This window comes from Dipodomys spectabilis, unplaced genomic scaffold (assembly GCF_019054845.1).
Source record: "Dipodomys spectabilis isolate Male_0828 unplaced genomic scaffold, ASM1905484v1 ptg000032l, whole genome shotgun sequence".
NCBI classification, from domain to species: domain Eukaryota; kingdom Metazoa; phylum Chordata; class Mammalia; order Rodentia; family Heteromyidae; genus Dipodomys; species Dipodomys spectabilis.
Window position 1 is genome coordinate 19,057,339 of NW_024870709.1, and position 144,179 is coordinate 19,201,517.

At 34.7% G+C, this 144,179-nt stretch overlaps 1 protein-coding gene across 1 annotated transcript; it reads left to right on the plus strand.

The window, feature by feature from the left end:
- The first annotated feature begins 11,301 nt into the window (after positions 1-11,301).
- Positions 11,302-13,467, plus strand: LOC122105493 (casein kinase 2 subunit alpha' interacting protein). The gene has a single exon (XM_042676741.1). The coding sequence runs from the start codon at positions 11,302-11,304 to the stop codon at positions 13,465-13,467; it is 2,166 nt and encodes a 721-aa protein (XP_042532675.1).
- Positions 13,468-144,179: the final 130,712 nt, after the last annotated feature.

Consider the following 144,179-nt stretch of genomic DNA (forward strand, 5'->3'; position numbering starts at 1 on the left):
CTAGAATGACTTCTCCAAAGAATGTATGTAGAAATTCATGTGAAGATAGGATGTAGGACTGTTTGGATAAAGGTAAACAGCTGAGAAAATTTTTAAAACTTTCTGGGGGAAAAAAAATCAACTGTTGATTGATATTTTCCTTAATGTATTCACCAAACCACATATTAGTGTTGATTGTTATTTTGATTTTTTTCAGATACAAACTAGGTTTTGGATTTGTGTGTGTGTGTGTGTGTGTGCGTGTGTGTGTGTGTTTGTCAGTCGTAGGGCTTGAATTCAAAGGCCTGGGCTCTGGTCTCTGAGCTTACTCAAGGCTTGAGCCACAGCTCCATGTTTGGCTTTTTGTGGTTAATTGGAATTGAGAGTCTCATGGACTTTCTTGAGGGGCTGGCTTTGCACCATGATCCTTTGATCTCAGCCTCCTGAGTAGCTAAGATTATAGGTGTGAGCCACCAGTGCCCCGCTGTTTCGTTTTTGTTTTTGTTTGTTTCTGTTGTTTTTTCTGCCTTAAAATAATATTAGAAATGTGTGTTCTGCTTATAAGCTCCAAAGTCTAGAAGTAGCCTGTATTTCTGATGTAATCTAGAAATTATCTTAGCATCTTTCTGTAGCATGTAACACATTTATCCTGTTGCTTTACCCCAAATGCCAGGAAATAGCCTGACCAGATATAGATTAATATATCTATCTATCTATCTATATATATATATTATGTTTTAATGACACTATTTGAATTTCAAAAAAGAGGAAATAATCTTTAATTGTGCATTCAAGTTTTTAAAACTTTTCTGCAGGTGTAGAAGTGTAGGATCTAGGCTACTTAATTTAATAACCCATTCTAAGAGTTCAAAGGCAAATTAAAAGGATAGTACAATTTAATAAATGGCTAATTTATCTATGTGTTGTTGCCTGCAGAAGTTTATGTATCAAGGGAGAAACCATACATTAAGTCAACAAGAGGCGCTTCTATTAGCTGACATCAGGAAGGTGTAACCTTGTTTTTCTTTATAAAGATGTATAACTGCTTAATTTTTCAGCTCTTGCCAAGAAAATGATTGAAGTTTATTATTCTTCAAGTCCAGGAAGGACAAATGTGTCTGAATCTTGCCTACTCAACATTTCTATTCAAATCATACAGCTTCTGCAGAACAGTGTATTTTATTACTGTGGGAATAAAAAGAGAAACACAAGGATTAAACTGTAATACGTATTTTAGTTTCCTATATTAACTGATTTTGAGATCATTTATTCTTTCAGCTGATGTACCAGGCCCAAAAAAATCTTATTTATTTTCATGATTGATTATATTCAGGTTTAAATCCTGAAATGTGGAGTTGTTTTCTTATCAAATTCTTTGGTTTCAATCATCTCATATATTGAACAGTATATACATTTTACAATAAATCTGAAGAATCTTTTAGTCAGAGAATACATCTTCTTTAGCTAAATAGACTTGCCATAGAATTACTGTAAAAGTATCATGCCATATCTAGATGAAAGTTTTGATTCCAATGCAAAACCCCATATTTTTCATTCATTGTTAATTCTGAATGATCAGTACGTAGACTTTTTGTTACAGTCCAATCTGTACATGGATTTTATAGTTTTATCTAATTCATGCTTCAAGAACAGAAATCATAATATGATACTAGTATATGTTTATGTTTATAGAAGTTTCTCCAACTAATTATCCCATCTTTATGAAACATGATAGATATTTTAGTAAGTAAAAAGCAAATGAAGCAAGGTTTAAAGGTTTTTTAATAATTGAATCTCATGTAGAGCCCAGGTTGGGTTTGAACTTATTATGTAGCCCAGGCTGGCCCTGTACCCAGAACAGGAAAGCTGCTTCAGTTTCTTGAGAGCTGGTATTACAGGTATATGTGGACATGCTTGACTAGGAAAATTTCTTTTGAATAAGGAGAGAAGTTAAAATGATACAGTTCTTGAAAATAAAAATTGAATAGCTTCACATGAAGGTAGAAGCCTAATATGTAAAACTAACTGCTATTTTACGTGTACTATAAAGCAACATCAACACACAGTCATGCATGTATGCAAATACACATATACATATACCTGATCCAACACAACTATTTGATATAACACAAATATATAAACCCAAACACAAATACATATCTCAAGTCTTTCTAACTTTTGTTTCTGAAATTCTTAAGGAATATTCATATTTGTTATATTTAATTTGCCTATGGTTGTACAACTAAATACCAGAACAATACCCAAACAAAATACAAAATACAAAAAGCATAATAAACTTAAAATGTATAGAGGTATACTCATAATTTGGATTTTTTGTAATGATATGATAATAAGCATAACAATTATTGGTTATATATGTATTAGTAAACACTATACCAAGGACTTCAGTTTTTCACATTTCTCACACCAAAGTATAAGATATGTACTACTATTTTTTTTATTTAACAGATGATGAAACAAATTGCAGAATTTAAATAATCTGTTCACTGTCAAAAGTTAGAAAATATTGAGCTGGGATGTAGTTTTAATCCTCTTGACCTGAATTTTTCAACTTCTATCTCTGAAGTATGATTATCATTTAAGCACTGTGCATTGTTTCATCCCTGTATGGATTTTTATAAAGTCTTGTTATGTTAGTACAATCAAAACTGTATACAATCGATAATCACAGAGTGTAATTAAATAGCTTTTGTAATGTTAATTCTTGATAGACTTCATATTTTACTCTAACTGCTTTAATAACAGTCCATTTCAGTGGTTTTAAAATAGAATTAAAAGTAGATTTACTTTTAAGAAAATACTAAAATACAAATCCCACATTTGATGTACTTTCAGCTAAAAAAGTTGAAAAAAATATACAAGTATGGTTTTAACATGAAATAATTTAGTGCCTTTTCTTATTCACACTCAATGCGCTGGTTAGTTATATGAGTTAAAAACTCTTCTAGGCAGTTGCAGAGGGTTTGTAAACATACTGTTTGTATTAAGTGTCTGGTGTTTGGCACTGCTTTTCAATGTAAACATCTGGATTTTACCTCAACTGCTTAAAATTGTTGATACAGCAATTTTGATAGTACTAGAAGCAAAGAAGTATATGAAAAACACAGAGCTGGGTTCCAAATAGAAGGGTTTAGGAGATAGAGTTAAGAAAATGGAGTGCAAATTGAGAAAAGAGGTGCAGAGATCTGGGTCAAAGAGAAAAGTTCAAGAAGATGAAGGGAAAAGTCATGGAAGGTATGCCTAGATTAATGGAAACAGATGCTGGCAGCAGTCAGGGGAGAGCAGATGATTTTGCTGAAGGTGATTTATTCTTTAAAGACAGAAACAGAAATGGAATGGCCTATTTATACAGAGGGAAGACTCAAAAATATAGAGAATTCAAACTGTGAATTCCTTTTTAAAAAAAGAAACAATGAAAAACAAAAAAGAACCCAAACAGCTAATTCACAGTGCAACAAAACAGGCACTTAAAAGGTGGGGGAGGTCACGGGCAGAAGGGAAAAGGAAAGAAGAAAGGAAGGGAGGGCAATGAAGTCATAATATTCAATACTTAACCTCTGAAATTAAGAAGACTGAGGAAGGAGGGACTAGATGAAGAATGATAGAGGGGTGACATAAATCAAGATGTGTGGCACTAGTTATTGCAAATAAAGGAAACCATGGGACCTATCTAGTCTATGTCTAAGACAAGCTGAAATGGTCAGATAAGTTGATGTTAGGCGAAATGAACCCCAAGATAAGGACTCAAATGGTTCCTTTCTTGCTATTGTTTCTAACATGGTTATAAGATGATTTCTTTGTTGCTTTCCCCCATGATATGACCCCTGTTTTCACTGTATTAGATGTTGGTATAATTTGGGGAGGGGAAGGGAAAAACAAATTGTTTAAATAGGGATACAGGTGGACCCATTGTAACAATGAGATGTACAAGATGCTATGTTGAAAACTGAACTTTACAACTTTGGCAGGGGAATGGGGGCAGAGAGGAGGGCAGGGATGGTAAGGGGAAACAAAGGAGGAGGCAACAATGTTCAATAGGGAATGTACCCCTTACCTTGTCCATGTAATTGTAATCCCTCTGTACGGTATTTTCACAATAAAAAACACTTATAAAAATAAATAAATAAATGAATTACTACATAAATCAAAAAAAAGATACGTGGCACTTATGAACTGATTTGTCAAAGGGTAATTCTTGTGTACAGCTATTTAAATTAAAGATAATAAAATTATAATTAAAAATTCTTCCTATCTATTTTGAGTAGAAAAGTCACAATGTCCAACAGTGGTTAGGAATTGTAGGGCTAGACTTCCAGTCCTCACAAAAGTAGAAATAATGTCAGTCTTTATTGACATGGGCTGCTGTAGAGAAGTAAAATCAATACAGAAACAGAAGGTTGTATAAATGTTGGGTGTTTGTCAGCATTATTTTGATAATGCTTCAATTCTTATTGCCCAGTTTTCTGTGAATAGAAATATCTGGTAATAGAAAGTAATAGAAAGAATGAACAGGGTGATGAAATCACCCTGACTTAGAGCATATATACATATATATATTTATATATAATTTATTTATTTACTTATTTTTGTTGGTCATGGGGCTTGAACTCTGGGCCTGGGCGATGTCCCTGTGCTCTCCAGCTCAAGGTGAGCTCTCTACCGCTTGAGCCACAGCGCCACTTCTGGCTTTTTTCTTTTTGCTTATGTGGTGCTGAGAAATCAAACCCAGGGCATCATGCATGCAAGGCAAGCACTCTACAACTGAACCACCTTCCCAGCCCTTCTGACTTAGCATATTGATATTAAATTTTCAAACTGAGTTTCCTTTTTCCTTTTTTAAAAATTTTTATTGGTTCATTCTTGAGGCTTGGACTCAAGGCCTGGGCACTGTCTCTTTTACTCAAGGATAGTGCTCTACCACTTTGGGCCACAGCACCACTTCTGGCTTTTTGGTGGTTAAATGGAGATAAGAATCTCCTGGACTTTCCTCCCTGGGCTGGCTTTGAACCAGGATCCTCATATCTCCTCCCCCTGAGTAGCTAGGATTACAGGTGTTAGCCACCAGCCCCAAGCCCTTTTGTGTTTTTGTTTTCATTGTTTTAATAAGACATTGTGAACCATTAAACACATTTTTGTAGTATCAGAGACAATATTTTAAGAAGAAAATAAAACAGGATTATGACATAGTGTTTTCAATGTTTACAATGTTATCTAGGCATGGTGTCCAGGCATGGTGTCTAGGCATGCTGTCTAGGCATGGTGTCTAGGCATGGTGTCTAGGCATGGTATCTAGGCATGGTAGGTAGGCATGGTATCTAGGCATGGTGTCTAGGCATGATATCTAGGCATGGTGTCTAGGCATATTGTCTAGGCATGGTGTCTAGGCATGGTGTCTAGGCATGGTGTCTAGGCATGGTATCTAGGCATGGTAGCTAGGCATGGTATCTATCTAGGCATGGTAGCTTCCAGGGAAGCTTAGAGAGAAGAAAGCAGAGAATTCAAGAATTTGAGCAAGCTTCGGCAATATAGGGAGAGCACATCTCTAATCACACTGTTATTTAGTAAAGAGGACTGAAAGTTGATTAATTCACAGTAATTTAATCTTTCATAATTAATTTGTTTTTTTCTGAGATTACTTGAAGAAATATTGGATAAGGAATAATGCAAAAAATCTAAAAATGATTTACAATAGACACAGAAGGATTACATTCATCATTAAATGGTACGTGTGTGTGCGCGTGTGCGCACGTGTGTGTGTGTGTGTGTGTGTGTGTGTGTGTGTGTGTGTGTGTGTATGCATGCCAGTACTGAAGCTTGAACTCACAGCCTGAGTGTTGTCCCTGAGCTTTTCTTGCTCCAGGCTAGTGTTCTACCACCTGAGCATGAGTCTTATGGACTTTCCTCTCCTGGCTATATTGAACTGCAGTCCTCAGATCTCAGCCTCCTGAGTAGCTAGGATTACAAGCATGTGCCACCTGTGCCTGACAGAATAAATACAACACTATAAAATTGACTTAAATTAGTATACATTTAGGTAAAGACATTAATATCAGTTAATTTCCAAAAGTATTATATATTTTTTCCAGTAATTTAAAAAGTCTATATTGCTTTTGCTTAGTAATTTCAGAGAACTAAAATGTGTTACTTGTCATTATGACAATATTTTGATTTGTGATGATAACTGGAAAACTAATTTCCTATGTTTGGAAAAGGAAACTTAGATGGCTAGCTGTTTTTCCCAAGTATATTTTAGAATATACTATTTCATTCTTATCTTAAAATGACTAACATTTGGCCATTACCAAATATACTGATATGGAAATGTTCTGTATAAGCATTAAATAGTTTAATAAATTTGTAAGGAAATCTGCATTGCTAAAATCAAATCATTTTCAGTTCACACAGCTGTTAAGTGGAAAACATGAATTAAATAAAATGAAAGCAGTATGCAACTCAGCAAATTTCAGTTTAGAGGCTATGTTCTTGGTTTTTGTATAAGCAAAATATCTTGAATTAGACATGCAATGTAATCAACAGGTCCCTTATTGTGTCATGGTTTTCCATGAGGTGTTTTCACAGCTGCTTTCTCAAGATCTGTGTATCCTATGTCACGTAAATTATTGTCACTGCTGTTTTAAACCTAGTGGCCATTTCCAGGAAGGCACTTGCTTTGAAGAATGTTCTGTCTTGTGAAAACTTGATACAGAATTATCCTTAATAATTTCACTTTTTGCTAAGATGTGAGGATTGTTTGATGTCCTGCTAAACTGTGACTTTGTTAATAAGAAAAAATCATGAAAATTCTAGCCCAGTGTGCCATATTCTAAAACAAAGTTTGCTTCAGTCACTTATTAGAAGCATACTATTAGGAAACTGATTCACTGATTGGTTTATTGTCTTTAGAGAGATATCTCAAATCTTAATCTCAATGGCTTTATTGATCTTATATGTCTATACATATCTTCCTGTTTCTCAGCTTTCTGTAGTATTGCACTGAACATTTTTGCCTAACTTTCTACCAATACCATCCTCTTTTGACTACTACTCCGTTTTCTATCAATTATGATTATGTTTATAATAAATGAAACAAAAGCGTAAAAACATATGAAGTTGTATGCAAAAGAACACAAAAGTACAAAATGAAGTATGGGATTTTTAGAGGAGAATCTAAAGTCTAATTTCTTAGAAAAAATTTCACAGCCCAACAGAATATCAGGAATCTGGTATGTGAAAGGTGTGCGCAGGAAGTAAATGGGAGTTAGTAAAGGAATGAAGAAAGATAAGGAGGGGAGAACACAGTCATAGTAATCAACGCATACCCCCTATGAAACTAACAAAATTGAGGGGAGGAGGATGGGTTAGGAAGGATGGGAGAGAATTATGACAGGGGTGACATTGATCAAGGTGCATTTTACTTATAAAATGATCTGTTGCATGGTAATGCCTTTGTACAACTGCTTAAAAATAAAAAAACCCTATAATTTAAGTAAAGGAAACAGAATGAAGTAGCAAGTATTGTGTGCTTGTGTGTGTGTGTGTGTATGTGTGTATGTATTAGGAGGAAAACAAAGTCATAAATGAAATAGAGATGACAAATTTTTAGACTCTTTTCTTGATTACTAAAAATGTTTATATTTTCCCATACATTTCAAGTACATATATATTTGTTATTAAATGCATATACTTGCATTGAAGTACTAATTATACGTATTGTATCTAAAATATCTCATGTTACCACGAATCTTATTAAATATTGTTATTGAGGAAAATGGCTGTGCCATATATACTGACTTCATAACCAGTTAAATCACTTAAATTTCTGAATTTAAATATGCACTTATTTCTATTGGATTTTCCATGTTTTCATGAATAATACATATCCTTTAGTTTCTCTCTTTTCAAAAGTTGTAGTTCTTTTTTTTCTTATTTCCTTCTGTAGTTTGTTCTGAAACAATGGTAAGTTATAGAAACAATGGTGGTTATGCTATTTATTTTCAAGTTATGATAAGGATGCCTTATATTTTAATGCTATCTGAATAATTGGTTTTTTGCTTTTTGATTAGTATTCGTTCCTAACTAATAACTAGGCTTTTCTGATTTTATTGAGGTTTATGAGGAATGGAAGATGCACTTTATTTTAAACCATTTATTAAGATCTCTCTATGAACTTAACAGCATAGCAAATTATATATCTTAATAATATATCACTGCTTTGATTGAAAAGGTCAACTTGATTATTCAATTATTCTTTTATTATACTCTTAAATTAAGAGTTTCATTTTAGGGATTCCTGCTCATTTGAAATAAGTAATCCATTATTTACCCATTAATTTGGAATTTCCTTTGTCATAATTCAGTATCTGAGTTACACACAAAAGTTTCAGAGAGCTAGTTGAAAGTTTTCTATATTTATCATTCTCTGTAAAAGTTCATTTGACATCATAGATAGCAGCCCATGGAAAATTTAAACCAAATCAACCATAAAACCTTGAGCACAAAGAATGGTTGAGCTAATTATTTTATAATAATATTCATTTTCTTTTTGTACATTTTTATTGTAAAAATGCTGTACAGAGGGGTTACAGTTACATAAGCAAGGTACTGAGTACATTTACTATTGAGAAAGCTGTAGTGTCATTCAAATTTCTACCATGTTTTGATTATTATCTGTGACACTTTGGTGGTTATAACCAAATGTTTTCTTTTAAGGAGAGTGTCATTTGTTGGCTAAGTCTGAAAATGGAAAATATTCAGAAAAGTTACTTTTCAGGTTTTGTTTTGTTTTAGATTGGACTCCTTTCCTTCTTTCCTTCCTTCCTTCCTTCCTTTGTTTTGCCTTTCTTTTTTATTTTAGACAGTTGTTCTATTTGTTTTGAGTTCCTTTATTACTGTCCAGATGATAGCAAGATTTCTACATTATTCTTGTTTTCATTAATTTTTTTAATGTTTTCAGTGTGTGTGCCATATTGTCCCTTAATGTTTACCTTGCCATGCAATTTGGTTTCAGATGTGTCTCTTCTATAATTAACATCATCTCATATATTTTTACAGTCTTTTTGAAGTAAAGGAACCTACCAAAATATAGCTAATGAGAGTGTTAGAACTTAATTATCACAAACTGAATTCATCTCTGCAGTCATCATCCAGGTCTGAAAAAAGAACATTACTACAATCCCAGAAGCATTTCTGTGTTTCTTCTTCTTCCTCAACAGCAGTCATGGAGACTGTCACAATGGCCTACTATTCTAGTTCTGATTTAGAATCCTGAATAGAATTTAAGTGTGTAGCATTTCCTATACATGTTTGTTTATGCATGTTGCTATAATTTGTTACACACAAATTATAGTATATGTAGTACCCAGGGTACTACATGACAGGCCATTTTTCTAGATATCAACATAAAATAGCAATGTTATTATTTTTATATAATAGTAATGTTTAACTTTGAAATATGTCTCAGTTGTTTTATGTTTCTATTTTGTTTGAAACATACATTGTTACTTGAAAAAATTCTAAACTATAAGAATTGAAAATGAGTGAATTAAGATTCTAATAAGATGATTTTTAAGTAAATGCAAATAGAATGAGAAGAAATATGTGAAAAGCCATCTTGGAAAAATGAAAAAAAATTCTGGGAAATGAATATATACTAAGCTATTTAGACAAGTTGATCTCTATGTGTTAAATTTATTTGCTAGAAATTGTGGTAATCGTGGTGGGAAAGGGGAAAGTTTGAATGAAGATTTCCAAACACATTCAGATAGAAGAAATTGTATCTCATGATTGATATTTAAACAGGGTAATTACAATGTACAACATATTCTATATTTCATAATAACTAGAAGAGATGAGTTTGAAGGATCTCAACAAAGAAACAATATTAAAGGAAATAGAGATTTGATTATTAAACATCTGATTTGATTATTATATATTATATTTATATTCTTAGAATTAACTTATTCTAGTCTGTAATAAATACAAATAGCATTTGCTAAACAAAATAAAATAAATTAACATTAAGAATTAAAGTGAGAAGGGGAAAAACAAATCATTTAAATAGGGATACAGGTGGACCCATTGCAACAATAAGTTGTACAAGTCGTTATGTAGAAAATGAACTTTACAACTTTGGTGGGGGGGGGGGGTGGGGAGGATTGGCTGGGGGATGGGGGGAGTATGGGAAGGGCTGGGAAGGGGAAACAAAGGAGGAGGCTACAATGCTTGATAAGAAATGTACTCATTATCTTGCCTATGTAATTGTAACTCCTCTGTACAGTATTTTCACAATAAAAAAAGAAAAAAAAGAATTAAAGTGATAAAAATTTATAGATCCAGTAATAAAAATGAAAACTGGAAATGGGTTTTTAGAATGGTTATCTGTTTTTGTTTGTTTTTTAGTTTTTGTCGGTTGTGGTGCATGCACTATGTTCCTGGGCACTGTCCTTAAGCTCTTCAGCTCAAGGTGATTACTCTACCATTTGAGCCACAGTGCCACTTCCTGGTTATCATTCTTAAAGCCTAAAGGATAAGGACTTAATTGACTGATCCAAAAATATCTTGTAGTTACTCTAAGGTTTTTTTTTTTTTTTTAATATCTTGGGTTTAAAATCTGAGCATCTGGGTCATGAAATTGTAATTATGTATCGTATCATGTATATTGCTTTAAAAAATGGCATGCTTGCTTCCTGTAGTTAGACACATCAGGATCAAGATATCAGGATTTTTTAAAAGGTAAATACAAAAGTTAAAAAAGACTATTTTATTGAGAACTTCTTATATCCTAGAGACTGTTAGATACTTTATATGGATTTTCTTAGTCTGTAGCCCAGTAAATTAAATACTATATTTATCTATTTTACAGATGAGTAATGGGTTGAGAAAATTTAATTCAAAGATATGCTAAGACATATACACCTGGTGCCTGGGATTTGGCATAAAGCATCTACGCTCATCATTACTTTTAAAGATAAATCATTTTGCCTGAGAGGAACTTTTTCAAACACTCTTTACTATTTTGTTAACAGGAACTATTCTCACAAGAGGAAGAAAAAAACCTGGATATTAAAGGGAAGACAAAAGTCAATCTCAAACGGTCCTTTTTTTTTTTTTGACAAACTCATCTATTTAAGAATCTTGAGACATTCTATAACATTGGGAATCAACAAAGAGGTTACAAGAAAGAATCTGGGAACTGCCACGTAACAGTTATTCAAGTGTCTGTTATTCATTGAATTGGGCTTAAAAGGCTCTAACATCCCCATAAACCAACTGCTTTTGTAAAGTTTTGTGCCACAGTACAACATGGAGTCTTTGGCATATCATTATAAACATTTTGTGCCTTTAGACAGCTCTAAACAAGTGGCCACAATGAATTCATTAACACATGAATATGCAGGTGGAAACCTAAATCAACACAATAACCAACCTGTGGAGGAAGTACAATCCCAAAGCAATAACAATATAGCACCTCCAGTAAACTCTAACAAGAAGATCCAAAGCTGCCCAGTATTGCCTTCCCCCAAATCTCGATTATCAGTGTCCCAAGATGTCTATAACAGGATTATTCAACCACAATCATCCCACTCCAAATGTTCAGACAAACCTTCACTGAATATTCACTGGAAAACTTCATTGTGCCCCTCACGGAAAGCCCTGAACTTACCTTTTTCTTATTTCAAATCTCCGGCAACATCTTCATCTAACTTTAATAAGACACCATTATCATTGGAACCCAACCAGAGGGTCCTGAGGTCAAGATTACTCCTCCTGAAACCTGACAATTCATCTTCAATTCCAGATGTTTGGGTATCACCTTCATTGAAGTCCAGTGAAAAAGTCTCAAGTTCATTATCCCCCCTCCAACATGAAGAAACGCCTTCCCTAAACATTATCTGGACATCATCCTCTTTGAGAACCAACCAAAAAGCCTGTAGCTCAACAACACTTCAAACTAAATCTCCAAAAACAACGTCATTGGATTGCCTTTGGAAATCTTTATTGGAGCGAAATCAAAAGTCTTTGCAGTCACCATTACTCAAGAAAAAACTACAAGCAAATAAATGCGTTCAGACATCACCTTCTCTGGAGTTCAATTACATGGGAATGAGCTCCCCATTACCTGAACCCAGACTTCAGAGATTACCTACAGTAAACTCTAATACCCATGTTATGACTTTACCACTGTCTCACTTAACATTAAAGAAATCATCTTTATCAGATTCTATTCACCAGCCTTCGAGTTTTCCACTGTTTGAGTCAAAGTCTCAAACCATTAGGCTTGATGGTAATTTTAAGGCCCTGAAAGCACCAACTTATCACTCCAAGTTGAATACCACTTCACCAAATGACAAATACAGGCCTACACATTTATGGCCATTCCATCCCACACTAAATACATCTGGCCAATCATTATCAAGCATCAAACACTGCATCAGGAGCACAGCTTCTACCTTGGGTTCCAAACTCCAAAGCAAAAGCAGCTTTGATTTTAGGTCAAAGACAAAAGTAAATAAAGAATTTCCCTGGACTTTCAGTTATATATATCCCTGCGTTGTGAAAGGTGGAACTCTGCCCGATGATGTTGTAAACAAAATTATCAATTCTATCTCCAAGACGAGAATCCAGAGAGATATTTGTAGACAGATTCTCTTTCGAAGGATGAGGGGAAGGCCAAATCCCCATCCCGGTCCACGCCTTTCAACAGCGTATACAGTTTGTTTAGCTTGTGCTTCCTGCATAAAATCTCACTGTAACCATCGTATAGGAAGGAAAGATCCTCGGTGTGCAAGGCTGTTTGTTATACCAACACCTGAGATGACTACTGAGGGGAAAGTAGTGGTAAAACTACTTCTTATTCTTTCTCTACCAGAGATTTCATCTTCTCTCCTATTTCCTATGAAGGACAATCAGCTTGACGAAGCTCTGGATAACGACCTTGAAGGAATGGAGAAAATGCCGCAGGTGATCCGCACATCACAATCCGGTATCTGCCAGGAAAAGCTTTCTACCAAGAAGAAAGTTAGTGAACGGTCGCAGGCTACTGAATGGCTGCTTTATGTTAAAAGTACAAATGCTTTACATCTGCCATCCCAGTTCCCAACCCCTTCTTCCTCTTTCTCCTCCTTGTCAGTTTCTTCTGCCTCTTCTTCTTCCTCTTCTTCCTCCTCTTGTTCTGCTTTGCCCATCCCACCCCCTCCTACTGAAAAATCCTGTCACCAATCTATGCCCCCAGATAGAGTATTCACAAAAGTACTAAGTTACCAACATCGACTGCCCCAGGGGGTCTCCTGGCTTGAGTTTATATGTAGTAAAGATTACCAACCACTTGAGGGAAAGCTGCAACAAAGCCAAGTACCATCTCTCCAGTCAAAGTCTGTGCAGAGCTACATCAGTAGAAAAGGCACAAAGGGACCAAGCTTACTGTTCAAATTTTTCCAAAAAAAGTTCAAAATGAGAAATTCTGATTAAATGAACATCCTGTCTTTAAAAAAAAAGCAATGACCTCGTAGTTTTCTGGGACTGGTGTTTGATTTCTTCTCATATTCATTAATATTCTGACACTGAATTTTAGTCATCTATCTAAGAACTATCATGTTTAATTCTATGACTTGAGTAAAAGAGTATAAATCTCTTAGAAGTTAAAACATGAATCCTACATATTTAAGAGAATGCCTGCATAGAATAACCGCTCTATAATTATTGTCCAGTAGTTGGACAGATACCAGAAGTATCTATGTGGCCCTGAACAATACTAGCTTATTGCCTATAGCCTACCACTTGTGGCTTACTCTTGTAATCCTAACTACTCAGGAGGTTGAGGTATGAGGATCATGGTTTGAAGCCAGTCTGGGTAGGAAAGTCTATGGGACTCTCATTTCCAGTTAAACATCGAAGTCAGGAGCAGTGCTGTGATTCAAGTTGGATAGCACACTATCCTTGAGCACAAAAGTTCAGGGCAGGGACCCAGCTCTAAGTTCAAGCTATAGGACTACCACAAAAAAATACAATGAAGACCCAAAAACATATTTTCTCAAGCCAATTTATTCCCACCTGTTTCCCTATTTTTTAAAGAAAATTGAGGTTATATTCAACCACTATACGAAGGGGAAGTTTTCAGTTATATATTTCTAGACAAATGTTACTATTAATATCACATGCTCTGATATCTAATAATCTATTCAATCTGAACTCACAAGTATTAAGAGAAAACTACTTCATGCTTATTGTGCCAACATTTCCTTTATGGGCTCTGAAGTCACCTAATGATTACCTGGATCTATAAAGCCACATTGGTTAATGAATTGTTTTTAAATGGGTTCATTCCACTGAGTCTGGTGGTAAAGGAAAGAAAGCTGCTTCCATGTATATGTCATAAACGATCATCTCTTTTTGCAAGGTCAAGTATAGGCATCTCTTAAACTAATGACTCTCAGTTCTAATTCTGTCTCAAATCATTTCAGTTCCCAGGATGCATATTAAACATTTCAGTTGAAACATTTCTAATTCAACATGACCAAGCCAGAATTAATTACTTTTTACCTGTATAATTTACATCTTATATATTCTATTTCCCTCTGCCTTTCTGGTTACAGTTGGATATATTGTTATTCACCATAAAACCTTTCTGTGATATTTTTCATTGCTTATCTGATTCAAAGGCTATAGATTTTTATGGATTTATTATTGCTAGGAGTCAACTTTTTTCTCCACGTGTCACTTCCTACTTGTTATGAGAGCCACTTGTCAGCTGGGTTATGGAATTAACTTGTAAGCATACACTTACTTTTGACCACATAGCTGAGATACAAAGTTGATAATGTTATTCTATTGCTTACAATCTTTAAATCATTATCCATTGATTCTTGGACAAAATAAAAATGTCTTTTATGATTACATGATTACGGTATGATAATTTCTTAAAATGGACTTTTTATTTTTCTCCATTTTCCCATTATATATTTTAACTACAACTGTGTCTTTGCAATGTGCAGATTATGCCAAGAGTCCTTTGAATCTTACATTTCAACTCAGTAATTCTCTTACCTAGAAAGACATTCCTATTCATGAGATTTTATTCTATGAGTACCTACTTTGTCTTTGCCTTCTTTTCTATCTTTTATTATCCTCAAGTAGCTGTATAAAGAAGTTTCAATTCACGTATCATTTTGGGAGCGGTGACATATTGAGCAATGTCACCATTTTCTACTTCATACTGGCATCTTCTGGAAAGCTTTTTTTTTTTCCTGTGGTGCCTGCGAAATATGAATGGATATTGCTATCATTATAAATCTGTGTTCACTCACTGTGGTTCTCCCAATCATATTATATTACAACCATTTCTTATCTTTTCAACTTGCTAGACTAAAAATTCATTCAGGTGTTATTGGGTTTTATTTTTTCTTTACAACTTCATCCTCAGAATAGACTAAATATATGATGTGCCTAAAATGTGTGTTGGTATTCAGTTAATTCTATTAAAGCTCTTCATTAAGAAAATATTCTCTGAGGCTGGGCACTGGTGGCTCATGCCTCTAATCCTAGCTACGCAATAGGCTAAGATGGGAGGATCCAGTTTGAAGCTAGCCTGGCCAGAAAAATCTGTGAAACTCTTTGACTCATCTCCAATAAACTATGCAGAAAAGGCTGGGAGTAGTGCTGTGGCTCAAGTGGTAGAGCACTAGAAAAGCTCAGGGGCAGTACCCGGGCCCTGAATTCAGGTCCCAAGACTGACAAAAGTAAAAATAAAAATAAAACTCTTCTGAAACAATGTCCAATGATTTTTATTTTTTTATAGTCTTAAAACAGGTTTTTATACATTTTATCTTTGCGGGAACTATAATAACCTTACCGTTGACAGGTTGTCTTATTTCTTAGTTAAAATGTTTCTATCATTTGATTGCAGCATGAACAGCTGATATATAGCTTTTCAAGGAAAAGGAAGAAATGATACATGCAATGATGTGTTCAAAGTCTTCTGTCAGGCTTCAAAGGCCCTTAACATGTGTTTTATTCTTCTCAAACTTCTGATGATATGTATCATTTCTGTTGTTATTGGTCTAACATTTCTTTACAAGATTAAATTTCATGAATGGGAGCCATATGTTGGTCTTGCTATTAACTCCTTTGAACTCCTTTCAACCTAGAATTTAAGCACTGAGTAAATGTTTGTAAAATGAAATTGAGTTCAATTAATTTTTTTACAGCACTGGTATTTGAACTCAGAACCTTGCATTTTCTTAGACCAGGAATCTTCCACTTACACTATTAACCTAGCATTTTTTTGCCTTGATTTTTGGGTCTTGGTATATTTTCCCTAGGCTAAGCTAGATTCATATTTGTATTTTCTGTGTAACTGTGATGACAACCATACTATACCACCCAGTTTTTTATTTGTTGAGATCAGTCTCAAGAACTTTATGCCTATATTGACATTGAACAACTATATTCCTAATCTCAGCCTATTTGAGTATCTAGGATTACAGGTGTAAGTTTTCATAGACGGTTTTGACATTTATCAATAACGTACATTTAACATTCTAATTTGGCTTATTTTAAAAACTATGCTTTATTATAGTACGTTCTCATTTTTTGAAGTATGAATTAGATACTTCTAACTTCTTTATTTTATTGGGAATGGTTTTTTTTTGTTAATTATAACTTTCATAGATTTTGTTTTGGGGGGGCGGTCTGGTCATGGGGCCTGTACTCTGGGCCTGGGCCCTGTCCCTCAGCTCTTCAGCTCAAGGCTAGCGCTCTACCACTTGAGCCACAGCGCTACTTCCGGCTTTTATCTTTTTGCTTATGTGGTGCTGAGGAATGGAACCCAGGGCCTCATGCATGCAAGGTAAGCACTCTACCACTGAGCCACCTTCCCAGCCCCTCATAGCTTTCTTTTCAGAACAATTTAAATTGTTATTATTGTTGTTCCAGCCAATGCTGAGGCTGGAACTCAGGACCTGGATTCTGTTTGTGATTTTATGCTAAAGGCCAATGCTCTACCACTTGAACCACAGCTGCATGCCTGGTTAATTGGACATAACCATGTCATGGGCTGTCCTGCTTGGGCTGGCTTTGAACCAGGATCCTCAGATCTCAGCCTCCTGAGTAGCTAGGATTACAGGCATGAGCCACCGATGCTCATACAGGAAGAAAGGTTATTAGTGACAGAAAGACCAAGACTTTTTGCAAGAATTTATACAGATAAGATAGTATTTAAAGTAGAAGCATTCACAATTTACTATATCTGAAGTTATTTGAAAAGTAACATAAACTGATCAATAATCTCATTACCTATATCAAGTGGCAAAGTACGAAATGAATTCTAATGTAATGTTACTTTTAATCAGTCATACCAGTAAATATGATATAATAAGACACTGACAATCATAACTATTTCAAGGCAGGCACCAAGGGATTATACCTATAATCTTTGCCTCTGGAGAGGCTGAGATTCAGAGTATTGAAGTTCAATACCAACAAGGAAAGAAAAGTTTGCTGGACTCTACATTCCAAACTGCTCAGGATAAAGTAAAACCAGAGTCTGCTTCAAGGAGATAGACTGCAAGTCCTGAAAACACAAGGCCCCATATTCAAACCCTAGTACTGCCAAAGACAAAAAATAATAATATGACTATATAGAATTATTTTTAAAAATTGCTTCCATTTGCCTAAAATAGTGAGCAATTAATAAATAATATGATGGATATTCATTTGTAGATACATCCAAATATGCCATGATTGTGATGTTTTCCCAACTGAAAATAGCACATACATTTTAGAAATGATGTAATCAACTGTAGGAAAATACCTTCAGAAATGTCTTAGTTATGAACAGAGACTCAGCATGAGTTGGAAGATGAGATTAAAACAGAAAGGAGATGGCTAAACACTATATGTAATTTCAACAAGAAACTTTTTGATAAAAGCAAAAGAAAAGGAGTATATCAGCATGTCATCTGTGATCTAAGTGAAAAATATCAGACAATTCTACTCTGCAAAATACAGACATTATTTGTGTATGTTTGTGTAAAACCTGTTTCCTACACATGAGAATGGTTGAACAATTGGAAGTAAACCCTGGAGTTATACAAAAGAGATTATATAGAAGAATAGTAATGATAAGGTATTTTTTTTGGGAGGAGGTCCATCGTGGGGCCTGAACTCTGGGCCTGGGCGCTGTCCCTCAGCTCTTCAGCTCAAGGCTAGCACTCTACCACTTGAGTCACAAAGCCACTTCTGGCTTTTTTTTTTTTTTTTTGCTTATGTGGTGCTGCGGAATCGAACCCAGGGCCTTAGGCATGCAAGGCAAGCGCTCTACCACTGAGCCACTTTCCCTGACCCTGAAAAGGTATTTTTTAAGTATATATTTTTAGAGGACATGAACTAGATTTAAATTCTTTAAATGTATTAAATGGTATTACAGATATACACCATACTTAGTCTTTTTAATATGTTTTTTATTGTAAAAATAATGTACAGGGGGATTATAGCTACATGAGTAAGGTAATGAGTACATTTCCTACATGCCTAGTCTTATCTTCAATTTATTTTTAATTATAAAATAAGACAACTCTAAGAAGAAAGATAATAAGGTGGTGAATATATTTACACCATCAGTCAGTTATAAACTACATTCCTTTACTTACATTTTCTTCACATTTCATAATTGCTAATACTAGTTTACAAAAAGATCCAGTATTGCAGTCCCATTATTTATGACTTATGTGTGAATTCATTTGTCCATTTTAAGAAATGTACTAAATATTTATAAATCCATAACAAGCTTTGTTTTGTATGTTTTAAACTTTGTACATATATTATCATATTTTTCATCTTGAAATGTGAGGCATCTGATCTAGTGTATACTTTTGAGACCCATCCTTTCAAGATATAGATAGCTCATTTTAATTATATATAATCACATACATACATATGTATTATATAACTGCAGAGTATGAATTTAAAATTTTATGTACTTATTTTAGGTTGAAGGGTACTCATACACATTTTTTGATGATAAACAGCATTGTAATGACTTTTTAAAGCAAATTTTTATTGTGATTAGGTGATTACATAATTTTCACAAATTTCACAGCATTGTGAGATAGTGATACTTGGTTAAAGTCACACACATTCTATCTTTCATGGAACAAATTGTCTTTATTGTGGTTTATAAAGTTTATGAGTTCTATGAGCTTTGAGAATACAGTTATTTCTTCCACATCTGGTGATATGTTCATTTCTTTCCTTTTGCTTTCTGTTAGCTGTTCCCTCTTTCCTGCTCATTCCCTCCTTCCCTCCCATTGCTGCCATTGAATTTGTTTTTTGTTTTGTTTTGTTTTTGTTTTTGTTTTTTTTCAGTTCTGGGGATTGAAATCAGGGCCTGGACACTATTACTGAAGACTAGCACTCTCCCACTTTGAACCACAGTTGTACTTCTAGTTTTTAGATGGGTAACTGAAGGTAAGAGTCTTGGGAACATTCTTTCCCCATCTGGCTTTGAACTGTGATCCTCAGATCTCAGACTCCTGAGTAGCTAGGATTAGAGGCATTAGCCACCAGTGCCCAGCCATGGCATTTGTTTTATATCTTATTTTTCACATGTATAGAAAGTTCTCACGAGTTTTTCTGTGCAGCACCATTGTCAATTGCACAGCACCTTATTGGAAATCTAGTCACGGAATCTCACTCATCACAAAGTTACTAAATAATAACCTGGATTTTTATTATTTCCTCAAGTAAGTTTATACATACTAGTAGTTTGAGAAATACTGCCTTAAATATAGAGTGAATGATGGTGTGTGATAGAGCTGCTCAATACTTATATAATGCAAGTCTAATTTGATTAATAAATGATTTAATTCTCAAGTATTCCCCCAAAACCCTTGTGGTAAAGGCTTGGTCTCTAGCTGAAGTGTAATTGGAGGTGGTGCTTCTTAAGGAGATCAGACTAAAAGGAAGTTAGGTCATTAGGGTTGTGTCTATAAAGGACATGTTGAATACCAGATCATTCATCTCTCTGCTTCCTGACTACCATGAGATAGGCAATTTTGCTTTACTTCTTGTACTACGTAGCCATAGGATCACAGCAAACAAGGCCAAGTTATCATTGAAAACCCTGAAACCATGAACCATAATAAGTCTTTTTAAAATTAGCATGAAATTTCCTTTTAGTGCTATTGTTAATGAACTCAGTCTCATTAAAAATATATAGAACGGCAAGTTGGATTAAATGGCAAGACCTGATAATCTGTTTTTCACAAAAAAAAAATTTCTGAAAAAAATTTATGGGCCTAAATTGAAAGGCTTATCAAGCAAATGTATAGTAAATACAAGCATAAATAGACAAATAGCTTTGACCCTCATATCAGATATAGAAGATTTTAAACAAAAATTAGAGGCAATTAGATCATTCTAATACAGGGGAATTTCCATCAAGAAAACTTAACAATGCCTATTATGCACCAAATGGTCACCCATCATCATCAAAATGGTTGGACATTTCTATAACTTGATGGAAGGGGTGACATTAATCAAAAGGTACTGTACTTATAACCTGATAGTTGAATTAAAATCCCTTAGTATAAATACTCACAGATAATTTTTTAAAAAGCCAAAGGGGAAAAAAGTATACCTAATCTCTAGTACAATGATAATAAAAGATATCAATATCCCACTCTCACCAATAAACAGGATATCCAAACTTGAATAATGGTAAAGTAAATGTTTTTAATGTCACAAACTATAGGCTCTGTTAGCCACAAATGGAGATTAACCACTAGAAGTGTGGCTATCGCCATCTTTAAAAGTTTAAACACTGATGAAGCTCAACATGTTTTCCCAAAAGACACAGTTGTTGCTTTGGTCAGAATAGTTTTCATTGAAGCTTTATTTACTTTATTGTTTTTATTGATTGTAAATGGTTATATTAGGCCATGAGCATTCCCTGCAGTACGGTGAATCAGCACACCAGAGATCTAATAGAAATTAATGAATCAATTCTGTTCAAATTATTTCTGTGCACTCTTCTAATATTCTCATGTGCTTATTTTTATGTGGACAGAACAAGTTAGAATAGCACCTGTATACTTGTAGTGAATCATTTATCACTATATTTTTATCATAGTCTTTATCATAGTCTTAATTATATTAGTTTATAAATACCTATGCAGATTTGTTTATTTATTCCCAAAGAGAATGCCACACACACATTTCACTTTTTTTCAAACATGAGGTCTTTCCTTATTTCTTTAAAAATACATTTACTGTTTTGTTCAAACTAATGTGCCAGGAGTTTTAATTTAACATGTCAATTTATGTGTATCATTCATCTTTTTTAAAATATTGTAAAGGTGCTGTAATGAGAACATTCTCTTTCGAACAATGCAACCCCCTCCCTCATTCTCTTACAACTTTCCCCTCCCCACATTCCTTCCACCAAAGTTATATAGTTCATTTCCAACATAGAGTCTAGTGGTTTTCATTGCTGAGTTGATTCACATTTCTTCCACCGTTTCTGTGCTTCCCCTTCCCTTTCCCAAATCAGATAAACTTATATACAAGACAAAAGTACAGATATCAAAAACAAGGACAGAAAGAACTAAACCAAAGGGATGGTGGGGAGAACCAAAAACAATATAATGAAAAACCTCATATTTCCATTTCTTGGAAATAAGCATCATTTAAATAAGCATCATTTTATATGACCTTATGCACATAGCTATTGGGTCCTTGCAATCCTCTCCTAAGAATATCCTCCTCTGTTCTCCCGTGTAAATGTTTAGATTGCTATTTATTAAGAGTCCTTTCTTTCATCATTCTCTAACACCCCCACCAGTTGTCCTATCCCAGTTCCCACTCATCTCAAGTTTCTTAGTTCAATTTTCACACATGCATATTGTTTACTATGCTACGAAGTCACCATTCCCTTCAGGCAAGACATGTTTCAACATCCTGGTACTCATTTTGTTGCATTGTTTATTAATTCTTCAAAATAATAATACTATAGAATCTTATTTCTTCATAAACCATTCTTTAGTCAGTTTGATTATGTATGCTTTTGGCCCTGTATGAGTTTTAAAATATATTTATATTTTAGTTCTTCCATATATGAATAAGAAAATATGTACTCTTAGTTGCTCTAAGCCTCACATCACTCTATATGAATTTTTTCAGGTCCATCTATTTTGATTCAAATAATATAACATATCATATATATGATATATCACACATCACATGTCACACATACCACAGAGAATATATGTAATTTATGTTTCATATACATGAAGATAGGTTATATATATCATTTATTATGTGTATCCTATGTGATATATGTTTCATATGTAATATATATGTATATGTGTGTATATTTGTATTTGTATAGATAGGTAGGTAGGCAGGTATACAGACACACAAAGAGACAGAGAGAGAGAGAGAGACAGAGAGAGAGAGAGAGAATCTCCAAGAGTAGTTTGGCTGGATCATAGATGAGTTCTAAGTTTTAGGATTTTTCAGGAATATTTATACTGCTCTCCATAGTAGTTGCATTAATTTATATTCCCACTGACAGTGTATTGGGGTTCTTCTGTATTTTTGCCAGTGTTTATTTTTGTTCCAATTCGTCATGATGGTCTGTTTGGCTGGAGTAGGATGGAATCTAAATTTTGTTTGTTTTACATTTCCTCTGTGGACTGGGATACTACGCATTTTTATGAATTTATTTAGCATTTTTTGTACTTCTGAAAAAGATTTATTTAGTTTCTTTGCCCATTTTTTAATTGGGATATTGTTTCTTTGAGGATTTAGGCTTTGCGCTTTTTATATATTGTGGTTATTAGACTCTTTCAGATTTGTAGCTGGCAAAGTCTCCAATTCTAGAGGATGACATTTAAGCCTTAATAACTATACATTTCAATATGCAGAGGCCTTTAAAGAAAATATTTGTAATATCTTTAAGTAGATGTACAAAGGAGTTGTCATTCACTGAAGCAGTTTATGAATACAGTGCATGTTGATCAATGTCACCCCTTTTAACATATCACCCATCCATCCAACCCTACCCTATCTTCCACTGTTCTTATTTTAGGTTATGGATGGACTTTTCTGCCATTTAACAAAGCGGTTTATGTGCACAATGCATCTTGATCTGTGTCACTACTTCAACATCTTCACTCCCCCTTCCACACACCCCTGGCCTTATTTTTTCTCAATTCTGTGGTATGTATGATGAATCTTTGCCTTAATTCTCCCTGCTTTCCCTTCTTCTTCATTCTTATACACCTCTCTGCTTTCTTAATTCAATCCCATTTGTCATTTTCTATTTGCTAAACTCTTCGAGTTATCTTCTACCTAGGTCTATAAATCATAGTATTTTCTCTTTTCTATAGTAGTTTCATAGCTTTAGGTCACATACTGAGGTATTTTTGATTCACTTTGATATGATATTGTTACAAGGTTAGAGATAAGGATCTAGTTTCAAGTTAAAATTTGAGCTTTGTTATAATTAAATCACATGGTTCCATTTCTTCATTACAATGCATAATACATGTTAAAAATGTTTGTTCAGTTTTTCTGAGGCTATTTTTTGTTTAATATAATGCATTTGATGGTTAAAATCATTCAATGTTTGCAAGCAAATGCCATGAATCACGGCTGGTTTATAGAACCTGCTGAAAGACATAGAAGACAGAGAATTTAATGATTTATATACTATGTCAATTCTTGTTGGTTGAGTCATAATGAATGCCATAAAGAAGTTTCGTAGTAATTCAAATTTGAATTTTTCTTGAAACAAAGCTAATGCATTCCAAGTATTCAACATACAAAAAATGGTAGTGCATGCAATTTACATTTTTCTCAAAATATGTCAACATCTAAGATCAAATGAAATTCATACTACCAAATAAATGCCTATTTGTAATTTGGCAAGACAGGATGGTTTTCCACTGTAAGTCAGTATACAGACTTAAATTATAATTGACAGAATTATGCAAATGAATCTTAAAAAACCTACAAGAAATTTTGGAACAACACTAGTACCGAGTTGACACATAGTTACTAAATACATTTATAGGGATCATTTTGATGGTGTTATACTTTTACTTCAAAATAAAACATATTCTTCTATAATAAATATTTTCTTAATTTTATTACAAATACTAAAGTAAAATGATTTCTGGTATTTGAATCTGATTTCTGGTATTTAGAAATCTTTTAAATGTAATTGGGACAACTCACACATATGTATATACTTCTTAGCTGTGTATAAGTAGAGATCATGTATATATGATGAAAATGTTGTGAACAAATTGAGATGTGTTGTAAATGTAGCGTATGCAAGATTTGAAAATATTTTATTAAGAATATTTGTATTAGTTAGAAAATAAAAGACATAATCTAGAATTTAAGCTATAATGAGTCAGGACTGTTGAGGGTTTCCCAAACTATCATTTTTCCTAGGCTTGAGACATGTATATTTGGCAAATATTTGTTATGTAACAGTATACTTAGGGGGCTGGGAAGGTGGCTCAGTGGTAGAGCGCTTGCCTTGCATGCATGAGGCCCTGGGTTCGATTCCCCAGCACCACATAAGGAAAAAAAAAAGAGTATACTTAGATCTTTAGACTGCTTATGTGTCCTTAATTCTTAAATGTTAGAAATAAATGAGGCCGGGCACAGGTGGCCCACACCTGTAATCCTAGCTACTCAGGAGGCTGAGATCTGAGGATTGCGGTTCAAAGCCAGCCCTTGATGAGTCCATGAGACTCATCTCCAATTAACCACGAGAAAACCAGAAGTGGCCCTGTGGCTCAAGTGGTAGAGTGCTGGCCATGAGCTGAAGAGCGCAGGGAGAGCGCCCAAGCCCAGAGTTCAAGCCCCACGACTGACCACCCCCCCCCCCAAAAAAAGAAAGAAATGAACATATTGTTATGGTAGTTATCATGTTAACATGGATAAAAAGTCAACTTTTATGAAATATTTTAGGATATAAATATTTCTCTTGGAAAACATATCAACATGTTTATCAGTAAATATAATGAAACTGTTTTTAGGCGAGTATTTTTCTAGTTGAAAACTTAAAATGCTATCTAACTTTGGAAATTAGTGTATACATTATCTTTTTCCATTTTTATAGTAGTGGTTTCTGTGTCACAGACAAATGAACAAAAGTAAGGATAGAACAGTATGCCTTGTATGTATACCTTCCTGTGAAATGGAACTACTTCAATGTTCAAGGAGCCAAACAGAAATTTTAATGAAGGATCAATTAGTAGAAAGGTCATAAAGATAAGTATATTTTATACTTTAAACCACTTTAATAATAATTTTCATACAGAGAAATAATCATCTGTTCTTAATTATAACCTGCTGATAAATCCGGTAGGATCTCAATAAATGCATAATTTAAATATATATATAATTCAACAGAAAGCTTAATGTGTAGATTGCTTGCCTTTTCTCAAAAGTTTTCTTAAGTTTAAGGCATTTTTAAGTTTAAGGATTTTTGAAGAAGCATATCATAAAGTTTCAAGCCTTTACAAAATATATTTCTTGAGGAAGACAGAAAATGAGATAAATTTATTAGTTATACTGTCTTGCTCAGATGAAACTTTAGCAGACTGATGAAATGTCGATTAGAGAATTTACTGGCATATAAACAATTTGCCATAGAAATATTCTTGAACTATTCTTTCTCAAATGAACCATGAAGTTCTCAGTTTCAGTTTTAGATATTTCATTCCTAACATATTCTCTCACGATTATTCTTATTTTTGAATTTAGAAGTCAAGTGAAAATTTCACAAAGTCTGATCAAAAGCCTAAATATATTTCAGCACTAAAAATGTTGTAATTTAACACTCACCAGCAAGCATTTATAAATTAACTTTATGCAGGTGCAAAGTTGTTTTATATATTGTGCTATATGGTGGGACACCTATATGTCTGGACTTCTATGTTTATTTATTTCATTTGAAAGACTTAAATTGATTCTATTCTATTTGAAAATTTCACTTACAGCATCACACTTAAATAGAAATTCACACCATTTGAAAATTTCTTCATTTTTGTCTGCCTCTGTCTTCCTCTCTAATTGTTTATCTCTGTCATATACATGTATATGTGTGTGCAGACATATCTTATATATATGCATATATGTTTTAATTTCCTCCATGTTGAAAAGAAAATACATCTCTCTATATAGCTGTATACCCTTCTCTCTCACACATATGTACCTTTCTCTCTTTCAGTAAGACTAAGGTTTGAAATCAGAGCCTTATACTTTCTAAGCAAGAACTGTACCATTTGAGCCAGACTCTCTTCCTTTAGTTAATTTTCAAATAAGGTCATATATTTTTCTTATAGCTGGCTTAACTATAATTCTCCTACTTTCATCTCTTGAATAACAGAGATTACAGCCATATGCCATCACAAAGTTCACCTTTCTCGGTGTCTGTCACTGTCTCTTTCTGTGTGTGTCTGTCTCTTTCTAGAGTGTTTTACTACTGACCTGCCTGAACTTGAATTTGGTAACATCTTTCTTTCATAGTCCTCCTAAATGCTGGAACTAAAGATATGTTATGCCACCCTCACCTTCCATCTGATAATACAAAACTGAACCATAAATTCAAAAACATAGACCTTTGCAGATGCTACTGAAATGCTATTTACCATCGTATCTCTATATTTCTTACCAAGACATTTGATATAATCTTATATATGCATTCAAATTATCTCCGTGTATTCTTCTGTTTATACTATTTGTTCATCTCATTACATAATTCACTACTATATTTGCTTTAAAAACCATTACTACTGAAACATTCTTTGCTGAAGTTTTCTATCAATATTATCCTTCTGTATATTCCAAATACAATGAGCCATTGACTGATTCTTACCTAGTAAAGCACCTGCCATTTCTTTTGTTTGATAAAATTGCATCCTCCAGTAACTTCTGGATGATTTTTAGGTAGTGATTGTATTTATCAGGGAAAAAAAGCAACAATAACACAACTCTGCACTAAAACAATGGCTATGTGGGTTTCCAATAAGCTATTTTACTAGAAAATAAGATTCTGTGTTTTCTTGAAATTAACTGCAATTAAGAAGTCCAAGGCTTCTGGCAGTACCAGTGCATCTCTAGAGAACTCATTTTTCCTCAGGACCATTTGTGGCACAAGGCAACATCAGCAGCTCAAGTTAGTATGTCTATTCTGAATCCCTGAAGAAGCAGAAAGATGGGAAGAAAAATAGGGCTATCTTTCTAAACTGGATAATTCTTTTAATTGATTTATTATTCCTTTATCCACCTTTGGCAAAGACACAACCATATCATTATGTCAGATGAAGTACGCAAAGGCCATGGAGTAATGTTTTAATTATTGCATCATCATCTTTAACAAAATGTGAATTATTTTAAAAAGTAAAGAATAGAGGGATATTTGTTTATAACTGTCTTTGCTTCAGTATGTATTTCTCCTCAGTGAGCTAATTGCAGCCTGATATTTGATAAATTATTATTACTAACATTTAAATAGACTTAGTTTTTAATTATGCTAAGGTGGAATATGAACTATCACCAAAATGTTAGCTTTCAAATTCTACCTCTAAGACTACCACTAATTTAAAGATCTGAGTAGATACATATCTGTTTAATTCTCAATTTCCTCAATACCTAAAAGAGTAATTACAATAAATACTCCATCCTAAAGTCATTGAAAGTATTAAACAAGTTTATGTTTTTAAAATAAGATTAGAGCTTGCTCTGGTTCACGGCATATGTTACATCATTGATACTAATGCTGTTGAATGAATTTGATGCACCATTGACATTTTGACCAACTCAGAGTATGTATTCTGGGACTTCTGAAGTGAACATGGTGTCTTCACCATTCACTTCCGCTAATAGAGACAACTCCAACATCCTCATTTATTTACCAGTCTCTCTCTGTCGCTGTCTCTGTCTCTCTGTCTCTTTCTGTCTCTCTGTCTCTCTCTGTTTCTCTCTGTCTGTCTGTCTATCTGTCTCTCTCTCTATATATATATGTTCTTCTTCATGGATTTCCTAAAATTTCTATAATCTCATAGCAAAAGCCATGAATCGCAACTTTATAACAATCAAACCTTTTTAAATACAACTTTTCTGTCAGCGTTTTCTAAAGTCTTTGTCTTAAGTGAAATTTCCCTCTCACCTGAGAAAATTTACTTGGCACAATGTTTTGAGGAAGTGATTTTTCATACCTAAAGCAAATAAGCTTTGAAAAAGCTCTTTTCTAACCTCAAACATGGTTGATATTATTATTTCTAAATCCAGATAATATTTGTTCAGTCTTTTTTAAAGACTAAACACAAAACTAGGTTAAGATTTTCAAATATATCACCTTGTCCTTTCCTCTTCTTGTCGTTTGATGACTTCCAGATAATGATTTAGAATCAAGTTGTTGATTTAACTTTCTGCTCCTTCTTGCCTATTTTTTTAGCTTCAGTCATCAACATTTATTTCTTTTCGGTATCTCTTTCATCTTTTATCTCCTAGTACTTTCAGTACAATCGCTTCAGTTTCCTTCCCTACATACTTTATTTAAATAAGCTCACTATGATCATTTATTTACAACCAAATTCTAGTCTAATCATATTTCTTCATTCACTTATTTCAGTATATTGTTCACCTCCTTCAAAAATTTTATTGTTATTAAGTTTAGATTAATTGGTTTATTATTTTAAGAATTCTCTTTCTAGTATCACAGACATTCTCAATTCTCTCCAATTGTGGCCCTCATTTGGCACAATACCAACACTGGAAACTATCTACCAGTAAATGTCTCTATACTGCACCCAAGTAGTTTTCAAGTAATACCAAAAAGAAGTGGATAGCCTGGAGTCTACTGATTTCACTAGAAATCCATGGCTACTGATCTTAAACTGGCACTTCAACTTTGAGAAACCTTATTACATGCCATGATTCTCGCTCATAATTTAATTTCGACAATGCGTTTGTGACACCTCCTTGAAATTAGTAAAATTTCTAATATTCCCATCTTCTTTTATTGGTTTCAGTAATTATCTACTGAGTCTCTTGATAAAGAGAATCTTTTGCCACGTGTGTGTGTGTGTACTGCTGTCCCTCAGCTCTTCAGCTCAAGGCTAGCACTCTACCACTTGAGCTACAGTGCCACTTCCAAGAGAATCTTTTGGAAGATAACTCTTGACAGCTGGTTTACATCTGCCTTGTTCTGTGTACTGACACGGGAATGAATATCCTTTTTTATTTAAGGGAGATGCTCCTAATGGTGTTGGGATCTCAAATTTATTGGAAAATTCACACATAAAACTACATTTTCTTTTATTTGTATATTAAGCTTTCATCCTATTGAAACTTGACTTTTATTTCCTGTCAGGTTTTTATTATGAAAACAAACAGGCACACTTACAATAATGAACATTCCCTTTAGACTCATGAATACTTTTTAATCTTCTAAATTTCAAAATTCTAAAATAAAAATTAGTTTGTGTGATGTCACAGTTTCCTCACTTCCGAACCACTACTAATTTTATTTCTGTCAAATCACTTTACTGTTCATATTTCTACTCTATTATTTTCCCTTTTCCAGCTTTAATTGAGCCAAAATTTTCTAGGCAATCCTTGAAACCAATTACTTCATTATGTGTTTTAGCTTTTAATGCTACAACATGTATTTTTATTTGATCTTCAAAGAATCTGTGACCAAGAAATGGAAAGATGAGGATTTTTTGTTGTTATTTTACTCTCCCCTTGTCTTCTGTCATTGTTTATGATTCCCGTACTTTTTTGTCTTGTATGTAAGTTTATCTGCTTGAAAGTAAGTAGGCTCACAGAAATGGTGGGACAAAGGGTGAACAAATGCAGCAGTAATACTTACTAGACACTCTGTTGGAAATGAACTATACATCTTGTGGGAAAAAGTGGTTGGGATGGAAAAACTTGGAGAAAATGAAGGAAGAGGTGACACTGTTCAAAAAGAAATGTATTCATTAAAAGATTTGCATAGCTCTAACATCTCGGTATATCACCTTTAACCATAAAAAGGAATCTGTGAAGCAGGTGGGCAATAGACAGCAAAAATAAAGTCATTTTTATATCATTGGGACAGTTATCTAGGATAATTAAGAACTTATACTGGTGGAATGGCAAAATATTGCATGATAACCATGGAATATGGTGAGCATGTTTATGAAAATATGCTATTTGTTTTATTTTTGCAATTCTGGATCTAATTAGTACTTAGTAACATCTTTGTGTTAGGTCAGGGAATATTTATTTAGAAACACACTATGTATCAAACATCTAAAACAAATCTGAATGACATCATCTCAAAGTACATGTAGGAGACTAGCAACTTGGCTTTAAATTGTCCCAGTTAATGAAAAGCTAGAAAGCAAATAGACTATTATTGTTGTTGTTTTCTAATTAAAGAAGTTCTAGGAGTGTCATCCTTACTGCTAAACTGAAATAGAGTACAGATTAAAACTTGATTTCACTATTTATGACTTTGTGTATTCTCAACATAGCAATCTATGTATTGAAATGGCATTGCCTAAATTAAAAGCAACTGAGTTAACTTTTGTTCTCCTATACAAAGATGGTCTAGAAATCATATGTAAGAAAGTAGTCATTTTGTGGGAAAATGTGTATGTTTTTCTTTAATATTGAAAGCGTGGAGAGTGAAGAATGGAGGTTCAAGAGTTTGGATATTATTTGGGGAAACAGGGATGTTTAGCATTTCAGTTATATGTAGTTTCCCTAACTCAACTTTAGTGAAATCTAGTGTTTTATCTAATGTTACTGTTAGCCTTATTATGCAAGATATATATGTATCAATGTATACAAGTAATAAGAAAAATAGACAAGAAAAAGAGTTTTCTACCAGGTAAAATCACAACTAGTCATAATTCATAAGAAGCATAAGCATAGGCAAGAAGATAGGCAAACTCAACATACAATTATACACTAAACTTGGAATAATAAACAGACAATGTAGCCGCTATGCAAAGATAATACTCATAAAGTAGTTCTTTTCAGTCTTCATCCTTAGCTCCGGTTTGTAGGCCTTTTCTGTGTGATTGTAGGGAAACGTGGGGATGGCACTCTCTCTAATGTAGCATTTGTCAAACCGTATTAAAATTTTCAGTTCATGTTAAAAATCATTTTTACTATAATTTAAGTTCATACAAGGATAGATGGTAGTTTTTTTTGCTCAATATTGTACTTCCAGAAAATGAGCACAGATTTTTGGCAAACCTCAGTTCTTATTTACACATAAAAATGACTGAAAAAATGAAAAGAAGTGCTTGAGAGATAATGGAAAATGTGAAGGCAAAAATGAGTATACCTTTTAGGGAATATTTTTTAAAAATCAACCAAAACACGCTCCTTCCCTAGTTATCAAATCTTCTCATTATAAATATGAGTAAATATAGAACTTAATTGGGAAACTAAGGTGAATACATATGACAGAAGGAAGAATCTGTAGTATTGTGATTTAAATAAAACCAGCAATAGATTTTGGCACAATCATAGATTTGAAAACAGATGTCTTTGAACTTTGAATTTGTCATATTTTTCTTATTTAATTAGAGAAATTAAATCATCATACTTGTTTTAGTAAAATTTAACTTCAATTCTTTAAATATTATACATATATATGTATATATATTCACTTTTAGCTTTTTGTTAATTAATTGGAGCTAAGAACCTCATGGACTTTGAAGCATGATCCTCAGAGTGGCTAAGATTACAGGATTACAGGATGAGCCACCAGCACCTGGCTTAAATATTACAAATATATTTTTAACAAAAGTTTGAAAAGGAAATTCCCTTTATTAGTTTAGGATAAATTTTTATACAAAAATTTAAGTGTATGATAACATTTTTGTAAGTTTAACTTTAAACACCCAGTGTAAAAACATTATAATTTTGTCAACATGTTATAATTTAAAATATTTATTGATAGGCAATACCTTTTGTATTGACAGTACTGGGGTTTAACTAAGCATATGCTCTACTACTTGAGCCACACTTCTGGCCCTTTTTGCTTTCTTTTCTTTCCTTTTCTTATTTTTCTGGGACCAAGATGCAAACTCAGTATTCAGCAATTACCCTTATTGACCGCTGCTCTACCTACTGAGCACGCATGCAACATCAGGTCTTTCTTTCTTTACTCCCTCTCTCCATTTCTCTCTCTCTCTCTTTTTCCTTCCCTCCTTCCTTCCTTCCTTCCTTCCTTCCTTCCTTCCTTCCTCCCTTCCTTCCTTCCTTCCTTCCTTCCTTCCTTTCTTTCTTTCTTTCCTTCTTTCTTTCTCTCTTTCTTCCTTTGAGTAAACTTTATTGCCATTATATAGTGCTTTATAAATGAGCCCTAATCTCTGTTAATAACGTATGCTCTTCATTTACAACATTTATGTTTTCTTCATCAAGGTATTACCACTTGTACATACCACAATTTTTGTCCTAAACCATATAGTGATATGATATTTTAACTTTCGTTTAATCTTGATTTTTCTTTGTAATATTTATCATCTTTTCCTTTTTATTTTTGCATTTGGTACAAAAGAGAAAGTCATAAATTTAAACTTTGCCCTTCAGTGAAGAGTAAGATAAGTTTAATCAAATGCATAATTTTAATTATCAAGTGAGCCTGTAAATATTTTTACCTTTCCTTACAAATTTTAATTTTGGTTAAGAGTATACTATGTATACTATCTTCTAACAAAATATGTTCAGTTTGAAATGCTTTAAGATGATATGGATATAAACCCTCCTAATATTTCTTATGTCTCAAGGAGTATTTTCAGAGGAAATTTTAGGATGCATTCCAGTGAGTATTGTTCCTTCATCCATATGCATAGTTATCTCCACACTTGTGCAAGAGAAATTAGATAAATTGTTAATTCACATGACCTTGAAGATTCAATTAAAATATGCATATGTCAAAATAAACCACAGTGTTAATTTCCATGTCATTATTTAGCTCATATTAACTTCATAAGACACAAACTGAATGTGTCACATAGGGAAATCTTCAATTAGAAAGATCTCAGACACTTAATGCAAAGATTTCACCAGTAGGAACACTAAAGAAATATTTGATATACTGTGTGATGCAAGGTTCTAATCAGTAATTAAGGCATTTCAGCAACATTATTGTACACATAATTTTTAATATAATAGAACATATGTAGTATTAAATCTGAAAAATAATCCTGAATTTCTCAGTTAATAGAAAATATATTATCCATCATTTTAAATCATTGTCTTACATAATTAAGTACAAAAATATAATAAATAATAGGTTTAAATATTACTCTGAATGGAGTCAATCATATTAGAAGACAGCACACTGACTTAAAATACCTCATGGATTGTACAATAAAATATGAAGTCACTTTTGTTTCATTGAGACTTTAAGAAAAATTTTTACTATTCCATTCAAAGAGAGCTATGGAGTGCCTTTAGCTTTAAAAAGATAAGACATTTTCACTTGTCCATGTCCTTTTCTAATTTTCAGATATTCTTCCATTGAGCATTGATAGTTGCATTATGATTGATTAATTGATGGATAAAAAAGAATGAAACATTAGTCAAATATATATATATATATATATAATACTAAAGAAGAAAGAATATTTTTAACTAACATACATTTTTCACTTGTCTTGAACATAACCTAACTAGTCAATAAGATAGATACATCCAATTCTTTTATATCTACTCTGACAAAAATGTTTATATAATTTCTGTCTGGATTGATAATATGATCTGTATCATGAGAAGAAAAATTTATAAAGTAGTATGTAACAATAGACAAAGGAGATTCAATTTTAACAATTGAAAATAAATCTAGAAAGGAAATCTTGGTCTTCCACTAAAAAAGAGTAACTCTTCAAAAAGATAATTCTTCGGGAATTAAAACCTTAAGGTTTTAAGGATTTTTATGTCATACTCATGACTCCATAATGTGCTGTAAAATTACTCACTGTTAGGATATTTTAAAGTAAGGCAGACACATGGAAAAATACATTAGAAAAATAGTTGAATGACTGACTTTCTTAAAATCCTCTTAGCTGAATATATCCATTCAAAAGTAGTGAATGGTAATAGCAGCAGTTTAAAATTTTTTGTGGAGAATACTACTACTAATTATACATTGTATTCTGGTGGGAAAGTTAAATACTCTTTTAAACTCCTGTTGGAGATCTCCTTTGCACTAGCTGACTATAAAAATTTACTCATTTAATGACCTTTATTTGGTGAATGGCTTAAAAATATCCAGGTGGTTTTTCTATTTGCAAAGCTAACAGAACCTGCCATAGACTTTTTGTATAAAAATCTTTCAGAAATCCCAGTCATCCTTAAAATAAAAAGAATGGCAGCATCACTTTTCAGTAATACTACAATTCTAATTTATATAGGCACTATTAAACAGACTTTAAATAGACATTTTTTGGGAATACTTTAAAATTCTGAAAATTAGAAGCAAACACAGTACTAGTCTTTACATAGAAATGTAATAATTTTATTCAAATAACACTGTCTAAAGTTAGAAATAGCTGACGGTGAATCACACAGTAGATTTTATAGAGATATTTGTAAGTATGATTAAGTACATTACAACAGCCACTGGTAAAAATGCTGCATTTTCCAAAAGACATATGAAAATTCATTTAATTTGTACAAATGCTCATTTCACAACACTTGGAACTTTTTTCAGTTGTAAGGTGGGCCAGAAAACATGCTCTAAGTATTGATGAAAATTAGATGTGTAGCTACAACTCAGAAATAATTCTTTTGGTATTCTCATGAAGGTAAACAATAATGACAGTAAGAACTTATAGATTGAGGTCACTTGATTCTTTTATGGACCACTAAGCACTTTGTTTTCTAAATAACAACTATCCAAGCAAATGGACAAATGCTTACTTTTCTTCAAGCTTTTCAAAGGATGTTCAGATTATTTCTGCATACTTGGCAATTTTGAATGCTAGATGCGTTTCTTTACCTTAACCTGTAGAAAACAAATTAATTTCATGTAGAGGGTGTGAATTTTTATTTTGTATTAGTGTTGGCTGATATAAAGTTGGCTGAGATGACTTGTGCCAATTTTATATGTTAAATGTGGCCAGACATAATTCTGAATGTTTTGTGAGGGTATTTGTACATAAGATAAACATTTAAATCCAAGCACATTTGTAGACTTTGATACCTGTGCACAATGTAGATGAGCCTCTTCTGATGATTAAAGGCAAAGACAAAATGAAGACCAATATCCTTTGGGCAAGGCTTTCTGCGCCAAACCAACAGTGACTTTAGTCTTTCCAAAGTTTTGCCTAGTGGCTTCTCTGGAAAATTTACAACTTGCTGTTGTTCAAAATCACATGACCCTAAATTTTTAATACTTTTTTATCGTAAAAATACTATACAGAGGGGTTACAGTTACATGGTAATGAGTACATTTCCTATTAGGCATTTTTGCCTCCTCCTTTGTTTTTTCCCCTACCATCCCTTCCCTCCCACCTCCACAACTACACTACCCCCCACTCCCATCTTCCTCACCCCTCTCCCCCTAAATTGTAAAGTTCCTTTTCAACATAGTGTCTTGTGCATCTCATTGTTACAACGGGTCAACCTGTATCCCCATTTAAACATTTTGTTTTTTTCCTTCCCCTCCCAAATTAGAAAAGTGTATATACAAGATGCAGGGCACTGACATCAAACACAGTGAAAACAGGGTTTATACCCTGTGGGGGGGAGGGTGGGAGGAACATACAAAGAAACAAAAGAATCACATAGTACATTATAGATATGTTAGAAACAATAGCAAGAAAGAGAAAAAAACACTTGTGTCCCTATCTTGGGGTTCATTTCGCTTAACATCATCTTATCTGGTCATATGTCCATAGCTTTTGACCTTTTCTGCTTGTCCTAGACATATACTAGTTACTGCAAATAAGGGAGACCATGGGACTTATGTTTCTTTGGGCCTGGCTTACTTCACTTAATATATTATTTTCCAAGACTTTCTATTTCCTAACAAATGAGGCGATGCCATTCTATCTGATGGAGGCATATAATTCCATTATATATGTATATATATATATATATATATATATATATATATATATGATATTTTCTTGATACATTCAGGTAAATTCCCAAAAGTGGGATTGCTGGGTCATAGGGGAACTCTATGAGTAGTCTTTTGAGGAACCTCCATACTACTTTCTAGAGTGATTGAACAAGTTTACACTCCCACCAACAATTCAGTAGGGTTCCTTTCTGTCCACATCCCCTCCAGCATCTGTTGTTGTTAGTTCTTGATTATAGCCATTCTAACTGTGGTGAGGTGGAATCTCAATGTTTTTGATTTGCATTTTTTTCTTGTATTGATTTTTTTATTGTGAAAATATGGTTCAGAGGGGTTACAATTACATGGGCAAGGTAATGATTACATTTCTTATCAAGCATTGTTGCCTCCTCCTTTCTTTCCCCTTCCTATCCCTTCCCATCCCCTCCTTCCAAAGTTGTAAAGTTCGTTTTTTGACATAACAACTTGTACACTCTTTGTTGCAATAGGTCTACCTGTATCCCTATTTAAACGATTTGTTTGTTCCCTTCCCCTCCACAATTATACCAACATCAAATACAGTGGAAGCAGGGGTTATACCGTGGGGGAGGGATATACAAAGCAACAAAGAAATCATCTTATAAATATGTTAGAAACAATCGTAAGAATGCAAAATAAAACATTTAAATACTTATCTTGGGGTTCATTTCACCTAACATCAACTTATCTGACCTTTTCTGCTTGTCTCAGACATACTAGTTACTATGACCCAGCAATCCCACTTTTGGGTATTTACTCAAATGATCATAAACAAGTCCATACTAAAGCTACCAGCACAACTATGTTTATTGCCCCATTATTTACCATAGCTTAGATATGGAACCAACCCAGATGCCCCTCAGTAGATGAATGGATCAAGAAAATGAGGTTTATATACACAATGAAATTTTATGCCTCCATCAGAAAGAATGACATTTCCCCATTTGTTAGGAAATAGAAAGATTTGCATTTCTTTTTTTTATTTATTATTTTATTTTTTTGTGAACAAACTGTACAGAGGGGTTACAATTACATGGGCAGGATAATGCGTACATTTCTTATCAAACATTGCAGCCTCCTCCTTTGTTTACCCTTCACATCCCTTCCCAGCCTTCGCTCCCCACCCCCCCCCACCCAATCCTCCCCGCCTCCCCCCCCCAACAACGTTGTAGAGCTCGTTTTCGACATGACAACTTGTACTTCTCATTGTTGCAACAGGTCCACCTGTATCCTTAAACGACTTGTTTTTCCCCATCTCCTCTACAAGTTATACTGACATCAAATATAGTGAAAGCAGGGGTTATACTGTGGGGGAGGGACATACAAAGCAACAAACAGATAATCTTATAAATGCGTTAGAAACAAATGCATGAAAGAAAAACACATTAAAATACATATCTAAGGGTTCATTTTCCTAACATCACATTATCTGAACTTTTCCGCTTGACTCATACATATACCAGATATTGCAAATAAGGGAAACCATGGGACCTATGTTTCTTTGGGCCTGGCTTACTTCACTTAAACTTCTCTGAAGAAGAAAGAAGGATGGCCAATAGACACATGAAGAAATGCTCAACATCCCTAGCCATAAAAGAAATGCAAATCAAAACAACATTGAGATACCACCTCACTCCAATCAGACTGGAAAAAATCAAGAACTCTAACGACAACAGATGCTGGAGGGGATGTGGACAGAAGGGAACCTTACTTCATTGTTGGTGGGAATGTAAACTTGTTCAACCACTTTGGAAAGTAGTATGGAGGTTCCTCAAAAGACTTCACATAGAGCTCCCCTATGACCCAGCAATCCCACTTTTGGGCATTTACTCAAATGTTTACAAATAAGACCACACTAAAGCTACCAGCACAACTATGTTTATTGCAGCACTATTTACCATAGCTAAGATATGGAACCAGCCCAGATGCCTCTCAGTAGATGAATGGATCAAGAATATGTGGTATATATACACAATGGAATTCTATGCCTCCATCAGAAAGAATGACATTGCCCCATTTATTAGGAAATGGAAAAACTTGGAAAAGATTTGCATTTCTTTTATGGCTAGAGAGGTTGAGCATTTTTTCATGTGTCTATTGGCTATCCTTCTTTCCTCTTCAGAGAAGTTTCTCTTTAAGTCTTTAGCCCACTTATTTATCGGGCAGTTGTTTCTTTGAGGATTTGTTGTTGAAGCATTTAATTTTTTGAGTTCCAAGTAGATTTTAGACATTAGGCCCTTGTCTGTTGTACAGCTAGTGAAGATCTTCTCCCAATTAGTGGGCTTTCTATTTATCTTGCTACCTATGTCCTTTGCCATGCAGAAGTTCTGCAGCTTCATACAATCCCATTTGTCCACTTTTCTGTGATTTGTTGTGTTTCTTGGTCTCTATTAAGAAAATTTTGGCCTGTGCCAAGGAAACCTAGAGTTTCTCCTATTCTCCTATTCTGTAATGTTTTCAGGCTGTTTTGAATTCGAAGTCTGATCCATTTGGAGTTGATTCTGGTTCAGGGTGATATATATGGGTCTAGCTTTAAAGTTTTACAAGTGATTAACCAATTTTGCCAGCACCATATACTGAAGAGGCTGTCTTTTTTCCATTCTACTTTTTAAGGTCCCTTATGGAAGATTAGTTGGCTATACGTCTGTGGGTTCATTTCTGGGTTTTCAGTTCTGTTCCATTGGTACTCAGGTCTGTTCTTTTGCCAGTACCAAGCCTTTTTGATTAATAAGGCTTTGTAGTAGAGTTTGAAATTTGATAGTGATATTCCTCCAGCACTACTCTTTCTGTTAAGGATTGTTTTTGCTATTCAGGGTCTTTTATTGTTCCATATGAATTTTTGGATTGCTTCTTCTATTTCATTGAAGAATGAGGTTGAAATATTGATGGGTATCCCATTACATTTGTAGATGGTCTTGGGAAGTATTGCCATTTTCACAATGTTGATCCTTCTAATCCAGGAGCATGGGAGGTTTATCCACTATCTAAATTCCGCTTTGATTTCCTTTTTCAGGTTTTTAAGGTTTTCATCGTAGAATGACCCAGATTTTTAAACTGAATCTTTTTCAGTGTAAACAAACAACCTGGTTAGATGGATTTGGTGAGACAATCATGAGGAATGTGAGCTACTTCCTGATCACTTGAAATCTTCCTGAGTCTTGGAGGCCCTTTTGATTTTGGTTGTTCCAAAGAACTAGGCTCTTTAAAAAGGACGTACAAGATCATCTTTCTTTCTATAAACTTCCTTGGAGGGCCAATGTAACCATGGGGCACAGCTGATTTGTTGTTCATGATTTGATTATGATAGTGGCGTCAGCTACAATTTATTGCTACTAAATGCACAGAGCTGGAGGACTTTATTTCCTTTTGTCTTTTTGCATCTCTTTTCTTCATCTATTCATTTAGTAACACATGACATTCTTGAAGTTGCTCCTGACCTTTTGCCTGATTGGCTTTGTAAATAAATGAAAATGCCTGTGGGACTCAGACTGGCAGTGTGGTGAGTGAGTATATATACAAGTCTTGCATATTGTGCCAAAAGAAAACATGCTTACTGCCTTTTCTAGAATCATTATGGCCTTGTACTTCTTTTGTGTTATCATCTCTTTTGATAGAGACATAGGTTTAGATGACATTTCTTTTCCTTTTGTAAAACAAAGCATAATGTAAACATGATGACCAATGACAACTGTCTCTGGCCTCAAATGACACAGTAAGACCTGATGTGAACGCTGGGGAACTGAAAACTGCCATTTGGAAGCTTAAGCCTGTTCATATTCCTGAAGCAATAGCTTTGTATTTATATGAAATAAATCACATAACAATTTATGTTATATATATATATGTTATATATAACATATATATATATATATAAATTTACCTTTTCATAAATACCTCACAAGATTTTATATGAATTAAATAGAACACACCATAAAAGGAAAAGTGATGACTAATATTGTCCCAGAACTTGTTTGCTAGAGCTGTATTAGGTGAAATGTGGGATTCTGAATTACTCACTGGGTTTTCAGCCAACTGAAATGCTATCAAATTACTTTCCGCAGCCATCTGTTGTAGAGGTGAGATTTTTTTTTTCACTGATCATAACTGACTTTCAAAACTTTAAATCTTCTCTTAATATATCAACGTAAAACATTTAAACAGCTTTAAAAGCTGAAATATTGGTATAACAGAACTTTATGTGATCCTAGTAAGTTGTTTCTATTCATAAATTTCTGGAAGACTTTTTCAAACTAATATGCTGTTTAAATATTTTAAATAATTTCATTAAAGGGATTTTATATTAGTGTCTCTACTTTCAAAAGCATTGTAAAACTTAACTAATACAAATGTTGTATTAAATTAATATTAAATTCATTTTGAGGCTATTTGTAAAGGCTTAATGGAGTCTCATGTAAGTATTACATAGCTTAGCGTAGATTCTATTTTCAGCCTAAACTGACATGAACACCTGTGAAGATTTACTTTAGATTGGCTGGGCTCCATGAGTACCATACCAACCCAAGTGTCATTTATCTGTGCCAGTAAGTGAAGAAGATGCAGGGATGGAGAGAACACCAAAGCATGTGGATTGATGGGGAAAGATCCTCATTTTAATCCAGGTGGTGTTGACAAGACAACTCTACATAGGTCCAGCCTGATATTTACATTATCTGAATTTAGATAAGGAAAAAAAATCAAATATATACTTAATCAATTCTATTCCAGTAGCAACAATAAAAAGATTAAGGTTGTGGATGACAGAAAAAGCTTAGATTGCCTGTTGAAAGAATTGATAGAACAATTAAAAAATTAGTATTTGTGCATTAAGTTCTAAGGGTTGAAGATGCCTAATATAATTTTTGCAATTGTTATATAAAGTAAGCAGCTACATTTAATCTAGTTTGTAAATAAAGTGACTCAATTCATATATGCTAAAATTATATATCAGCAGAATTTCCTTCCTATGTCAGGAAAGCTTGCAAACATTCAAAGTTCCATGAACTATAGTTAAGCTGTTACAGTTGTTACATTGTTTTTTCCCTATGACACATTATATTTTATGAGATTTTGATTGAATGTCAACCTGGTTTGAAAACATAAAATGTTCCATATTCCATTTCTTATATCTGGAGAGGAGCAAACTTTATCAAACTAAATCGATCATTATTTACATTACAGGTAAAATAAGTTATGTGCTTTAAATTTCCTGTTTCATAAAAACAAACAAACAAAAAAAGATCTGGCAGATGATGTAAATTTGTGATTCTATTGTGAATGTGGGTGTGTTCACTGGGAGATAATTATATTTCCATCTGATCCTTTTTATATAACCATCTTACTTATAATATATTGTACCTATCTGATCTATTTTTGATAATAGAATACGTTAGAGCTGTACATTAGTCTGGGAAGATTCCTAAAATTTGAAATTTCATATATGGCAGCCACTGACTTAATATGTAATGGACTTATGTTTTAATGCTCTTAATTTTTTTCTCTGTGAGAGATATAGTACTTAATCCAAGAGAAATGGCAAGAATCCAACATTTCTGCTATATTTTTATTGATAGATTTAGATCTATTTTTTTGAAAAAGATTTTTATTATGAGTGGTAAAACAGACAGTAGAAAATACACATATTTTATTTTCGTAAATTTTAGTCTTTTTTATTACGTTAAAAACAATACAAAATGATAATTTTGAAGTAGTTTTTGACATCTAACTTAAAAATAATAGAAAATCAAAGTAATGCTGAACACAATTAGCACAAGAAAAAATATATCAGCTTGGTTTAAATATGAATATGCTTTACTTTTTTCTGTTTATTGTTTTCTACTTGTACTTTATACTTTTTTAGCACATGTTAGTTGTACAAAGGAGTTTTATACATGAATACAATGTCCTCTGGTGATATTTTCCCTGTCTATTACTCTCAGTACTCCCTCTTCCTATCTAAAATAATTTCAGTGGGCTTCATCATTCTATTTTCAAATAGACATATAGACTAATTTGACCATATTTTCTTTCCTTTACCTTTCCATTTGCCCTTAACTTCCCACTGATACTCACCCCTATTTTACCTGTGTGCCATTCACTGTTTAGTGTGTATTAAGTACAGAGAAGTGTCACTGTGCTAGTACCAACATATATACATTATACTTTAATAAGATTTAACCTTCTCTATTGCTCTTTCCATATCCCACTTGTCTTTCTATTACTGAATAGATTTAAGTTTTCTTAAACTATCTTCAAGCATGTATAGAGTACATTCTCTTACTATGTACCCTCCACCATGAATATACTTTTCAATCACTGAAGATTTTTCTTACCAGTTGGATTTGGAGGTGTGTGATACAATCTATTAAATAGGAAGATGTATCCTTTTTATATGATACTATACCAATGATTAAAGTGACTTGAGAGAAAGTATGCCTTCTAGAAAAAAAATCATACTTCATTAATATTCTAGTAAGATCAGTCAATTTTTAATAACCTTGAGGTAAAGGAGATAGGAAGAATTTTCATATATCCAGTTTAAGAAAATGTATGTGAAAATCTTGTGAAGTCTACATGAAAGACCAAAGGAACAAGTGTCTAATCTAAAATATGGAGGGCGGCTTTCCCATCGGAAGCTATTTTTTCTTGCTCTCTATAGCTTGCGCTACAACTGAAGTTCCATCTTAATTTCATGTTATCTGTAATAAATAATAAGAAGCCATTAGTATTTTGGTAAGTTCATGATGGTTGTGAATATCTATAACAATAGAACAAACATTCACTTTTAATTCTTTTAATATTTAGATTATTTTTATTTATTACCATTGACCATTTTCTTCCATGGGAATATGTCTTAGTTTAAATATACCACTCTTTTAAAATATTAAATAAAAAAATAAAATATTGTAATCTGGATGCTCGTGGCTCAGGCCTGTAATCCTAGCTACTGAGGAGGTTGAAATCTGAGGATCTTGATTTGAAGCCAGCCACAGCAGAAGTCTGTGAGACTCTTATCTCCAATTAATCACCAGAAAACCAGAAGTGGCTCTGTGGCTCAAGTGATAGAGAGCTGGCCCTGATCTGAAGAGTTCAGGGATAAAGCCCAGGCCCAGAGTTCAAGGCCCATGACCAAAAAAAAAAAAAAAGTACTTTACTTACCATGTGATTAATATGTAAACTAAAGCACAATCTTAAACCTCTTTGTTTATCATTCAGGGTACAGTTAGGATACATAAACTATGGCAAAAAGTTGAGCAGGGAAAATTTAGATGAAAGAATTATTCTCTGGTGACAAATGATTAACTGCTAAAAAGGGATAAGAAAGTACTTTAAAGACATTTCTAGTGCTAAATGAGTCTACTCAAAGAATTACCATACTTTGACAAGGCAGAGGGTCTTTGGATGGCAAAGACAATTAATTGGTGGCTCCATTGTGTATGTATAACACATTTTCTTGATCCATTCATCTACTGAGGGACATCTAAGGTTTATTATATATCTTAGCTATGGTAAATAATGCTGCAATAAGCATGGCTGTGCTAGTGGCTTTAGTGCAGCTGGTTTGTGGTTATTTGGGTAAATTACTGGGAGTGGAATTGTTGGGTCATAGGGAAGCTCTATGTTTACTCTTTTGAGGAACATCCACACTGCTTTCAAGAGTAGTTGAACAAGTTTATATTCTCACCAACAGTGTAGTAGCATTTCTTTTTGGACACATTTCCTATAGCATGTGTTACCATTTGTTTTCTTGTTCAAGGCCATTCTAACTGGAGTGAGGTGGAATCTGCACTCTAAACATTGACATAGTGAGGATAATCTTAAGAGAGAATCAAAATGACTCAATAGATATGTGCATATGATCATACAAAATACTGCTTATCAAAATGAACGCCAAGAAATGGAAATAGGAGATTTTTCATTGTGGTGTTTGCAGTCATTTTTTTTCCCTTTGGTTTATTCCCTTTTGTCACTGTATTTGATTTCGTACCCTTTGTCTTGTATATAAGTGTATGTGATTTGGGAAGGAGAAGAAGCACAGAAACAGTGGGACAAAGGGTGAAGCTAATTCAGCAGTGATAATTCACTAGACACTTGTTGGAAATGAACTTGTAAAGTAGAGACAGGAGGGGGAAATTGGGAACAGAAAAGAGAAGAGGGCGACACTGTTCAAAAGGAAAAGTACTCATTAGCTACCTTAGTGTAACTGGAACTCCTCTATACATCACTTATACAATATTTTTTAAAGTACAAAATGAAAAAAAAAAAGTGAAAGCTAAATTTATGTTTATACTGGCTCTATAAGACATGTGTACAGCAGTGTGGGTTAGCCTTTAAGACAGGTGTCACTCTCGATACATATCCATGACATGTGTTCCCATTATTGAGAGGATATAGTCCTGATAATTTGCAAAGGTGACTGTGAAGGTTATGTTTTTGATTGGCAGTTGCAGATTGGTTTGTCTACTGTAATACCATCTCTGAATAGAAGACAGGCAGCAGCTGTCCCTCCTCCCTGGGACAGTGGCCTCCCTAGGGTTTCATCTCCTCTTGCCTTCTGTGTTTATAGATAACATTTTCTTCCTACTCTATTACCTTTATGGACCAAAATGGTTAACATTTTCTTTACTTGCTGCTTCACAGTGTCTTGTGCCCTGAACTTTCTGAAGAATATTTGATAATTAAATCATAGTAGGGAACAGAGCCAAGTAATACTGATCTGATTGGTTAAATATCAAGCATAGATTGGTTAAATATCAAGTGCCTTAAGAAAGAAAAGTTCAGCTTAAGACTGCATACTTTAATTTTAACTAAATTTGAAACCAGTTTGAGTATTTATAAGCCATTTTATTCTTATTTGAAGTAATATTTTTATCTTCTAATTAATTATTTTGGTCTTTTGCAATTAGTAGCAGATAATTGTTACATTTGAGAGAAAGCAGAGGTGAAACTATTAAGTATTGAATTATACAGTCTTTAGCTATCATAAATAAGCGGTGTCAGCCAAATATATGATGTAAGACACAAAATATTAAAGTTTCCATTTTTAGGTTTAACTGAATATTTTATATAATATTATTATATGTTCTATAATTATCAGATAATTTTTATTCTTTATTTTTTGTATTCTATTGTAAAAATGCTGCACAGAGGGGTTATAGTTACATGAGCAAAGTAATGAGTACATTTCCTATGGAGCATTGTGAGGCAACAATGTAACACACATGAGAAAGTTCATTGAATTTTGTCAACATGGGTTGTTGGCACTGTTCATCATTTATAACATAAGGCACTTCTTTCACACTTTGTCTACAAATACATCTTAACAGCATATATCTTTCACTGGGTTCCTAAGAAAATTAAGCAAGAAAAACAAAATTAAAAAATCCTTCCACTAATCTAGACACCTATCAGATGCTAAATGTAATTGGCAAACGGTATGAGAAAACCATTAACATTGTGTCGTTTGTGACCCTCTAAATATAGTCTAGAGATATTTTAGCTACTGTGGTATGAGAGTTAGTAGACTATGTGGCATTCAATAAGTTATCTTACTATGTCTGCAAGTAAAAATAGTCCTCATTCCATAGAACTATGTTCACAAAGAAGGCATAAAGGAGGATGAGAGAAAGAATGATGGAGGCAGTATTTCTGGCCACAGTACGTTGTATGCACAAATGAATATGTCAAAATAAATCTGTTGTATTATTGATACTAATAAAAAGTAACTGGTTTATAATCTTAATCCTCATAGTGAATTAGGCTTTTTTTGAGGCGATTATAACAAAGCTACTTGAGTTAATTAAAATGATAAAATTGGGTCTGGGAACATGGCTTAGTGGTAGATTGTTTGTTTAGCATGCATGAAGCCCTGGGTTCGATTCGTCAGCACCACATAAACAGAAAAAGCCAAAAGTGGCACTGTGTTTCAAGTGGTAAAGTGGTAGCCTTGAGCAAAAGAAGCTCAGGAACAGTATGAAGGCCCTGAGTTTAAGCCCCAGGCCTGGCAAAAAAAATTGTGTAAATCATGTTACAACGATATTTGTGTGCTTGCTAAGGTGATTCTCTCCCTTGACATACCCACTCTCTTTAGCACAGACTAGGAGCTGTTTTTTTGTTTTTTCTTTTGTATAATTTACATAGTGGCTCAGAATATCTTTATTCATTTCAGGGGGAATAAACCTGGGTTCACTCGTAGAGTCGACTTAAACACATGTACAGATTGTTGAAGAAATCCTAGATAAAGCTTTCACAGTCCCAAGAAATACCTATCTCATAAGCTAGTTATAGAAGAGCAGTTGTTTGGGAGGACAGAAAGGCTTTTGCTGATGTTCAGAGTCTGTCACTTTATTTGATTTTGCCTGTCTTGGTCTTGATGTCTCTGTGTGTCGTGAATTTAATAGAAAATTTCTTACACAAAGAATGTCGCTCAACAAATTTTTTGTGTTCTTATGGTTCATCCTTATTAGTGAGGTTAATCACAGGCAGTCTACTCCTTTGATACTGAGAAATAGGTAGGTTGAATTATGGTCTAGATTTCCAGGTGTGCAAACTTCTGCTCAGCGGAACCTTAGTTCAGAAGAAATGGTAACTTTTTCCCCCAAATTAGGATAAAAGATAATTTAGAAATATAGTGAATGCGTTGCTTGAAATTTTGCAAAATATTTATTAGGAACTGAGTAGAAAGAAAGCTATGTAGTTATGGCTATGAGAAAGTCATAGCATTCAGCTTGTTACAATGGTGTTAATTATATTGATACCAGTGAAGAAATTTAAGACAGATGTCTGTGCTGGGAAACAAATAAAATGTCTGGTATTTTAATTATTTTGTAAACTGATCACCTATCCCCATTTTGAATATTTATATTTCTAATGTAATTAACAATACAAATCTTCAAATATAAACAATAATATTAATAGTACTTGATAGAGTATGGTTAGAAATGTTGACAATATTGCATCTTCTTTGGAATACTCAGATTGTTATAAAAAGCTCAACTATCTTCTTTGTAATTGATCAAATATTTTTCTATTTTATATTTCATCAGTTGTTTCAATAGCATTATACCATGTAGCTCAAGCTGGCCTCAAAATTTATAATCTTTCTTCAGTTTCTAAATTACTGAATTGTAAACGTATACCAGATATTTAATGCTGTAACAAACTTAATTTCTTCTGCTAACTTTATGAATGAGATTCAACTCTATCAATAGGTAAAAAGAACCTGAAAATGCTGTTTACATATATATATATATATATATATATATATATATTATCACAGAGCAGGAATGTATATGTATCCTTATATTTTTAAAATCAGAGGATAAAAGCAGTACAACTAAATGTAAATCCATATGCTTTTTCTATTGACAATTTTCAGACCTAAAATATCACTATTGAACAGTTTAACACTTTTTACTTGTATTTGAGATTAATTGCACAGGGAGATTGTATTTGAAATTAATTACACAATGAGATGTAGAAGATACTATGTTGAAAACAAACTACAACTTTGGGGGGGAGGGAGGAGTTGGGTTGATGGGGAGGGAATGGATAATAGGGAAAAAACAAAGCAGGGGTAACAATGCTCAATAGGAAATGTGTTCATTACTTATGTAATTGTAACCCCTCTGTACAGTATCTTTACAATAAAAATACACATTAATAAAAGAATTGACAGAATATTTGATTTCTTCTGAAATCATGAAGTTGACCATCCACTAAAGAAGAAAATGTCTATTTTTGAAAACAATTGCAGTAACAAGAAAGAATAACCTTAAGAAAAATAAGCTAAATGACAGATTTTAATTGGCATTGAGTTTGAGTTTTGATATTTGCCATATTTAACTATATTTAAAAATATATAATTAAACTGTTTCATATGATATTCCCATAGTATCTATTAATAGCCAATAAGTTTAGATTTCTTACACTAAGGTATGATTCGCTATCCAGCTACCTACTGACTTTTCTTAATGAAAACTTATTCACTTAGCTTTCCACACTTATTGTAATTGATGGCAGTCCATAGGGCAATGGCTTTTCAAGAATTTACATATGTTTTGTAACGCATACATTTGTTTTTCTATATAAGACTACATGGTAAATAGTTTATATTTGTAGGTCATGGTGTCTTTTTATTTTTTTAACTATTCAATTCCACCATCATAGTGCAAATTGTCCATATGTAAGTGACTGCATGCTCTGTTCCAATAAACTTTTGTTTATGGTTGAATTTGACTTGCAGTCTATAAACGCTCATCCCTGACCTAGACCATCATCAGTTCCTAAGTAACACTGGTCATACATTAAACACACAACAACAACAATAACAACAACAACAACAAATGGCATTAGACAGTAGATAGATCTTCAAATTCACAACAACAAAAAATCACCAGAGTTTCTTTTTTAGAATTGTGTGCTTCTTTATGAGAAAGACCAAGGAAAACATGAAATGAACAAAGTGTATACATTTTTCATTGTTACTCTAATTATACCTTTTTGAGACATCTGTATTAAAAGTAGTTGTAGAAGCCGGGCACCTGTGGCTCCCACCTGTATTCCTAGCTACTCAAAAGGCTGAGATCTGAGGATTGTGGATCAAAGCTAGCCAGGGCTGGAAAGTCGCTGAGACTCTTACTTCCAATAAACTACCAGAAAACCAGAAGTGGGCTGTGGCTCAGGTGGTAGAGTGCTCGCCTTGAGTGCATTGAGCAGAAGAGTTCAGGGACAATGCCCAGGCCCAGAGTTCAAGCCCATGACTGATCCCCCTCCCAAAAAAAATGTAGCTATGAAATATTTTTCTGTGGACAAAATTCATTTTAGTTTCATTTGAAGTCAGAGTTTCAAAACTGGGTAAAAGAGGAAATGACTGATAAAATACTACGCTCTCTCGTCTCATGAAATTATTGTATTTATGTGCTAAAGTCTCTGTACTATTTTTGCCTCATTTGTCATACTTCTAAACTTTATACAGCCATCATAGAGATAAAATGTTAGATATTGGGATATTAGCTATTGAGCTAATTTCTTTGATCATGATTGGTCAAAATTATGTGTAACAAATCTGCAGGTGAGATGGATTTATGCTATAACAGTTATATAAAAATACATGAAAGTGGGCATGGGCAAAATAGTTCTGTACATATTAAAAAAAAAACTCTGCATATGAGGGTTGTTTGTTAGAAAAATGCAAATCCAAACCCAAATGATATACTTTTGACACTCACTAGGATGACTATAACCAAAAATATAGATAATAGCTAGTGCTGATGTGAAGAAATATGATGCCACATATTCTGCTGATGGGAATGTGAAATAGAGACATTGTTTTGGAAAAACAGTGTGACAGTTACTCAAAAGGTTAAATGCCTAGTTTGTATGTCAACTAACACTTCAAATCTACAGTAATATACAAGATAAATGTCTACACAAAATTCATAATAGCAAAGCATTGAGTACCAATACTCACTGGTAGTGAGTGGAAAATAAAATATAGTATGTCTGTCCATCTAGTGTAGTAAAAATAATGAATTACAACCAGGTTGAACCTTATAATCATTGTTGAGTGAAAGGCCAGACACCAAACAGTGTATCACATGATTATATTTATATGAGAAAGTTTATTGAGTCAAAAGTAAGTGAGCAATTGTCTAGAGCTGGAGGTGCACAAAGCAGGATTGATTCATAGCAGATGCACAATTTCTTTCACATTAAAATTAACATACAATGAAACAATTTGGATTGAAAAAAAGATAGGTAGATTTCAGGGTACAGTGGATTATAATAACTTCATTTAGGAGATAATCACATTGCAGCAGCTATTCTAGATGCAGTATATTTAGCAAGGAAAATAAATGTAGTCAGTCAATGTCTAACAATTAATTTCTAGTAAGAATTATATAATGTTGTTTATCATAAAAATTATTCACTTTAAATGGGTATACTGGACAGCATGTAAATTATTTTCTAATTTTTTAAATAATAACGTAAAATGATTTTTACGTAAGCAATGCTCACTATTATAAACGTGATCTCTTCATGTACTGCAAGTATTATAAGATGAATGTTCTCAGAAGATCTTTGAGTCATCTAGCTTGGGTTTCAAGTAAATAGCATGTCTTCAATACTGCTAGTGCAATCAGATAAAGAATTTGACATTTTCTCAATAATTAGATACTTTTGTAAAAAAAAAAAAAAACAACATCATTTGTATGTCTGGGCATAGGTAGTTTTCGTGTGGGAAATATTCACAAGATTTAATTCAAATTAATCAACAACATTTTGGATAGTGATTACATATAATTAAAAAGTGACATTAATTTTTCTTTTAGGATGGGAAGTATGCAGGACCCTTTGCATGTAGAACACAGTCTTCCAGCGGTGTGAAAAGTGTTAAGGATGTCTGTGTAGGAGGCTACCTGCTTTTTTTTTAATCTACCAGGCTAGAGACAGTCCTGGCATGCCACTTACCAATCAATTGTGAAGATCATTAAATCTTCTCTAAAACAAATGATTCTAAAGAAATGTAGTGGTCAAATCTACTAGAGTAATAGCCTAATGATTTTTCAAATTTCCCCTACATACACAGATACTATAGGTATCATCAGCATTTGCATATTTTTAATGCTAGCATGTGGGAAGGCTGAAGCAAGAAGAGTAGCAAGACCAAGCTGAGCTACGTATCAAGTTATAGCCGCCAAGATTGACATTTTGAGAATCTGTTCTTAAAAGGAAAAAAAAATCTAACTAAAAAATCAACATCATATGAAAGAAAACCAGGTAATATGTAGACTACATATATAAAAAAACATTAGAAAACCAATTACTTGACAGTCATGCTATGTTCAATTTGTTGTGTGTGATATCATTGTTTGCACTGTAATTATAAATTTATGTGTGAAAGTAGGTAAAAATGAAAGTTTGGTTTTGAATCTAACCTTGATTTTGCTTGTTGAATGTGATTCCTTATCTTTTAAATATTTGTTTTAAAAAAATACTGTACAGAGGAGTTACAGTTACATGAACAAGGTAATGAGTACATTTCCTATCAAACATTGTTACCTCCTCCTTTGTTTTTCCCCTACCATCCCTTCCCTCCCACCTCCACAACTACACTCCCCCTCCCCACCGGCCTAAATTGTAAAGTTCATTTTCCCTGCAGAGTATTTAACAAAAACATTTTTCTTTTATTCCTTGTTTCTGGTTGTAATAGTAACAGCTTTGGCTTCAAATTCATTTATTACTTGAACCAAATGAACTGATCAACTATTTCATTATTAATCTGTAATAGTCATGTGCATTTTTCAAGTATGTCTATGGTTTATAATTATTTCTGCAGTAGTAACATTTGGCATTCTGTCAACTCTAGTATTTTTCATGTGCTTGTGTGACCTCTATGATTATAGGCATATATCTAAGCATATATCTTTGTTACTTAGTTAAATACAAAGCAAAATTAGATCATCAACATAGATTCAACTTGAGACATTTGGTACTTATAATGTCACATTTTCTTCTAGATAAAATAAAACAAATATTATGACATAGTTACTTACATTCACTCAACAGACTTTACCTCTGTTAACAAAGAAAGGAAAGGAAACATCATGTAATAATGTGTAATGTTTCTTTTATTTTTTAATGAATTTTATTTTATTTTATTTGAGAACATACTGTACAGAGGGGTTACAATTACATGGGCAGGATAATGCATACATTTCTTACCAAGCATTGCAGCCTCCTCCTTTGTTTACCCTTCACCTCCCTTCCCAGCCTCCTCCCTCCCCGCCACCCAATCCTTCCCCCCCACCCAATCCTTCCCCCCCCCCCCCCACACCGACATTGTAAAGCTCGTTTTTGACACGACATTTTGTGCTTCTCATTGTTGCAACAAGTCTACCTGAATCCTTAAACGACTTGTTTGTCCCCATCTCCTCCACAAGTTATACTGACATCAAATATAGTGAAAGCGGGGATTACACTGTGGGGGAGGGACATACAAAGCAACAAAGAAATAATCTTATAAATGCGTTAGAAACACATGCATGAAAGAAAAAAAACATTAAAGTACATATTTAAGGGATCGTTTTCCTAACATCACATTATCTGACCTTTTCCGCTTGACTCATACATATACTAGATATTGCAAATAAGGGAAACCATGGGACCTATGTTTCTTTGGGCCTGGCTTACTTCACTTAATATAATTTTTTCCAAGTCTTTCCATTTCCTAACAAATGGGGCAATGTCATTCTTTCTGATGGAGGCATAGAATTACATTGTGTATATATACCACATTTTCTTGATCCATTCATCTACTGAGGGGCATCTGGGTTGGTTCCATATCTTAGCTATGGTAAATAATGCTGCAATAAACATAGTTGTGCTGGTAGCTTTAGTGTGGTCTTGTTTGTAAACATTAGGGTAAATGCCCAAAAGTGGGATTGCTGGGTCATAGGGGAGTTCTATTTGTAGTCTTTTGAGGAACCTCCATACTGCTTTCCAAAGTGGTTGAACAAGTTTACATTCCCACCAACAATGAAGTAAGGTTCCTTTCTGTCCACATCCCCTCCAGCATCTGTTGTTGTTAGAGTTCTTGATTTTTGCCGTTCTAACTGGAGTGAGGTGATATCTCAATGTTGTTTTGATTTGCATTTCTTTAATGGCTAGGGATGTTGAACATTTTTTCATGTGTCTATTGACCATCCTTCTTTCTTCTTCATAGAAGTTTCTCTTTAAGTCTTTCGCCCACTTATTTATTGGGCAGTTGTTTCTTTGAGGATTTGTTGTTGGGGGGTTTAATTTTTTGAGTTCCAAGTATATTTTAGATATGAGACCCTTGTCCGTTGTATGGCTAGTAAAGATCTTCTCCCAATCCGTGGGCTTTCTATTGATCTTGCTAGTTATGTCATTTGTGTATAATGCTTCTTATAGAACAGAAATGTTAAAAGGGATAGAGTTTAATAACACAACATAAAAATAAAACACTGGCGTGGTAATGCATTTGGGGGAGTTCTTTTTAAAGCACACGTGTGGATTTTCCCTGTCCAATTATGCCTTGCATTGAGCCAAAAGAAGACAAGATAAGAAAAGTCAAGTTTCTAGGTTTCCCTTTTTCCTAATCTTTAACAGGCCAGTAGCTAGGTTAATAGGAGGGAAAATTATCTTGTTCAGGTAAACTGAATTCTCACTACAAGTAGTCCCACCATCATAAGTAGTTGTGAAAAGGGGGGAAAAAGAAAAGGAAGAAAAGAGAAAAAGAAATCTCTCTCCATTTTTCATTTATGTAGAGCACCTGCTGCATGAAATGGTGCCAAACTGACTGACAGCAGGTAGTTTTTAAGAAAAAAACACTACTTTTTCTTTCTCAGACTGCTGCTGCCTTTGCTGAGCCAGTGGCATGGATTGTTCATCAGGAAGAGTCAATAGAGCCTGCTGTCAACACCATGTGTCTCTACGCATTTTTAAAGGTTTTGCCTTCTTGAAGTTCAGTTGTCAGGAGCCTCGGTTTTAAATAGATTTTCAGTGTCAATATGTGCTGCTCCCCACTAATGTTAAGAAATGGCAACAAAGAGAAGGATCAGAAGCTTTGTAGGGCTGTTGGCGCTGCTGGTACTTATTGGCTGACCACCCATCAAGAAACATCTTTAGAAATGAAGGCTTGGATAAAAAGGACACTCTCAGAGCTTCTTTCTTAAGGTGCTCTCACTATCAATAGGTGACAGACAAATATAAGGTATACTTGAATGGTGTTCTTTTCTTCCCTCTAGATATTGTCTATATTATTGAACAAATAAAATGACAAAGCTATGGGCTGTGTATAAGAGCCTCGACATTTTCTAACATACTCGAATTACTATGCAGACAGAAATACCAGGTTGTCAATTCTTTTAGTTTATATTGCTTTTCTTGTTCACAGTTATTATCATTCAGTTTACAAATATATTTCTCCCAAGTTCATGAATGGGTGGAATATTTTGAAGGGAAGACTCAATTCTGCAGGTTTATTTTTTATTCTTCATAAGCTGGTCACCTTAAGCTGACCTTATGTTTTCAAAATGTATATGAAAGTAATTAAATAGAATTTGCCAGGCTTTTAGCATCAACCTCTCTGAGCCCCAGTATTATTGTGGGCAGTTACTGAGAGCAATGGATTAGATTAATTTATTCTTTTCTTTTTACTACAAAAGTATTTTGTGTCCTTTAATCCTGCAATGTTTTGTGCTGTATAGCTCAGAGTATTGAGAGATAAATTAATTTCTTTTCTAATCAATATAACTGGGAACAAAAGAACACAGTACTTGCAAGTGAATAACAAAAATTCAACAGTAGAATTCTGTGAAAACAACTGAATCATTATGACTGGTAAAATAAAGAACTTTTGAAGGAAGCATCTTTTCATGTGACTTTTGAAAAATGATTAGAAAGCTTATAGATAGAATCAGAATGGGAATGTTGAGAAAAGTATTTCATAATGAGAAATCGGTGGAAACATTGACTTTATAAATATCATGTAAGAGAAAATTAGATATCTTTCAAGTTTTTTCACATAAATGAGGTAGTGAAGGAGATAAGCCATATGTGGTTTTAGTACGTAAATACAGTCAATAACTTATCATTTCAAATAGTGCATATAAAAGTAGCATTGTTTCAATTCATTCATATATTCATTGTTTAAAGGCAAATGTCTATTGATGTCATATTATTAGCTGTCTGTGTTTTAGATACCCATGAGGTATCACTGACAATAATTTTGGTTTTTTATTGAATTAAGATTTTACTAGAGAGATAAAAAAGAATGAGAGAATGCAAAAGTATATGGATATCAAGTAGAATTAATTGCAAAGGAAGTCAAAAGTTAAGGTGAAAGTGTAGAGAGATTGATGGGAGAGTACTGTTTTATGCCATGGTCATGACAGTCCTCTCATTGAGATGACATTTGAGCAACAGTCTAAAGGAAGTAACTACATAGACTTAAGTGCAATAATGTTCCAGGCAGAGAGAACAATATGTAACAAGGTACTGAAGCAAGTGAGACCAATTATCATTCTCAGTTTTCCAATTGAATGGAGGTATCATTACATAGTCCATAACATTTTAGTACAGTTTTTATTATATATGATTTTCCATAGGAAGCAACCTGATGCAGTAAGAACTGAGATATTTGTGCTTTAGGAAAAAGGGAAACTTATTTTTCCACAGAGTAATATTTTTTTCTAATGATTCTGAAAATAAAGAGAACTTTGTTGAGCAGAAGTACACATTTTTAAAATTTATTTGCTGTACTTGAGCAGAAATTATTTAGGAACAAATCCTTGATGGTTGATTTTTGTGTTTGGTTCCAGTTAACCAATTACCCTGGGGATAACGTTTCCCTTTTGGACTCATATTAAAGTGGGGTCTTGGGCACCACCTGATGTTAAAGCAGTTTATTCTGGAAAGTGTTTCATACAATGGATAGCAAGAGTTGGCCAAAGTCTAGACCACATACTCAGAGATCAGATAACAGCTTGACCAGAAGGGTTTCCCTTCAGAGACCATTCTCAGACTCTGAGGGAATTTAATTCATTTCTTTAACCTGTGTTCACTCAGCTGAGCTACCAAGTATTTTGAAAAGGGATTCTGAGCTGTTCTTAAAAGGGTAAATGTTTTTTTTTCCAAGTTCAAAACAGTTGCATCTGTGCTGAAACATTATCAGCCAGAGGCTTTTAGATTTCAATGCCATAAAAATCAGTTAATACCTGTCAGCTCTGGATATTCTTAAGGTAGGCTCCATCATACTGGCAAATAATACACAGCAAAGTTCCTAGGAGATGTCTGAGTGGGCTTAGGGTTATTGTTAATCTTTTTTTTGTGTGTGTGTCCGGTCATGGGGCCTGAACTCTGGGCCTGGGCGCTGTACCTCGGCTCTTCAACTCAAGGGTAGCACACTACCACTTGAGCCACAGCACCACTTCCGGCTTTTTTCTTTTTGCTTATGTGGTGCTGAGGAATCGAACCCAGAGTGTCAGGCATACAAGGCAAGCGCTCTACCACTGAGCCACCTTCCCAGCCCCTTATTGTTAATCTTATAGCCATAATATGTCTCTCATAGTTCTGTCCATTCATTTAAGTAGAAATCATCGGCTTTGTTAAGCCACACTAAGGTTTCAATATTGAGTTCTCAGTATATTTTAGATATGAGGCCCTTGTCTGTTGTATAGCTAGTGAAGATCTTCTCCCAATCTGTGGGCTTTCTATTGACCTTACTAGCTATGTCCTTTGCCATGCAGAAGCTCTGCAACTTCTGCAACTTCTTTGATTTCTTGTGTTTCTGGGTATCTATTGAGAAAATTTCAGCCTGTGCCAAGAAGCCCTAGAATTTCTCCTATTCCTTCCTGTAATGTTTTCACAGTGTCTGCTTTGACTTTGAGGTCTTTGATCCACTTGGAGCTGATTCTGGTGCAGGGTGATATATAGGAATCTAGCTTTAGTTTTCTACAGGTGTTTAACCAGTTTTGCCAGCACCATTTACTGAAGAGGCTATTTTTCTTCCATTCTGGTTTTTTTTTTTTGGCTCCCTTATCAAAGACTAGGTGGCTATAGGTCTGTGGCTCAATTTCTGGGTCTTCCGTTCTATTCCATTGGTCTTCAGGTCTGTTCTTGTGCCAGTACCAACTGTTTTGGTTGCTATGGCTTTGTAGTAGAGTTTGAAATCTGTATTGTATTCCTCCACCACTGTCCTTTCTGTTAAGGATTATTTTTGCTATTCAAGGTCTTTTATTGTTCCATACAAAGTTTTGGATTGCTTCTTGACTTCATTGAAGAATGAGGTTAGGATAATACTGTGTACTGCATTGATTTTGTAGATACCCTTTGGCATTATTGCCTTTTTCATGATGTTAATTCTCCCTATTCAGGAACATGGGAAGTTTTTCCACTTCTTTAGTTTTGCTTTATTTTCCTTTTTCAGGTTTTTGAAGTTTTATTATAGAGGTCCTTCACTTCTTTAGTTAACTCCTAGGTATTTTATTTTTTTTTTGAGCCTGTTACAAAAGGAGTAGCTTTCCTGAATTCAGCTGTGCTCTGCTCATTATTGACATACAGAAAAGCCATTGTTTTTTGAGGGTTAATTTTATACCCTGCTATTTTGTCAAAGTTTTGAATCAGCTTGAGCAACTTGGGAGTGGAGTCCATGGGGTACTTTAAATACAAGATCATGTTATCTGCAAAGAGGGAAGTTTTACTTCATCTTTCTCTATTTGGATCTCCTTTATGTTTGCATCTTGTCTTAGAACCCAAAAACTTAAATCCTCCAAAAACAAATCTTCAAAGAAACAACCACTCCATCAAAAAGTGGGCTAAAGAGAGATTTCTCTGAAGAGGAAATAAGAATGGCCAGTAGACACATGAAGAAATGCTCAACTTCTCTGGCCATAAGAGAAATGCAAATCAACACAACATTGAGATTCTCCCTCAGCCTAGGTTAGAATGGCTATACTCAAGAAATTTAATAATAACAAATACTGTAGGGGATGCAGACAAAAGGGAACCCTACTGCATTGTTGGTGGGAGTGTAAACTTATTCAACCACTCTGAAAAGCAGTATGGAGGTCCCTCAAAAGACTACTCATAGAGCTCCCCTATGACCCAGCAATCTCACTTTTGGGCATTTACCCAAATGGTCAACAACAAACAAGGCCATCAATAACAAACAAGGTACCAGCACAATTATGTTTATCGCAACATTATTCACAATAGCTGAGATATGGAACCAATCCAGATGCCCCTCCGTAGATGAATGGATCAAGACAATATGATATATATATATATGAAATCTATACTTCCATCAGAATGAACAATATTTGTAGGAAATGGAACAACTTGGGAAAAATCATATTAAGTGAAGTAAGCCAGCTCCAAAGAATCTAGGTACCAAGATTTCCCTTATTTGTAATAATTAGTATACATATAGGATAATCTTATCAGATGAGCTGAAAAGCTCAAAAGCTATGTACATGTGTCCATATAAGAAATTAACCCCAATATATGAACACAAGAGGTCTGTCTTTGGTGTTATGGTTTTAAATTTACTATGTGATTCTTTCTGATTCCTTTTGTATGTTATGGCATAACCCCCGTTGTCACTGTACTTGATTTTGGTAGCCTGCATCTTTTATATACATTTGTATAATCTGGGGCGGGGAAAGGGAATAACAAAATGCTGAAACATGGACATGTATGACCCATTGCAACAATGATACCCACAGGACAGTATATTGGAAATTAACTTTACAACCTCACTGGGGGTGGGGGTGGAGTGTGGGAGGTGGGAGAGGGAAGCGATAGTGGGACAACAAGGGAAGGGATAACAATGATTAACAAGTAATGTACTCATTGTCTTTCTTTATTTTTTTAATTGTGAAAATACCATACAGAGGGGCTAAAATTACATGAGCAAGGTAATGAGTACATTGCTTATCAAGCTTTGTTGCCTCCTCCTTTGTTTCCTCTTACCATTACCATCCTTTTCCATATTTTTATGTAACTGTAACCCCTTTCTACAGCATCTTCACAATAAAAAACAAAACAAAACAAATTTAACTATTGAAAGGAGAACGTGTATTTAGAAATCTTCTTCTTAAGCCAGAGAAATTACTGGAGAACCAGAGAGTCTAAATGCTCAGCTATAACAACAGCTCAAGTAATACTTTGAACCAGGCTGCATGAAGGAAAAAACCATTGATTTTAGAAGAAAATAAACAATGACAAATTCAATAGTATATACAAAATAGGTTTCTTGTGGTAAGTTTCTGATTTTTCCCAAAATATAATAACTACACTTAGTTTGTTAAGATTTGACATTCCTTTATTTTGGACAGATTGTCTTTTAGGTGCTAAGCTGTTGTTTATTTGTTTACTTTTTCTTAAATTGATCAAATTCTCAATCAAAGAATATGACTTTTAGTCTTTGTAGAGCAGGTTTAGGTTTGTCTAATCTAATTCTCCAATGATGTTTTTGTTTGAGATTTGTTTTTGTTGATTTTTTTTTGTTTTTGTTTATTGTTTTTGATTAACTGGAAATGGTTTACTGCCATTAACTTCAAGGAGTTCTTGTCTCCAAACTGAGTACTGTTGGAGGAACCACTGTGCTTTCCCTCCCTTTTGTATCTTCTGTCTCTTACATTGTGGACATATAATACTTCCTCAGATAGAAATGTCCCTCTTGAATCCAGATCAAGAGAATTAATTTTTATTCATTAATGGAAACAGTAGTCTCCATCAGCACATTCCTTCCATTCTAATAGAAGATATGAAATGCATTTGTGTTTTGTATTTAGTGCCTAAGCATGTTGGCCATCCTTGGAACATAGAAAGCTTCCTATACCACTTGAAGCCCAAGACCATCTTAGACCTTATGCGGTCAAGTAGCTGCTCCTTTCTTCAGCTTTGTTTATTAATAACATTCTCCTAAGAGCATCTGTCTCCTACTAGGAAACTTCTTGTACTATCTTCAAAAGATGGCGACCTTTATGAAAAGTATTGCATTATATCCAATTAGAAATAGTACAATAAAAACTTCCAATTATATATATGGACATTATGTTTTAGAAGTATAAGTCTTCAATGAATGACATTGCAAACTAATGCTTTTGAATTTTTGCTTTTAGCTTATAAGGAACACACAAGAATATTATTTTGTAAAAACAAAATATCTATTTTACTGAATCTGTTTGTACATTGACATTTCTCTTAGCTAAAGCATGAACTTTCTTAGCTGTGTTGTTAGGAATTTTTATTTGAAAAGCCATTTCTTTCCTCATTTTTCACACAAAGGGAATCTATCAAAAATTTTTCCTCAATTCACAGTTGACATTCAAAATGATGTTAATATTACAAGGTCTACTTATTGTTTAAAAGATCAGGAAAACTGGACAAGGGTATAATATTTTTGCCAATTACCGGAATTCATTATACTTTTCTACTTGTGATCATTTCTACTATTTTGGTTTTTCTCCCTAAGAACTACTAAAACAACATCACTATCTGGAGAATTATCTGAAATAGAACTGAAGTGCTGAGTATATGAAGTTATATAGCTGTGGGTATATAACCCTAAATAATTTATGATCAAGTACAGCAAATAAATTTTTAAAATGTGGTCCTTTACTCTAATATAATGTTCTCCCTTATTTTAAGAACTATTAGAAAAATATTACCCTGTGGAAACATTAAAGTTTCTTTTCCCAAAAGTAAATGCCTCCATTCTTCTTATTACATCAGGTTGCTTTCTATGACCAATTAGACAAAATAAAAATTATATAATAAATTGTTCTCTTCTGCTTTGGAGCTTTAATAAAAGCCACAATCATCAGAAAAATGCTTTGGTTTCAGAGGCAACAAACAGAATTTTATCCTTATAATTCCTCCTATAGTCAATTAAGATAGTCTTGTTTATTTGAGCTGTATTTATATATTCCTTCTGCAAGTTTATTAGTGAGTTGCATTCTTAAATTTGCGTGTTTTATGCAAACATATGAAGTAGGATCTATCTACCAAGCATGGACTTATGAATTTCACATATAAGGAGGTACTATTAAAATATTTATTGTTATTTCTTGGCCCAAATCCAGAATTTGAACTTGATAAGTTTCACTCATTGGCTAGCACTCTATCAACTAATCCATGCTTCTAACCTCTATACATGAAGTAAATAGAAGAAAGAGTTACATGAGCATTAAAATCAGACATAGAGTTGCAACACATGGTGTGCCATTCACCATGAATTTGATTAACTGAATGAAAAGGTGAATTATTTTTATTACCCAGAAACATTTTTATTATTACGAACTGTAATGGAACTCATTTTTTCAGAAGTATGAAATAGGTATAAAACTTCACAATATTTTTCAACAGAGTGCACATTAGAGTTCTTGGTGACTCATACATCAAAGATCAGTGTTACTTATTATGGAAAAAGCTCAGGAAAAAAGCACCCAGATAATTTTAGATTTCTTAGAGCTACATCTTTTATTTGATTCTTAGGTTTCTTATCAATAGTTACTATAATTATTTCCTCAATGAAGCTTTAAAATTCCAATGATATTGATACTATAAAAGTAATGAGTTATAAAACTATAGTGATGTTTCATTCTCTATTCTCAGATTATTATGTTAAGTAGTAACCAATAATCATCATCACCTGCATAGGGTAGTGTTTACATGGCTTCAATAAATGAGGAAACAATGGATCAGATAGATTTGTGAATTTGCTCCCAAAGATTTATTTTGAATGCAATCGTGGCACAGTGAGAAACAAGAAAAACTAAAGGAGTTTTATACATAGTATTTAAAATAAATATACTATGTAAATGTGACATGATTAATATATAATCAGTTTATAATAAAATAAAATGTGCAATATTAGAAAATAAATTATGGGCACATACATAGATATATGTATGGATTATGTATGAAGGAATGTATGTAAAGATTTTCTGTCAAATTAGTTTCTCTTGGTCCATATTTCAGGTTCCTATAACATAAATAATTTCACATAATAAGTTGCCTATTTTACTATTCTGTAGTATACAAAATTTTATGGATTAAGTGCGTGATGTAATGTCCACATTGTTCACCTCACATACTCCAACTGACAATTCAATCTTTCAAAAAGTAATTTTAAAGACAAGAATCTGAAAGAAGTAATCATTATATTGACTTCTACATGTATAATGCATTTCAGAATATAAATCAAATTAAGTATGAAAATTCTTATTTATTTAATAAAAAGTTAATGTCAATATAATAATAAAAACAAGATGAAAACCTTGTTACTCTTTCTACAAACATCTCTAAAATTTTCACTTCTTTCTATTTATATATAGAGTCAGAATAATAATGCACTTATGCTATGTTATGAATATTGTAAGTACAGTGAATTGATAAATAATGCTCAGGCATTTTCTGCTCCTGCAATAATAAAAGTAGTTTTGTGCATCCAGAAGTCAATGAGGACAACGGAGATTCTAAAACATGAAATTATGAAAGACAGGCATAAATCAAAATGAAGAAAACATTTTCCTATAAGAGAATTTGAAGAAAAGATGGAGTAATTGCCTTGGATCTTTTTTTAACGAGGCAGATTATGGGATTTATAATGATGTCTAAAAATGTTTTGTGAATTTTGATAGAAAAAACATGAGTAATTTAGTAATTCAGACACCAAATAAACGGAATAAATATCCAAAGATATGTTTGTAAACTAAAACTATTGAAATTTTAAATTACATTTTTATTTCACTCAAACTCAAAGCCACAGAATCCACATTCTTGACGATAAACCAAAACAATTTTAAATTATAATTAGACTTCTAAGGAAGTATAGCTGAAGATGATTCTGGCAACTAATAATTTTTTTAAAAAAATAAGAAAACTAAAGGTACATCTGTGGATGCAGTTAGAATAATTTAATTTGAATTTAGACTGTCTTGTAAAATCTGAGATGATTTTGAAAGAAGGCAAACATGCATGCAAAGTAATTTCTTAAGTGAATACTTAATATGTTCTGTAGTAGGTAATATGACCAAGGAATGTTTTACGTTTTTATATACATTGATACATTGCTTTATTCTTCCAAGTAGATAGATAATCTCTTGAAGGAGATAGATAATATATAACAATCTTAATAAAATTAGAAGAGGACAAGAAAGCAATCAAGAATCCAATGTATATCTTAAAAAATTAAGAAGAGTGAGGGAAGTGGGGTGGGAAGGAATGAGTGAGAAAGCTGACAGGAATGACACTGGGCAAGATACATTGATTCGGAACTGCTTTGCTAAATGACATTTCCCGTGAGCAACTACTTATAATAATTTAAAAGAAAAAGAGAGGAGTATGAAGCCCAGGATGATTATATATGTTATTTAAAACCCAATAACTTGTGGATGGGAACATTCACACAGAAATCTGACTTCGTTTATTCTGTAAGCCGTCCACACCTTATCTTTATCATAATCATCACAATCATTTCCATGCTGTGTCCAGTGCTTTTTTACCATCACTAAATTATTTTTTTATCCATCAATATGCTCAGATTTCACAGAACTTCAACTGAACAGTAGGACACGTTTATTTATATTCCAGCAAAAATGGTCATCCATATTTAAATGAGATGGATTATAACATTCTATTATACCTCAAACAGGTACTTAGAATAAAAATAATTTTTTGTAAAAATAAGTTTCTTTCTTACAAGAAGATAAGTTTCAGGATGAAGTTTTCAAGCATAAAAAGTAGGCTTCTCTTTTCATAATATGTATAGTGTGGAAGACTTGGTGTCTATATTAAGGAAGATTAAATATATTTTAATTTTACTTATTTTATTTATTATTTACAGGCCCTGGGTTTTTGCCTAACTACTTCTTGTTTAGCTGATGCTCTATCACTTTAGGTATTCCCCCTATATCCCAGTTTTCTGCTAGTTATTTTGGATGGAAGGTGTCCCGGGCCTTTCTGCTCAGACTCACTTGGAACTATCATCTTCTGGATTTCAGACTTCTGAGTAGCTAGGATTATACACATGAACCACCGATACCCAGTTTGGATATCATTTCATATAAAGTAAAATATAGTAAGAACTTGAATATATGGTAGAAATGAAGCTTTGATATGTTATAAAGCAAAGGGATAGGCTTTGGGACTAGCAAACTTGAGCTTGAAAACTGATTTTACTTCTTACAATTTGTGCATTGTTAGATCAGGTTCTTAATCTCCATAACTTTTTCCTTTTATTTTCCCTGTAATATCTGGTGCCTTTGCCATTTGTCTTTATCATCATTACTATTGTTATTGGTGGTGTATTGGTGATAGTGGTTGTGGACTATGTGTATGAGTGTGAGTGTGTGTGTGTGAGAGAGAGACAGAGAGACAGAGAGAGACAGAGACAAATAGACGGAGACAGAGCAAGAAAGAGAGTGAGCTAGTGACAAAGAACTAATTTGATTGTGTTTTATATAGCACTTGGGATATAGTAACCCCCAACTGAAGCAAGTAATATTTTTTTCATAAACTCATGAGAAGTTAAAATGATTTCTAAATATCTACTTGATCATTGTTCCTCATATTCTCAAAGGATAAAACTAAAATCTTATTTCTTCTCATAACAGATATGAAAAGTGGGAGTTTAATTATAGTGTTGTTATTGTTGTTGTGCCCGAGGGAGGAGAAACTAACTTCTACTAGAGGTGTTTACAGGAAATCATCCCATTTGGTTTAAAATAGCAATAATTAGGATCAAAGCTTAAGGAACATATAAAATTACAAAGGAGGCATCAGCTAATTCTACTTGGTGAAGTGTGTGGAAAGAGCTGCATCAAATCAGTAGCTGAAATTCAAAGCAAGGTCATGCATTCAGATGGAAAAACATATACGTAAGCTTTAAGGTATGAATACATGCAATGAGCTGAGAAAGAATTGAAAGATCCAGAGACCAGCACAGAATATAATCAGTTTTAGACTCTGTGAAAATGGTGATTAGAGTATCATTAAGGAATTCAAACTTGGGTAGAGAGAGTGTGGACCCAGTAATGGACATTGTTCCCTGTAATTGGAAAGCCATTCTCCTTCGCATGCTTTTTCTCTAGTTATTGTTCAAGAGTCCTTTCCTTCAGTAGTCTTCCTTGGCCACACAGGCTGACTTTAACCTGGGATTTTATTGACCCTAGGCTTCTCTACTGTAGACTTTTACTGTATAGGAAATGTTATTTACCAAGTTATAACTTAAACTTTTGTTCTCCTATTAGCATCAAATACAATATCTGACGGTGTGGATTCAAGAGTCAGATAGGAATCTTGGAATCTTAAGAGTAGGTGAAATAGTGCTTAAAATGAAAAAAAGACAGTAATTTGAGTTAAGAATAATAAATAAGGCCAGGTGATAATAGCTCATGCCTCTATTCCTAGGTCCTCAAGAGGCTGAGATCTGAGGATTTGAGGTTTAAAGCCAGCTTGGGCAAACAAAAACAACTCATTTCCAATTACATAGAAAAATGCCAGAAATGGAGGTATGATTCAATTGCTAGAGTGACATCCTCTGTGTTGTTGCACATACACACACACACACACACACACACACACACACACACACACACACATACACACACTCAGTGAGAGAGGGGAATAGAGAGAGAGAGACAGAGAGACAGAGAGCAACTACACATACGTACTAGTAGAAAAAGGAATTCATGCAGAAGGAAACTGCAGGAAAGCACTGAAGTTAGGAAATAAATGGAGGAGACAGTAAGTTTTTAAGTTTAATCACAAGACAAGTGAGGATGATTTACTGTAAAGCCCTTAGATGAAATTTTGAATTGATTTCCTCTCATTTCAAACTTCTAATGCTAAAATAAGACTTCAAGCATTTATTCGAAAAGGAATCTGAAGGTGATTTTCCCCCCAATGTAAATGATACATTCACAACCTGCTATTAAAAATGACACTGGCTGTGATGAATAGGAAAAGTTGCAGATGGATTCTTTCAATACTCTATTAGGAAAATTCTTGTATTAGGGAAAAAAAATCAGTCATTAATATAAGGTCCGCTCTGGGAAGGCAGAGCTGATTCCTTGCTCCTCTTAGGTAGTCTCTGCCCAGAACCCGTGTCACCTAGGTAACTGACACACCTGGAGGGAGTCACCTCTCCTCTTCTGAGGTCACATCCTGGGCTGTCCCCTCCCAAACCTCCCATTGGACTAAGGGAGAGTTCCAGGCCCTGAGGTCACATCCACATTGGGTGGTGCCATACCTTCCCTCATCTGGTGATGGTGGCTTTGGGCTGTGGGCTGTGTATGGCCTAGTTAAGGCCAGGTGAAACAGCCGTCCGTCCCTTTTGGCCACGTGGTCTTTACCATGCATTACCAGGCAGCAGTTCAGTAATCATTCCTGACTACCACATTGTGTTCTCTTCATCTGCTGCCTAATTAAACCTACCTACTTTAATTTTACCTTACAATTATTTCTACTAACCTAAGACATAAAGGGCTATTTGGAAGATAGTGTAGGAAGAATTTTATTTCATATAACAGGTACAAAATCAGAGTTAGTGTAAATAAAGGCTTTGCGTGTCTTTGAGGCATGACCCATTGGGTCCAGAGTTTGTCACCAGCCCCTCAAAGTCATGAAAAGTCTGCTTTTGCCAAACACACACACACACACACACACACACACACAAACACACACACCTAACCATATTCTCCCACAGACTTTTACTGCTATAAAGCAAAGCCTGTACTCTGGAATGCAGGTAAATTTATGAAGATGGACAATGTTGAGTGTATAGAAATTCCTCACTTTTATTTCTTTATTTACTTCAGAGTGTTTTCAGGTCAAAAAATGTGTAAAGAAAAAGAAAAAAGAGTGACAGTGTTTTTTCTTCTAAGGTCCATACAACTTTAAGATTTTTTTAAACAATATTCTCTTAGATTAAGTTATGAAGTTTATAATGTACAATGGCAGATTGGGATGGCAATTGCTTGGATATAATATATTTGTATTACAATTAAGCAAGAAGGCATAAGCCAAGGATGTGTTACTCTCAGATAGCACACTTCTTGGAAGGTGCTGTGAGGCATAAGGGGTGAATTAGAGTCTCCAGTGAGCTGAGAAATGTGTTATCTCTTTGTAGCACAACTCTCAAGGTTGTATGAATACCATATACATCATGTTAGAGGCACTAGTTGCATAGAGATTGATTGGAACATGTAAAACATATGTTTAAAACATGCTTGCTGTTGTGGGCTGGCAACAATTGCTGACTTGAAAGCTTTGGCCTTGCCATTCATTAACAACTGATAGGTAAAAGGCTGGGACTTCAACAATGGAGCATTGCAAGCCTGAGAGACGTGTGTCCAGAGAGTTGGGGTCCATCCCTTCAAACATTCCTTGCAATTCATTTGAGCTGTTTTCTCTTCTACTTGGCACTCTATATTTATGCACAGGAATGAAAGAAGGTAGTTTGGGAAATTGGATTAATGTGAAGCTTTTTTACTTTTCTTTCTATATTATTTGCCTAAATAGGCTGCCAGTTACTGGGTCTGCATTTGATTGACAGAAAATGATGTCTAGTTCAGCTCACACTTCATCTTGGAAGATATTGCAGTAGCAAAAGAGACCAAGCTAGACAAAGAATCTTTTAAAGCTGGCTGTTTCTTTCTCCTGGTGAGTCTCACTGTGATACTCACCAGGAGAAAAGAGAGATCCACCTTTAATCTGTGTTGCTGAGGGAAATCAAAGAGAGTGAATTAAAACCAAGAGTAGCTTCTTATGCTCATTGGAGAGCCTTTTGCCTCTGCCCCATTTGATATAACAAATAAGATCATCAAAGGAAGTCAAGCACAGGTTTGGAACCTGCTGCTCCTTGACCCTGGCTTCTCCCTGCTTGCACAGACTCCCCTGGAATTTCTTGTGATGTCAAACCACAAAGCTACATGAAGTGTTCACATCCCAGGAGCAGAGAGGGAATTTTATTTTTAGATTCCTTTGCTGTGACTCTAGTAAAATAATATGAAGTTCTTTTATGGCTCTATCTCAGAGTTTTGATAAATCTGCTGCATTTCAAAGCATGAAAGGGGTGATAATAAAAAAATTCTGTCCAGACTGTCTCTAGCCACAAGGTCATTGTAAGAATATCTGTAGAGTCCCTGTGGCATGGTGCCAAGTGGTGTTCACTGCTGGAAACTATCGGGGATTTCTCCCCACCCAGTAGACACCTATCTCCAGATGTATTAAATAAAATATTTCATGCAACAGGCATTTCTTCCCACATAAAATAACATGCTTTATAATTCAGTAATATTAACAAGTGATCCACATAGTAAAATCCTTTTTATATTATCTTTTGATAGTTGTACAAAAGGGTTTCAATTCAACATGTCAATTTACAGATACAGTATATTTTCATCAGTGTTACCTCTCTGTTTATTTTCTTTAGCAAGTTAAAATGTTTCCACCTTGTAAGTTTAAAAAAATTTACATATATATATATTTATGCTACAAAAATGCATGTATTTGCTTGGATTTTTCAGTCAACATGGCCAGATGAGTATTTAGAAATAAAAAGCACAATATTAGTTAAGTGACCAAAGGTTATTAGAAACTAAATAGATTTCAAGCATGTGCTCTTCTTTCTCTCAACAAATTTGAATTGTCTGCTTACTTTGTGATTGGTACACTTTTAAGTCCTAAAAATTCAGCAATGATTTAAAAAAGAATTATTTATATGTTTATATAAATCTTTATAATTTTACATGAAGTGTGTATATTTATACAGGATGTCCTAATAATGACTTTTAAATATCTAAACTCAATTTAAATTTGAATAGTACAATTAAAAGTCACAATCAGGCAATAGAGTATGTAACTCCTTACCAGTCTCTATGATGGTAACTGCAGAGAATATGGATATGCAGCATTCAACTTAATAACATCATGAGTGCTTTTGCTGGAAGAATTGCTTAACTGGAAGTGTTGGATGTGTGGGGATGGTAGCTTAGGAAGCTAAGGAGATTCTTGTTATGAAATGAAACAAATAGCAGATGAATCAGTTTATGCTATGCAGTTAAGAATTCCAAGAAAGGTAGTGTCTTGATAAAAGTGCTATGTCTAAATAGGAAACCTGAAAACTCTAATGTTGGAACAGAAAGAAAATGAAGGCACAGCAAATTATTTTAGAAATTTTTGTGATTATTTTTCAAAAATCCGTATGACAGAGTAATTGCCAGATCAGATCAAAGGATGCGTGATCACCAGGGCCTCTCCAAGTCACTCTCCATAGCAGCTACTTTACTGAGGAAAGGGCAGCAAGGAAAAAATGGAAGCGCCCATTCAGAGACAGTAGACTATCTACTTGTTATCAGAGTGATGAGTAAGTGAGAAAGAAGAAACCGGTGAAGATGATGAGTGAGAAAAAGCTCCCATACTTGGCCAGATTGCAGCAATCAGCACGTCACCCCCCTCCCTTCTTCAGATATCCCTTGTTTGGATTCCATGTCTTTCATCATCTCTATGCACTAGTATTTCCCCCTGCCACCTCTATCACTAGCTTTATTTGATGGATGCTCCTGTCTCAGTATTTCATATTGGAATTCTTTTGTGCTTAGAGAAAACATCTAAGTAATGTTGCTTATGTCATTTGAGCAAAACCTTAGGTAGTTGGCCCTGGGCTCCACTTTCCAGACATACGAATACGCAAACTAGAGAATCGTCTTCAATTTATTGATTCCATAGATTTGGATTTCAAAGGAACAAATGTCATTAAGATTGATTCCATAGATTTGGATTTCAAAGTGTCATTAAGGGACAATTATGGTAAAATTTGGCAGTTTTCTTTCCATAGATTTGGATTTCAAAGTGTCATTAAGGGACAATTATGGTAAAATTTGGCAGTTTTCTTTAGCTTTGTTCTTTGGTTCCTGTAATGATATAAAGTAATATTAACTCCAGTAGTAGTGCACTATTTTAATGGGACCTATGCATTCTTAATAATCACTATCTTGTTTAAAAAAACTCAGAGACTCTCCGTTATTGTGATACAACCTCCAATATCTGACTCACAGTTCACAATTTAAAAAAGCAACACAAGCAGAGAATAGTATCTATATGTGCGTGTGGCTTTTCTCTTTCCAAAGACACATTACAATTCTCCTTTTAATCATTGTATTTCACACTAAGTAGTGAAAACAGATTGAGCTGTTTTACTGACAAAATTGTACAGTTCAGATGAAACCAATTTTCTAAGTGACATTTTCAGAAGCTGAACTTGCCATTTTAAATACATCAGGCCACTTGGGGCTCTAACTCTCGTGTTTAAGGGGGGGAAAAAGACTTTTCTTCAATACAACTGTTCTTTAGTGTGTGTCTGAGATGTGTGAAACACAAGGTCATTTAAAATTAGGAAGAAGCAAGTTTTTTATCATCTCTTTTCCATCCTATGCAATTTTTGATCACAATGTAGCTTGTTTAAAGTTGCAAATCCTCTAAATTATGGGGCTTGTTTCCAGCCTGCTGAGAAGGAAATTAGATATAGAACTTCTGTCTTGTATTAATGTTAATGGGAGTTGCATGTCTAATTCCCTTAGAAACCCGAACAAATGTATGCTTATGAGTCAGCATTACTAGGTTTTCTAGGCCTTCACCCTTTAGAAGTGTCATTAATCTGAACAATAGCCAGTCCCTCTGGTTATTTCACACCAAGCCCTAGCTACTGAAGTTGGAAACTGCTATTTCAGATCTCGCAAAAAGCCTAGATTCTCCTCAAATAGGAGCATTTTCATAGTTAGAGTCTATTGTTCCTTTGGAATAAAATTTCAGCTCTGAAATTATTAGCTTTTTATATTTTACCTTAAAATTTTATATCATGGGAGTAATATTCTCTAGGCACTGTGATAATATTTTATGAACCATTAAAATACTACTAATCTTCATTTGATTCCTTGGAAATTTATTACCTTTCACTATATATTTTCTAATATTATACTATGCAGAGGTATTGTTCTCTATACGAAAAGTAACTTATAACCACTCTGGTTCTATATTTGAATTACTGAAGCACTCGCTCTCCATAGTACTATAATGACAGTCATGGTTGGCTAATTAATTATACTGTAGTCGTCCTTTAAACCATAGGCAGACACATACACCCTTTTGTAAAAGTAATATTTTGATATTTTTTCCTGCAGAGGTTTAGAGCTCAGAGACTTGTATTTCCTAGACTAGACAAGTGTTCTTTTACCATTTGATCTACATCTTAGCTCTTTTTGTTTGTGGTTGCTTTTCACATAGGGCCTTCAAAGTTTCCCTGGTCAACTTCAGACTGGGAATAATTTTATCTGTGTCTCCCATATCACTGGGTTATAAACATATGTTACTATTCCTGGCTTGTTCTTTGGGAAAGGGTAATTCTTATCTTTTGCCCAAGCTTGAGGATCCATGATATTCTAATCGCTACCTGGCATAGGTAGGATTTCAGGCATAAACCACCATATTCAACTCAAATGAAAACTTTTAACAGTAACAAAACATTAAAAAAAATGTACTTGGTACATTTAATCAACGATTCTATTTGTTGAACTTTACAACTTTGGGTGGTGAGGGGGGGATAGGAGTGTGGGAGCTGGGGGAGAGAAGAGATAGTGGGACAAGAAGGAAGGGAAGGGGTAACAATGATTGACAAGTAATGTACTCATTGCCTTACTCATGTAACTGTGACCCCTCTGTACAGCATCTTAACAACAAAATTAAAAAAAATAACTGAAAAAAAGATTCTATTTTTATCTTCCTGAATGTAAATACTGGAACAATATTTTTTAAACATTAGCTAATCACCTAGCAACTTCAGTTGAGTGCTATTTCTATCGCCATGAGCCAATTGTCCTTAAAAACTTATCACTCAAACAATGCCTCACTCACCTAAGAATTTGGAAATGCTGACTCTAACTCGCTCTACTAAGTTTTCCAAACCTTTGTAATGTCAAGATCTGCAGATTATTTTTCTTCCTATAGAGTTTTTTAATACACTACTCTGATGATATTTAATAAACTTTAAGCACTCACAGTTAATATTCTTTTAATGGTAGAATTTTTCATAACATTACACTTCTATATAAATCTGACAACTCTCGAAGGTGTAGAAAATAATTTTTCCATAATTATGTACATTTCTGCTTAAACTACAAAAAGAGTTGCTAAGAAGTATTTGAAGACTTGAATACTGCTCTGGAAATGTGTAAATGAGTAAGTTGTATCACTACAAAAATTTATTTACAACACTGGCTCACTAAGTAATAATACATAAGAATAACTGTAAAATGTATAAAACTTAAAAACCTTGATATCAAAGCAAAGATAAGCCTGTTGAATCCATCTGGATTGAAGTATAGGAATCTTTGTTCTAAAAACTACTTTAGTTGAGTTTCCTTTTCACAATACTGAGAAAAATGATCTAATGACTAACTTATATGCAAAGTTCGTGTTTTTCATTCTCCAGCTTTGTGGCTAAAGTTACCACAATTTTTCATTTTGTAGTTAAAGCAAAAAAGAAAGCAGGGAAAGTGGTTAGAAATAACATCACTGGACTTAAAATTTTCATTGGCCTGTCAAGTAAAGTGTCAAAGTCTCCATGTACATGAATAGGAACTAATTACAGAATACAATTTTAAATATTAATAGCTAAAATTTTCTCATCAGCAGTAGCTTATTGTTAAAAATAAATATCTGTGTTGCCATTTTATTTAGAATAGCATATTTACATATTTTAGAAATTGTTTTTCTGCTTGTTATGTGTGTGGCACCAAAATCAGAATTAAAATTAATATCATATTTGAATATTTGAACTGTTGAATAGACAAGAGCTCAACAACTAAAATGTAATGTTGTCAACCTGTCTGTGTTTAAGCATTCTCTTTTCAATCATTTCAGAGTTGAATATTTTAAAGATTCATTCATTCAGAAATATTTATTGGAGCAATAGAAATGAACATATTGCTCAGGACAAGACTAAAGATCGACAAGAGCATGCAGGAACCAAACTTTTCAAAGAGAGAATTCATGAAAATTAAGAAATAAAACTGTAACTTACAGATGCATATGAAAATAAAGGAGCAGAGAAATAAGAAGAAGCAAGGACACATTTGAAATTAAATTATGTTTCAGGCACAAAAATAAAAGTAGCTACCTCACTCCTACATTTAGAAATTTTAAAAGCATTTTTGTGATCAACTTTTGAGTTAGACAGGCTGTAAGATTGAAAAAATAAATATATACAAAAAATGTCAGTTCATAAGACTTTGGGATTATGAAAACTTATCAGTTCATAGTTGGGTTATTATTTAGCAAACAAATGTATAGCTTAAGGTACAAAAACAACCATAGAAATATAAGTATATTAAATATAAGAAGCAAAAACAAGTACAGTTAGGTAACTTGAAGAAAGATGAGTGGAATAGATTTAAAATAATATAGAAATTATGTGGAATAGATTTAAAATAATATTGGTTGATAGTTACTGAATGATACAATATATATTGTTAAGTAAAGATTTATCTGACATAAAATGCACTGAATGAGGAAAATGTTCCTAATCTATTACATATAAAATAATTATTAAAAAAGCAACATGAAGCCATTCAGGATAACAACATTTTCATGGCAGTAAAAAGAAATTACTTTGATAATAAACCAGAATAAAAAGTGCTTCTTAGAGAAAGACATTCAGGGATAAGAAGCTTCCATTGGATTATGGAGTATGGAGATTAGGCTCATTTGGAAACAAAAATGTTAAGTAACTTGGCTTGCCAAAGCAAAATTTATAGACATAAGATGAAGTTAAGCTTAACATACCCCAAGATAGGGACACAGTGTTTTTTTTTTCTTTCTTTTTATTGTTTCTAATGTATTTATAAGGTACCATGTGATTTTTTTTTGTTGCTTGGCATGTCCCTCCCCCACCATATAACCCTTGTTTTCACTGTATTTGATGTTGGCATAATTTGGGGAGGGGAAGGGAAAAAACAAAAGGTTAAAATAGGGATGCAGGTTGACCCATTGCAACGATGAGATGTACAAGACACAATTTAAACAGGGGGAGAGGTGAGGAATGTATTTGTGTGTAGTTGTGGAAGTGGGAGGTCAGGGATGATAGGGAAAAAACAAAGGAGGAGGCAACAATGCTTGATAAGAAATGTTCTCATTACCTTGCTCACGTAACTGTAACCCCTCTGTACAGTATTTTCACAATAAAAAACTTACTTAAAAAAAGAACAAAATTGCTGTGATTTACAGATAAATAAAGTGCCAAGGACTGGACAACAAGTGAAGATATAGAGCATTCAATACTTTCTGTCGTAAAGGGAAAGGGGAAAACAAGAAGGAAGCATGAGACGGAGAGAAGCTGATTTCAGTAGCAGTCAGTACTGACGATTCAAGTTCATGAGTAGTTGATAGGACAGGATGATGAGGTGTGTAGGCAGAGGAGGAACTCAGAGCTGAAGTGAGATCATGCCATAGAAACTCCATCTCATGAGGAACAGAAGAGGAAACAGTAGGCACATATGCAATTTCCTTGTAAGTGTGTTAATTTTTCTCCACTCAGATTTTCTTTGTTTTTAAAACTGAAGTAGAATAGTTGAGGGGATTGGAAGCTTGAATGTACAGAACTTAGAATGTGATGTTGGCAAGTGCAAGGATCAGTGGGTGAGAAGATGAACACAGAATAGCTAAGCATGGTTAGTTTGGGTGGAAAGTATCTTGAATCTGACCAGTTGTCAAGGTTTTGTTTGTTTGTTTTGTGTTGCTTTGTGCTGTTATAATCTCTATCCACAGATCAGATGACCTTGACTTTAATCAGTGCTGAAATATTATAGGAAACTTTGTCAGAATACAATAGTGGAAGAAGTTGTTGTTATAGTGTAAAAAATAAGATTGAAAGTTGTAAGTTTACTAGGTAGTAGAGAAAGGGGAAAGCAGTAGAGTTGAGAAAGTAGAGAAGTACCAGATTATAATGTAGCCCTATCAACCTCCTGTATTATAAATAGTCCATGATGATAACAGGATTTGGGGTGAGGAAATCTGGGGGCAAAGTACAAAGAAGCTGATACCTGAAGGGACTTTATGAAAGGTCAAGTCAGCTCGTAGGGTGAAAAGGACTTATATATATAAAACACATGGAGCAATTTAGATCTGTCCATCTTAATGAAACTAGAAGCCCGTGTTAGTATCACAATCCTGAAAGGAGAAGAATCTGAGAGTGAACGTGAGAAAGTAGAATTTTACCCTCAGTGAAGAGGCAGGGTTTACTTAAAACTCTTGGTAGAATTTTTCAATGAGGCTGAGGAATCTGGTAGGTGAATTAGAAGAGGTGACATGGCAGTGCCAGTAGCTCATGCTTGTAATCCCAGGTCCTCAGGAGGCTGAGACCTGAAAATTGTGGTTCAAAGCCAACTTGGGCAGAGTGTCTGTGAGATTCTTATCTCTAATTACTCAGCAATTTAAAAAAAAAGCCTTAAATGGAGTTGTGCTCAGAGACGATGTCTAGGCCTTGATTTCAAGCCCCAGAACTGGCACATATGAAAAGAAAAGAAAAGAAAAGAAAAAAGAAATGAAATGAATTCACAAGGAGCAGTGAGTGAAAAAGAGCAGAGAGCAAAATAGAAATTGAGGGAGATTCCTAGAGAGATTTATCTCATAAACTATGAAGACTAGTGAGAAATACAAGTATAGAAGAAACCAAGGATTTGAGGGGAAGAAGAATTTTCTTTAAATCGTAAGATTACATGAAATAGTAGTACATGGCATATTAAATATAATACATAGTAAAATAATACATGAAATAGTAAATGATTAAGTTGTATCACTAGACAAAAACTACTTCTCAGATGAAAGTATTCTCTACATCAAAGTAAGCAAGTTTATTATTTGATAAAATATTAAAAATACAAGAATTACCAACCATCCTTATAGCAGTGAACATAATGACTACTGTGAAAAATTATAATTTTTACTTACATGTATTACTAAATGAATGTGGGTCAGTATAGATTTTCACCTTTTTTTTTTTTTTTGGTCGTGGGGTGTGAAGTCTGGGCCTGGCGCTGTCCCTCAGCTCTTCAGCTCAAGGCTAACGCTCTACCACTTGAGCCACAGTGCCATTTCTGGCTTTTTCTGCTTATGTGGTGCTGAGGAATTGAATCCAGGGCCTCATATATGCAAGGCAGCTACTTGATAAATCACATGGACATGAGGCATAAAGAGCAGTTAAGTCTTTGTCCTCAAGGGCTTCTCCTTGAAAAATTGGATAAGGGAAGCAGATTGCATAAGAGGTCAAAATAAAGGAGAACACTACACAAGACTTTGTCATGACTGCATAAGTCAAAGTAATTTTAATAAAATGTATAAACTGATGGCACATTTGGCCGTATATAGTTTTTCCTGAATAAAGGCATTTGAACAAAAAGATTCATTTGTAATGCTGCTGTTTGGCCTACAAAATGAGGTACATATTATAGAATGCTTGTATATTAGAGAACTACTTCCAGCAAAGTTAAAGATGATATTTTTAAAAATCAGTTATACAGCAAAACACAGCATAAAAAATCAGTGTAAAAATTCAAGAAATTAGAAACTGAAATGTGTCAAAAATCTAGTTGGAGTCAACTTGAGCATAGGTTATCTGCAGAAAACAATGAGAGGAATCCCTAGTAAGTTTCCATCCTAATCACATGAAAAGGCATAAAAAGGAAGGAAAAATTAGAATTCTTTAAGAATTATTCTATCAGAATATTCCACTCCATAATTCTATTCTAATTCTAGTCTATTCTGTTCATGTTGTGCTGCTCTGTAATGGGCTATTCGTTTTATTTTCTCAAAAATAAATTTGGAGAGGAATCCTACAAACTGGATCTTCGTGAAGAGGCCCTTCAAGCTAAGAAAACTGCAAGATGGTCTAGGACATTTAAATATTTTTTAAAAGTAAAATTTATTGGTTTCTGGTTATAGTATCATATTCAGTTATTATCAAAATAAAGAAAAATTAAAAACACATGTGACTGAATGAAAACACCTTTAATTCCACATAATGATAACTAATGTGCAATGAAAATCAGGATTTTTAAAGCAGTTATCAAACAGTATTCTGAAGAGGGAGAATAAGGCAGTAGACCTAAATGTAGAGTGACACAGCAAACCTGAAAAATTATTACATGACTCAACAGAGTAGTAAAAAGTCCTCAAACTTTTAGCTGATTGCTATTACAAATACAGGCAACCATGAATATAAATGGAAACAAAAACCATAAAGAAGGGACTAATAAACTGTAACTCAAAGTACTAACTATAAAGAAAGACAGAAAGTAACTCAGCAGCTTTAAAATTCTTTAAAATATTTAATATAGGTAGTTGTTGTGTATAGCATAAATACATAATGGAGAATTTACAAGTTACTATGTTTTGGCAAGAAAAAAATTCCAAATGCAAAATCTATAGCGGACATTAAAAACATCTGATGCTTGTTGATTTTTTTCCAGTCTTGCAAATATGTTTCCCTATTTTTTTCTTTGAAGAAATGCCCATTGTCCGTGTTTCTTTCATGATGAAATATTTTCTATCCCAGCACAAGTTTTGACATATGACCTAAGGTAATAAATAACTTCCGTGTCCCTGAACTTGTACTTCATTCCCAGTAATTGTTTCAAAAATTAGACATGTGAATCAAAAAATAGGCTTATGGGAATCAGGCTGGAACAACAATATAGTTGGTAAATAATGATCCTGTCTGTTGAACTTGAACTCAAGAATATATGTGTGTGTGTGTGTGTGTGTGTGTATGTGTGTGTGTGTATATGTGCATATGTATGTGTGTGTATATATATATATGGCCAGGCCCATAGTTCAAGGACCAGGATTGGTACCAAAAAAAAACTTAATGTACATCATAATATAATTGGGCTCCTTGGTCTTAAATTTTATGCCTCTGATGTACTCATGGATTGTAAAATTAGACAGTACTATATAAAGCATATGCTCATAAACTTTCAAATTCTATAGACAGGAAAAAAGAAATGATCAAAAGAGATGTCTAAAAATCTGAAGAATCAGAAAGATAATAAATCACATTTGTCACACGCATCCATTATTTCTGTCACATTCATCACAAGACCCAACGAATTTACAGAAAGACTGCCTTCAAGAAAGGTATTATTGTTACCCAAGTTGACTACACGAGTACAATTCAACATGGCAGCCACTGGACACATGTAGCTTTTGAGCCCTTGAAATATATCTAGTCTGAATGAAGGTAGGCTGTAACTATACAACACTTTTACTCACCTTAAATATAGACAAGTACAGGTGACTGAAAGCTAGATAGTTCAATATAACTTTCTAAAAGCATTCTTAAAATTAGTTGATCATCTTTCATTTCTTGGCTGAAATGCCTGAGTAATGGCTGAGTTTAAGCAGTATCTTCTCATAATGACTTATACAGAGGGTCACAGGACAAAATTATCAAAGGAATCTGAAAAATCTCATCCTTATGAAATTTTTATATCATGCCAACTTGGAATATACAAGAGAAATAAGCTCATATTTTCTTTAAGCCACTGTTATTTAGGGAGGGTGTTCTACTCAAAATGAATCCAATCTTTAATGCCAAAATTCCAAACTATTGATATCATGTAAAGTTCAGGATATGAATTTCAGATAACATTAAAGAGTAATACAAATATGAAAGGGTGACACTGATCAAGGTATATTGTACATATAAATTGCCATGTTAACATGTTAAATTGAAACCTGTTGTACAATTATTTGATGATAAAATTAATAAATTTAATGAAAATTTAAAAGCCATCACATGTTGATTTTATTAATTTTATTTTTATATATTTTTATTGTGAAGATACTGTACAGAGGGGTTACAGTTACATAAGTAAGGTAATGAGTAAATTTCCTATCAAGCATTGTTACTCTCTCTTTTGTTTTTCCCCTACCATCCCTTCCCTCCTCTTCTCCCCAACTCCTCCCTCCCCCATGAAGTTGTAGAGTTCGTTTTCAAATAGTGTCTTGTACAAGTTATATAAAGGAATTGTCAGCCGGCAAAGTAGTTTATGAATACAAAGTATTTTGATCACTGTCACTCTTTCATTGTTCTCCCCCATCTCTCTCAATCTCATTTATTCCCTCAATTTTTTTGTAGAATATATACATATTAAAATATGTAACTGCATCTCCCCCATCTTCTCTTCATATATGTATGTATGAATATATCTATCTGCCTATCTGCCATCTGTCTATCTATCTATCTATCTCATTTTGGTCATGGAGCTTAAACTCAGAGCCTGGGCACTGTCCATGAGATTATGAGATTTCTTTCTCAAAGCTAAACTCTACCACTTATGTCTCAGCTGCCCTTCTGACTTTTTGGTGGTTAACTGAAAATTAGAGTCTCTTGGACATTCCTGCCTTGGTTGGTTTCAACCAATGATCCTCAGATCTCAGACTCTTTAGTAGCTAATATTACAGAAATGAGCACTGATGCCTGGCTAACACATTTATTTTTAATATGATTTTTTATGTCTGCTGTTTCACTATATTATACACACACATTCACACACATATCCAAATTTGCTTCTAAAAGTAATCTAGTCTTTCAATTTCCTTATGAATGGTACAATATCATTCTTTCTGATGGATGAGTAGAATTTTATTGTGTATACATTCCATATTTTCTTGATCCATTCATCAATTGAGGGACATCTGGACTGATACTATATCTTGGCTGTGGTAAATAATGCTGCAATTAACAAGATTATGTGGGTAGTGTTAGTGTGGCCTTGTTTGTGCTCTATTGGATAAGTACCAGGGAATCAAACTGCTGGATCATAGGGAAACTCTATGTTTGTTTTTTAAGGAACATCCATAATGCTTTCCAGAGTGGTTCAAGAAGCTTACATTCCCACCAACAGCGTAATAGAGTACCTTGTTTGGTGACAACTTGGGTTTGCATATACAGCTACTTCAGAGATTTTTTATTTACTAGGGAGAAATGAGCCAATGGGAGAAGAAACTTCAGAATAAAATTAATAAAATGAAAGAAAATGACTATCAAGTTTGTAATGAGATGGCCTCAAATATCTTCAGCTAAATTAAGAAGGGAAATATGTAAGAGATGAACTCTCTGGAATTAATGCATCACTTGAGAGCAGTAGATTTTAGTAATTTAAATGATTTTAAGGGTTGGAAACGTTGCTCAGTGGTAAAGTACTTGCCTAGCATGTATGAGAGCCTGGGTTCAATTCCTCAGTACCACATAAGCAGAAAAAGCTGGAAGTGGTGTTGTGGTTCAAGTGATAGAGTGTTAGCCTTGAGCTGAAGAGCTGAGGGACAGCGCCCAGGCCCAGAGTTCAGGCCCCACGACTGATAAAAAAAATAATAAAAATATTCTTAAAACTCTATTCTAGCATATGTCTGAGACAAGCAGAAAAGGTCAGATAAGATGATGTTAATTGAAATGAACCCCAAGATAAGGACTCAAATGGTTTTTCTTTCTTGTGATTGTTTCTAACATATTTATAAAATGATTTCTTTGTTGGTTTTTATGTCCCTCCCCCATGGTACAACCCCTGTTTTCACTGTATTTGATGTTGGTATAATTTGTGGACAGGAAGGGAAAAAATGGTTTAAATAGGGATACAGGTGGACTCATTGCCACAAAGAGATGTACAAGATGCTATGTCGAAAAACGAACTTTACAACTTTGGGAGCGGGGGAGTAGGGGGGAGTGTAGTCATGGAGATGGGAGGGCAGGGATGGTAGGGGAAAAACAAAGAAGGAGGCAACAATGCTTGATAAGAAATGTACTCATTACCTTGCTCATATAATTGTTAACACCTCTATACAGTATTTTCACAATAAAAAAACCTTTAAAAAAAACTCCACTTAAATACTATTCCTCTTCTGGTCTTGGGAGATCTTAGAAAAAATGATGAAATTCTTTCAAATAATTGAGTCAGTTAATCCTTATTCTTAAGATTACCAAAACAAATAACATTGAATAAAATAATCCTTTTTAGACTTTTCTTTGTCCCTAGGAAATGGATCCTAATTTTAATTCACATTACACTGGAGAAAACATAGTTTCTTTATGCCACTATAAAACTGATGACAAAGACAATACCCAGCTATAGATTCATGGGAAAGGATATTTTAATATGAAAAGAATGACACTGAGTTGGATTGAATCAGGAGGAAAATATTATTCATAGCCCCCTAACAAGGACACAGTTTGTGTTTTGTGCACAAGACATAAAGCAAACAGGCTCTGCCAAGTGGTTGATAGCTACTAACCCAGGAAATGTGTTCCAATCTGTTGAGGGTGGAAAATCTAATGCTTACTATACAAAAATATTTCATTGCACATATGAATTCTGTTAAGAGTTTTGGTATGTGGAGGCATTAGAGATATGTGCACGTTTTTTTTCCAGGTGGTAGAGTTTTATTTCAATTCTGGCATGATCCAGGTGTTTCTCTTGAATGCCTGTGCATACACATAAAAGGTCAATGAACTCAAGCATATATTACAGAGGAAATATTTTTTGAATTATTGCTTTGAATTATATTTTCAAATGTTTTATATTAAGAAGAATGTAAAATATGATTGTTAATATGTTTGCATGTGTATACCTTTGTGGCTATTTTATGACAAGTTTAATTAGATTTATATTAGAGGTATATATTAGAATACATATACACATATGTCTGTATGTCTGTGTGTGTGTGTGAATAAAATTTGAGCTGTTTAGTAGTTGAAAAGTTTTTGAAACCTTTTAAAGATTCAAGGAAATAAAAAGTATGAAGCATGGATCCTTTTTATAATCATCTCAGATTAAAAAGCAACAAAAACAACACATTCTCATTTAGCAGTGCTACCTAGACTCTGAGAAGTTAAGCTGATTCCTTTTCTAATCTACTTTAAGGTGTGGAATCTAAGAAAGTTCCACTAGTATGTTAATAGTGACCCTAGGTAAATTGGGGGAAAAATGAGATAATGACCTAATTGAATTTTTTGTATTACTTTATTGAAAACAAAGTAGTATTTTTAGAGTGGTTAATCCTTTTATATACATTACCACATTTGAATTATTAGGAAAATAACTTCTAATTTTTCTTAAATTCCTACACTTGTAAAATTAGTTCATATAGCTATTGGCTATTTGCATATTAATTTGGCCTAATTCCTGGCTTTCTTTTAATTATTAATTTCTGGTTTCTTATTCTTTTCTATAATTTATGTTGTCTGATTATGTATTTTCAAAAGTTTCTTTAAAATTTTCCTTAGCAATATGGGTCTTAATTAAATTTTCAAAAATAGAAAATAAAATAATAAGGGAATCATAATTAAAAAGAAAAACTCAAGGCTTAAGGTAAGTGAGTCTACTTACAACATGATAACTTCGCACTAATATGAGACAATATATTTTCCACCATATTCTCTACCCTAGTCGCACAATTTGTTCCAGCACCTATTGTGATTATTCTGTGTTGAAAGCAGTGAATCTTTTTTTTTTTTTTTTTAATTTAATTTTATTTTATTTGAGAACATACTGTACAGAGGGGTTACAATTACATGGGCAGGATAATGCATACATTTCTTACCAAGCATTGCAGCCTCCTCCTTTGTTTACCCTTCACCTCCCTTCCCAGCCTCCCCCCTCCCTCCCACCCAATCATACCCCCCCTCCCTACCCCCCACCGACATTGTAAAGCTGGTTTTGACATGACATTTTGTACTTCTCATTGTTGCAATAGGTCCACCTGAATCCTTAAATGACTTGTTTGTCCCCATCTCCTCCACATGTTATACTGACATCAAATATAGTGAAAGCGGGGGTTACACTGTGGGGGAGGGACATACAAAGCAACAAAGAAATAATCTTATAAATGCGTTAGAAACACATGCATGAAAGAAACAAAAACATTAAAATACATATTTGAGGTTTCGTTTTCCTAACATCACATTATCTGACTTTTTCCACTTGACTCATACCTATACTAGATATTGCAAATAAGGGAAACCATGGGACCTATGTTTCTTTGGGCCTGGCTTACTTCACTTAATATAATTTTTTCCAAGCCTTTCCATTTCCTAACAAATGGGGAAATGTCATTCTTTCTGATGGAGGCATAGAATTCCATTGTGTATATATACCACATCTTCTTGATCCATTCATCTACTGAGGGGCATCTGGGCTGGTTCCATGTCTTAGCTATGGTAAATAATGCTGCAATAAACATAGTTGTGCTGGTAGCTTTAGTGTGGCCTTGTTTGTGATCATTTGGGTAAATGCCCAAAAGTGGGATTGCTGGGTCATTGGGGAGCTCTATGTGGAGTCTTTTGAGGAACCTCCATACTGCTTTCCAAAGTGGTTGAACAAGTTTACATTCCCACCAACAATGAAGTAAGGTTCCTTTCTGTCCACATCCCCTCCAGCATCTGTTGTTGTTAGAGTTCTTGATTTTTGCTGTTCTAACTGGAGTGAGGTGATATCTCAATGTTGTTTTGATTTGCATTTCTTTTATGGCTAGGGATGTTGAACATTTCTTCATGTGTCTATTGGCCATCCTTCTTTCTTCTTCAGAGAAGCTTCTCTTTAAGTCTTTCGCCCACTTACTTATTGGGCAGTTGTTTCTTTGAGGATTTGTTGTTGGGTGGTTTAATTTTTTGAGTTCCAAGTATATTTTAGATATGAGACCCTTGTCCGTTGTATGGCTAGTAAAGATCTTCTCCCAGTCCGTGGGCTTTCTATTGATCTTGCTAGCTATGTCATTTGCCCTGCAGAAGCTCTGCAACCTTATACAATCCCATTTGTCCAGCCTTTCTTTGATTTGTTGTGTTTCCGGGTCTCTATTCAGAAAATTTCGGCCTGAGCCAAGGAGACCCAGGGTTTCTCCTATTCCATCCTGTAATGTTTTCAGAGTGTCTGCTTTGAGTTCAAGGTCTTTGATCCATTTGGAGTTGATTCTGGTGCAGGGTGATATATAAGGATCTAGCTTTAGTTTTCTACATGTAGTTAACCAGTTTTGCCAGCACCATTTACTGAAGAGGCTGTCTGTCTTCCATTCTATTGTTTTAGCTCCCTTATCGAAGATTAGATGGCTATAGGTCTGTAGGTTCATTTCTGGGTTTTCAATTCTATTCCATTGGTCCTGAGGTCTGTTCTTATGCCAATACCAAGCTGTTTTGATTACTATGGCTTTATAGTAGAGTTTGAAATTTGGTATTGATATTCCTCCAGCAGTGTTCTTTCCGTTGAGGAGCGTTTTTGCTATTTGGGGTCTTTTATTGTTCCATATGAATTTTTGGATTGCCTCTTCTATTTCCTTGAAGAATGAGGGTGGAATTTTGATAGGTATTGCGTTGAATTTGTAGATAGCCTTGGGAAGTATTGCCATTTTCACGATGTTAATCTTTCCAATCCAGGAGCATGGGAGGTTTTGCCATTTTTTAAGTTCTGTGTTGATTTCCTTTTTCAAGATTTTAAAGTTTTCATCATAGAGGTCCTTCACTTCTTTAGTTAAGTTAATTCCTAGGTATTTTATTTTTTGTGGGGCTATTACAAATGGAGTTGCTTTCCTAATTTCAGCCACACTTTTCTCATTGTTGGCATACAGAAAAGCCATTGATTTTTGGGGGTTAATTTTATAACCTGCTACTTTGCCAAAGTTTTGAATCAGCTTGAGTAATTTGGGAGTGGAGTCTATGGGATTCTTTAAATACAAGATCATGTCATCTGCAGAGAGGGAGAGTTTTATTTCTTCTTTCCCTATTTGGATCCCCTTTATGTCTGCATCTTGTCTTATTGCTGTAGCTAGGCATTCTAATACTAGATTGAAGAGGAGTGGAGAGAGTGGGCATCCTTGTCTTGTTCCTGAGTTAAGAGGAAATGGCTTTAGTTTTTCACCATTGAGTATAATGCTGGCTGTAGGTTTGTCATATACAGACTTTATTGTATTGAGGAATGTTCCATGGATTCCTAATTTTTCCAAAACCTTCATCATAAAGGGGTGTTGGATCTTGTCGAATGCTTTTTCTGCGTCAATTGAGATAACCATGTGGTTCTTATTCTTGCTCCTGTTGATGTGATGAATAATATTAATTGATTTGCGTATATTGAACCAGCTTTGCATCCCTGAAATGAATCCTGTTTGATCGTGGTGTATGATTTTTTGGATGAATTGTTGAAGTCGGTTGGCCAAAATTTTGTTGAGAAGTTTTGCATCAATGTTCATCAAAGAAATGGGTCTATAGTTCTCTTTCTTTGATGAGTCCCTGCCTGGTTTTGGGATGAGGGTTATGATGGCTTCATAGAATGTGTTCGGTAGTGAGCTTTCTCTTTCAATTTCATTGAAGAGTTGGAGGAGAATTGGTGTGAGCTCTGCTTTGAAGGCCTTGTAAAATTCCGCTGTGAAACCATCTGGTCCTGGACTTTTCTTAGCTGGGAGGTCTCTTATTGCTGTTTCTATTTCAATGCTTGATATGGGCCTGTTAAGATAGTTTGCCTCATCTTGGTTTAGTTTTGGCATGTCAATATTTGCTAGGAAGAGGTCCATTTCTGTCAAGTTCTCAAACTTATTAGCATAAAGTTTTGAGAAGTATTCCCTTATAATGTTCTGAATCTTGGTTGTTTCCGTGGTGATGTTTCCATTCTCATCTCTGAGTTTATTAATTTGGGTGTGTTCTCTTCTTTTTCTGATAAGATTTGCTAAGGGTCTGTCAATTTTGTTAAGTTTTTCGAAGAACCAACTCTTTGTTTTGTTGATTCTTTCTATAGTTTTTTTGGATTCTAATTCATTTAATTCTGATTTAATTTTGATTATTTCTTTCCGTCTACTGGATTGGGGTTTATGTTGCTGCTCTTTTTCAAGGAGGTTTAGATGTGTCATTAAATTGTTAGTTTCAGATCTCTCCAATTTGTTGACGTAGGAGCTCAGAGCTATAAACTTGCGTCTGAGTACTGCCTTTGCTGTGTCCCAGAGGAGCTGGTATTTTGTGTGTTCATTTTTGTTGAATAGCATGAACATTTGAATTTCCTTTCTAATCTCTTCCATGACCCACTCATGATTCAGCAGTGTGTTGTTCATCCTCCATGTGATACCGGACTTTCTTTGGTGGCTTTTGGTGTTGAGTTCTAACTTTATTCCCTTGTGGTCAGAGAGAATGCAAGGTATAACTTCAATGTTTCTGAATTTAGACAAGTTTGCTTTGTGGCCTAAAATGTGGTCTATTTTAGAAAACGTTCCATGTGCTGCTGAGAAAAACGTGTATTCTGATGCTGCTGGGTGAAATGTTTGGTAAATGTCTGTTAAGTCTAGTTGATCTATGCAGCTGTTTAGATCTGCGGTTTCTCTGTTGAGTTTTTGCCGAGTTGATCTATCTAGTGGGGAGAGTGGTGTGTTAAAATCCCCAACAATTAATGTCTTTGGATCTATATGGGATTTGAGGGAAAGTAGTGTTTCTTTGATAAATTTGGGTGCTCCATTGTTTGGCGAATAGATATTTAGAATTGTAATATCCTCCTGAAGGAGAGATCCTTTAATTAGTATGTAGCGACCTTCTTTATCTCTTTTCACGAATTTTAATTTGAAGTCTATTTTATCTGATATTAGGATTGCAACTCCCGCCTGTTTATGGGGGCCGTTTGCTTGGTAGATTTTGTTCCAGCCTTTAACATTGAAAATGTGTTTGTTTTTACGGGCAAGATGTGACTCCTGCAGGCAGCAGATAGAAGGGTCTTGTTTTTTAATCCAACTAGGCAGTCTATGTCGCTTAATTGGAGAGTTCAGTCCGTTAACATTAAGAGATAGGACTGAGAGGTATTTGGGAGTTCCTGCCATGTTATCTACCTTCTTGGGGGCTGCGAAAACTGGGTTCTTCCTATGGTTCTTGGATTCTCAGTTTGGGTGCAGTTTCTTGGCCTTTATTGCGGTCTTGTTGGTTTTCTATGTGTAGGACATCTTTAAGGATCTTTTGTAGGGCTGGTTTGGTGGAGATGTATTGTTTCAATTTTTCTTTGCTATGGAAGGTTTTTATTTGGCCTTCAGTTATAAAGGAGAGTTTAGCTGGGTACAGTATTCTTGGTTGATAGTTGTTTGTTTTTAGGGCATGGCATACATCATTCCAGGCTCTTCTTGCTTTGATTGTCTCTGCTGAGAAATCTGAGGTGATTCTAATTGGTTTCCCTTTATAGGTGATTACCCTTTTCTCCTTGACAGCTTTAAGGATCTTTTCCTTGTTCTGAGTTGATCTTGTGTGGATTATAATGTGATGGTGGGATGTCCTATTCTGGTCTGGTCTATTTGGGGTTCTAAAGGCTTCTTGTATCTGGACAGGCCTATCTTTTTGCATGTTTGGGAAGTTCTCTGCTAGGATCCTGTTAAACAGATTTCCTAGACCATTAACTTCTGTTTCTAGGTGCTCCTCTACACCCATTATCCTTAGATTAGGCCTTCTGATGGTGTCTTCCAGGTGTTGGATAGATCTATCATATTTCTTGGACTTGTCTTGGATGGTTGTATGTTCTTTCTCTATAATATCTAGGCTGTCTTCAATCCCTGAGATTCGATCTTCTGCATGGTCTAACCTGCTGTCAAGACTCTCTACTTTGTTTTTTATCTCTTTTCCTTCTAGTTGGTCAGCTTTGATGGCTTCAAGTTCTTTGTTGAAGCTCTGTTTTAGGTCTTGTATGAATTTCTTTACTTCCTTAATTTGGTGTTCAGTGTTTGTCCTCAAATCACTTAGTTGATTGGTTATGGTTTCTTTGGGCTCCCATTCCTTCTGTTGGGTTCCATTCAGCATTCCCTTTGTGGTCTCCCTGACTTCCTTCAGCTCTTTGTTAATGGATTCCATGAATGCCTTTAGTGATCTTTGTGTGTTCTCTACCTGATCTCTCAATTCCTGTATTACTCTTTGATTAGCTTCCTCCCGTTCGTGGGATTCCTGCAGATCTCTTTGAGTGTTCTCAGCCTGCTCACGCCATTCCTCTCTTTCTCTTTGAGTATTCTCAAGTTGTTCACGCAAATCCTGTATCAGTTTTTGAGTAGCTTCCTCACGCTTATGATATTCCTGTATAAACTTCTGGGATGCCTCCTCTCTCTCCCTATCACGCTCATACAGAGTCCTTTGTACGTTGTCAAACTTTTCATTTATCATGTTTGCCAGCAGTGTTTGTAGAGCTGTTTGGGAACTCTCCTCTGGATTATTCATTATCTGTTCTAACCCCTGATTATCAGGATTGGGAATTGAGATACCCGTATTTGCCATTTTTCTTGTGTTTTTCTGGCTTACTCTGCCCATTTGAGATGAAGATAGCACCAGTTTTGTGCTAGAACACTATCTTAAGGCAACCATCAACCAAAGTTTGCATTTGTACAGTCAATAGTCTACAGATACAATCTAGTTCAACAGATACATCTATTCGACATCAAACAACTTTATGTTAAAGGACTTTGAACCGCAGAGAAGAATTTGGAAAACCAGAAATTATTAGGGTTAGGGAGAGATGTGGGTAAAAAATAGGAATAGATTGGTGTGGGGAGGCACAGGGAGAGTTAACTATGTCCTAATCACAATGCAGGAAATAGGTTGGGTAGGATGTAAGTAGAGAGAGAGAGAAAAAGAAGAAAGGGAAAGGGGAATGAAAAGAGACCAGAAAATAAGATAGAAACGTAAAAATTAATGTTATTTTAGAGATTAAAAGACCATCTATTTATAGAGGAATATGAATATGTTGAGAGAAAGGGAGGGACATAGAGGAGATGAGAAAAACTTTAAAAAAATGCTTAAAATATTATATAGGTATAAAGAGGTAGTACTGCTATTAATGAATTTAAGTCTCAGAGGTTTTGAATTGAGTAATAAGTTTGTGGATTAAGTGTGTATACAATGGGGGATAGGGTCTACTGGTTAACTACGGATGTGCAGGACAAGAGTTAAGTCACATAAAGATGAACAAAGAGGAAAAGATGGAAAGGATAGGAAAGTGAGAAGAAAAGATCAGAAGTTCAGTAGAGCTAGAAAAAAAAACAAAAAGATAATTAAGAATGAAAGAAAAAGAGAAAGAAGACAAGAAAAGAAAAGAAAACACACATTCACGTATTCCTAAAATAAAAATTATAAGAGGAGAAAAAAAAAAAAGTTAATGGAAAACAATTATTTTTTCAGAAGAGGCAAAAATGCTCTGCTTTACCCAAGATTTTGAGATCCCCCTCCCAGGTTAGTTTACTGGGAGGGTGATCTGCTTTGAGAATCAGAAAAGAGGGGGGTGCAGTGATGAGGCTAGGTTCTGGGTAGAGTTGAGGCCTTTCAACGAACAGTAGCTTTTCCCTGGGGCTATTTTGTGAAAAAAAAAAACTCACAGCACCCAGCCTGGAGCCATTCTCAGGGTTTCTGTTTTTCAATTGATTGTGGTGGCTGCTAGAGGGCGGGGCAGCCTCTGGCTCTGGTTACCCGGTGAGGAGAGCCACTCCAATGGCTGGCGCCTGAGCTGGGTGACTTTTCCCTGGATGGAACTGAGTCTGTGAGGTCACTTCGCCGTTAAGTTCTTGTGACCTGCTAAATGACTCGTTTTATTCCAAGGCCTGAGCTGGAGCTAGCCGCTCCTCCGAGCTTTGTCGGTATCCAAGATGGAGATCACCGGTGCTGGGGGGGGAGGGGTGGCCTTCCCTCCTCTTCTCCCAGAGAAGGAGTGAGGAAGTGGGGCTTCTACTCACGTGGAGTCTTGGATCCCGGGTCGTCTCTGGTCTGCAAAGTGCAGGATGAAGTTGTCCGCTCCTTGTCGGTTCTTGCTGGTGTTGAGTAGAATCCGCTCGTTCGCTGTGTCTGGCTCCTTCGTCCCGGACTGCGTCTCAGGTATGCCTCCCTGCTCAGATGTGTCTGCTTGGCTTCCCCTCTCTTGACTAACTCTCTGTCCTATGATGGCACACTTGGTGTGATTCTCTGGCTTGGGACTGTTCACTGGAACTCTGAAACTGTTTTCTATGCAAGAGCTTGTTCAGATTCCAGCTTCTCCTCCGCCATCTTCCCGGAACTCGAAAGCAGTGAATCTTTAAAGTTAATTTAGAGGGTAAACATGCCTTTACTATACTTAGCATCAGTGTTACCATACCATAAGAAGCTAGTATCTTCAAGGACTTTTCCACAGACCTCCAAGTTCATGACCTGACAGAAACAAAAACCGAAACAAAACAAAAGCAGCAACTTGCATAACAAAAGTTCTTGTCCTCAGCCCCTGCTTGGCTCATATTTTCTGCTTAGAGTCACCAGTCAACACAGTCCCCTTTGAATACCTGTCCTTCTTCCTTGCTGTCTAGGCTTTTTGTGCTCTTCCTTCTCCCCAAATAAGGCTTTGTTATCATTTCCTTTTGTTCAATTTTTAGAAAAAACTGTAGAATAAGTTCTACAGTTTAAACAGCACAATGCTTTTCAAATCAGTTTTTAACATAGTTCTAGATAATGTTTTATGTATTTACTGCTACAAAAATTAGATCATACTAACAATAAATCTCCCAAATTTAGATGATTTCGTCGGGTGCCAGTGGCTACACCTGCAATGCTAGCTTCTCAGGAAGCTGAGATCTGAAGATCAGGTTCAAAGCCAGCCAGAGAACAAAGTCTGTGAGACTCTTATCTCCAATAGACTATTCAGAAATAGTCTAAGTGGTGCTGTGGCTTGAGTGGTAAGCCTTTAACACAAAGAGCGTAAGGGATAGCACCCAGGCTCTGAGTTCAAGCCCTGGACCAGAAAAACAAACAAAAGAACTTCACATTATTTAGATGATTGTCACAATGAAGAACCACAGACATTCATAGTAATTTAATACAGGTCACTTTTCTTTCAGTGTCCATTCAAGAATTCAAAGCAATAATACCTATGTTTTTGAGTGTTGTAAGGCATTGATGCATATGCTTCGTGGCACAAATGCGATTTCACAGAGAAAACTGACTTGAAATCTCTTGTTTACAGAAAGTTGGAACTTCTGATTATAATTATTATATAAGTACATACCTAGAGATGTAGGTAAACATATATGTATTTTTAATTATATTTTTATTTTAAGTAGCTGTGCAAACAGGATACCATTCAACAAATGAGTTTATGAGTATAATACATCTTGATCAATATCACCCCTTTCATTATATAGATATATATGTATGTATATATATGCATATAGAGAGAAAGAAATAGATAGATCTCTATATATGTAAAAAGTGCTATTATTTGCTTCTGTGTATTTTTTAGGAAAATATACTTTTCTTGCTGCTTCTATATATTTTTCTTGCTGTTTCCTAACTTGATGAAAAACAGCTCTTTTTGAGACTTTCTAAAGATACTAACAAATCAAATGTTGTGAATTTTTAAACAATTTCATTGTGTTCAAATATTTATGAGTTGGCAGGGGAAGTTCTAAACATTAAGAAGAAAAAAGGTGGACAGTGATTGGAGACTTGAGTTTCTCAGGGTTTTGAAGGTGCTGCAAGGCAGTAGCTGCATTCCCTGTCTTTTACAAAAGCTCAGGAGAGCAGAGTTCAGTTAAAGGGCCTTGTAGTTAAAAGAGAGAGCTATTGAAGGGAGGGCAGCTAGATATGGAAGGAATTCACCTAGGGTTAAAGTGACTTATAGGAACTTTTCCAGGAATAAGACATAGATTATCAGTGAAAACAAAGTAGAATTCCTCATCATTCTGTTGAACTTAAAATTTATGATGAAGAATGTACCTACTTCCTTTAGAAATGGCTTTGTAAAACACAAGTGCTTAGTGGAGGAAGATTAAAAAGTAGGAAAATGATGAGAATTCTGATTCTTTTTATCTAGTTTAGAGACTAGTTCAATTTCTTTTTTTGTTGTTTGATTTTTGGTATGCTGGTGTCTGAACTTAGTGCTTCATGATTTCAAGGCACACACCACGGCCGTCAGACATACAATGGCCTTTCTTGCTCTAATGATTTTTGAGATAGGGTCTGACCTGTGGTTAAAGCTGACCGTGACCATGATCCTTCTACAGTTTTTGTTGTAGTTGTTGTTTATTAGCATGGGGTGTTGTAATCTTTGTTGCCTAGCTATCCTGGAACTTTTAGACCTTCCTTCTTATCCTTCTGACAAATGCATGACATTATACCCAGCTATCAGTGGAGATGTGGTCCTGTGATTTGTTTTTAACCCAGGCTGGCCGTGAACTATGATCGGCCCAATTTTAGCCTCTTATTAGCTAAGATTAGAAAAGGAGAATCATCATCCTCAGTATTTGTTCAAATTCATATGAATGCTACCAAAATAGCTATAGGGAAAGAAATGAAGACTTTCCTTTAGGCCCAATGTTCTGGTAGCAAACACATTAAAATTAATATTTATCTCAAGTGTAATGAAGTAATTTCTGATGTGTGACATCAAGAATACTGTCTGGGAGCTGGTTGGAAATGAACATGTTTGGGTGCAATTCCAGATCCCTTAAATCAGAAAATCTGCAGTAGAACCCTTCATTGGGTGTTAGATCACTCTCTGGATAATTTTGATGTGCTCAAACCATTGCATTTAAGGTGACATTAGGTACTCTTATGGACAAAACCCAAATAAACAGCGTAATTGAATTAGGGCTCATTTCTATACAGGTGAGTACTTAAGGCTTTTGTTCTTCTCAAACCAGGATGTCTTTCTAGGATGCTGTTTCCTCGGTTGGGTCTCTGTCTTCTTTAGCACATGTCTCTACATATCTTAATAGTTATTTCTACTGCTGTCACCATAACCTCACTTCAACTGATATCCTTTCACATAGCTAACTGCAAGAAATTCTGGGAAATGTAGTTGAACTATTTGTAGTAGAGCCATGTGTGAGGAAGTCAGCTAGCTGATTTTGCCAAACACGTTGTTTATATACCATTGTTTTTCTTTTGGTCCAGAGTTTGTGTTGAGTTATACATGCATGTATTTCTATTCTCAAAATGTATTTCTATTGCAGCCTATGTTTATCTCCTGTTTACAGTTTTTCTTAAAGTTAATTTTATTGTCAAGGTGATGTACAGAGGGATTACAGTTACATAATAAGGTAGTGAGTACATTTCTGGTCAAACTTGTTACCCCCTCCCTCATTTTCCTCCCACTTTAACTCCCCCACAACCCTCCTGACAAGTAGTACAAATACAACTGTAGAAGTAGTACAGTTTATTTCCAACATATTTTCTTGTGAGTATTGATGTTGCCTTTATTTGGCCTTTTCTTTTGTCTTACCATTTTGTTGTTCCCCTTCCCTAATTCAGATAAATGTATATATAATATCCAGGGCACCAAAATCAAATACAGTATGAAAAAATACAAAAGAAAAAAATCACATAGTACATTAAAAAAACAACAACAGCAGAGTAAAACCTCTTGTTTCCATGTCTTGGAGTTCATTTTGCTTAGCATAATTTTATATGGTCATATGCACATATTGAGTTATTGAGTTATTCTGCTCATCTGCCAGGACTATCCTAGGTATATACTAATTATTACAAATGAGGGAAACTATGCCTTCTTTGGGATGAATGAATCAAGAAAATGTGGAATAAATACACAATAGAATTCTATGCTTGTATCAGAAAGAATGACATTGCCCCATTCATAAGGAAATAGAAACACTAGAAAAAATCATATTAAGTGAAGTAAGCTGTTTACAGTTTTGGTTATTCTGAATCTTTGATAATATGTGTCTTCTAAGGTATTTCTCAATTAAGAATTGAGGACATTCTGTTTTCTTAAGTTTTATTGATTTCAACTTTAAGGTAAATTTTGATGTACATAAAAACTGGTCACACTAGGTAAATTAAACAATGGAAATTTTCATTTCCTTAGAAATAAATCTTTGGAGTATTTAATCACACTTTAGGTTCTGAGAATATAAAACAATGGCTACACCACACTACATTCTACGAGCTCAAAAAACTACAACAATATTTTGATAAAGACTGGTCTCAGTGCAAGCATTGTCTCTAGACAACCTAAAATTGCCATTAGTCTTTGTCCTGACTCTTCAAAGAATTCTCTAATCCTTTTTCTTCATTTTGGAGCTCTGCCAGAATATAAAGAGCATACATTGTTCAACTTTGTCTTGATAGATACAACAAAACTGTAGATAATTGAATAATACTCTTTATCATATTTATGTATTTATTTACTTAGAGGATGAGAAAGTATACACTAAAATGTCCTATTAAATGAGCTTATGGAGTAATTCTAGGAATATGTGTGTATGTGTGTGTGTGCATGCACATGAGAGCATATTTCTCTGAAGTAGACATTATGCTAGACACTACATTGAAGATTTGGATAGTGATTTTTTGACTATGTGCTAAAACCATGTGCATTGCCCACTTGAAAGTCTTTGTGAAAATATGTTCCTGTTAACATCTGAAAATACCAGGTTTGTTCTCAAAAAATAATATCTTAGATTTCTGAAATCTTCTTTAGGTACTTTATTGCATTTTTAGCTGATGTTGATCTCTCTTGAAAATAGGAAAATTTTTAACTTATGTCTAGACTGGGCTTTATATAGCTAATTGTAAATACATAGTTAATTGTAAAATGAATGTAAACATTTGGTGCTGCCTCTATCAATTTGAAATATTAATCCAAAATATTATAGTTTTGAAAATATGCTCATTAAAATTTGTAATTTCTCACAGAAACTTTTGTTGAAGTTCAGAACTGCTATACTCACAAAAGAAGGCAATTCTTTAAAATGCTATAATACTAAAAAACATTAGTAAATATTTACTGAATTGAATAATAACCAAAGGTATTTGTTTTAACTTTAAGCTGTGCTAGACATAATTTTGTTTCTCTAGGGAAATTGAGATGATCATTAAGCATATACCCTAGAATTTTGATCATATTTTATATGCATTATAAAGTTGTTAATTATAAACATATTTGCTCTTTATTTTTCTTAATGTAGCACTTATTATGCAAGACAAATTATAACTAGCCTTTGTATTTTTGACATTTCTTATTATTTTCTTATAACAATGACTTGCTATGTAGACCAGTCTGTCCTTACAGTAGGATCCTGCTTTTAACTTCAGAGTGCTAGAATTAATAGGCATGAAAACTCCCCTCCTCCAGCACACAGAGCCTAATGATTTGTCATTATATTTTCTAGCTATTATTGCTCATTTCATCAAGTCTTCTAAGAATAACTTGTTTTCCCATCTCACAATTAATTGTAAAAGTGTGAAAGTATAAAAGTGTCTAATTTGTAAATGCTGTTTTACATTTTCCCAATACCACTTGATGCAAAATTGATGGTCTGAACTTTTACAGATATTTTCTAATCAATAAACAACTCTATATTAAGTAACAGACATAAATACTGTTTCATGTACTTTTGATATTCTTACTAGGATCTAGGACGATACTATTTCTCTGTTTTGATGAAGATATTTAAGAACAGAGATACAAGTAACATTTTGAGGAAAAACAGAGATTATACAGGTCAGAAAATGAAAGCCCTAAAATCTCAAGTCAATCTTTGGTTCCATTTTGTTGCTTTTTATTTTTTCCAAATCAAATTGTGTTTTATTATTTTCCATTTTGTTTCTTTTTTCTCTTTCTGTTTTTCCCTCCCTCCCTTCTTCCCTCCCTCTCTCTCTCTTCTTTCTCTCTCTCTCTTTCTCTTTCTTTCTTTCTTTCTCTTTTCTTTCTTACTTTGTCTTTCTTTCTCTTTCTCTCCTTCCTTCCTTCCTTCTTTCCTTCCTTCCTTCCTTCCTTCCTTCCTTCCTTCCTTCCTTCCTTCCTTCCTTCCTTCCTTCCTTCCTTCCTTCCTTTCTTTCTTTCCTTCCTTCTTTCGTTTTATTGTTGGTTGTAGGGCTTAAACTCAGGGGCCTGGACATTGTCCTTAAGATTTTCTGCTCAAGGCTAGTGTTCTACCACTTTGAGTTACAGCTCTACTTCCCGTTTTCAGATGTTAATTGGAGATAAGTGTCTCATGGACTTTTTATGCCCAGGCTGGTTAAAACCATGATCTTCATATCACAGCCTCCTGAGTAGCTAGGATTACAGGCATGAGCCATTAGTGCTTGGTTCTATTATGTTTTTAATCATTTAAAATTGTGAATTCCAACTCTAAAAAATACACTGAGGTTTTGAAATGAAAAAAAAATAGAGAAAAGAGAAAATTAAGACAGCAATCCATATGTTGACAAATAAAAGATTATTAGAGGAGCTGGGAAGGTGGCTCAGTGGTAGAGCGCATGCCTTGCATGCCAGAGGCCCTGGGTTCGATTCCTCAGCACCACATAAGCAAAAAGAAAAAAGCCGGAAGTGGCGCTGTGGCTCAAGTGGTAGAGCGCTAGCCTTGAGCTGAAGAGCTGAGGGACAGCGCCCAGGCCCAGAGTTCAGGCCCCATGACCGGACCAAAAAAAAAAAAAAGATTATTAGAAAGGGAGTCCATTCCATAATTATGATATGATGCCCAGAAGAGAATTAGAGATGGGTTTTTAAATTATGTACATAAATGCAAAGCATTAACATGAATTATCAAACATTGTTGAAATACTATTTAAGACAGACTACTGAAAAGCAGAAGGAAAAGCTTTCAGTGCTTTAAAAATATGGTATTAAGGAATACTCAAATTTCAATTGCAGCTTGTTTTTCTCTAATTGATTTTTACCTTCTTTTAAATTCAACTGAAAGCAATAGATATATTTTTTGAAACGTTAAAGAATAATTCTAGATGAATTTATGGGTTTCAGGTCCTGACCAACAAACATTTGTATCGTTCAGATTGGTTTGCTTTTTCTTGAATAAGCACTAGTTAATTGAAAACCATTTCTTTCTTAGTAGCTGTTACAAAACAGCAAGTCTGGAGTAGATATTTGAAATGAAGATTTCAGTAATTTAAAATATCTAGGAATCCAAAATATTCTAGGTGATAAAGATGCTTATTAAAAAATACATATGATGAATCTGACAATGTAAATACTATTTATAAATTGTGCTATTTATATTCCATGGAAATGTGGGACACCCAACATGACAAAGAAATTAGTGGAAATGTTGGCTGTGGAATGTTAACAATTTTGTGATGATTTAATTACATCAACATTAGATTATGAGTGAAACTGGAAAGTATAGCTCCTACTGAGGCCAGTACACATAACTGCATCTTTGTAGTTATGCTAGTTATTTACAAGTAAGAATAATTAATAAATAAAAACATGTATTTAGAGAGGTACTGTTCTGTTGATACCAGTAATTTGTTTCAGTTTGTCTCAGGAAATCAGTGAACCAGAAATATACATTCTTCTTTTTTATTTTTTAAATTGTGCCCATACCCTGGTTGAACTTCAGGACATAAGCTACTGGGTTTTTCCTTGATTGTGGATGGTGCTCTACCACTGGATCCATACCTCTAATTCAGCATTTTACTGGCTCATTGTAGAAGGAGTCTGACATACTTGGACTTTTCTTTTCTTTCTTTTCTTTTTTTTTTTTTTTTTGGTCTGGTCATGGACCTGAACGCTGTCCCTCAACTCTTCATCAAGGTGAAGAGCTAATGCTCTACCACTTGAGCCACAGCACCACTTCCGGCTTTTTTTCTTTTTGCTTATGTGGTGTTGAGGAATCGAACCCAGGGACTCATGCATGCAAGGCAAGCACTCTACCACTGAGTTACCTTCCCATCCCTATACTTGGACGTTTCTGACTGCACTTTGACCACAGGTCTCTGCTTTCTGAGTATCTAGGATTATAGGCATCAGACATGACACCCTGTCTAAGCAGAAAAACTGTTACCTTAACCCTCAAGTAGGTTTGTATAGCCACTATCTTTCTTTGAAAGGCATAGTGGAAGTCTGTATTGAGGGCTTCCTTGCTTCTTAGTGCAATAATTAGTATTACAATTTTCTGACAATTCTTCCTTTAAAAGTCTTTTTGAACTAAGTGTATCTAAATTAACCTTTCATTTTTTAAACTTATTTTACTCTCTCAATCCCAGTTTTCTGTATGTGTGATACTGGGAATTGAACTCTGAGACTTCTGCTTGCCAGGCAGGTGCTCTACCATTTAAGTAATTTCTCCAATCCTTGTTTGTGTTGCTTTATCTTGAAACAGATTCTCACTACATGCTCAGGCTTATTTATGTTTCTTCTAGTCTCTGGGATTACAAGAATGTTCTACTACACCCAGCAATTATGCAAGATAGAGTCCAATAAGTTTTTTTTTTTTTTTTTTTGCCTTGACTAGTCTTGAATCATGATTCCTACCTCTAACTCCCCCCCCCCCCCCATCAGTTTCTAAGTAGCCAGTATAGGTTTAAGACTGCAACAGAATTCTTTCAAGTTATGACACTTAAAGTTTCCAAAAGAAAAGTTATTTTATGAGCTAGAAAAGCAATTAAAATAAAGTGAACACTTTGTCATTTGGATTGATGCCAGCTAGTTCCCAGAATGAAATGGATAGTAGGTAGTAGCTGAATTTTTAAACACATTTCCAAAATTACACATATTTCTAGCACTTAGACATATGTGGTAGAAATTTTGTTACTTATACACACTTGCATAATTATTTATTTGAAGTGTTTTGACTTCTAAGAGTCAGTTATCTGTACATTCAAATACATATACCAAAATAATTTCAAGGCCACATATAAATAGAAATACCCCATTTATGTCTCTCCTTCTACAAAGAAACTGAAAATTGTTGCCAAAAGCTGGACTTGTGCTTAGACATGAGAGATTTGTAATTATATTTGAAAATAGAGGGTTCCATATTTTAATGGATTTTTTTCAGTTGTTTAAGGCTTTGTTCTCCAACTTATTTATGTACAAGATGCAATAATAAAGACTTCTTGGCTATTGTACACTGATGTTTCAGGATAGGTATTTTAGCAAACCAGTATATATTATAAACTCCAAATATGCCACCGGGGTATATATTAATAATGGAATTATAGCCCAACAATATGATATGATAATTCTTAGGTTTGGAAAAAAAACCTGAAATTTCTCCAGAGAAGTTTTGTTTTTTTTTCTGTCTAGCATTCAGATAATAAAATCTTTTCTGAAAGCCATATTAAGGAATTTGAAACAGGAAACAAGCCAATAGAGCTGACAGGACACTATAAACCATCAATGACTAAAGAAATAGACATTTTATCATACGGTTATGCCACTAAGCAAATTTATTAAACAAATATTTGCTTCCCTTAAAAATTAGACTACAAAGAACTCATGAATTTGAAGTATATGGAAGTGGGATGATTATTCATATATATGGAATAGTACACTTGCTAAAGGGAAGGCTAGATGCCAAATAGTTGGCTTTTTGGTGGTCTCTAATTTTATAGTACATGATTCAAAGCTACTTGTGGTACAGTATGACATTCAGGGGAAGAGACAGGACAATTTACCAAGTGTTTACTTATTCTTTAAATATTTTACAAAGTGAAATTATTTCTTTATTCCTTTACTATTGTAATTTTGTGGACATTAGATTACTTGAACAGCTCTAAATAAATTAGCTACTCAAATAAAACAAAATTTTATGACATTTCAATGGGTTTTCTTGTTGCTAAAAGCAATAAGCTTCACTGACACAAATCTGAGTGTAACATATGGTCTCAGCCTTAGGCCAGGGTGTTCCATTTGAATTATTCCAGGCTTTTCCTTATAGTGGTGTGCTTCAAACATGAATCCAATTACCAACGGCAGTCAGGCAATTGAAAGGCTGCAGGAGAAATACTCTAATAGATGGGGAGGAGGGTATAGGACTATGATTTGTGTGGTAATCAGCAAGAGAAGGTCAATTGTAATAGAATAGACTGGTTTCCAAGGCAGAGCTAATGTAGGATGCCTTCCACTCTGTGAAAGGATGCTATCAATAGATTTGTTGTTTTCATTACTAAGGATGTCACTTACTGACAAGATGAATAAAGAAAGTGTGAGAAGGCCTGTTGATAGATCAGGTGATAAAAAGTCTAGGTTGTGGTAAGCAATTAGCAAACCAATGACCTATTGGAGGACTGGGAATGAGAGGTTAGAAGAAAGCTGCTATCTAAAAATCTCCCTGAAAAGAATCTATTTTAGGGTGTTTGTTAAAATTTATGGTTGAACTCTAGTATACATGATAAGAAAAATGAATAAATACTCAACTCCCCAACATTCAACACTTCTTTCGATATTAAATTTCATCTCTCTAGAGAAAGTTGAAAAAAAAAGAATGTCTTTTCATCTTACCATATATATATTTGTGTATATGTATATATACATATATATATATGTATATATACATATATATATGTATATATACATATATATGTATATATACATGTATATATATATATATGTGTGTGTATATACACATACACATGTTAAACAATCTAATTCCCCAAAAAGTGTTAAGTTAGAGCCTTTTAAACACTGTAACATAAAAACACATTTCATTTCGGAGGTCTTGTTTTCCTTTAAGACTTCTATATCAAGCCAATTACATAGCCATTTGATTCTTCTTATGAATTATAGTAAAATCAAATGTGATCATGAACCTAATAAACCAAAATTTTCGTACAAAAAATATCAAATGTGTTTTGTAAAGATAAGAGTTCAATTTTCAGAGTGACTTATTCAAATCCAAGCTCCTCCAGGTTCTTACCTTTGGCTGCCTTCCATTAACCTTCTAAACTACAATGGTGCACTTGATTTTGGAAGCTTGCTTAGGGGTTCTGTTCTTCTTGACTCCAAATCAATGAATATACAACAATGTATTTGGGTATTTTGCTGCAGGTTATCAAGATACCATAATATTACCTTCACTACTGTGCACAAATTTCTCCCAGGAATTTGTGGAGAAAATGTAAAGCCTTACAATTTTGCTGAATAATAGATTTGTTTATTTTTTACCTTATTAAAAATTAAACAAGAAAAATATCTTCCTCTCCATGAAGTGTATCATTGTGGCTTTATGAAGGAATCTTACATTCTAAACATATAACAACTGTTAAGAAAATTGAAGGAAGGATGGGTTAGGAGTGATGGGAGACAACAATAAAAGATGACACTGATCAAGATGCATTGCATTCATAAACTTCTAGGTTGAGTGGCAAAAACTAGATAAAATACTTTCAGAGTAGCAATACCATCAACAGAAGCAATCATTTACTCCTATTAAGCCTGGAACTGGATCACCAACAAATTACTGAAACAGCTATGAGACCTTGTGACATTGTCACTCTTATAGATCTTTTTTTTTTTGGAAAGCTGATTGCTATGAAAGCTATGAAAAGTCATTGTGAAATACAGCATGGTTATGGTTTTCTGGAAAGTTCTGAATGAAGGGTTTCTGGTTGCGTTCCTCATAGTGTGGAACTGCCATTTGCTCCCCGTGTTTCATTGCTGTTCACTGTCCAAGTTTTGTTTCCACTATTCAGCAGCAGTCAGATGATACTTGAAGTTCTCGATTCTGCATGTTAGCAAGGCAATTAAAACCACAGAGAGTCAAGGAGAGCTTTCAGAGGCAAAGATATGCTTTGTTAGAAACTACATCAGAGTCAAACTAAAGAGCACAGCAAACCACATAAGTATGTCTCCAGAATAAAAAAAGAGAAAGACTGTTCAGATTCTTGTCAGAGGAAGAAAAATAATCTGCTTACCACCCAGCTATTTTTTATTAATTTCATGTTCTACAAGTCAAAAAAATTAGGTTCCACTTTTTTTTTCCTAGGGCAGGGAATTTAGTGGTTAGGAAATAAAAAGTTTTTAATTGCCTTTGTAATATGCTTTCCTCAGCAATTTATTTTGTCAGCATTTAACAGCTGCCTCTTACTGGTTATTTGGTGAGCATAGCCCTTGGCTCCAGTGGAGATTTAATTTTTAAATATTAGGTTGCTGACAATGCTTCTGATGCTCTGAAGGGACCACCTCGAGAATTCTTTGACTTCTGCAAGCAATTTTATTTCCTGCTATAAATATATGAATACATTCCTATTAACCACTTTGAAAAGAATCTTCAATACACTTTAATAATAAAACTACTTTTCCTTAACAAATTAAGTAGATAACATTTATATGAATCATACAGTTTTACTTAAAAATCAATCAGAATTTATAGTTTGTTAAGCTAGAGATGATAATCTACATATATTCAATAAAATTTATTTTATTTTCCTTATACCAAAAATTTTCTATAGATATATTCAAGTAGATAATGATCTTATATTAATGTCAACTCAAGTAAAAAAGAAGGAACTGAACTACTCTATCTGCATGGATGTACCAGTAGCACCTGCTGATCTATTGTTTGCCCAAACAAAATAAAGATAATTACAAAAAGGATCAATTACTGTATAAATAATAAAGGGTAATAAATAGTAGATGACTCCTCATAGAAAACAGACAAGATGGTTCTTGCAATCCCAAAAGCTATTACTATACAGTCAATACTTCTGATGCATCTTATTTTCCCTAGGTAATCAAACTAGGGAGTATTTGTGACACTTAGTGGATGCTTAATTTAATCATCACACCAAGAAGAGTGCATCATACATAACTGGGGACTCCACAAAGGAAAATTTGTTGAGGTACTGCCCCTGGTATCAATAATGGTATAGCTATTTATGACACCAAAAGGAAACCAGGGTATGTAGATGGAACTACCAGAAAGATGAGTCATCAAACAAAACTGTGCAGTTGAAGTCAATGGAAGCAACTTTAGAGAAAATCTTCAATTCAAACCCATTTAAAATGTGGTTTGCACAACAAATTGTTAAAGTTGAAAACTCTGAAACAAGGAGATTTCAATTGGTAAGAAAATATGTATGGGAATCAAATATATACAAAGCCATCTTAGGTGAAATGAGTACTACAATTTTATTTTAAACATATCTCCGAGCACTAAGATTTTTGCCCCTTAATTTTATAAGTGCACAATTCAATTATTTTTTTCAGATATTAAAATTTAGGTCTCTAATTGTAGTTTGGACACATTTTATATTCCTCACAGCCAGGTGTTTCAATATTGGCTGCTAAGTGAAAATAACCAAAACCAAGGAGGAAATCCTAATTAATAGAACAATAACCAAAGAGGTTTCTCATTTACTGTTGTGGAAGAAGAGTTCCTATAGAGACTTCACAAAGTTTCTATGAACAGAGAAAGATAAACTAAGCCCTGGATATTGGTTACACACTGTGGGGAAAGGACTAAATGGATTAAAATTCTGAAAGCAGAGGCTTAAATTTTAAAAAGGAAGTGGCCATCATGATGTTTTCTCAGGGAAATAAGGAGTCAGAGGCTAGGCTTTCCAGGAAATGAGTGCAGGTCTTTAAATAACAGCTTTTGAGAAGGGAGGTGAAAACAGTGCTAAAGGCCAGCATATAATATCAGGAAAATCAACAGTTCATCAGAAAATTCCTGAATCAAACAGGGAAGAAAAAGCACTAATGTGAACACTGATACAAAGAATTAGTTTCCCAAATTACTGACCATCATTCAGATACTGAGGAATTATTTTTTGGTTAAATAGAAATTTATTTATTTAATTATTTATATTTTTATTGAAAAAGTGATGTGCAGTGGGGCTACATTTACATTAGTATGGTAATGAGTACATTTGTTTTTAATCATTGTTACCCCATCCCTCATCCTATGTAACCTACCTATTCCCCTCTCCCACCAAGTTGTAAGGTTCTTATCTCACATTGTGTCAACTAAGTATCAATATTACATTGGTTCATCCTTTGTCCTGAAGTTTCTGTTATTCCTTTTCCCTCCACATATCGAACAATCTTACATAGAAAGCACAATGTACTGAAAACTAAGAGAAATGAGGGGGAAAAAGCAAACACCTACATACAGGAGAGAGTAATAACCTCTGATATCCATATATTGGATTTCATGTTGATATGCTTTATTATGTCCTATGCACAAAGCAATTGGGTTATTGGGATCCTCTGTTAAGAATATCACAATTATATTCTAGTTTTTACAAATGAGAGAAATCATGCAACTTACTTTTCTTTGGGTCTGGCTTACTTCATTTAATATAGTTTTTTTCAATCTTTCCATTTCCTTATGAATGGGACAATATCATTCTTTCTGATGGAAACATAGAACTGTGTATATATACCACATCTTCTTGATCCATTCATCTACTGAGGGACATCTGAGTTGTTTTGGTATCTTAACTATGGTAAATAACGCTACAATGAACATGGCTGTGGTGGTAGCTTTAGTATGGCCTTGTTTGTGGTTGTTTGCATAAAAGCACAGGAGTGGGGGTGCTGGAACACAGGGGAGCGCTATGTTGAGCCTTTGAGGAACCTCCCTACTGATTCCCAGAGTGACTGGACAAGTTTGCGCTCCTACCAACAGTGTAGCAACATTCCCCTTTGGCCACATCCTTGCCTGTATCTGTTATTAGTTTTCTTGACAATGGCCATTCTAACTGGTGCAAGGTGGAATCTCAGTGTTATTTTGGTTTGCATTTCTTTTATAGCCAGAGTTGTTGAGCATTTCTTCATGTGTCTCTTGTTCATTCATATTTTGAGGAATTTTTATGAGCTCAACCTAGTATCCTTTGTTTCATGTTATAAAGTACTCATGCATGCTTTTGACACATATGTTGCTCAACACTAGGCTTTATAAAGACTGATCTTCAGTGCTAGAGTTTCTCGTCTAATTATACGGTACAAAGAAAACTAAAGGTCAAATGTTCTATGTGATAACTTCTAAAGAAAATTCTAAAAGGGAGTGAGTACAAAGTTAGATTATATCAATTACTTCAGAAAATTTAATTCACTATTACATTTTTTTTTCTTGATCGGTCGTGGGGCTTGAACTTTAGGTTTGCAAGCTGTCCCTCAGCTCTTCAGCTCAAGGCAAGTGCTTTACCACTTAAGCCACAGTGCCCCTTCCGGGCACTTATCTGTTTATGTGGTGCTGAGGAATTGAACCCAGGGCCTCATGCATGCGAGGCAAGCGCTCTACCACTGAGCCACCTTCCCAGCTCCATCAATACATTTTTTGAAATTAGATCTTTTAATACTTAGATTCCATTCATGCGCTATTCATTATGTTCTTCTGTTAGTTTTCATAAAATAGCATTTTCTTCCAAAGTAAAGATTAAGTTGTTCACACATAATGGTTATATATATATATATATATATACATATATATATATATATAGTTAAATGAAAATTAGTATAGAACTGAGTAGAAAGTACCTTTCAACTTTTGATGTTCTAACTAGTAAAGGTCAATTTCCACCTATGAAATGTATGCCTTAGAGGTCAGCTATTCTGCTAAATCATTGCTGGGTTATTTACTCCATTGTTGAATATTATGTTTGTAGTTTAAAAAAACTGAGCAAATACAAAGTCTTAAACCATATTCTATTACCTTTGTTAGTGGGAATTGAACTCTGGAGATCACTAGTAAGCCAATACCTAAATTCGACTTGCTGAATATAAGAAACCCCAAACTGACCTCTGATCAAGTTGTATTAGAAAGATCTTATCCTTACCACTAATTTAATAAATAAACATATTAGTATTATTTTTCTTTATAATCAGATTATAACATCATTCCTCCAAAGAACTAAACACAAAGAGATATGAGTTTCTATTTAAGTAGAAAGAGTGTATTTTCAATATTAAGGTCCTGACATCTGGCTTTTAGTATGAAATAGCTTATAACGATTGATATTCCAGCATACCACATATTCAAGGGTTTTTTACTGAAGGTCAAAAAGAGCAAAGTGAACGAAGTATTGAAACTCCCACTTTTCAAATGTTGTCAGGAACCTGCTCTTCCTAAGGCAATTTTCTTAAGATTCTCAGGGAGCAAGAACAATCTCTTAAAAGTGTAGTCTCCTTCAGTCCTAGAATGGAGTGTGCAAATATATAATGACAACCATATTGTAAAGAATTTGACTCATTCAACAACCTCATAAACATTATTTAGGTAAACTTTTCATTGATCTTGTATAATACATCTGCTGCTTCTGCCTTAACTATTTTGTATATGAATTATTAAAATACTCTTATGCAAATATATGCATTCATTGAATGCAAAGCTGGTTATCATATGACTGAATGTTCTCATTTCAGAAAGAAAATTCTATTTCTCAAGGATATATACTTTTGCCTCTCTCTCTCTCTCTCTCTCTCTCTATATATATATATATACATATATATATATATATAGGAAATATATAAATTTTTGAATTTCCAGTATAAATACATTCAGCTCTTTCTCCCCTGAAAATATTAGTGAGACTTTTGCAAAGCTAAGCTGTATTTGCTTCTTTATGAAAAGTCTTAATAATTTTCTTTGTTACATCACAGTTGAAGGGTAACCATAGCAACTAACTTTGCTAACAGAAATAGTTATGACTACGTGTTTTCTATGTCTAGGAGTACGTGGTGGAAATGTTATTATAGTACATTGAAGAATTGAGATTCTCAAAGTTTTAAAATACATTTCATTTTGGACAATGTCCTTGAAATCAAAATGATCTGGTATTGTTGGCATAGTTACTATTGTTTTGTTTTTGTTTTTGTTTTTTTTGGATCCGATCGTGGGGCTTGAACTCTGGGCCTGGGCGCTGTCCCTCAGCTTTTCAGCTCAAGGCTAGTGCTCTATTACTTGAGCCACAGCGCCACTTCTGGCTTTTTTCTTTTTGCCTCTGTGGTGCTGAGGAATCGAACCCAGGGCCTCAGGCATGCAAGACAAGCACTCTACCACCGAGCCACCTTCCCAGCCCCAGCATAATTACTATTGTTAATAATCAGAGTGTTCTGGGTATCATTACAGAAGAACCACTTGTATCCCAGTGGTTGGTGACATTCCCCTTTGTTAGTTTCCTGTTATATTGTTAAGGGTCTACATTTTTAATATTAGAATATTTACAGATTTGAAGAAAAGTTACTTCCTCACGCAGTTTCAATTTCCTCTGCAGCTTCATCTTCATTGCTGAATTTTGAAACCGAAACAAATATCATTGGTATATTCCTGTTGATTGGAATGTGGATTTTATTTGGGTTTCGCTAGTTCAATATTCTCTTTATATCCCATGATATAATTCAGGATCTCCTAAGTTTTCAGGTCTATAATACTTCTTAGTCTTTCCTTGAACTCCATTCTTCAGGAATGCTGTATAGAATGTCCTTTAATTTTGAATTAAATGAAGCTTTCTCTTGTTTGTACAGTGGTTGTGAGTTTTGGAAGGACTATCAGGGAAGTGAAAAGCTCTTCACACCTGTCATGTGCACATGACAGAAATATGAAATAGCATTTTGTTATTAAGTTTAATTGCTTAATCAAGCTAAACATACAGTTTTCTCCTCTATAAAGATATCATTTTGTCCTTTCATGATCATTGCTTGGAAACAAGTCACAAAGCCCAGGCTCTGCCTTAATATGTAAAGTAACAATTTAACTATAGATGGAGGGGCACAGAAATAGAAGGATAAAAGGTGAATAAATGTAGCAGTGGTACTCACTGGGGACTTTTTTGAAAATGAACTATACAACTCAAGGGTAGGGATGGGAGAGAAATACTAGGAGAGAGGGCGGGAAAGGGTAACATTCAAAAAGAAATGTATTCTTTGTGTGACTTATGTAACTGTAACCCCGCTGTATATTGCTTTATAATAACAATTAAAATGCATGAAAAATAAAACAATCTTATAAAAGAATAAAATTCTAACTTTATAATAAAACATTTGTGTAAAGTGGAATTATATGAGCTTTTGCTTGCAGCTGCCGACAATAGAATTACTGAATAAAGTTCGAGTGTTACTGTCATAGATGATAAGTAATAAAGGGCCAGTTAAGTTTGGCAACTTAGAAATATGATGGTTCTAGTTGGCTTCACTGTAAATTTCTTGGATCTATCCCATGTCGAAAAATGTATAATTCAGGTTTCAGCCACATGTCTTAAACTAACAGCTTCTGAGAACATGAAGAAAGACTAAACTCTTCTTGAGCATTTTTAAAAATTTCCATCAGGAAAGGAATATTTTCTAGAGGTTGCCAGAAACTTCTTTATACCTCACTGAACAGAATGGTGTTCTCAAAAAAAGAATCAATGGCAAAGAGCAAATAATACCAGTCAAGATGTTTTCCCCCTAGATGCTGGGAAAGAAATCACCTTATTTAGGCCACTGACACCTATAGATGATAAGAGACTAAAACCAAAAATATGTGAGCAAGGTGGTAATTGCTCAGTATAAATGCCATATAATCTTACTGTAGAAAAATTAAAAGTACCTTCGTATTCTAATGTCCCTAAAAGAGAAAAAAAAAAAGAAAAGAAGGTATGAATTGCATTAATGCTTCTCTTGGAGTTCAGGTGATGGCTGGGATACAGCTGCACTATTTGGAAAATAGGTTGAGGTACAAAAAGAGGTGAGTAACACAAATAAATTATATTACAACTATATTAAAGTAGGGGTTTATCAATATAATACTCCAAAATAAAGGAAAATGAGTGGAGACACACTTTCTGAATATATCTAAAGTTGTGTGTATGTGTCTGTGTGTGATTCTTTAGTTTGCAGTTGTGTGAATAATCCCCTACTATTTGAGATGACTGGTGACTGTGTTTATCTGTTTACTACAGTGCATTCCTCTGTAGCTTGGTTCTACCTTCAAGAAATTAGCATTGTTGGATGTGGCGCTGTAGCTCAAGTGGTAGAACACTAGCCTTGAGCTGAAGAGCTGAGGGACAGCGGTCAGGCCCAGAGCTCAAGCCCCAAGACCGACAAAAAAAAAAAAAACAAAAAAAACAAAAAAGAAATTAGCATTGTTCATAGGCTTTTTAGAAAAAAAAATGTGTGTATGTGTGTGGGTATGTAAATATATATGTGTGTATACGCATACACATATACATACAATCAGGTTCAAAATGACGAATTAGAGACATTGATGCAGCTATATTCATAGTAATCAAAGACTGGTTATAATATAAATGCTTATCAAATAATGAGTTATACAGTTACACAATTAAAATATCCAGGCATGAAGATGCATACCTACAGTCTCTACTACTACAGAAGCAAAAGCAGGAGAATGTCAAGTTCAAGTCTAGGCAAAAACAGGAGGTGGGAGGGAAAGGATGGTAGGGGAAAAACAAAGGAGGAGGCCACAATGCTTGATAAGAAATGTACTCATTAGCTTGCTCATGTAACTGTAACCCCTCTGTACAGTATTTTCACAATAAAAAACTTATTAAAAAACAAATTAAAAAAACAAAAGCAAAAGAGCTAGGATTATAACTCAAATAGTTGACCCCTTGCAACTCCTTGCTGAATTTATTTACTTCCCTATACTAGATTAAAAAAAAAAAGAACAAAAACAACAAAATCATACATGTCATTACACAAAATAGGGTGGAAGAATTTCAGTGTTTTTTACATTAATTAAATCAGACTCAAAAGCGTATAGTCTGTAATTTGATTTTTATGAATCTGATGAACAGAAACAAATACAAGTCTTAAGATTAGGAAACTAAATGGAGAAAAGAGAGTGTAAAGCAGGAAGTAGCAACAAGGAGCCTCACGGGAAGACGGAGTTAATCTACTGCTTGACAGGTATAATGGGCATACAAGAGCATAAACTTCGCCCCAAAATACCAATTTGCATAATTAAAATGATCATTTGTGCACTCTACGGTATGTGTGTATGTTTGTATGAATGTGTTTTTGTCTATAAAAGGAATTTTTGAGCATAGGTTTTAAGTACAGTGAGACTGGAAGATGGTAAGATACCATGACCATGAATCAGATTTTAGAAGGTCAGTCTAGAATGGATTTCAGATAAAATGTTGGATCGCTCGCTACAGACGTAATTCCGAATTTCTGGTAAAAATAAACAAATTTTAGGGCAAGTGCCCCCATCCAATATGTGTGTTTTCCTGATATACACCTTTTGTTATTTGCTAAATCTAGAAACATTAGCCCGAGAAGAAGACTAAGGCGGCCACAAGACCCGACAGGATGCATTATCTTCACTCCCTCTGTCCCCGCCAGACAGATCCCGACGGACAGATTCTCATGAGCCAAGTAGGAATTTTCGTGCCCCTGTGAAGCAGAAAGAAGGACTTACTTTTGTTGGGATTAATCCACCACATCCAGACTTTTATTTGTTTGTTTGTTTTTATCCTACGGAACTAAGAAGGAGTGAACATGCTGGATAGGATATTCTCTTGACTGAAAATGGAATCCAGCGCTGCCCATTCATTCAAGTGGGCACGAGCAGTACGCTTCTCTGCAGGACGAACAAGCAGTGCCAACAGATGGCCACGCTTGCGTCAAGATTGATCTTGCCTCTCTGGCACCAGGCTTCCACTTTAGGCATGCCAAGTGTGGTCAGCGCGTGGTGTGTTAATTGCTGGCAGGAGCTACCCAAGGACTTTATAGCCCAGCTCACAGTAGGCTCCTGATTAAGGAGAGCATGCGGGCTCCCAGTGAAAGCCCGATTGCCTCTAACAGTCATGAGACAGGACACCTTTAATATTACACGCATGGCAGGTGGTAAACTAGAGTTATTTCTGGAGCTGTGCCTGTGACTATAAAGCTTGAGTCGAGTGACTTTCTAAGTGGCTACTTCTCCATCAAGCAGAGAAAATTAAAGTAGGCAGCTAATAGCATGAAAGCATGGGCAAAGTGTACTCAATTTTTGTCATTTGTCGTCATTTTCAGTGTTAGAAGAGGAAGAAGGCTTGTGCATTTACTGGTCAACACCGCTGGTGTCATCCATTTCTCAGTAGGAATGGTTTGAGATGGGAAAATGGCAGATGGCCATCTCCTAGGACAGCACTAGCCACTTTTTACAAGTGGAGATTAACAGGTTGTTTAAAAGTACTCCAGTCTGTAGCATTTTGTGAAAACAACGTAAAAAAAAATGAGGAGGATTAGTTAACACACCTTCCAAAACAGTGATCGAATGGCTGCCCCATGGTTGACCCTAAGTGTCTGTTCTTTAGGTATTTCTTGAAATAACAGCTTCTGAAAAGAATAATAGAAAGCTTATTATGAAAAGGTCCTCTGTCAAGGTGTGCAGAGATAAATTAAACAAGATGGGCATGGTGTCTTGAGTTTAACTTTAAGTAACTATATTTTCTAAAGAAAGGTTAGGTTGACTCATAAACAGAAGACCTTTGTGTGTATTTATGCAAGACCACACTATTCAACCAATTCAGAATTTTACATCGTCTTCTTTACATAAAATGTATGTACGTTTACAATAGAACATTTGGAAACGATGGTTAAAATATTGTTACCCAAATCCAAATACTCAAAATTTGTGAATTTTCTTCAGATTCATTTCCCCCCCCCCTTGAGATCCAATAGCCAATATCCAAACAAATTTATAATGGGATGTTATAAGTTATTGTATATGCCTCTACATAATGAATAAAATTATTCCCAGCACTCTATAGAATGTAGCGTTACATTGCAAATTTAATATTACAATGGAAATCAAAGGCCTTTTTCATTTTTCTATTATTTGGTAGCAAGGAAGAGCCATCTATAAGCCTCAGGGAAATATTATTTAATGTACATGAGCAACATTTGTATGGAGATTTTAACTTTGTGATCTCTGATGTGAATATTATTTGTGTGTGCCTGTGTCAAGCTTGAACTCAGGATCTTTAACACTCACTTGGCTTTCTTACTCACAGCAGACTCTATAAATTGAGCCATAAATCCAAACTGGCACAGCCGTCAAGAAGTCTGGCAAACAATGAGATATAAAAAAATGTGTTAGCTATGATATGGAAGAATGAGAATAACTATATTTGCCTAAGTGTGAGGAGGAGAAAGTTAGCTAATATAAATAAGCCCATGGAGAGAACTGAGCTGAAAATATATTGAATAGGTCACATAACCACTGATTCAGAAATGAAGTCCTTTAAATATACCCAGAAGGAACACTTGTGCATAGATGCAAGGAAATATGTACATATATGGAGATATGTACATGCAATTATTTTATACCTATATAAAATGCTATAGTATATCAACTAGTTGGGTCCTGTCCAAAGTATAATGTTGAGTAAAAAACTATGACCCAGGTAGAAATATCTAGTGTATTATCACTTATATAAAATTTGGCTCCCAAATGCTATATATGTTGAAATTGACCAAAAACTTATGTTTTCATTATAATGATTCCATCTGAGAGGACACAGTTGAGAAATTAATAGAGGTAAATTATCTTTGCACTGCTTTTCATCAACCTAGTTTTGAGTTGGATTTTATGTTATTTTATCTCTTTTTGTATAGCAGAAATGTTTTCAATAAGGTACAAAGCCTTTTTCATTGAATACTAAGAATGGAATACAGCTTGAAAGAAATTTTACTACCTAGTTCTTTACTTTTCTAATGTTGGTTCAATTTTTCTGAATGAATTCGAATATGCTCAAAGTATTTTCCTTTCTGTTCACTTTTCTAGAGGACACTTTGCTGATGCACTCTTTGCAAAGCAATTTGCTGAGAGGATCAATTTAATTTATTTCCATTTATGTTTCTTCAGTGATGACTTACCCTTCCATGAAGGACTTGGGGAGATCCAAGGAGAATGTCAGTCATAGGCTGATTAGCATGAACTTCTTTGAGTGATGCATAATCTTTGACAACCATGGAAGGAACTGATTCTTCCAAGAGATCCATTGGAAAGACACCTACAGCTGTCATCTGCCATCTCTAATTTATTAACTGACTTATACCCTGCTTTCATAGGCATTTGTTATATTCCTTAACCTTGACCTTCTCTTTTACAGCTTGAGATTGTTATTTCAATAAAATGCCCTTGTACACCCCACATTCCAAGTAAAGAAATCAATAAAAAAATTGTTAGTGTCAAGCAAAAACTTAAGAAGTGCTGAGAGCACTAGAACATCAAGAACTATAGGTCGCATGGGGCACATTTGTATAGTCTCAGTGCCATCTGCGTGTTCCATTAATTAATTTTTGATATTTGAAAAATCACATGATATTTTATCAAAATCCATGTCATTTATTTATTAATTTGTCAATTTCTTAGAAAATGTATAAGCACAGTAACAGGAAAATGCACTTTTTATTTTTCTGGTTTTTTTTTTTTAAATCATAAACACAACCTAAGTGTGCCAGTTGCTGGGAATAACGTTTTTGATTGTACATTGGATAAAATTACAGAAATATTTTCAGCCATCCTTGCTATACTACAGTAGCTGGCAAATATTTATTGAAGGAATATAAAATGAATACTTTGGTGGGCCAAAAGTATTACATATATATATTACATATATATATTACATATATAATAATGTAACTTTTGGATAACCCTATGTAATTTTTGGATAATCCAATCACTGGTAAATATAAAAGAAATTCTTAGATTGTGGACCATTATAGAAAAATGAATGGGAGGAAGAAAATTAGGTCTAATCATAACATATTTGGTAACTGAGTGGCATGTGAGTTCATGTTTTAGTTTTTATTCTGAATGGCTGTCTACACACCTTCAGGTCCCATGAGCACCTACTGTAAATCTACACAGACGAGAAAAATGTTTCTTGGCTTCTTTGTCAGGCTAGCAAGGTGTTCTCCATGCAGTCTAATGCAGTCTTATTGTCTCTACCTGTGGTCTCGCACTCCTTGCTTCTACTTCTGCTTTTTTCTCACTTGCCTCCAAAAGTCATGAAAGCTTCATAGAAGTGATTAACAACGAAAAAAATCTGGAATTGAAAGGGTGCTTCAAATGATAGAACGCTAGCATTGAACACAAAACTGATGAAGAGTGTTCAAGCCCCAGGACTGGAACACACACATGCACGTGCATTTGCACACACACACACACACACACACACACACACACACACACTCTGAGAGTTTCTTAATGACATTTTGAAAAATGACATCACAGAGTAAGGCATCCGCCAAACATGCTACTTCTCTGTTCCAACAAAGAAACCTGTTGATTATTCTTATTCTTGAATTCAGTGGTACAATACTGAGTAAACACTATTAAAATGTCCAAAGAAATCACAAGTTGTTTCTTTATGTTAGTAGCTTTTAAGATATCATGTAAACACCAATTAATTACTCATTGTACAGTGAGCATTTTTTACAAACCATTCTGTAACAGAAGGAAGCAGGCTGATGAGAAGAAAATAAGAGCAGAGACCATACTCCATCAAGAAAATGTTCGTTTTTCCTGAGAAAAGGTACTATGAGAAAGATGTTTGCCACTGGCTTACAAGTATAATTCAGAGTGATTTAAGGAAGACATAGAAATACTAGAACAAGTAGGTTATTTAAAGGTATGAAATTTTAATAATCAGTGTGTGGAATAAACAATCCTCAATTTCATTAATAGAAAATTTAAAGTAAAACATGAATGGATTGATCTTCCAAAGTCTTGACAAAAGTTGACACAAAACCGTCTGAGTCTGTCAAATGTGAGAAAAAGTGAAAGTCAGCAGTTTATAGGTATATATATATTTTGGAAAATTGAATCTGTTAACAATCATTTCAAAATGGTTATATATCTTTTAGTCAAATAAGAATCATTTGTGATGAGAAAAAATTTCCAAATAGACAAATTCCTTTATGAAATATATTAGCCCACAAACTGAAAGGTTTTGAGGTTCAGTTTTATCCAGGGTCTACAAAATACTGTTAGTGATTAACATATCCTCATTTATTTTTACCTTCATCTTTTATATTGATTCAATGATACAGTATTCCAGAATGATACAGTATTTCTGAAAACTGCAGTCTCATCTTCATGTTGCATAACTAAGAAGTTTAGACTAAAATCAGGTCTCTGAAATCTCAGAAAAGTCTCATTGGGTTGCATAACTCAGATGCCTTTGCACATATTTTGACTACTCTGTAACTAAAACAATAACATCTGAGCATAGAGTTCTGAAAAGATAACACATTTGAATCTGAGTACAATGAGCTTCTTTCACAACCTCATGAACTCTGCAACAAATGGCTCTCCAGAACAAGACATATGATCAGTAAAAGGTTGAATAATAATTTCCTGGACATTGTCCCAAAAGAAATGTACTCATTACCTGATTTATGAAATGTAACCCCTTTGTACATCACTATAATAACAACAATAATAAAACAGGAATTTGCTTATGTTTCTATTACAGATACAGCCTCTTTTCCAGACCTATTTAATAGTGTTTAAATATTAATTGATGAATATACACAAACAGCCAAAACACTGAGAAATACATTGTTGACAACAACGGGTAAATAAATACTAGGGAATGTGATATAACCACTTAATAAAATATGAAATCCCTTCAAAATTACACTGTTAAGAAAATAAAACACAGGCTCAGTTTGAGGCAAATGACCCATTTTCCCAACAAAATAAACCAAACATAGCTATTAGATTGTTTCTATGTTTGCATATTTTCAGCAACAAAAGAAATTGTTTTAATGGGTACCTAACATGGAGAAGCGATGAGAAAAAGTAAATATATATATCCAATTTTTTATTTATTGATCAATTATTTTTTGATACATAACTGACAGCTGATTTCAAACTGGTTCAGTCTCGAAATGAAACTTATGAATTTTAAATGTAGAAGGTTTTAGTTGTAGCGTGATTCAAATAAAAATATCTACACTGCACAATTTCTATATCGACATCTCTGCTATGTAACAGCATTTATATTACTTATATTTTAACAAATGTAGTCACTTTAGTATGTATATCCTAGAAGTTTTACATTTTGTTTTATTGTTTTTGTTTTTGTCAGTTGTGGGGCTTGAACTCTGGACCAGGACACTGTCCCAGAGCTCTTCAGCCTAAGGCTAGTGGTCTACCACTTTGAGCCACAGCACCACTTCCAAGTTTTTTGTAAATAACAGTAGTGAAAGCCTGATCTGTTTAGTTTAGATACTCCTTACATTAAAATTTCTACTTTGAAAAATATTATCTTCAATATTACAATAATTATAGATACAAAATCAAATATATATAAATATAACATTAAAATATATGAATAAAAAACTTGAAGAGCCAGGAAAAAAATTAATAGTAAATCCCCCGTGTCCCAGTGTCCCTGCAAAATGGATGTGCTGCAAAGCTGGAATATAAATCCAAATAGAGTGAAATGGAAGGATTTTGGGAATCACCTGCCTTGAGAATCTGACAACTAGTAGTGAGATTTTATGCATGAGTATACTTAAGTCCACTGAGGTAAAGTTTTCTCCATGAGGCCAGATTGTAATGATTGTAAGATAAAGCTCGCTATGCAATAGATGCCTAATCTTTTGTCTGTGGCTACTTTTTCCTTCATATGCATGCATGTTTAAATCCCCTAAGACAACTAGTTTATATCTGAAAGTATGCAGAAGTTACTTCAGTGGCACAGTTGAAACAAGTTTTAAAGCTCTAGAAACTATGATTTACTATGCAATAGGAATCTTGTTTCTGGATAGCGTGTTACTTAAGCAATATAGCAATCAGGGATTGAAAGGCACAGTTAAATTAGGATGGGTTTGGCTTTTGGCTTTCTGTAAATGAGTCATGTGTTCTTAAGAAGCTTTCTCACCCATAAAAAGAATGTTTCACTTACAATTTGTTCCTTTTTAGCTCTACATGCACTCTTCTTTGCCCAGTATCCTGATCCTGAAGCTGGGCCTTCTCAACATTTTTCTTTATTAATGGGAGCAACGTGAAGCTTTAACAGAAGACATTGGAAAGGCACCAGATGATTTAAACAGAGAAAAGGGTTCTGTTCTTGTTTCCTCTGGTATTATTGGCTATACCATTTTGAACACCCAGTGGCTCCCATCCCTGTTTGCCAACCCTACAGGGAGCACCGTTGCACTTATCAGCTTCTTCTCTTCAGTGTAACAGCTTCCTCATTGCTGGTCCTGGGTTGCTACAGCCCATCTGTAATGATTGTCACTGCACAGAAAACTCTGTTACTCCTCTCATGGAAGTCTGGATTTCAGCTTTTAGATAGTCCTTGCAATGCTCAAGGCTGTATACATAGGGAGCACCTTCTTCTTATGTTTGCTATTCCTATATTCTTTAGAGTTTTCCCTTGCTTTATAATAATTATTCATGCTTTTCTTCATAATTCGTATGATTCATGTTATTCAATTGTCCAATGATAATTGCTATTAAGATACCTGTCTTCTAGAGAACTTTGACCAACATGATTAATAAATCCCTTTTGGGGGGATTTATTTATATTCTTAAATAAATATATTTCACATTTTAAATAAAATAATAAAGGAAATACTAGCTGCAGTAATTATTGAATGGCCATTATATTGGCACAGTATATTCTAAAGAATGAAAAATATTCCTCAGATATTAGAGCACTTTTCTTATTAAGATGATGTTTTCTTCTCTTCCCAGTTATCTTAAGTAGTGTAGAAAGCAAATGCTGAATCTATGTGAACATCTGACCACTCACTGCCAATCTGTCTATGCTCAGTAAGCATATGGCTTTAATAACAAAATGACATAAGGACCATTGAGATTGTCTTTGTCTTTGACTTATTATCTAACATTTTTATAACCATACAGTTCTGTTTTGATTTGTTTGTCTGTAGAAGCGTTTTCAACATGTATAGTATTTTTCTCATGCATAAAGGCAGTTTCAAAACACAGCCTTTGTTTTAAGTCAAATGAAGAAAAAATGAAATGAGCTGAGGGGTGTTCAGGAATTCACAAATTTTACTTTATCTAGTGAATAGCTGAATGGAATTATCCATCTATAGCCTATTTAATTTTCCACTTATTGTTTTGCATAAGCCCAGTAAGAATTCAATCCTGCTAAATACAAAGTGTGCATTGTGGACTAGAATACTGTGTTCAGGATGCTCTTTCAGGATTGCATTGACATTTCCCAAAGAGATAGTATATTTCATTTTAATTTTCATGTTGTATGCCTATATGTATAATTAAAAGAAATTTAATTAACTACAAATTCCACAGGAAAATAAAAGCCTGTGATCTTAGGTACTGGTAATTGGAATTGCTTTTCAACTTCAAATTTCTTACTTGGTGAAGGTCTCACTCACACACTTTTTCTTAATACATTTCAAGAAAACACTCAAAGTTCAATTATTTTTCTGATGCATAATAATTTTTTATACAAAAATAGTTTACTGATAAAAAGGATTAAAATTATGGCTATTGGTAGTCTTCAAAGCATATCTCCTAACAACAGGGAAACACATATGAATTATCAAAATTTGTTAGGAAGAATTGGGGCTGGAAGTAGAGTAGAGAGAATATATAGTCAAGAAAACATGATAAAAGTCAATTTGTGTAATTCAGATTCCTAGTATCAAACAGATGACAAACATAAAACAGCAAATTGTTATTATTATTATTATTTGTCTGTTATGGGCCTTGAACTCTGGGCCTGAGTGCTACCCCTCAGCTGTTCAGCTCAAGGCTAATGCTCTACCACTTGAGCTACAGCGCCACTTCTGGTTTCTGGTGGTTTATGGGACATAAGAGTTTCACCGACTTTCCTGCCCAGGCTGGCTTTGAACGGTGATCCTCAGATCTCGGCCTCCTGAGTAGCTAGGATTACAGGTGTGAGGCACCAGCACCTGGCAAAACAGCATATTGCTTTTAAAGAAGCTTATTAAAGAGTATTTACAAAGCTATGGGTAGGAGAGAAAAAATCCAAATAGGATGATATCATACCCAGGAGGCTGTTTGAAAACAACAACAACAAGAATGTTATTAGCATTTCTAAAATAGGAAAGGATAAATGTAAGGAGCAATCAGGCACAGGAACCTAGAAGGAGAGCAACATAAAAAATAAATAAATAAAATAAAAAGCACTGACCATTAGGTGATAAAAGGATGTAGAATGGGGTGACTCTACAGACATAGACCTGGAGGAAGATATTTCATAATTCATATTTCTACTGAACATTTGTGTAATCCTTTATTGGATTAAAGTATCAGGAACCAGAACAGTTTAGGGAAGTCTATTGATGTACTTTGGGAAATTTGGCTCTTAGGATAAAACCAGAAGATGACAGGATTTGGATTTGAAAGAGCAAATAGATAATATCTGACCAACTAGTTTATCATAAAAGTAGAACTCTTAACTTCCTTATGTACCATCATCAGATACAGAAAATCAAAACTTTATAGATGAAAAAGAGATACGATTAATATAGACAGACTTAAATTTCTTATCTCTTGATACTTGCAATTTTTATTGTTAAATTATACATAGCATATGTAGCATATAAAACAAATGAAAAGATAAAGAGCAGATAGGATCAGAATAAATTTGCTAAGGAATAATGTGATTAAAAACTGTTTTAGTTTGAAAAATTAAGATATACTATAAGCTGATATAAAGGCATGCCTAACTTACTATACCTGAAAATGTTTAATTATTTGTAACCTGAAAAAATATTTTATTAAGCCAGGCACCAGTGGCTCATGCCTGTAATCTTAGCTACTCAGGAGGCTGAGATCTGAGGATCATGGTTCAAAGCCAGCCTGGGCAGGAAAGTCCATGAGACTCTTATCTCCAATTAAAAAAAAAAAAACAAAAAAACACTAGAAATCCAGAAATGGTGCTGTGGCTCAAGAGGTAGAGTGCTTGCGTTGAGCTGAAGAGCACAGGGAAAGCGCCCGAGCCCGGAGTTCAAGCCCCACATCTGACCAAAAAAGAAAAATACATATATAATTGATCTTGCTAGCTATGTCCTTTGCCATGCAGAAGCTCTGCAACTTCATGCAATCCCATTTGTCCAACCTCTTTGATTTGTTGTGTTTCTGGGTCTCTATTAAGAAAATTTTGGCCTGTGCCAAGGACACTTAGGGTTTCTCCTATTCCATCCTGTCATGTTTTCAGGGTGTCTGTTTTTACTCTGAGGTCTTTGATCCATTTGGAGTTGATTCTGGTGCAGAGTAATATATAAGGATCTAGCTTTAGTTTTCTACAAGTGATTAACCAATTTTGCCAGTACCATTTACTGAAGAGGATGTATGGATTGGGAGAAGATCTTCATTAGCCATACAACGGACAAGGGTCTCATATCTAAAATATACCTGGAACTCAAAAAATTAAATCCCCAACAACAAGTCTTCAAAGAAACAACTATTCAATAAATAAATGGGCTAAAGACTTACAGAGAAACTTCTCTGAAGAGGAAAGAAAGATGGACAATAGATACAAGAAGAAATGCTCAACCTCTCTAGCCATAAAAGAAATGCAAATCAAAACAACAATGAGATCCCAATTAGAATGGCTATAATCAAGAAATCTAATAACAACGGATGCTGGAGAGGCTGTGGCCAGAAGGGAACTCTACTGCATTGTTGGTGGGAATGTAAATTTGTTCAACCACATTGGAAAGTACTATGGAGGTTCCTCAAAAGACTCCACATAGAGCTCCCCTATGACCCAGCAAACCCATTTTTGGGTGTTTTCCTGAATGATCACAAACAAGACCCTACTAAAGCTACCAGCACAACTATGTTTTATTGCAGCCTTATTTACCATAGCTAAGATATGGAACCAACCCAGATGCCCCTCAGTAGATGAATGGATCAAGAAAATGTGATATGTATACACAATGGAATTCTATGCCTCCATCAGAAAGAATGATATTGCCTCATTTGTTAGGAAATGGAAAGACTTGGAAAAAATTATATTAAGTGAAGTAAGCCAGGCCCAAAGAAACATAGGTCCCATGGTTTCACTTATTTGCTATAATTAGTATATGTGTGAGACAAGCAGAAATGGTCAGATAAGTTGATGTTAGACTAAGTGAACCCCAAGATAACTCAAGTGGTTTTTCTTTCTTGCTATTATTTCTAATATACTTATAAGGTGATATTTTTGTTGCTTTGTATGCCCTACCCCATGGTATAACACCTGTTTTCACTGTATTTGATGTTTTTATAATTTGGGGAGGGGAAGGAAAAAAACAAATTGTTTAAATAGGGATACAGGTGGACCCATTGCAACAATGAAATGTTCAAGATGCTATGTCAAAAAGCAAACTTTACAACTTTGGGGAGGGAGGAGTGTAGTCATGGAGATGGGAGGGCAGGGATGGTAGGGGAAAAATAAAGGAGGAGGAAACAATGCTTGATAAGAAATGTACTCATTGTGTTGGTCATGTAATTGTAACCCCTCTGTACCATATTTTCACAATAAAAAATTAATAAAAAATATTTTATGTAGGAAAGGCATGTGTTCCAAGGGAGAAAATTGTGTAGTTACTGGAAGAAACCATTTTATAAAATGGTTTATTTGGGTGTTTTCCTGAATGATCACAAACAAGACCCTACTAAAGCTACCAGCACAACTATGTTTTATTGCAGCCTTATTTACCATAGCTAAGATATGGAACCAACCCAGATGCCCCTCAGTAGATGAATGGATCAAGAAAATGTGATATGTATACACAATGGAATTCTATGCCTCCATCAGAAAGAATGATATTGCCTCATTTGTTAGGAAATGGAAAGACTTGGAAAAAATTATATTAATTATATAAAAACACCATTTTTATTCAGATGTAAAATACTATAATGAAACCCATTTAAACAATTAGTGTACACTTAAAAATGAATGACAGGAGTATAAACTAGATCTTTGTCTAGGATATGTGTTTTAGTGGGAGGTAAAGAAAGAGAGACAAATACTATTTTAAGGAGGTTTTTAAGTTAAAATGGTCAAAATAGTTTACTTATTGTAAAAATAGAACAATGAAGCTTGTTGAAATTTATTTGGGAGGGGCGCAATGAGGAGAGTGATAGAGAGATGATCTCATACATTGTATTCATATATGGACATTTATAAATAAACCCCCTTGCACAACTAATTAGTACTAATGAAAAATGTCTGGGGAAAAAAAGCACGTAGAGTATATTATGTGTTTCAATTTTTCTTTTTTAAGGACTTTCTATTATGAAATGCCCCATTCAGTCCATTCTGGATATACAGTTAATGTTGAAAAATTAGTCATTTTGTGAAAATGATTATTGGTATTTGCCATCTTCCTTGTTAAAAGTTGTCTAAAATCACTTTCCTTTTCTTAAATATATTCTACTGTCATTTACCACACATTCTCTGTAAAGATTTATTATCTACATTTAGTGGTGTTTATTTTGAGATCTATTTGTTATGGACTTCTTATGATTTCTAATGTGACTTGTTTACTCTTCCAAATAACGCTTCCATAGTACCAGTGTTAATTAAGTTACAGTTAATAACCCAAATGCAGACAGGGAACCTTAAGCATTAAAAAAACATAAAATACAACAACAAAAAAACCTTTCTGCCCCAAATTATAAAGTGTAAAAGGGTTCCAGATAACTGGGAGTTAATGGCCTTTTCTGTTTACTCAGTGTAGGCGGGGTAAGGAAAAATCAAAGGAAAGCCTCAAGAGGCACTGTTGGGTTCCATAAAGCCATTGAAACACTCCGATTTACACAAGGGATTCTGCAGGTTGAGTGTTTGGAAAGTAGATTTCTCAGCATGTTCTGGCATGATAAGGGTTTTAAGGCAGATGGATATAATGGGAATATAATTAAACCCTTTTCAGATAATGGTATAATAATGCTATGTTCTCAAAGGATAGGCAGAACTGGAGCGCTGAGTAAATTCATCCGTTTGTACCTACATTTTCTTTTCTATTCCAGGGTTTCATTGGAATAATTTCTATGCATATCATTCCCAAGACCTCATTTTATTGTTCTGATGTCACCAGTGCCTTAAATAAAGTTCCACAGTATTGATTAGAAAAGGGTAGGGAGGGAATAGAAGGTGGTGGAGCAAAATAAAAGGAAAATGAATGTTCACACATTAACATATACATTTTAACTATCAGATTTGCAGTAAAATAAAGTGTCTGTGTCATTTAACTCTCACAAAGCGGCTGTTAAAAAATAGAACTAAAAACCAATTTCACTTTGGACAAAAATGCTTTTCACTCAAGTGCTGTTGTTCATTATATTTGCTAATACTGTTCTCACTTGCTGGTATCTAGTTTGTATTTTTCCCCCAGAAAAAGAGCATGAGACAACTTTTCCCACTTGTTTCAAATTAAACATTAGCATTTGTCTTTTTAAAAGAAACCTATGCTACCTATAAAACTAATGTGTGCATTGTTGAAAATAATCAACAAAGGAAATATAATTCAAATTGATTTAAAACTGGAATTGAAAAACTTTTAATCTTAATAGGTTTCTTTAGCTATGTAAGATCAAACTAAACAACCACTACCACCAAAAAAAGAAAAGCCCCCACAAAAAACAAAAACCCTTTACTGTAATTTCCTTCACTGACTCTGATCAAGACTAAAGGAGAAAGAAACTTCTTTAGGGGAAAAGAAGGTTTCATTACTTACATTTTAAAGTGATGAAAGAATGTCATGTTTTTATAAGTTCACTTATAAGATACATGAGCCTAGATAAAAATAATGTGAGCACACCTGGAGAATAATTAGGTCATATTAATTCCTATATTTCCACCATGACATCTGATATTTGAAAACAATACAGTATTTATTTGGTTTATTTGGTTCACAAAAAAATGAAAACACAGTACAGCCTCACACAGGTAGTTCATGTCTATAATCCTAGCTACTCAGGAGGCTGAGATCTGAGAATCATGGTTTGAACCCAGCCTGGACAGAAAAGTCCAAGAAATTCTTATCTCATTTTCTTAATCACTCTTTTTTTTGGTGGGGGGGGGGGGGGGAGCGTCTGGTCGTGGGGCCTGAACGCTGGGCCTGGGCTCTGTCCCTCAGCTCTTCAACTCAAGGCTAGCACTCTACCACTTGAGCCACAGTGCCACTTCCGGCTTTTTTCTTTTTGCTTATGTGGGGCTGAGGAATCAAACCCAGGGCCTCATGCATGCAAGGCAAGCGCTCTACCACTGAGCCACCTTCTCAGCCCTTTCTTAATCACTCTTACCTTCATCACCAGACTCTTTATCTTAATCATCAGAAAACCAGAATTGGCACTGTGGCTCGAGTGGTAGAGTGCAAGCCTTGAGAAAAAAGGAGCTCATGAACAGCCCAGGGCCAGAGTTCAAGCCCGAGGACTGGCCCAAAAAACCCAAAAAACAAAAAAAAAATTGTAGACAAAAAGAAATAAAAGGGAGAAACCATGGGACCTATGTTTCTTTGGGCCTGGCTTACTTCACTTAATATAATTTTTTCCAAGTTTTTCCATTTCCTAACAAATGGGGCAATGTCATTCTTTCTGAGGGAGGCATAGAATTCCATTGTGTATATATACCACATTTTCTTGATCCATTCATCTACTGAGGGGCATCTGGGTTGGTTCCATATCTTAGCTATGGTAAATAATGCTGCAATAAACATAGTTGTGTGGTAGCTTTAGTGTGGTCTTGTTTGTAAACATTTGGGTAAATGCCCAAAAGTGGGATTGCTGGTTCATAGGGGAGCTCTATGTGAAATCTTTTGAGGAACCTCCATACTGCTTTCCAAAGTGGTTGAACAAGTTTACATTCCCACCAACAATGAAGTAAGGTTCCCTTCTGTCCACATCCCCTCCAGCATCTGTTGTTGTTAGAGTTCTTGATTTTTGCCATTCTAACTGGAGTGAGGTGGTATCTCAATGTTGTTTTGATTTGCATTTCTTTTATGGCTAGGGATGTTGAGCATTTCTTCATGTGTCTATTGGCCATCCTTCTTTCTTCTTCAGAGAAGTTTCTCTTTAAGTCTTTCGCCCACTTCTTTATTGAGCAGTTGTTTCTTTGAGGATTTGTTGTTGGGGGATTTAATTTTTTGAGTTCCAAGTATGTTTTAGATATGAGACCCTTGTCCGTTGTATGGCTATTGAAGATCTTCTCCCAATCCGTGGGCTTTCTATTGATCTTGCTAGCTATGTCATTTGCCCTGCAGAAGCTCTGCAACTTTATGCAATCCCATTTGTCCAACCTTTCTTTGATTTGTTGTGTTTCCGGGTCTCTATTCAGAAAATTTCGGCCTGAGCCAAGGAGACCTAGGGTTTCTCCTATTCCATCCTGTAATGTTTTCAGAGTGTCTGCTTTGACTTCGAGGTCTTTGATCCATTTGGAGTTGATTCTGGTGCAGGGTGATATATAAGGATCTAGCTTTAGTTTTCTACAATTAGTTAACCAATTTTGCCAGCACCATTTACTGAAGAGGCTGTCTGTCTTCCATTCTATTGTTTTAGCTCCCTTATCGAAGATTAGATGGCTATAGGTCTGTAGGTTCATTTCTGGGTTTTCAATTCTATTCCATTGGTTTTGAGGTCTGTTCTTGTGCCAGTACCAAGCTGTTTTGATTACTATGGCTTTATAGTAGAGTTTAAAATTTGGTATTGATATTCCTCCAGCAGTGTTCTTTCCGTTGAGGAGCGTTTTTGCTATTCGGTGTCTTTTATTGTTCCATATGAATTTTTGGATTGTCTTTTCTATTTTCTTGAAGAATGAGTTTGGAATTTTGATAGGTATCGCGTTGAATTTGTAGATAGCCTTGGGAAGTATTGCCATTTTCACGATGTTAATCTTTCCATCCAGGAGCATGGGAGGTTTTGCCATTTTTTAAGTTCTGTGTTGATTTCCTTTTTCAAGATTTTAAAGTTTCATCATAGAGGTCCTTCACTTCTTTGGTTAAGTTAATTCCTAGGTATTTTATTATATATGTATGAATCAATCGGAAAAGGTCAGATAATGTGATGTTAGGAAAATGAACCCTTAGATATGTATTTTAATTTTTTTTCTTTCATGCATGTGTTTCTAATGCATTTATAAGATTATTTCTTTGTTGCTTTGTATGTCCCTCCCCCACAGTATAACCCCTGTTTTCACTATATTTGATGTCAGTATAACTTGTGGAGGAGATGGGGAAAAACAAGTCGTTTAAGCATACAGGTGGACCTGTTGCAACAATGAGAAGTACAAGTTGTCATGTCCAAAACGAGGTTTACAAAGTTGGTCGGTGCGGGGGAGGGGGGAAGGGGAAGGATTGGGGTTGGGGGGTGGAGGGGGGAGGCTGGGAAGGGAGGTGAAGGGTAAACAAAGGAGGAGGCTGCAATGCTTGGTAAGAAATGTATGCATTATCCTGCCCATGTAATTGTAACCCCTCTGTACAGTATGTTCACAAATAAAATAATATTAAATTAAAAAAAAAAAGAAAAAAAATACCAATGTGACCTATGTTCCTTTGGGCCTGGTCACAGTGGGGGCGGGGTGGGAAAGGGGGGTGTGGGGAGATGGGAAATGATGGGAAGGGGAAACAAAGGAGGAGGCAATAATACTTGATAAGAAATGTACTCATAACTTTGCCCATGTAATTGTAACCCCTCTGTATGGTATTTTCACAATAAAAAAAAATCAATGTGATATAAACAACAATAGGATAAGTGTTTTTGAGATAATGTTGAGAACATATATGACAATTAAAAATTCAATGATTACAGTGCTAAAATTTACATTTAGAAATAAATAAATCTTCTATTAAAAAAAAAGAAATGAAAGGGGGGAGGGAGAGTGAAAAGGAAGGTGATGATGAAACATAAAGGAGGCTGGGAAGGTGGCTCAGTGGTAGAGTGCTTGCTTAGCATACATAAAGCCCTGAGTTCGATTCCTCAGCACCACATAAACAGAAAAGGCTGGAGGTGGTGCTGTGGCTCAAGTGGTAGAGTGCTAACTTTGAGCAAAAAGGACTTCAAGGACAGTGTCCAGGGCCAGATTTCAAGCCCCAGGACTGACCAAAAATAAAAAATAGTAAAAGAGAGATAAACATCAAGGAAAGGGGGAAAATGAGCCTAATCCAGAATTATAGTTTAATAAATAACCAGAAACATTTATTAACCCAGAGATCATCTCATCACTCTTCGACAATTCTTAAACTCATTTTTATGAAAAGAACAATATTCAAAGTCACTAGGGACAGAAAAATAAGAAAGTAAACTATTTGAAGGATAAATTTTGGCTCTGCCTTATCCACTGAACTCTAAGTAAACCACATATTATAGCTGTAACTCATTTTCTCCACTAGAAAATTAAAGATTAGACTATATAATTACATTTCCTTCTGAATCCAGTATTTGATGATTCTGAAATGTAAACAAAAAGTGATTTATACTTCTACAGAGACACATAGTCTATGAAAGTGTTCAACATTGCTTGTAGAAACAGATTCATAGATGCAAGGTGTAATTAATTAGTGTTGGGGAAATGGAGGAGGTGGTTGGGAGGCTCATGGCGGAGAAGGGCTTGGTGAGCAAGGCAGGAGAGCAGAGCGGGGGGCCTCTGGAGAGGAGGTCAGAGAAGGACTTGGTGGACAGACTAGGATAAGCAGAGGGAGGGTTTTCTGGAGCAGAGGTAGAGGAGGGCTTAGGTTAGGGGACAATGGACTCCGTCCGTTTCGTTGGAGAATTGTTTAAATCAGTAAAAGTGAAATTGAAGGTTCCGAATTTAGGCCAATGGTGGCCATGGTAGTGAGATCATATTTCAGTAGACAAACAAGTGAGGTTTTGTTTGTTTGTTTTACTGTAAATTAGTCAACCTGGAATCTTAAGATTAGACCCTGGGCAAGCCAGTGAGTTGTCTGGAAGACAATTTGAAAATTTGGTAGGACTACAGAGCCTGTCCCGCTGCACCAGGCGTTGATGGTGCTTTGGGAAGGCAGACAGGTGGCTCCCAATAATTAGGAGAGGGCATCCCCAAAGGTCCTAATTAAAAGGTATCGGGGTCAGGAAGGGAGAGACTCTTGAAGCCTATGGGATCCCCCCTCCAGATAGGAAGGGACTCCTGGAGTCCCAAGGTCGGTGTTGGGGTGCCCCTGCCAGGGACAGGACTGGTTACCTGTCCTGAAGCTTTTAGGTAGTGGGTGGAGTCGGTCAGATAGCGAAGAGCCTCCTGCCTGGAGACGAGTTCAGGGACAGGGTCCAGGAGAGAGAATAGGGGGACAGATAAGGCCTTTTCTGGGTTTATTCAGGGCACCAATAATACTTCAAGCCACAGCAGCGTGGTCGTCCATGAGGCATGCACCGCTTAGTAGGTAAAGGGCAAGAAGTCTTTGAGGTGGCTGTTTAGCTCAAAGTAAGCTCAGAGGGCTCTGTGCTCCCGATGGAGAAAGGCCTTGGAAAGAGAAGGAAAAAGGCTAGTGAGAGGTGGCCAGGAGGCAGCTGAGGGGACCCAGTTACTCCTGGCACTTTTTCCTCTCCCGGGTTTCGGTACCATATGTTGGGAAAATGGAGGAGAATGGAAAAGGAGCAAGGCAAGGACTGTTAATTGAGGAACAGTGAGGGACACAGACCTTCCCTCGGGTTTGGAGGTTGTGCCTGAGAGTTGGGACAGGAGCTGGTTTTTTATAGGAGGTCTGAGCAAGGAGGAAGAGGTTAATGAAAATGTCACTAGGTCAAGGGAGGTGGGGGTCTTTCAGTTGGGCCCAGAATGGCCTGTTTAAAGCTGGGCTCAGGTGCATTGTCCTTCCGGCACTTCAAACAAGTTCACCCATACCTGGGATTTTGCGCAAAGTTAGCACTTGTGGGGTACAAACACAGAGATTCATATCCAACTTTTCTGACATCTTGCCTTTGAAATCTCTGACTCTGTAAGTAGTGTTTATTGAATGAGGACATATAAATAATCTATTTTTATACCATAGCCTTTAGGGGTGGATTAATTAAAGAATGACAGGTATCTACTGCTCTCTTCTGAAAAGAATCATTCTATGTGTTTTAAAACATTTTTTTAATTTTAAAATATTTATATATTAGGTATCAATGGTAAAATTTTAAGGCATGTTTAGATAATGAAAAACATGATTTAATGCAAGTGGAACAAGATCATCTAACATTTTTATGAAGAGGAGTATAGCTTCTGGTGCTTCCTGTTCAGATACAATGATTAACTGAAAGAGTCATCCCAGAAGACCTTTCATCCTATTCTCTTTCTTAAATTGATTTGTGCACAGTACTGGGGTCATTTCTAGTATACAAAATTGAAAAGAAAGACAAGGGTTGAAAAGGAAAGGGGGCTTTTCAGGCCTTAAGTGTGGCAACTTAGTGAACAATGAAATGTCCCAATACCTAGAACTTGTTGTTAAGCTTCCTTTATGTTGTTCCTACTCTCACAATCATAGGAACATGCATGTTGAACCCAAACATCACCTTAAACATTTGAAGAGAGAAACGTCATAATGAATGAGAGTTTTAAAATCTTAGAAGGATGTCAGCTATTATAACATAAAAGGAGATTTTGAAGAAAATAAACTCATCCATATATGTGTGTTTGTACACACACATACACACAAACATGGACATGTTCAAAGAGTTAAAAGAAGATAATGCATTTGTAAAGCAAATATAGTGAGAGTAACAAAGTCAATGGTAGAAATATCTCTATTGCAAAATACAATTCTTGATAGAGAAGATAACTGGGTATATACCTGTTAGCCCTATCTAAAACTAGGTGTTTAAGTTGGTAATAGAATTAAAAAGATGAAGCAATTGTGATGAAACCCAACAAAGCATACATAAATGTAGCACTTTTATTATCAGATAACAGAGATTATAGTACAGTAACAATGACACACATTTATTTATATCATTTTATTGAATATAAATCAATGAATATACCTATCATTTAAAAATCTATATGAATAATACAATTACAAGCCTAAATTATATGTAGAAAAACTAATAGAAGCCAAGTGTCAGTGGCTCATACCTGTAAACCTCAAGAGGCTAAGATCTGAGGATCTTGGTTCCAAGCCAACTGCAGAAAAGTTCCCCACGAGACTCTTATCTCCACTAAACTACTCAGAAAAGCCAGAAGTGGTACTGTGGCTCAAATGGTAGAGTATAGCCTTGAGCACGAAAAGACCCTGAGTTCAAGCCCTAGGACTGAAAAAACAACAGCATCAGTAGCAGCAGCAGCAACAGCAGTAACAACAACAACAACAAAACCCAACTAATAGAATGTAAGAGAATAAAATTAGACATTTCATAATCACTAGGAATTAAACGAAAACCTTTTCTGAAAGAAGTATATAATTCAAACAGAGAAAGTGATCTAAATGTCATAATTGATATGTGTGACCTTTATACTCAATAGTTAGAAATGACCTCTTTTTCAAAATATAATGCATTTAAAATTATGTATGCAGTTTCGCATAAAACAAAAATCAGTAAACTAGAAAATATATGAAATTTTATGGGTTATAATATTTTATGACAATGTCATACTTTGTGGTAAAATTACAACAGAAGCAGAGCCATTGAGCTCCTCAATTTTAAAACTCCATGCAAGAAGATAATGGGGTAATATTTTGAAAAATTGTGAAGGGGAAGCAAACCTTCACAGTTCAGTATTTATATTATTCATTTATATGTGACAGAAAAGTAGGGTAAAAGTTTAAATCATGCAAGGTATCAGATGTTTCATCATGTAAATATTTGCCTGTACTTAGCTATTATACTAAGTATAGTATTTAAAGGAAAGTAAAATCAGAGGTAAAATAGATGGATATTAACAGTGAATAATAACTTACAAACTGTTTCTATATATTTACATACATCTCAATAAATACACACATATATACATGTCTACATTTATTTCTTTATTTTATTACAATTAACATGCTAACATAATATCACCAAGACATGAATGTAAGAGGACAAAGAACAGATACCAGCTACATAGTCTGAACATAGGAATTTATAGGGAAATAAACATCAGGTGTCAATTTTAATAAGCCCATTAATAAATTTAATAGTTTTTATTCTGTGCATCTACCATATGCAAGGCATTAGTTGAAAGTGAGTTATGAAGCAGTGATATAATTTCTCACCCATAGAACTTAAAGACAGGTAGAAAGAAAATGAATAAATGAATGAATATGTTGTATGTCAAATGGGGATATTAAGAAAAGTTAATTTAATTGGGTGGCATACACAGAGAACTGAAGTAAAGTTGCCATGTACATAGTTAAACAGAAGATTTGGTTCAGAGACAACAATTTGCACTTAAGCTCTGGCTTGCTGTTATATTTATATTTGATATTCTTGTATCCTAGCAGAGAATTCAATGTAGCAGGAAGATGAAGATGGGAAAGAAGAGGGGAGGAAGTGAGTGAAATGAGAATTCAGCTGAAAACAAAGTCCAACTGGTCATTGTAATTATTTTGTCTTTTTTCTTCCCAGATAGTTTTCAGCAAATGAATGATTAACCAATTATAACTTCTAAAATGACTTGAATAAGTGAGATTGGAATGAGAAGATGGTAGAAAGGGTGACATTGATCAAGGTGCACTGTACTTATAAAATGCTGAATTGAAATGTCTTTGTATAACTCCTTAAATATAATAATAATAGTAATAGTAATAACAGCAATTGCATGATTCAGGATTTCTGGTCCAGGCAAGATTCGTGGGTGGGTAAAATTTTGAGGAGCTTTATATGGTCTAAGGGCATAACATTCCTATCCTTGACTTTAAATAAAATTGGGAATCCAAGAAATGGTACACAAGACAACCAAATGAAAGTTCTGATAGGAAGAAGAAGGTGAGTTGCTTTGGACTCTAAGACCAAAGGAAGAACATAGCAGTCTATGTCTTGTTTCCCCACACTGAATAAGTAGGAAATCACACCTTTTATCTTTTGTTATCTGAGAAAAAAAGGACTTTCCAGTTACAATCATTCCTTCATGGATTGGAAAACAATGTTTCTTGCATTAGATGAATCTGATTTCACCTGCATAGTGCAACCACTGGGATACTCTTAAACCAATTGCCCAGGGAAAACTTGTTCTTCATCATGTCTGAAATTTTTATTTTCTGTAGTGAGATGCTATGGTGAGTGGCAGAAACATCGAGAGAAAGCTAGCCTTAGGAGGTAGTCACTTAGGAAGGATTATTTCCATGGATCTTGTACTGTACTCCTTTATCCAAAGACAGCAGAGAAGGAGACTGAAGAAGGAAAAGGGACAAATTTGTAGTTATTGACCTAATCCTGAAAATGTTTTGTTTTCAGAGGCTCAAAATGCTTTAGTGTCTAGAGAAAATGATGGGCAAGGAAAACAATAAAAATTCTTTCATTGCTATGAAGAGATCCATCCAAGGAATCTTTTTATGTCCTTGGATCTCTTTTCTAGCAAGAGACACTGTGCTGGTGTATGGAACAAAAGGTAGATGGTTATAGCAAAATTGGCCATAGTCCTTGTTGGTCTGGGACTGTTCGGAGACACTAGAAGACACAAGTAGGAGGATTCCACAGCACCTTTCCACTATTTGGACATCACTACTTGAACCATCACCAGCAGCCCAAGGGGAATAACAGAAACTGAGGACAAAGGGTGAATGAATGCAACAGTGAGGATACTCACTAGACACCATGTTGGAAATGAACTTTACAACTTAAGGAAGAAGGGAGTTGGAGGGAATGGGAGAAAATGAGGGAGAGGGTAAAACTGTTAAAAAAAAGAAATACCTTACTGTAAGCCCTCTGTATATCACTTCTACAGAAAACTAAAACTAAATAGAGCAAAATAACATCTCAATATTTCTGAAGTTAAACTGAACCACAGCTAATAAAAGTAATTCAGAACGAAATGCCAAAATGCTAAACCTAAACAGGATGTATTTTTTCCTAAAATAAAAAAAATGTATTATCTAGTCTCCTAACATGACAGACAAAATGGGTAGAATATAATTATCATCAACATTAGCATAATCTGCACCACCCAAGAAAATCACAATTTTAATCAAAAACAATTTCAATGAGACTCCAACTTCAAAATAAACAATGAACACAAAAGCTAGCCTAGAAGTATAGCTCAAGTGGTACCAATGTCCAGTATGCCAAAAAAAAAAAAAAACACGAACATAAAGACCAAAAACAGAAATATCAGAAATAGGCATGAAAGTATGGTAAGTTGACATATAATAGATAAAGTTCCTTCAGAAATTCATGAATAAAAATTAATCACTCAACTACATCTTATAAGAGAAAAGACCTTACTTAAGGAAAAATAAACCTGATTTGTATCTGACCTAAGGAGAAAGATGCAAATAACAAAGTTAAATATTAAATAATAAAAACAGGGACATGCAAAAATATTATTATGACTTTATGAAGGAAGTAGATGAATAGCACTTAAACAGAAATCCAAATATATGATATATAACTTAAAAATGATTCTGGCAAAATTAAAAGGGGGATTTGTAAGGCTCATTGAAAGACATCAGTAAAAATTTTAATAAGTAATATGGCAAGTAAGTAATAAGTATGGCAAGATGTATAAAATGTTATCTATATTTTCTATATATGAAAGTGCTTCTTAGCAATAAGCATGCAGTCATAAACTCAACAAAAGTATTACAAAGACTAGATAGTTCTAAGGAATAATCCATATGGCTAAATGATAAATGAGATAATATTTTTACTTGTAATCACAAAAATCAGAATAAAATTTAAAAAGTCATGTCTTTAGCCTACCAGTTAAACATTTTTAAATGTCGGGTTAAAAGTAATGATTTTTAGTTTTTACATTTTTATTCACATCAATAAGCTGTACAAGGGGTTAAACAATGAACTTCGCTTGGATTCTCCATCACTCTCCCTCATCGCTTCTCTCCCTTTTTCCAAACTAATTTCCACAAACTTCCTTGTTTCATTTTCAAACACATACTAAGGAGCTTGAGTAACTCAATGTTTTAAAAAGCTAAGCTCTTTCTAAAGTAAATCAATGATAAATATTGAGTAAAATAGATATTATAATATTAAATGAATAACATACAAGTATTCATTTTTATATAGACCAAAAGTAAGAAAAAGTGGATAATATATGAATCTGGGGAATACTTCGTATTGGTGCTGGCTGGTGTATATATTAACAAAGCCTTTTGAAGAGTGAGCTTCTGTAATCACAAAAATATTTAAAATATGCGTTGAAAAAAATTTTCTTACCACACTAAAGCTGAATAATAACAACTCATGACCCCTAGGCACCAATCTGTAACACAGGTAATGGACAAGTAGACTTAATGAAGCTTGTTCATGAAGAATAACATTAGATATATTCAACTACTAATTGGCGTGTTGCTAGAGATAGATATACATGATATAATGCTATATAGCATTAAAAAGAATAAAGTTGATCCAAAGTAGTGATGTGGCTAAATAATTAACATATTATCATGAAAAAGCCAATCAATAAAAACATGCATGCAGTATGACACCAATTACATTAAAACAAGTAATTTAAGACAAAACTAGGGTGGCATATGCATATGTATAAGAAATGCATAGAAGTATGAATGAATATTCATCAAATTAAAATTAGTAGCTATGTGAAAAGGTCAAAAGGATTGTAATTATACATTTCCGCCATTAATGTATTTTGCATTCTTTCCCACAGATAATACCAAACATTATGTCTAAACTTTGCTCTGAATATTCTTAGAGGAAGATTTTTTAATTGACTAAGATTAAAATTTTATGAAAATAATTCTGTTAGAAATTCAATATATTCATTAAATCATTACAATCTGAGATACATCTGGCAGACAAACAATATCCTGAGGTTTGTCTAGCTGATGTTGCCATAAATAGCATCATCTTTTGCTTGAATATCTAGATACTGTCTTTTAGACATACATTGGTATATTCTCAAGAGCCATTTTGAGGAGACTGAAATAGGAATAAAAGAAAAATAAAGAAGAAAGAAAAAAGTCTAATTTCTAAAAAGTTGATAAGATTGAGCATGAAATTTCCATTTAAGCATCCTGCCAGCTGAAAATGCTTTCCTTCTTGTTTCTTTCCTCCTCCCTTCCTTCCTTCCTTCCTCCCTCCCTCCCTCCCTCCTTCCTTCCCTCCCTCCCTTCCTTCCTTCCTTCCTTCCTCCCTTTCTCCCTTCCCTCCTCTCTTTCTTCCTTCATCTCTTCCTTCCTCTCTCTCTCTCTCTCTCAATGAAACAACAAAAAGCTGGAAATGGAGGTGTGGCTCAAATGGGAGAACACCATCTGTGAGCAGAATGCCAAGTGAGAACATGCGGCTCTGAGTTCCAGTCCTCGTACAAGCACATGCTCCTACACACACACACACTAAAAACTATCTATTCAATCCCCTCACAACATTCCCCCTGCCTCTGTGCTCTTTGATATGAGAAATTTCCTAATGCAGTTATTTTACAGTTACCTGTCTCCAAGAACAAGATTCATATGTAAGTATAATGTGACAAAAGGAAAACTGCCCCTCAGACAGGCAAATATATTTTCTTATTATCTTGATGAAAATATCCAAGTGTTATAGACAGACAATCCTCCAGACGACCAAAGACAAAGACTAACATAATGATCAACCAAACCATACTCTGAGTAGGCCTCTTTTAACTATGTATCCCTTCCTCACCCCTTGTCCCTAATGGTTTTTATTTAACCTGAGGCCCATGTCTCTACCCATGAAGATGTCTGAAGATGTAATGAAGTGCCGTCTTCCCATGGCTGCCTTCTTCCTTTGCCATTTGCCATGACTCTTTATTTGGCAGATGTGGTAAATGGCAGTCTCAAGTGGAACTCCTGAACCTTGGGCCTGGTTTCTAAAGACCTGGTTTCAGTATTACAGTATTGACTTAACTGCAGTATTACTTTGGCTCTTTATGAGATTCTTTAACTTTGCTTTCTCCTGGCTTTGAAAGAATGAAGCCTCACTCTTCTTTCACCTTGAGTCTGCATTACTTTCTCTCATTTGTTCCAAATAGTAAGATAGCCTGTAAGGTCATGCTCATTTTAAGCTCTAATTTTAGATTTTGAAGGTCGCAGTGTCTCCAATGTGGTATTTACTATTTTTCTGTAACCAGTAATTTTCCCATAGGCTCTTGGGAATTGACTCTATTCCATCATCTGGCATTGCCCTAGGAAATGATAAACTATTTTTCCCCTCACCACTAAGGCAACAAGAAAATATGTGTTGGCTCCTTCTTTTGAAAGTAACTAAAGAAATGTAAATGAGAATTAAAAACAATGCAACCATCAACAAAACTACCTTAGGCTAGAACGATTGCAAAAGTTTATTTATATTGTGTATTTTTTTTCTGGTGAGTACTTGTTAACCACAAAAAAAACTAGATATATCTTAAGTGTTTTATTTTCAAATATCCATCTGGTTCTGTTGTTTTTATGTAGCTATTTTCTCCCTTGCGGCATTTGCTCTGTAACAATGCATGGATAATTGCATCCATGAAGACTCCTGCAGTGCTATAATAACTACACAAACTAAAGACAGTTTTTCAATAGAATAAAACAATCTGAAGGGTCACATAAGAATTTTATAATCAATATTGTACCATTTTTTGAATGGAGCATAAAAGTTAGAAAAAAAGCTCTTGTCAAAAATGAGATTTATGAAAGGGCCTTTTGTTCTCCCAATTGCTGAAAGATTTTCTACAAGTAGATAGAGGTAAAAATATTGTCTAAATCTTCCAGACTACAGCCTCATTATTGGGGAGTTTAGGTTTAGAATAATGCTTGGCAAATAGTAGAAAGTCTAATCAGTGTTGTTACTTTTGATTGAATCTCTCCATAGCAAATATGCGACTATGACTAGAGCTAAACAAAAAAAAAAGTACAAATTATAGCAATTATTTATGTTTTCTCATATATCTTATGTGTCCTAACATAAATATGTTGCTTTTATTTAAAAAGTATAAGCAGTATTAATAGAAAATGCAAAAAATTAAAATTTTACAACATTCTTTTCTGCCCTTTGATTCTTATTCATCTCTCAAAATTAGTGCTAGTAAGGCCACCTCAGAAAAACATATAAACTAACTTTTTACTCCTTTACTATCTTGATGTTTGCTCCTCTGGCATCCCATAAATTCACATCAAAAGATTTTAAACTTATTCTTGGGAATATTCTTGCTAAGGAAATAAATAGCTTTGTTTTCTGATTGCCTTCATGCATTGATTTTCAGTGTTAATGAGTAAATCAGGTAGTGTCTGTTTCCTCCCATTTTCTTACTAACCATGCAAAGAAGAAGGTTAATAAGGAAGGTTTCTTGGAGTGCAGTTGCTAGTGTGGAAGTTAGGACATTGGGGACTGCAAATGATCAGCTGACCCTCTATTTCTCCCTCTATTTCTCAGTTTCTATAATTAGCCTGCCTTGTACTTGTGTTTTCTGTGTTATCTCTGCTTAAATGTAACGATAATCAGGAAAAGAAGCAACTGAAGCAAAAATGAAAACTAAAAAACAAGCAAATCTGGATAGAATCTGGAAATGAAGAAAATTGCATATGCTTTAGGAGCAGTGAGAATTATTAGTCTGTATTTTTCAGTATGTTGTAAAATTTAGTTGGTGACTTGTCATCAAATCAGATGAAAATAAGAAAATGGCTTTTCTACCATTGTCACTGTAGAGAAAGAGCTGGAAGATTGCTTGGTGTTAATCTCCAGGGAGGTATTAAAAAGTTTTAGTGTGTTAAAAAAAAAAGTATAGTGTATATTACCCCATTAATACTTAATTGATAGATTGTAGAAACAGGAAACATGAACACAAAAAGAAGAAAATAAAGTTTATAGCACAAGACTGTTTTAATAAAAATGGATATATGAGCACTTTGCAATTAAAAATAATGTATTTCCAAGTGAAAACTATACCTAGTTTAATTAATTATCAGAAAAAAGCAAATTAGAATGACACATACATTATAATACATTAAACAGAATAGAGAAAATTAGAAGAGAGAGTGTATCTATTCCTACCAAAGATAGAACATCTGCTATTCTATCTCTAGACTGTTCCTAGAGTGTGAAACACTGTGACAAGTTTAGAGAAATACATATTCGTACTTAGTAAGCAGGATATGTGAGTATTCCATGATACAGCAAGCATTGTTCTAGGTATGTGTCTACTAAAAACACATATATGTCTTCTTAAAAGACATGTGTAAGAATGTTCCACAGCATTAATCATAGAACTCCATACTTAGAAACTACCTAGATGTCTCTCAATAACAGAACAATATATTAAACATGGACAGTACCCTGACAATATACCTCAAATAATTCCCTTGTACAGCAGAAGAGACTAATTCTCAGCTGTTAGCCTCTGTTATCTCATTGTCTGTGTTCTTGCTCTAGTGGCTAGATTTACTCTATCACAAGCACAGCAGGCAGTAAGTGCTAGAGAATTAATGATCTTAGAGAGAGCTATGAACCAGTCACTACTGACCCTCATTTCCAAATTGTTGAGCAAAATCTAATTATCATTAAGCATTACATTATAATTCTTTCTGAGGTACTGCGTATTGTAAGCTGATAGTAATGTTCCTGAATTCTTAGGTGTCTGATTTATAGAAGATGACAACAAAAAAGTATTTCACTAAACTTGGAATCATGAGACTCAATAAGGCCTTGGCAAGTTGATATCACCTCTGCACCTTGATGAATGTTAGATATCATTAACACTCTCATAGTTCATACATTGTCTTAGATGGGAGTCATATACCAAAAACAAAAATAAAAATGAATATAAGTCACCATTTACTGAGAGAGAATGAGAGAGAGAGAGATCTTTTCTATATATTGATTCTCTTGTCTTTTCCATCATGTTGAATTCTGTTAGCTTCTTCAGCTCAGGCTGGTTCCTACAAATTCAAAAAAATATTTGCTCAGTGAATGAACTGTCATCCACACAAAAAAGCATATTAGTAACTCAGTGTTGAAAAAGACAGTTCTATACATCTTTTAGCTTCTCTAATCAGACAAAGTCTCATCTTTTAGACTCAATTCATAACACCTGCAAGTCCTTTAGCGCGTTCTATTTCTTTGCGAGGCGGCTTTCCCTGCAGAAAGACTGTTCTGCCACAGCTGCACCAATTAGTCTCCCTGCCTGAGAAGAGTGACAATAGCGATATTTTTCTGGATGAATGATAGACCTACTGGAGAGTCCACAAATCAAAATGTCAATTTTCTTTTCTTATTCAGTTTCTTTTGTTTTGTGTGTTTGTATATAATTTCTTCTACAGAAATGCCTTTGGAGAGAGAGGAAAAAAATCTTTTTCCCCCTAAGTTTTAACTAAATAATGAAGCAGATCTGTGACAGATTTTGACACATTTTGGTATTACAGTTGCTGCTAAGCATGGCAGTAGCGTGAGTTCTTTGAGAAGAATGATTTGTAAGTGCTCTGGAACCCAGGAAGAAGGCAGGCTATGAACACGGTAAAGCTAAGTGTGTTTCTGATAAATACATAAAACTGGAAAACATGGAGTTCTATAACTCAAGCAGAAATATTTTGCTAAAAATATTTTGTTCTAATAATATTGTTTATGTTTACCAGAGTCTAAAATTTTATAGAATTTGAAATTCCTGCACAACAAACAATGAAAGAAATACATATTACATGCATATGTGGTAAGTTAAGAACACTAACAGTACTTGTATATCTTGCCGGTTTTCTATCTAAATATCTAAAGTGATTACGAAGTTTTCAGAAATTGTTTTGTTTGCTTTTAAATAAGTTATTTTAACTGCTGGGAGAAAAAGGAACCACAAGCTGTCCTCAATTTGCTTATTATATAATGTTAAAAATGATACATATATCTAACTAGTTAGAAATAAGAGATGGAGGAGGATATTATAAGAAATAACAATATGTTCTTGGAAGCCAGAAGAGACAAATACAGCACTATCTGATGGTAGATTCTTAAACAACAGTGGATATTTGGAGCTGGGTGTCAAGTATTAGCCATTTGGTTGTAAGAAGATAAAGAAATGTAGAGAAAGCAAGTATAAAGAAGTATTGCTTACTAATGAAGTAGGTTTATGACCTTACAAAAATGAATGTTTTTTAAAAATTTTTTATTGTAAAGATACTATACAGAGGGTTACAGTTACATGAGTAAGGTAATGAGTACACTTCATATTGAGCATTGTTACCCCCTCCATTGTTTTCCCCCTACTATCCCTTCCCTCCCTACCTTCCCTGAGGTTTCTTTTTTTTTTAAATTGTGATTAAGTGATTACATAATTTCCAAAATTTCACAGTATTGTGGAATAATGATGCTCATTTAAAGTCACAAGTTCATTCTAACTTTCCTGGAGCAAATTGTCTATCACGGTCTATAACATATAACAGTGTACACATATACACCATACATGGGATCAGCAGCATGGGGATATTTAGTAGTGGTTCGACCAGATGAGTGGAAGTTCTTTGTTTCTTAAGTCCTGTTAATTTTGTTGTATCACCTAACATTTTGGATTTAACATCCACTTATCAGGGAGACCATGTACCGTTTGTCTCTTTGCTCTTGGCTTACCTCGCTCAACATGATTTCTTCTAGCTCCATCCATTTCCCTGCAAATGCCATTATTTTGTCATTTCTAATGGCTGCATAATATTCCATTGTGTATAGATACCACAATTTTTGGATCCATTCATCTGTGGTGGGGCATCTGGGTTGTTTCCATATCCTAGCTAATGTGAACAGTGCTGCAATAAACATGGAGGTGCCCGTGTCCTTGTATATTGGCTCCTGTTGTTCAGGGTAGATGCCTAGAAGTGGTATGACTGGGTGGTAAGGGAGGTCAATCTTTAGCTTTCTAAGGACCCTCCAGACTGCTTTCCAAAGTGGTTATATAAGTGTACATTCCTCTTTCTCCACATCCCCTCCAGCATTTGTCGTTGGCTGATTTGTGGATGTGGGACAAAAAAAAATGAATGTTTTATAAGTTTATTTAGCTGGATAAAAACTAGAAGGAAGATAATTTGCATATGAAAATCATGGTGTAAAAATGGACCTGTAAGCCACCTATTCTACTTAGGAATAGTTTGAGAAGGCTTTCGAAATTGCTATCCAAGAGATTAAAAAGGATTCAAATTTCTGATGGAGGCATAGAATTTCATACTGTATATATAATACATTTTCTTGATCCATTCATCTATTGAGGGGCATCTGGGTTGGTTCCATATCTTAGCTTTGGCAAATAATGCTTCAATAAACATAGTTGTGCTGGTAGCTTTAGTATGGTGATGTTACTGTTTCCAAGCCTTATAAGTCAAATAAGATGTTGTAGAATTCATAACTTTATTAGGGTAAACTGCCTATTGGTAAAAAAACAAAAAACAAAAAAACCTGTCCTAAGAAAATGAAGATTGAAGAAAAGATCATTAAAATAGCATTAAATATGAGAATCTTCAGAATCACTGAGTCCTGGACAGTAAATCCTTAACTGTCTTCAAAATTTTTCTATTGAAGATGGAGCAAAGTGTCTATAAAAGACAGAAAACTTGATATAGAAGGGCAATCAAGATGGCGATGGGACAGTACGGAAACACCATAGCTCTCTCCAACCAGAAAGAGAGTTCGAGTTCCAACACTAAATTTCCCCAAGAGACTGACAACAACAAAAAGACCAACACCCAAAACAGGAGATGGAAAAAACAAAAAAGAAAGAAAGAAGAAGAAGAATTTTAGAAGGTAAAAGCAGGAGGACACTTTCCCCAACCCTTGCTGGCTGCGTGCCAAGCCTCAGGCAGCCCTGACCAGTGAGGGGCTGCTGGAGCTCAAAGAGACACAGGGGTCCTCTGCAGACTGTAGGCGCAGAAGATGCCTGAGGTACAAGTGCAATGAACCTTGGAGCTGGGAGCCTGCACAAAGACCCTTCCCCACCCCTCACCAGTGGAGCGGAGGGGCTCCATCCCACCAAAGCCACTCGGCCCCACAGCCCTACAGGGGAAATCCCAGAATTACAGGGATCTACTTGCCGAATGCCAGTGCAGAAGAACCTCAAGGTACTGGTGCTGATACGGAGAGTGCAAACAGAGACCAGAGCTGGTGGGAACCCCCAGATCTTCACCCAGACCCAAACCCCAACACCAGGACTACAAGTTCCACTAAAACTTGTAACTGTTTGAGTACTCCACCAGCCCATGGAGCACATCCACCTGGCCAGGCTAGATCAAGAGTGCCCCTGGAAGGGTGCTTAAATGCCCAAGCCAGGAACAGTGCCCATGGGTCACAACAGCCAACAGTGGAAGAAATTTGAACTGTGTACTCCAGGCTGTATAACCCAGGTAGGATATATAGCAGCACAGGTCCAACTAGCATGCCCCAGGCAGGGAACCGGGAACCAGGACCAGGCCTGGGGAGTGGGTGCCTAAGCAACACAACCAACTCCTCTGATTGAAGTCAGAAGCTGAGCATAGGCTTTAGCAGAGGGGGGATAGCACGGAACTGCACCCCCTTGGAATCACTATGTGAATCCAGCGCAGGAGAACCAGAAGCCCAAATCCCACCAGAACCTGACCCATATATCCCAGGATGGGAATTGGACAACTCAAGCCACCAGCACCTGAAAATAGTCAGGAGCTCAGGTTGGTAAGGTGGCTCAGTGGTACAGTGCTTGCCTTGTGCACATGAGGCCCTGGATCTGATTCCTCCTCTCTATATAAGCAGAAAGGGCCAGAAGTGGTGCTGTGGCTCAAATGGTAGGGCACTAGCCTTGAGCTGAAGAGCTGAGGGATAGCACCCAGGTCCACAACCAACCAAAAAAAAAAAAAAGAAAGAAAGAAAGAAAGAAAAATCAGAAGCTCATAGCAGACCCCAGCAACTGGGAGAGTACATCCATCACACCCGATCTTGCCAAGAGCACCTGAAGGAGTAAACAGGATCAGTCTAGGCTGCTTAGTTCTTCTAAAGTAGGGAACTGCCAGTGATCTACAGCAGACAGATGAGAGCCCTACATGAGTCAGACTAGCAGTTGGAAATCAGCCTCTTCCACAATAGAACCGAGACCAGATACAAACTCTCTCAATCAACCCAGAACCAGGAACCAAGCAAAGACAGCCACCTATTGATCAAAACAAAATTTCAGATTAGTCTCCAATAATCCTTGAATCCCTTTGTGAAAATCACAGAGAAAAATTGCAAGTTTTATCAACACCAGGATAGCAAGCTACCACCAAAAGTCAGAAGCAACCCAGGGGAGAGCCCCAGTGGAAGCAAAGCATGGCTAGAAGACAAAATCTATATCCAAGAGATGCTGGAGGCAATGACTCTAAAATTAAAGTGAGAAATAGATCAGAAATTTAAAGAACACAGAAACAAAACATCAAAAGAGATGCACGATTTCAAACAGGGGATGCACATAAAAATAGTGGCAGTACACACCTCACTAAGAGGTGAGATTAATGCTCTGAGAACCAACATAGAATTCATAAATGAATCAATCTCCTCCATGCAAACCACAATCGAAGCCATAGATAAGAGTGAACAAAATGGAGCAACTAGATAAAAAAAAATCAAAGATATGGGAAAATCACTGAAATTATTCCAAAGGGAAATCGAAGACTGAGCAGACAGTGCCAAGAAATTTAACCTTCATATAATTGGAGTGGACGAAGATGAGGAATATCAAAGCAAGGAAATGCAACACCTATTCAGCAAGATTATCAATGAAAATTTCCCACATCTTAAAAGAGAGCATCTTACCTACATAACAGAAGCATGTAGAACACCTAACAAACAGGATCCCAGGAGAAACGCTTCTAGGCACATTATAGTAAAAATGATAGATCTGAGAAATAAGGAAACAATCTTGCATGCAGCAAAAATGAAGAAGGAGCTATACTACAATGGGAAAAAATCAGAATCACTGCAGATCTCTCCACACAGACACTGAATGCAAGAAAGGCCTGGGAAAGTACCACCTGAGCCCTGAGAATCAACAACTGCCAGCCTAGACTGGCAAAGCTAGCATTCACATTGGATGGAGAAACTAAAAATTTTAATAGTAAAGAAAAACTAAGTGAATTCATAAACAGTAAACCAGCATTACAAAGAATACTAAGAAGGAGAACACAACCTGAAGAAAGCAATCAGGAACTGGGATCCTCATGAGACAGATATTACTACAAGTCTAGCTTAGTAATCACAGGAGGAAAGGAAAGAAGAAAAACTTAAGAAAACAGGAAATGACAGTATACACAATGCATCTCTCTATAATAACCATAAATATTAATGGACTCAATTCACCAATCAGATGAAAACTGCAGATTGGATCAGAAACAAGAGCCATCTATCTGTTGCCTTCAGGAGACCCACCTCTCAGCCAAACACAAACAATCTCAGTGAAGGGTTGGAGAAAGATTTACCAAGCAAATGCCCCCAGTAAGAAAGCAGGAGTAGCTATCCTGATATCTGACAAAATAAACTTTCATTAAAATCAATACAAAAAGACAAGGAAGGACACTACATATTAATACAAGGAATAAACCAAGAAGAGAATATTACCATTATCAGCTTATACTTCTCAAACATTGGAGCACCCAAATACATTAAGCAAATACTCTCAAACTTACAGAACAAACTAGATTCAAATACGATAATACTAGGAGACTTTAATACCCCACTCTCACCAAAGAATAGGTCTACCAACCAGAGGATTGTCAAAGAAGCTACCGAATTAAGTGAGGCCATATTTCAAGCAGAACTAACTGACATGTACTGAACATTTTACCCT

Coding starts and splice junctions, on each gene's coding strand:
- LOC122105493 (XM_042676741.1), top strand. CDS start 11,302: ATGGAGTCTTTGGCATATCATTATAAACATTTTGTGCCTTTAGACAGC.